The sequence below is a fragment of the Melospiza melodia genome, chromosome 3 (genome assembly GCF_035770615.1).
Source record: "Melospiza melodia melodia isolate bMelMel2 chromosome 3, bMelMel2.pri, whole genome shotgun sequence".
NCBI classification, from domain to species: Eukaryota; Metazoa; Chordata; class Aves; order Passeriformes; family Passerellidae; genus Melospiza; species Melospiza melodia.
Genome location: NC_086196.1, coordinates 29,873,026 through 30,017,204, shown reverse-complemented (window position 1 = coordinate 30,017,204; position 144,179 = coordinate 29,873,026). Strand labels below are relative to the sequence as shown.

The following is a 144,179-nucleotide window of genomic DNA, read 5'->3' as shown; positions in this document are numbered from 1 at the left end:
CGCGACTGTCGTAAAAGGTGCCGTAAAGCGCGACTGTCGTAAAAGGTGCCGTAAAGCGCGATTGTCGACACTTACATATATAAAAGTGCATGTTTATTCTAGCACATTGTCTTCATTTTCTTCCAGCAAACCTTTGAGAAGCACTGTCAGCATCACAAGCCCAAAGGCTGAGCAGCTGTGGCTGGGCACTGCTGGTGGGTGCCCAGGCCCTGCCCCAGCCCTTGCCAGGATGCCAACATTACTCACTTTGGAGTCCAGCCCCTCTGGAACAGCCACAGGGTGTTTATCACTTGTGACTAACACACCCCAGTTCCCCCCTCTGTGCAATGAGTGCTGCTCTTCTCTATCTGCAGAGTAAATCAAGAATAACTCAATCTCAGTTGTTGTGGCATCTAAAGAAGCTAGAAAGGAAATCAGAATTGTTTCAATTCTTTCCGTGCAATTTGTTCAGCTTTCCCTCCTTCAGAAAGGAGGGAAACATGCAGTGGCAAGTCTGACTGTGAATGTGGTTAGGGAGGGTGAACCTGTGGGTGTAACTCTATCATCCAGTGCACCCAGGTTCACAAAAAAGGCCTGTGAGCCTGAGAAAAAAGGGCATAGAAACAGAGAGACAAAGAGGGGATAGATGACAGAGGGAGGAGAGTGAAGAAGGAAGGAAGGAAGTGGCGGAAGGAAGTGGCGGAAGGAAGTGGCGGAAGGAAGGAAGTGGCGGAAGGAAGTGGCGGAAGGAAGTGGCGGAAGGAAGTGGCGGAAGGAAGGAAGGAAGTGGCGGAAGGAAGTGGCGGAAGGAAGTGGCGGAAGGAAGTGGCGGAAGGAAGGAAGGAAGGAAGGAAGGAAGGAAGGAAGGAAGGAAGGAAGGAAGGAAGGAAGGAAGGAAGGAAGGAAGGAAGGAAGGAAGGAAGGAAGTGTGCTGATATGGGCCATTCTTGTTTCTCACACAGAACCTGTCACAAAACTAAATGCTGCAACAGGAGCAGACAGCATGCCAAGCAGGCACTGCTGATCTGAAATGTATCCAAAATAACTTAACTTCCTGAGCCTGGAAATCCTTGCTTGAAATTCCATTACAATAAACTTTCCAGCACTGGCACTCTGGGATTTGGAAAGTAGAGTCTGTTCTCTTTGTCTTGTTAATTCCTTGATTTATCCTCACTTTTGTGTTCAGCCCCAAATAAGTCAGATTCTACTCAATTACAGTCTGAACTGGACAATATTTCCCTACTCAGCTGAGTGGTGTTCCATCACAGTAAAATAAAAAAAAAGGCTACAAAGATGCAGCAGAGGTCTTTTCTTTCCTTAGCTTGCTATGCCTACTTTTTTATTACTACTCCATTTTCCGAGAAACTTACTTAGACTGGGAGAATACTACCAGTTACCTGCCTATCTGTGAAAGTTATCACAAAAACCAGAAGAAATAATCCAGATTAGGACCAAAAACAGCCACCCCCCAATTGCCTTTTACGACAGTCGCGCTTTACAGCCGTATTTACGACAGTCGCGCTTTACAGCCGTATTTACGACAGTCGCGCTTTACGGCCGATTTTACGACAGTCGCGCTTTACAGCCGTATTTACGACAGTCGCGCTTTACGGCCGTATTTACGACAGTCGCGCTTTACGGCACCTTTTACGACAGTCGCGCTTTACGGCCGTATTTACGACAGTCGCGTTTTACGGCCGTATTTACGACAGTCTCGCTTTACGGCCGTATTTACGACAGTCGCGCTTTACGGCCGTATCTACGACAGTCGCGCTTTACGGCACCTTTAACGACAGTCGCGCTTTACGGCACCTTTTACGACAGTCGCGCTTTACGGCCGTACTTACGACAGTCGCGTTTTACGGCCGTATTTACGACAGTCGCGCTTTACGGCCGTATTTATGACAGTCGCGCTTTACGGCCGTATTTACGACAGTCGCGCTTTACGGCACCTTTTACGACAGTCGCGCTTTACGGCCGTATTTACGACAGTCGCGCTTTACGGCACCTTTTACGACAGTCGCGCTTTACGGCCGTATCTACGACAGTCGCGCTTTACGGCCGTATCTACGACAGTCGCGCTTTACGGCACCTTTTACGACTGTCGCGCTTTACGGCCGTATCTACGACAGTCGCGCTTTACGGCACCTTTTACGACAGTCGCGACAGTCGCGCTTTACGGCCGTATCTACGACAGTCGCGCTTTACGGCCGTATTTACGATAGTTGCGCTTTACGGCCGTATCTACGACAGTCGCGCTTTACGGCACCTTTTACGACAGTCGCGCTTTACGGCACCTTTTACGACAGATTTTTTTCTTGCCCATCTTGGCGTTTTTTCTGTTTTTTTCTTGCCAGTCTTGGGGGGTTATTTCCAGATTTCTTCTTGCCCATCTTGGTGTTTCTTTCTGTGGTTTTTTCTGGGTTTTTTCTTGCCTATCCTTGGGTTTTTTTCCAATTTTTTTTTCCGGTCATTTTTTTTCCTTGGGTTTTTTAAGGTTTTTCTCTGGTCCATCTTGGTTTTTTTTCCTGGGAGTTTTCTCGCCCATTTTGGGGTTTTTTCCTTGGTTTTCTGTGGGTGTTTTCTGGGTTTTTTCTTGCCCTTCTTGGGGGTTTTTTCTGTGATTTTCTGGGTTTTTTGTAGATCTTCTCCTTGCCCATCTTGGGGGTTTTTTCCTTGGTTTTTTCCTTGCCCCTCTTGGGATTTTTTCTGGTTTATTCCCTGTTTTTTTTTTTTTCTGGTCCATCTAGCATTTTTTTCTGGGATTCTTCCTGCCCATCTTGGTGCTTTTTCTGGTTTTTCCTTGCCCCCCTTGGGGGTTTTTTTTCAGGTTGTTTTTTTTTTCCCTGGGTTTTTCTTTTCTGGATTTTTTCTTCCCCATCTTGGTTTTTTGTTGTGATTTTTTTTCTTGCCCATCTTGGGATTTTTCTCTGGTCTGTTTTCAGGGATTTTTCTTGCCCATCTTGGTTTTTTTTCTGTGTTTTTTTTTCCTCTGCCTTTCTTACGTATTTTTCTGGGGTTTTTTTGTGGTTTTTTTTTTTCTGGGGTTTTTCATGCCCATCTTGGAGTTTTCTTCTGCGTTTTTTTCTTGCCCTTCTTGTTGTTTTATGGGTATTTTTGGTTTTGTCTTTATTTTGTTTTTTTCCTGTTTTTTTTTCTGTGGCATTTCTGGGACTTTTCTTGCCCATCTTGGATTTTTTTGGGGGGGGGGGGGTTCTCGCCCATCCCGAGGTTTTTTTCTGTGGGGTTTTTTTTTTGGTTTTTTTGGGTTTTTTTTTTTTCTTATTTTTCTTTTTTTTTTTTTTCCCTAGGTTTCTCCTTGCCCCCCTGGTTTTTGGGTTTTTTTCTCTGTCTTCCTTCCTTCCTTCCTTCCTTCCTGTCCTTCCTTCTTTCTTCCTTTCATTTCCTTTCCTTATTTTCTTTTTTTCTTTTTCTTTCTTTCTTTCTTTCCCTGCATTTCTAATCTTGGTTTTCCTTTCTAGCTTTAGAATAAAAGAGCAGCAGTAGTAACTTTCAAGCTACCTGGGAGTAAAAAAAAACTCCAAAACGAAAATGATTTAAAGAAAACTATTCATTCCCTGGGAGCCTGAAATTTTCTACTGCTGCACATGACATAGAGCTTTTATTCCTTCTTATAGATAGTCGATATTTTACACTTTATACAGCGGCCCCTGCCGTCTGCACAGGCGCACTGCATGCAGAGAGCTGCAGCGTTGTTCGGTTCTGTTTAATTAAACTCGGCTGAATTCGGCTTGGTTTGGCTCTTGGTCTAAACTCGTTTCAGTTCGGCTCTTCAGCTAAACTCAGTCGTATTCGGCACGTTGTCTAAATGCGGCTCAAGTCGGCTACACTCGGCTATCGGTTCCAGTCGGCTATCATCGGCTCTTGGTGTAAACTCGGCTATTTTCGGCCACACTGGGCTCTTCAGTTCAAGTTGGCTGTTTCCGGCCACACTCGGCTCTTCGGGGAAACTCGCCTGTTTCCGGCCACACTCGGCTCTTCGGAACAATTCGGCCCGGCTCGGCTCCCTCAGGGCGGGAAAGTGTACGCGAGAGGACCCCGGCACAGCGAGGCGTTTACCCAGATGCCTGTCACAAACCCGCCAAAATACGCTTGCCCCCGGCGCCCCTGAGCCCACAGCACGTCTCGAGTACACATGAAACGCCACAGAAAAATCCGTCGGGGCCGCCATGACGTCGGTATTCCGTGCAGGCAGTCCAGTTACACCCATCTGGTCCTCCACTTCCCCGCCCTTTTCGCCGCCATCTTGAGAAGGACAACCAAAAGTCCGCGACATCAGCCACGCGCCACTCCCAAGCTGGCGGCCTCTCGGTGCAGGGCTGCAGTACCGCGCTCTGCCCACAAGGCGGCAGCACTGCTGCCTGCCCCAGCCGGGGGCGCAGCGCGCCTCAGGACTGCGGGCAGGGAAGGCGGCAAAAAAGAACAGGGGCGATCCCCGCCGAAAACTGCTCTGAAATAAATGCCCCAAAACAACCGGGAAGAGGGAAAAAAAACCGTCTGCCTCTAATCTAATAGGATAAAAGACAAAACAAAACACTACACAAAAAAAAAAAAAAAAAAAAAAAAAAAAAAAAAAAACTAAGACATCAATTTATTTTAAAAATATTTAAATATTTTTTTAGGTATTTTTTCATATTAATATTCACATTTGTATTTACAATGTATATTGATGTACACTGTCCATTTATACATTTCTTTTTATAAATACATTTCTATTCCATATTGCTTATATCCCTAAAACTTAAATTTATTTGTGTATTTTTATACATATTTTTACACAGTAAGTATATATTTCTGTTAAGATTTTTACTTCTGTAACACTTGGTTGATTTAAAATAAAACCTTTACCTCCATCCAAATTAAAGCCAAAAAGAACCCCTTTTTTCTAAAGTGTATTTAAATATTTTTTAAAATTCTATTTTTCAGGTTCATATTCACATGTACATTGAAAATGTATACTTATGTATACTGTTACTTGTATTCTTCATTACATCTCTTCCTATTATTTGTGTTTCTTTGTATTTTGTGTTTATACATATTTATATCTTGTTTGTTTATCTCAATATTTAGAAATATATGACAATAATATCTACATTCTTATTATTTAAAATAAAAACCCTGCCTCTAACACAATAAGAATAAAAAAAACCCCAACCCTTTATTTTAAACAAAATTTAAATAGGTTTTATCCTAATGTTCAATTTTTATATTCAAATTTGTATTTATAATGTATATTAATGTATATTGCTTACTTACACATTTATCTTTACTAATGTCAATTTAAAATTAAATTTATAATCTATATTAGATCTGATGCGAGTAGTTTTTCATATTTTTCATATCTTTTTATTCATATTTTTTTATATTAGATTAAATATTTCTGCGTCAAGATTTTTACTTCTGGAATTTTTACTATGGCAGCAGGCCATGCGGCAGGGAAGACCAGCTCCAGCACAAATGTGTGCACACACCCGTGACACAGAACGTGACAAACAGGGGGACAAGAAACACGACACATCATGCTTGTGGTGAGGGGATTGAGGTGGGAAGGCAAAAGGGACCCCAAAGACACACTAGGGAACACGGCACACCGGACAACACGACACACACCGGAGCTGTTCTGCACTGCCCGCCTGAAAGCTGCCATCAAAAGCAGAGCCTCTCCCTTTAGCCGTCCTATGAGGCCCTTGGACAAGATTGCTTTTCCCGCTGCCAATTTCTGAATCTGTCCCAGGGATTCCCAACCTGCTACTCTCCCATCTCCAGGCCGTGGCTCCCGACTTATCTTTTGGATGATCGGTGACGTGGATCCACGTTGCACCTGAAATGAGTCTGCCTCGGAGGGCCCCATGATCACCTGTGAGACTCTGGTCAGCTACAATAAAGAAAACCAAAACCAAAGTGTGAATCCAGAGTTATGTGGGCCAAATCCCAGCCAGTCAGCTACTTGCCCTCTCCTGAGTGTGCCTGGCTCCTTCAGGCTCCAGCTTCATCCTGATTCCAAGGCTGTGGCCTTTATTAGGAGTGGTACGTGGGTTAGAGAAAGGCAAAGTTAAATGGAATTCCTGTGAGTGCAGTGGATCACCTTGTGTGCTCTAAGACATGGGAATGCCTCTGCTAGGCTTCTGAACAGCCTCGTGTGGGGGGGCCCTCAAACAAATAAACACCCTTTCTCACCCTGCTGCCTTCAAAACGCCTCCCAAGAACTCCTAAACTGGATACCTGATCACCCTCCCTCTCCCAGTCACAATCCTCAACTCACCTGAAGCCTCAATCTCAAACATCATCCTTGACACTGGGCATATCCCTCTTGTGTCATGATGAATCTGCTGAAAAATTGTTGTGCTTGAGAGCTGAGCAATAACAACCACTTCTCTCCACTGCTCACCTTGGCTGCTGGTATCCAGATTTACTTCCTAAAAAGAAAGACAAAGACCAGAGCTGTAACACAGTCACCATACACACTTCTGCTGCAGAGACAAATGGGGCCTCACCTGCTCGGGGCAATCCCCACACCCGGGATGGGGCCCTCTGGCACAGATTTAATCCATCTGAAACTGAAAAGAAAGTTAGGACAAGAGTCAAACTGTTGCAGGATAACTGAAGAGGTCCAGATATGATGAGTCCATCTACAAATCCCATCTAGAGTCTAAGTACACCCCACATTACACATTCCAGGTCCCCGGGCCCTCTCCTATTGCACCAGGCTGTGCGGCAGGGCAGAGCAGCTCCGGCACATATGTGTGCTGACAGCCGTGACACAGGACAGGCAGGACAAGACAGGATGGACAATGGGGACACAACATTGACAGAAATCTCTTGGCAAGGAAAATGGCTGCAAGGACTGAGAGAATGCAAAAGGAGATGACTGAGCTGAAACCGATGGTGAGCTGATGAGGCTCAGAGAACCCTGGAGGAAGAAGATGCTAACTGAAGGATTTATTCCAAGAACAGCAAAGATCACTGCCCAGGTATTGGAGAAAAAGTGGCTCCCAATATTACCAGTTAGATTGTGCCTGGGCCAGTCTGACCCTCGCTGCTGGGCCAAAGGCAGCAACTGCGGTGTGTCACTGCAGAGATACCTTAGCTTGCTGGTGGTTGCAGCTGGGCACTGAACAAGTCCAGGCTTGTAAGGGACCCCGTTACCTCAGGAGGATAGCTTCAGGCGATGGTGAAGAGAAAAAGGAGAGGATTCTGCTGGAGGGTTTAATGTCCAGAGGTTTATTCCATGGTTACAGAGGTCTGAACGTGAGGACCTGCTCCAACAGAACGCAGACCGCATGGTCTGATGACCTTTTTAAGCTCAGGGACAGGGGGAGGGGAGGTACAGGTGAGCCACCAACCAGGTGGGAGGGGCAGGGTCTCAGGGGAAGATGACACCCAGACAGGCCAATGACCTCTGGGCATAGGGGCATCCTTTGAACTCGACCAACCACACAGACGCCTTGCTGGAATGTTAGGACTCACTCAGCATGGGGGCAAGGGGGAAGGGAGAGACGTATAGGCACACCTGGGAAAGTGACCTGGAAGGCCAAAATGGGACATCACAGCACACCACAACATCTCCCCCTAGTTTTGTTTAAAAAGAAGAGGACTGTGTTTGAGGTGCAGAATGATTGCCAAAGCATGGTTGGTAAATCAGTTCTTCCTCTACAGGAGGGTCAGTGTTTTCCACTGAGGGCTTCAAAAATGTTAGACCTCAGGAGGGGGAGATGAGCTTGAAATTAACTTGAGCACCATGCGTTTGATTAGTCCAAAAACAATGCTGACAACTACAATAACTATAACTAAAATAAACAGCACTAAAAACACAGTTTTCAGAATAGATCCCAACCAGCCCGAGAGTCCCCAGCCTTTGAACAGTCCATTCAGCCAGTTGTCACTTTCTCTGTTGATGTCTGAGAGCCGTTGTCAAGGTAGTCCATATGTGGTTTGGGCTGAGGCACTATGCAGGAGGTCACAGGTGGCATGATCACGAGGACGAGAAGCAGGCTCAGTCTCATGGTGTCTCGAGGCTACACACGAACAGTGGGATCTAAACTGGTACAAAAACTTGAAACAAACATATATTATAAACTATTCCAGATAGGAGGCTTAAATGGAATTTCCTCCAGAGAACGCGTGCGGCGTTTTCTTCTCCAGGCAGCATGAGCAACCTGGGGTGCTTCTGTAGATTTCTCTGATACCTTGGGAACATAGGGCTTTACCCATTTGGAAGGAACCCACCTTAAACCAGAGGGGGTGGACACACAGGCATATCCACGTCCCCAAGTAACCAATTTGTAAGGTCCCACCATTTTCCAAGTCTCAGGGTCCTTTCCTAAAACTGGAGATTTTTCCTTAATTAACCTATGATTGCTCCCCCCAAAGTGGCGTAGGATGGGTGGGTTCAGGCTGTCAAAAGAACAATTCAGAAAATTTATTGTGAATAGCGCCCTGGATAACCGGATGTGGGGAGGTTCTACCTTCAGAACCTGTTGTTGCTGGTCCAGGACCCTTTTAATATCACGGTGAGTTCTTTCTACAATGGCTTGACCTGTAGGGGAGTAGGGGATGCCAGTTTTGTGCTCTACTCCCCATTGCTGCAGGAAGCTCTCAAATTCCTTGGATTTGTAAGCAGGCCCATTATCAGTTTTCAGCTCCTTGGGGATGCCCATGAAAGAAAAAGCCTGCAAGAGGTGCTTAGTAGCATCAATAGATGATTCTCCTGTGTGGGCAGAAGCATAGACCGCTCCAGAAAAGGTATCTACAGTAACGTGAACATATTTCTGCCGTCCAAAAGACTGTATGTGTGTTACATCTGTTTGCCACAGTTCACAATTGTTCAGTCCCCTTGGGTTTGCTCCCGTACTCACTGTAGGGAGTGCATGTTGTTGGCAATTTGGGCATGTGGCCACAATCGCTTTGGCCTGTTCTCGAGTGATGTTAAACTGATGAACCAGGCCAGGTGCATTTTGGTGGAAAAGCTGGTGGCTGATTTTTGCCTGTTCAAAAACATTTGGGAGAGTGGCCATCACTGCAGGTGCAGCAAGAGCATCTGCCCTTCTGTTGCCTTCAGCGATAAACCCCGGCAAGTCAGTGTGTGATCTGACATGCATCACATAAAATGGTTGCTCTCGGTGAGTGACTAACTTTACCAGTTTTGAAAGCAATTCGAAAAGTGCGATGTTAGACACATCTTGCAGTATTGCTTGATCTGCCCTGGATACTACTCCTGCCACATATGCAGAGTCTGTAATCAGATTAAATGGTTCTGAGAACCTTTCAAAGGCCCTAACAACCGCAGCCAATTCAGCAACCTGAGGTGAACCTTCCACCTCAGCAATGTCTGTCTCCCACTGCTGGGTTTGAGGATCCTTCCAAGTCATAACAGACTTGTGGGACCTCCCGGATGCATCTGTGAAGACAGTTAGAGCCCTTTTTAAAGGTCTCCTACTTAGAGCACTTCTCAGTTTTAAGGTAAATTGAACATCTTGTTCGAACAATTTGTGAGCGGGCCGCGCTACCGAAATTTGTCCTGAGTAGGAATCCAGAGCAAACTGCAACACTTCATTTTCTTGAAACAATTGTTCCAGTATTTTCATAGTATTTTGACCTGATTTTAACTCAACTGAAATGTGAATGCACTTAAAATCACATCCTGCTAACTCCCTCATCCGGGTCCTTGCTTTCCGGATCAGTTCTGCTACCAGCTCCTGAGGCTTTGTCAGTCTCTTGGACCTTTTGTGACTGAGGAAAACCCATTCTATGATCAAGAGAGGGTCCCTCTGGTCCCGGTCCTTTTTTGGTGTGTTCTTTGCCTTAGGTGTTTGTTTTTCCTCCCACTGGAAAATAATTCCATGGAGGTGTGGCAACTTACCTAGAATGATAAATTTGAATGGCAGGTCAGGCCGGCATCGGTTGGCCTGTCTTGTGGACATTGCAATCTGAACCTTTTCTAGAGCTTTCTGTGCCTCTGGGGTAATAGACCTAGGAGCACCTGGGTCCTCTCCCCCTTTCAATAAATTGAAAAGAGGGGCAAGGTCTTCATTAGTCAGACCGAGCCATGGTCTTACCCAATTCAAAGACCCACACAACTTGTGGACATCCGCAAGGGTCTTGATCTTTGGATTGATTTCTAATTTTTGAGGAACAATGGTCCTATTTCCAATTTCTAAGCCCAAATACTTCCAAGGTGGCATCTTTTGAATTTTCTTTTCCTGGAGCTCGAACCCTGCAACAATCAATGCATCGATCGTTAGGTCAAGCGCATGCATGAGTAAATCATCATTGGGGGCACACACAAGGATATCATCCATATAATGATAGATGATGGCCTTCTCTGCGGCTGCACGTACTGGGGAAAGCAGGGAAGACACATACCACTGGCAAATAGCTGGAGATACCTTTAATCCCTGAGGAAGAACGGTCCAATGGTACCTTTTCATAGGGGATTCCATATTAATAGAAGGGACTGAGAATGCAAAACGCGGTGCATCGTCAGGGTGCAAGGGGATTTGGAAAAAACAATCCTTAATATCAATAACAGCTAATTTCCAATCTTGGGGAAGCATTGTTGGGGATGGCATACCAGGCTGGGGAGAACCCATATCTTCAATTACATTATTAATTTGTCGGAGGTCGCAGAGGAGCCGCCATCTCTTTTTGTCAGCTTTTTGGATGACAAACACTGGAGAGTTCCATGGGGACATGGTCTCCACAATGTGGCCCTTTTTTAGTTGCTCTTCCACTAGTTCTTCAAGCACCTTTATTTTTTGTTTACTTAGCGGCCACTGTTTCACCTGAACTGGTTTGTCTGTTATCCACTTCAGTTTTGGGGTGGGGCGCTGTTGTTCAGTGACTGCTGTACAAATATGCTGTGGAGAGTCTGGAATATCAATTGTGACACCCCACTGGGCCATTAAATCTCTCCCTAACAAAGGTTCTGAATAATCCAACACAAATGGACGGATATTAGCCAATTGTCCGTTTGGTCCCTCAAATTGAATAATGCTTTTGGATTGTCTTGCCAATTGCAGATCTCCTACTCCTTGAAGGTGACCGGCAACATTTTGCAAAGGCCAATGTGCTGGCCAGTCTTGTACTGGAATCACTGTGCAGTCTGCACCTGTGTCTACAAGCATCTCAATGCGTTTAGACTCCCCACCCCCACTGACATTACACCATAATTTGGGTTTGTCTTTTCCAATAACTTGGACCCGGGCGACTGTGGGCCCTTGTTTTTTGATATTTTCAGGTAAAGATGGCACAGGGATAGCTTGTGCAACAATTTGTCCCTTGGGAAGAAACAGGGGTGGGTGGAAACAATGCAGGCCGAGAACGAATTGCTCAGGATCTGATGTTGTCATTCCCGGAGCAATTTCGATCTCTTGTGGTGTGTGTTTGGTGTCCCCAATGACGATGTACTTACAACGAATCCGGCTCCAAGTACCTTTCTGTTCAGGATTTACAGACACAAAATGCCAATCAGTGTCCTCCAGATGGAGTGACTCAGTCAGCTGCAACCTGTAAGGCTCATTGACAGAAGATGTGGTTAACACAGGATCACTTAAATCATACACAGTCTTTGAAGCACCTGCTTCACTTACACAATCATTAATATTATCACGCGCTTGATTTGTTTTGCTACCCTTATTCCCTTGGCCTGCTCTTTTTGTGTCTGCGCGCCTGGCAGGCGGGCGCTTTCTTTTCAGTTTTTTTGTTGTTGTTGACCCCCAGGGAGGGCTTGTAGTTCTCCTCCCCTGCCATTTCTAAATTCATCAAATTCCCTTTTCAGGGGGCACTGGTTACTCCAGTGCCCTAGGTTGTTACAAAGCAGGCATGGTTTTGTGGGCTCAACCATTGCTGGTCTCCGCTGCTGCCCAGGGTACTGATGTGCTGAGGGGAAAGGCGCAGGGCTGGCTACGGCGACACGCTGAGGTGGTCTTGGCAGCAGCCTTGGTCTGGTGTCTTCAGCCACAGTCATCAGAGGCACTTTCCTGTTACACACTAGAAGCATGTCCTTTAACGTAGGGGTAGGTTCGAGAGGAAGGCTCAGGATTGCCGCTTGACACTGTTCATTTGCATTTGTAAACGCCAATTCCTCTAAAATTGCTTCCCTAGCATTCTCTTTTTTAACTTGTATTTCAATAGCTCTAGTTAACCTTTCTACAAATTTCAAAAAAGGCTCTGATGGTAGCTGTTTAATTTTACTATAGGGCTCAAAAGGCCCCTCAGGTTGTAGGGAAAAGAATGCTTTTTCAGCTGCTTCCTTTACTTTTTCGAGTGTTTCTGCAGGAATTGCAGTAGCTTGGATCGAGGGAGAAGACCATTGGCCCTCACCACAGAGGAGCTCAATGGTGATAGGGTTACCACTGTTGTCTTTGGCTGTGTTTGGATCAGCATGCAAGCCTGGGAGAGCATCTTTTAGCATTTGTTTCCATGCTATTTCCCATAATTTAAATTCCGTGGAGGTCATTAGACAGGAAAAAAGCTGTTTTAAATCATGTGGAATCACTACAGTCCTACTCAATTCAGAATTTAAAAGGCCACGGAAATATGGACTGTGTGGACCATATTCTTTATGAGACTTACAGATCTCTTTAATCAATTGCCGTCCAAAAGAACTCCAATTAGCAGTTGGAACTGCTCCCCCCTGAGCAGCAGGCTGAAAGGTAACAGGAGCCAGTGACAACATGGGACTATGCATTGAATCTGCTGTTCCCTGCTCTGTATCCCTTGAAACAGAAGCATTGGGATCACAGACACAGGTTTGGGGGATGGCAGTGGGTGTGTCCCCACTGTGGGAACCCGGGGAGGGGGCGGGGATGCAACGGGTACAGGGGGCAGGGACAGGGGGCCGGCAAGGGGCGGGGAAACCGTGGGAACAGGGGGCGGGGTCAAGGGGCAGGCAGGGGGCGGGGACACCTGGTGACATCACATCAGCAGGCGCCCCCTGGGAGGAGCAGAGGGGCGGAGCTGAGGGTATTGCAGGAAAGGGAGGGGGAGGGGGGAAGGTGTCACGAGGAACAGGAGGAGAGGGGGATGGGGCTGGAGTTTCAGGATGCTTAAGGGGATTTTGGGAAGAAGAAGACCAGGTTTGGGAAGATGCCACGTGGCATCCACCATCTTGTGGACCCCCTAGGGACTGGGGGCCATTTTGGGTAACACTACTCTCTGCAAAGCTAACACGTGCTGTGGGTTTCAGAGGAGGGGACACAAGGGATTGGAAAAGATTCCACGCAGGCTGGCCAGGGCCTTGTGGAGAGGGCAACTCAGGCATTTCAACAGAATTTGGGCGTCGACTTCCCAATGAGTTTGATCTGTTTAAAATACTAAGTTTTGGGGAAAGAGGTTTAGGGGTTTTAGAACTAGGAGAGGGAGAAACAGGGAGAGTAGAGGTACATGGCTTTACATTTGGCTTTTTCTCCATTTCCTTTTGTTTGAGCAATGCTGTACGAATTTGTAAACTCCAAAACACAAATTTAGCCGAGGGGGCATTGCCAGATTGTCCTAAGGTTATCAATTCATTTCCAACTTTATCCCAGAATTGAATATTGTGGATTTCTTCAGGGGAGATTTGTGGGAAGTGGAGGAAAAGCCATCTTATAAACTGTTTCAATTTTCCCTTTGAGAACTTCACATTACTACTATTTAAAATGCTAACAATATTATAATACACTCCTTTTTGTACAATGCTGAGTTTCAAACCCATGTTAGATGTAAAAAGCAAAGTACTAAATCCCGCCTGACCAAAAACAAAGCCAAAATCAGCTACCGATTTCAAAAAAAAAAAAACCACAGATGGAAAGGGATAACGAGCCGACAAAAGCTTCACAATGCAGCTGTATATACTGCTTTTCAAATTCCCGGGCAGCAGCAGCAGGGCATGCCCTACCGAGCCGAGGCAGAAACAAAGCCTCCCCCGCCGTGGAATGCACCCCCCCGCGGAGCAGAGAGAGCAGCCACGCCACGCGGCAAGCCGAAACCGGGGCCCCCCGCGCCGCGTGTGCAGAGAACACCCCCCTCCCCCGCACAGAGAGAGAGAGAAAGATCTCCCGACCACGTGGAGAGAGCCGAGCTTGCAGAGCCAAAAGGAAGAGAGAGAGAGCTCCCGCGCGAATTCGAAAAGACAGCAAAACACGCGGCAGAAAGCTAATAGCTAGAAATCAATGAATTCCCGTCTGTGGGGCTGCGCAGCCAAAAATGCAAATGCAAAAAGGAACAGAACTCACGGCAGAGTCTGTTTTTGAGATCCTGCCCTACCGAGAGCAGAGATACTCACCCAAAATGGAAGCTGTAGCTGGCTGGGTACAGGCAGGTCTCTTCACCGGAACAGGACCTCTCTTGGGCGAGAGAGGCTACCCTGTCCTCCCTCTGGAAAATCTGCTCACCAGAAAGGAGCTGGGCTTTCCAGAGGCGCCGAACAGTCCACGAAACTTCTTCTGGGAATATTCCCTAAGTCTCTAGCCGAGGGCGAATAAACCAAAGCCCCTTTCAGCTGGATGCATGGCTGCCAGAAGCTTCTCCAAGGTACTGCAGGTCTGTCTTCGGCTGCAGAGTCGCTTTGCCCGCCTCAGGGACGCCAAATATTGGAGAAAAAGTGGCTCCCAATATTACCAGTTAGATTGTGCCTGGGCCAGTCTGACCCTCGCTGCTGGGCCAAAGGCAGCAACTGCGGTGTGTCACTGCAGAGATACCTTAGCTTGCTGGTGGTTGCAGCTGGGCACTGAACAAGTCCAGGCTTGTAAGGGACCCCGTTACCCAGGAGGATAGCTTCAGGCGATGGTGAAGAGAAAAAGGAGAGGATTCTGCTGGAGGGTTTAATGTCCAGAGGTTTATTCCATGGTTACAGAGGTCTGAACGTGAGGACCTGCTCCAACAGAACAGAGACCGCATGGTCTGATGACCTTTTTAAGCTCAGGGACAGGGGGAGGGGAGGTACAGGTGAGCCACCAACCAGGTGAGAGGGGCAGGGTCTCAGGGGAAGATGACACCCAGACAGGCCAATGACCTCTGGGCATAGGGGCATCCTTTGAACTCGACCAACCACACGACGCCTTGCTGGAACGTTTAGCCTGATTGACAGGACTCACTCAGCATGGGGGCAAGGGGGAAGGGATAGACGTATAGGCACACCTGGGAAAGTGACCTGGAAGGCCAAAATGGGACATCACCCAGGAATCCTATGGTCAGAATCCTCTGCCTGCCCTCACATTGTTACAAGTCCTAATCCACCAAAATGGATCCAGGTGGGGCATGGCTGTCCCTACAGCTCAGAACAAGACCTGACAAGAAACCTGACTGGATGCTTCCAAAGAGAGAACTTCTGACTGGAGAGCTCAGACAGGTGTCAGAATCGCATCTATGGCCTGGGTGCCAGGCCTAGGAATGCAGAGATCAGAGATGCCAACAATGATGCCAGGGTGTCTGACAGGCCCCTCAAAGGCTAACGTAAAAGAAACGGGATACACAAACAACACACAATGCACAATAGACAAGTGACATGAGACACACCGGAACTGCTCTGCCCTGCACACCTCAGCACTGTGGTCAAGAGTGAGACTTTGCTTTCATGGGGCCTAAGGGGCCACTTCACGGACACCCCCCACCTCCAAATTGGACTCAAAAACCCCTCCCAGTAATTCCCAAACCAGCACCCCACGTTCATCCCCTCTGTGGGTCACAGCCCTCCTACTTATCTCTCAGACATCTGGGGATGCCCGTCTGTGTCAGGTGCAAAGAAAGGCCACCTCGTCACCTGGGAAGGTCCTGCTGGCACCGGGCTGGTGTCTCTCAGACAGCTGTATTAACGAAAACCAAACATCAGTGCCTATAGCTAGTGTGATATTTTTTAAAACATTTATAAGAGAGGTTGTTCCTCCAGAGGGTTCCTCTTCTATCTTTCCAATAAAATTTTGCCTAAACTGGAAATTATAAATAATTTAAATTATTTTTTAGCAAAACAAAACCTGGGAAATGTGTAAATGCTAACAATTTCTGTGTCACTTCTACAGTATCTCTAAAATAAAACAATAAAGCTGCAGAACTTTAAATGCTTTAGAAATGGGTCTTTTTATTTTGATTCCAATAAAATTGTTTCAGTTTAAAAACATAGATTTGTGATTTTGTTTTTTAAAGGCTATTTTAATGGTGCTTTTTTTTCTATACACAGACTGGTTTTCTTTCTTTACTTTTTTAATCAAATTGCTTCATTTCAGTGTTTCTTCAGAGTAGAAGAAAGATATATTGTATTATGTTCAGGAAAAATACATTCAGTCTTTTCAGATAAGTCAGGAAAAATACATTCAGTCTTTTCAGATAAGTGGCTTATATGTGGAAAAAAAGAGCAGGATTAAAGGAAAAAAAACCAAGGACAAGGAAAGGGAATGCATACCAAGTGGCCTTCCATCACAAGAGAGAAGAAATCTCCAAAACCTGCACGTCAGAGAAGTAATAAAGCAAACAAAAGAAAAGTGAACAACAGCAGAGTACATAAATGTCATAAGTAGATACAAATACTGAGAAATTAATGAAATGTTCTTTTAGAAGAGGCTGAATTATAAGTGCTATTCATATTTGTATTTATCTCTGAAGAGAGCTTACTGGAAAGGCAAAGTAACAGTGGGGAGCAGAGACGGTAATATAAGAATTCAGGCTGTTATAATAATTGTTCAGGTGGTTAAGAGAAAAGCGTGTATAGGAAAAAAAATTAGGTTCTAGGGGTAGAAAAACTCTGAAAACAGTTGAAATTACTCTAAACCTTAATTAAGGCTATTATGTACCACCAATATAAAGTTACAGAGAAGACTTCTGAATTATGAAATGTTTCAAAGTATTTAGACTCATTTTTGAACAAACATCTATGCTGGCTATATGCAGACTGTTACAAAGATTATAAACAAGATTATAATCTATAGAGACATACAAAATCCATGTTTCTACCTTCAGATAAATCACATTTCTAAGAGTCCCATTAAAAAAAAATCGTTGTTATTTTGTGGGTAACAGGAACATGATATCTTAGAGCAGATACAGACTATTGGTACCTAGATTACATTAATTCCCCGATTAATTTGATCTCAGGCCTCAAGCACACAAAATAAGGAACAGGGAGGCTCACTGATTACATACCCACTCCCCACACACTCAACCCCATTTATAAAAGACAGACTTGGGTATGTCCTTGCTTATGTCCTCCACTTACTAATGCCTACTGGACTGTCCTTTATCATCCTGTCAATGCTTGGAAAGAAAGTCATACAAGTTTTCAACTGGAAATTCTCCAGCATCATCAGAATTATAAGGGGCATTTCATGCATGTGAGGACATACTGACTATGTACAGTGATAAGTATTAAAAGATGATGCTAAGCCAAGTGACACCATCTGATTTGTACCCATCTTGCTTCTATTTAGACCCCTGTAGGCAAGTATTGCTTTGGAGAGAGCCAGCCCAGCCCAAATCCAGGGAGCAAGCTGGCATTTAAGCAGTGAAGGCAGTCATGGCTCCTGCCCCTGACCATTCTTTGTCTAGTAACACACACATACTCTGCTGAGGGCAAACCATTTGCCTTATAACACTTCATCTAACTGAAGGATGCCTGTAAACAACCCTTTGAATGGTTCAGCTGTGCTATATCACAGTGCCATTCTCTCCTCTTAAAATCATAGTTCCACAACAGCTGTTTTTCCTAGGAATAAACCCCGTGTTTTTCCTTCATTTCAACATACAACAGTTTACAAATCCATTATTTTCCTACCTATATCACATCAATGAATTTGTAACATGCAGAAAAGGAGACCAGAGGATTTATATTTGAAGATACTGGAACAATAAGTTGATTCAAAGTAGAGGAAGCTGAAGAACTGGATCCACACACTGCACCCATCAGAGCTGGGTAATAATATGCCATGGTATAGAATTAGTGGCTTTGAAAAGTTCAAGTGTTAATGTGTAGCTGAAATATAAAACTCTGTCTTACGTGATAGAAGGAAAGAAAGTGTAGAAACAGGCTTTCTTTTATGAACTTTATCTAGATTTTGAAATGGACACAAAAGTTCTGACATTGGACAGCACTAAAGTAATCTTCAAGCATAGTGTCCTTATCTGAAGAATAAAGTGTGCTACACTGTAAAGACAGTGTCAGGCTTCATAAGTTGACCTTATTAATATTTAAAGAGAGAGTTTTATTTATGAATTTATTTTTTCATGGAAAAAGGCTTTTTAAATTTTATCTATGATTCATCCATATCATCAACATAGCTATAATTTAAGCTCAAATATTTTACCCAACAAAACATTTCCTCTGAATTCATATATACTTCTCCATGCAGTGCAAAGGACAGTTTCCTCCATTCTTTTCAGTTCCAGTTCTCTATATCATTAATGTACATATGATTAATGTAATAAAGTATTGACCAAGACTCAGAATCTTGCTTTATAAATAAAACTTGAATGTTTTAACATAATGCTGCTTATATTCCAAGTGCCCAATACCAAAAAAAAAAAAGATTAATTATTACCCATTTCTAAAACAATAAGAGCTTAGAGATTTCTTTTTATGTGTAGCCACACTTGTTCATTTCATTGTAAGCAAAGTTTCAATTTTGTTTACAACAATCATCCCATGATCATCAGATGGATTATTCTTTTCTATAAAAGTATCCATAAAATCAAGTATTTTTGGGATTGAGGACTGAGTCTGTGTTTTTTTGACAATTATTTTCTTTGTCTTTTTGATCTGCTCTTTGTTTAGTTCTGGCTAGTAATTCAATGATTGAACAAGTATTTTTTCTGATCTGTTTTATATTTCCTGACAATAAATATACATATTTATAAAATCAAGGTTCTAACTTGACAAAAAAGTTGAATTTTGAACAATGTCTTAAAAATATCATAGATTTTACTACCTGTCCACATAAAATATGAAAGAAAAGCAGTTCAATTACATCTCCATCCCCGATGAAAGTTGGGGGAGGGGAAAACAATGTCATACGCATTATTAAAGAGATTTCATCACTGCAGATTTAATGAAAGATGCACCAAACTGAACCCTAGCATTTCATTACTTACAAAAAGCTCCATATGCTTACATGAGGCAAATCAATGAGATTTAGACAGCCAATAATGCTGCAGATTTCAAAAGTCTAGAGGAACAAAATTACTTTTGTTCACTACAGACATATATACATAACAATGGCTTTTATCAATATTGTATTAATCTGTGCTTAAAAAGAATTCATTTCCCAAAGTGATAAGAAAAGTGATTGTTTTCTATCAAGAATGAAAACATAATAAAATGAGAGAGAAAACACATACTGCTAAAAAAACCCTTTTTTTTTTTGGACTGCAAAGCAGCCTTCTTGAACAGCAAACTCAGTTAAGGATATTTGTGGGATAGGGGCCAAATTTCTTGCATCTGTTGTGATGAATCTCTTTTTCCTCTTTTTATAAAAATGAGTGTGTAGAGCACACAGGTAGAAACTATCTGTGTTGTTCTGTACAAATATTTGGTACACAGAATACTTGATAAAATTCTTATTTTAGAGAGAACAAGCTGAAAGACTTGAAATTCCTCATCTTCTGATATAGATGAGAAGGCCATAGTAAGTTCACAGGGAGCAATTTTGAGGATGATAGAAAAATCTGTGAAAATTTTAGGTCATACCATGGAAACAATGTACAACTAAAATGTTGATTCTTAACAGAAACAAAATGCATTTTTCAGGAGCAAGAATACAACAAATACTCAAAGAGATTAATAAGGGTACTGTTAATAACACTAATGGAGAGATATTTAATCTCTTTGCCTCTGCACATAAAGTATTGGAGTGCTTCAACACCAGTTAGAAATTAAATTTCAAACAAACCTTTCTCCTTCCCCCCACCCCCTCTGGTGAGAGAGGGACAGAGGCAGAGACTATGGGTTGAAATATCCAATTACTGAAATGCAGTGGAATAATGCACAGAGCATCAATATTGACCGCAAAAGCATAAAAAAGAGGAAGTGCTTTACACAAAAAAAGTGTCCAACACCTTCACTCAGTTCCCAGAGTCAGAGACAATGAAAAACAGTGATGGACAGACCCCTGGAAAGCTGGATCATCTTCATTGCACAGCACCACCTGCTTCTGGACCACTCCTCTGCTCTGGTTTGATTCAGAGGAGGAAACCAAATGTGCAGGGCAGTTCCTGTTGTGGCCAATACATAATGCAATAGATATTATGGCATTTCATATCCAGAGAAATAGATCCTCTCAAAACATTTATTCTGTAACATGAGAATGATACAATATAAGATTAAATCCAGAGGATTAGAAGCTACGCTTCCTTTTGAATAAACTGAAGAGACTGGCAAATAGTTTTAGCACTTCTAAATGTTATCTTGTCATAAATTAATCAATACTATCAGGATTATTCTTAATAAAACCTTTTAAACACACTGGATTACTGAACATCTTAACCTATGGGGCTCATTGACTACAATTTGTGTCTAGACAAGTGTGTAAGATTGCATTCTTCTTCAGCAACCTTGTTTAATTCGTAATTGTATGGAAAATTTGGGTCCTTAAATATTGACTTCTGAAGTGAAACAGGTAATCAATACACAGACATGATTTATTCCTACCAGTAAAATATTCCTACTACCCACTTACTCACTACTTCATACATTAGACTGGCAACTTTTCTGGTTCTCCATATTTAGAAATTAAAAGTCACTTTAATTTTATATAATTTTATTCCGTGGAGAAAGTTTTATGCCTGTAAATTTTATCCCTATTTTCAGACTCCAGATTTATTTATTACACTTGATAAAACAACTGTCTTTACAAACTGAGGAAAACTGCAAAATGTTGTCAGGACATTCCTTCCTTCTTTGGGAGCTTGGTAAGCAGCCATGTTCTATTGAACTGATTCTCTCAAAATTACAGGATGGTTTACAGAGAATAAATCAATTGTAAATTCTTAAATAGCGCTAAAGATTCTTCCTAAACTAGCAAGACAAGCCAACATAGCAAATTCCTCCCATTTGATCTGCAGTTTCTACACCGAGACCATGCACCACATTCCTGTTTCTGTATTTTCTTCAGTGAAATCATTATTTTATCTTCATTGTCACCTGTTTTCTTCTCTCATCTAGGTTTAGATTGACTATTAGGGAGAAATTCCTTACTGTGAGGCACTGGAGGAGATTTCCCAGAGAAGTTGTAAATACCCCATTTTTGGAAGTGTTCAAGGCTGGAAATCTGATCAACCTGGTCTGGTGGAAGGTGTCTCTGCCCATGGCAGGGAAGCTGGAACTGTATGGTTTTTAACATTCCTTCCAACCCAGACCATTCTATGATTCTACAGAAATCTCTTTTTATAACATTTCTACCAAAGGTTTGGGGAGGGTGCAGCTCAATACGTTCTTTACTGGATCTCGGTCTTGAACTTTTGCTTTGATATGGAGATATCTATTCTTTCACATTTCTCTTTTTTTCTCCCTCATTTATATCAAAAAGTTCTTTGAGGTATAAGCAGTTCCTCTTAAAAAAAGCAAAGCCCAGTGAGAATCACAACATCTGCCAGGGCTTACACATGCTATTATACACCATTTAGTTAACACTAATTGTAACCAGTCCATGAGGCTCAGTCGTTGATTGATTAAATTAATGGTCAGTTTCTGGCTGATACTAACTGAAGCAGCAGGATTCATATATATCTATCCAACTACAGAACTAATGAATCTCAGGTCACAGCTGCATTGCTGCTACATGCCTAACAAAAAATATATTGTTAACAGAGCAACCGGGGAATGTAAGGGATGGCTGCTTTTTACTACCCACCTCTTTTTGAAGAACAGCCAGGGCACTTGAAGGGCAGTAAATTGGCCTGTTCCTTCCCTACAACAAATCTTTTTTTTATCAATGGTACTTGAAGATAGCCTGCTGTTGTGGTTTAACCCCAGCTGGCAACCAAGCACCACAGAGCTGCTCACTCACGCCTCCACCAACAGGACTGGGGAGTGAATCAGAAGAGTAAAGGAAAAAGCTGGTGGGCTGAGATAAAGACAGTTTAATAGGGCAAGCAAAACTCATGCATGCAAGCAAAGTAAAACAGGAAATTCATTCACCATTTCCCATGGCAGGCAGGTGTTCAGCCATCTCCAGGAGAGCTGGGCTCCGTCATGTGCAACAGGTACTTGAAAAGACAAAGGCCACCACTCTGAATGTTTCCTCCTTCCTTCTTCCCCAGGATTTACATGCTGAAATGATGCCATAAGGTTTGAGACATCCCTGCAGTCAGATGCAGTTACATGTCCCGGCTGTGTCTCTCCCAACTCCTTGGTGGGATGTAAGAGAAAGGGAAAGGTCACTGTGTAAGCACTGTTCAGCAGCAACAAAACCATCCCAATGTTATCAACACTGTTTTCAGCACAACTCCAAAAGACATCTGTGAAGACAAAATTAGCACACCCACTGAGCTGATTGCCTGCATCTTGTCTCTGCTGGTCTCTGTCTGCACAGAGGACTGGCCATAATTTTGCTGGGAGCAGCTCTCCACTCCTGCAGAGATGGCCTATGGCAGAGCACATAACAAAAAACACTTTTGCTTCAGTCTTTTTTATGTTCACCTCTCTTTCTTATGAAATTATGAGCATCAAGACATGCCTATACAGATTCTGAGCATTGGTCTAGAAGGCTTCACTTGCATATTTTCAAAGTGACTCTTCTCCATTAACTTTCTTGAAAAGAAGAATATGTACAAATCTTTCTCGTGTAAGACAAGTCCCACTTCTTGAAAGGTGATGTGGGATCCCAACATTGCTTAGTCACATCTAATAAAGAGTTACCAGCATTGTCTGTTTAATTTTTATCAGGTGTTCTTGGAATTTCTCTGTGGAAGTTAAACTTTTTCAGTAAATGTGTCATTAAATAAAAAGAAAAGCTTTGAATACATTTAGAAGTTTTGTTTCCAAACTCCAGTCAATACAATTAAGGAAGTAAATAATTCTGCCTAGCTACATGCCTCCTGAGGATGAACAATTGGTGAAACTGACTATTTCGTGAATTCACTTTTTTCTTACCTGCAAAAAGACTCCTGGTCGTTCCAGAGGTAGTCTTGATGGATTGAGCAAGAAGCATGTACACTATAATTTGTCACTATATTTAATAAAGTGAACTTTTTCTAAATGTCACCATTTAAATTTCATGGGGCATGAAATCTACTTTTGAAATGAAAATTAAAGCCCTTTCCCAAATAAAAAGTCTAATCTTGTAGCCAAAAACACTTCATGTTTCCTGACATTATTAACTTTGGAGGGCTGCCTGTAAGATGATAAAACTATCTGACATATTAAAACTGAATTTCCTTTATATAATTATGTTAAAGAATATTTTAAATATATACGGTTCTAAGGCTAATATTAATGTGAATTTAGCAGTATTTTCATTTACTAATAATAAATCTAAATGACCTTCATTTAAACATGCTAATGGTAACATAAATACTAACATATTACTTCTGAAGAAAACTATTTTTGGACTTGAAATGGTGCTTAATGTCAAAAAAACATAACACTGTAGTAATCTCCAGGAAGCTCAACATTAAATATTCTCACTTGCTATTGAAGTTATATTACATGCTGTATTTTCTGTTTGAAAAGGTGAACAAAGATTTTTATCACATTCTAAACAGTTGTAATAGCACTCATACTTTATAGCAATCCATAATTAATTTATTCATTATTGTGACACCTAAAGCCAAGGGTTTTTACAGTGATTTAAGAAGAAACATATAAACAGAACTGAGGATTTTCAAACGTCCTCAGCTCAGAGTTTCTAAAACCCAAACTAAATAGAAAAAAAAAAGAGAAACCCATAACACACTTACTAAAAAGCCCGTAATATCTCTTTGGAGGCTATTAGGTCTTGATAAAAAAAAAAAAAGATGCCTTTTCTTTAGTTTGTTTTTTGATCATAAGGCTTGGAGACTTGGTGTTATTTCCATTCCAACAGTCTGTGTTATAAGCAGGACAATAAGATAGACAGATGTATAAAAATAAAGTTTACTTTTTATGTCAGTATAGCATTCTCCCCTGATGCAGAACAAATACTGAAGACTTTGATCCTGTGTTATTTAATATCTTACTTTACCATAAAGCCCAGACATATATTTGAGGAAAAAACATCTTGAGAAAATAAGCACAAAATATCAACTGTGTTCACAGCTTTTTTATAGTGGAAAAGTATGGAAAAGTTACCAACTTTTTCATAGGTAGCAATAAAATGTGCTTTCAGATGTTTAATTAGAAAGGAAAAATAAGTCTGATGGCTTTGACACTGGACTGAATTTTGAAAATTCAGTTTTAATTTCTGAATTCAGAACTGTCTGCTCACATACTTGTTAATTTCATCATCACCTAATCTACAGTGAATTTTACCACTCTCCCAAGAGCTGGCCCTAGATCAGTTCCTTCACATTCCAGCTGATAGATCGGTGCTTCCCCTGGCCCTTTAAACTTGCAAATCTTCTATTTACCTTTTATTGCAGATACTACATCTTCCACTGATTTGTCTGGGATAAAGCTACGCTCAAATCAATCTGTTGGCACCGGGTGCAGCAGTCAGAAAAGCTGCTGCCAACCAAAGATTTTCTTTTATCTCAGTTGTATCTCTTGTCTTGAGTGTAATGGGATCCATCCCCATTCAATGTTGAAAGTGTCCTGTAAAAACTTGTTTGGTTTCATTTTTCTCTGGGGCTAAGGGCAGGTGACACATGCTGGCTCCAGAGCCAGCACTGTGACACACCACAAGGGGAAGTGCAGGTGGCACAGGGAGCACAGACCATGGCTGGGATTCCCCTGGCCACCCCCAAAGCCACGGAGCTGGGTGTGCTGGGACATGGGTGAGCGTGAAAAACAGGGAGCTGGTCGCTCCTGCTACCCCTTTTCTCCTGTGATTTCGTGCTTGAGGTGATTTGTGAGATTTATTCTGTGTTTGCTTTGACCCTCCTTTGCATTATGAAATGGAAAGATAGATGTTTAGTGCTGAAAAAACAAGCTCATTTACAGTGCTGCTGAGTCCCCATATTTCCATGCATGTGCTGTAGAACTCAGTGTTGTCAAGTGCCCAAAGTTCACAGAAACAGGCCTGTGGCAGCCTGATACAGGCTGAGAATGAAAAGGAAGAAAAAAGAGAAAGTAGCAATGCCCTTTAACCTCGATCAGAGTAATTTTGGGGTGTTTCAACAGAGAACTTTAAATGTCCTCCTTGAGCTAGTACTGTCATGATAACTTGAGTAATTTATACTGTTCTTGTTTTGTATAATAGTGTTCTCTGAAATTTCAAGTGTGTTATATGTAGGGATGCACAGACACACAGACACACACCTACTACAAAATTTTTTTTGACATTTCCACTAGATAAAAAGCACTTGAGTCACTGCCTCTTGCAGACGCCCAATTGCAGTTGCCAGCTATAAAAGAGCATTAGTGATCTTTCTGTGAGAGTTCCTTATCTCATTCCAGTAAAAACAAATTTTAAAAAGCATAAAACCATCTTTATCAGCTTTTTAAACTGTACTATATTTGCCGTGGACTGTTCACATGATTCCTTGTACCATCTGAAGCTTCTGTTGTCTTTAGGTATCAAAATCTTGAAGCTCTCAAGGATAGGTTTAAGCATAATTGCCTTCAGACTTGAAAAGGTTGCATTCACATCTGAAGCCAGTCTCCTTTGCTTGGAGAAAGACACAGTCCTAGACAATGCAAGGGACATATCTTAAACACTCCTTAGGAATGAATCACCCTTAGGAGGTGCATAACTTTCTTACTTGGCTGACAAGGGAGTCTCGGCTGACTAGATCATATTTCAGCATCTGACTTTCAGACGTTTAACAGAGGACAGAGGAAGCCAAACACATTTGTCTGTGGGATTCATTGTCACTATGAATTGTTACAACAGAAAAACCCAAGTTTCCTGCCATTAACAATCTTAGAGACAAGGGTTATCATCCATTAAAGAAAAACATTTTGTCCATATCCTTCAAGATTTCTTCTGTGAATCTGAGATTTGAAGCCTGCCATATGTGCAGACACCAGATGTCCTTTTCAACTGCCAGATAAGGTAATAAAAGACAGCAAGGAATATGGAAAGCCATTACACCTACCTGAATACTGCAAACCTGCAGGAAATGTAAAGTTGTTGCTACTGCAATACATGCCAAAAATGCATGTGGCATGCCACAGCATATCTGTGAAGAACAGTAGCCAAAAAATATTTTGAAGATGTCAGATCAAGGGAAGTACATTCATTCCTATTTTACTGGAAGCATTTTCAAATTACTGTACTGTCTGACTGTCATGAACATAAAGCTGTGACTTCCTTTGGTTTTCTATATCACTTCACACAGATTTTCTAAAAATGCTTATGAGACAAATGTTTTCAGAGACTAGCCCTATCACAGAAGCTCCAGCTGAGCTTTCATGCAGGCTGCAAACAAGATCTCATTTCAACAGCACTGACTTTCATCACCTTTATTACCTGTTGTCTTTTCTGCTGCAATCAATATGGTGAATGTCTATGCAAATGAAACATTTTCAGCGCCGAGTTCAGATCAGTATCCTGCAGGAGGCCACTGTACAAGTCCTACCCACCCAATCCAGACTGCAGCATTTTGCTTTTGAAACATGAGGTGTCTCTCAACCTGCAACTTTACCAGACCATGCTGAAAAAGGAAGTGAAATTATAGCAATATTTTGCCAGAGTCCAGAAAACTTTAACTCAATCTTGAGAATAATAGATTATTTCTAACCTGATGTAAAAGTAATCACTAAAACCTGCAATTGTTTGTTTTCAAGGGCATGGTAGACATGAAAAGGGAAAAAAACCAGAGACAGACATTGCAAAAGGAGCAAATAAACACATCAAATTTGAAGTTTCTTTAAACCTTCTGAGAGGACTTTCTGTGGAACTGAGAAAGGAAATACTTCTTGATTTGTATTTTGGAGGATGTGGTTCCATTTCCTCTCATATAATGAGGAGTCAGAAAAACAACTTATCATCTATGATCAATCTGTGATGAGGGATCTTGTTTTCATTAGGCATGACCTATAGCTAAAATCCTAAATTACTACTCTTTCCTACTGTGCTTCTGAATATGCTACCATAAAGATATTATTATTCAAGGTTAAATCACTTTTTCCATGTTCTTTGAGAACACAAAAGGTCCAACAAAATTCACTAACTTGCCAAATAACACACCAAGTTAGATCCTCCACAGGTTCACTCAGTTCCAATGAATTCATATTGTGTCACTTGAATATATGATAAGAACTTTTCAAGGTGGGGTTTTTGACAGTATTTCTTGGGGTTTTTTCTATCATCTGATTGAAGGCTTAACTGCTGAAAACTGTTAGATATTGCACAAATGAATTTTTATAGCTAGTCAAACTAAAGTCAAATTACTAAATTAATGTATTTTCAAGTGGGTAAATAAGAAACCACATTAACAATTATCCTCTATATTCTGGAACAACACCAAAAAGACAGAACTAAAGCTCTACTAAAGCCAGAGTGATTTGCATTTTTTGAAATCGTGGCATTAGTCAACTAAAATAAGAATTAATCTTGTACTACCTAAAAGTATACCTCTCCTAATCAAATCACAATAAGCCAACAGCTTCTAATGGTTTACATCTGTTTATACTGAAAGAGAGGCATAATCTGCTGCTGTGTGTTTTTGTAAAGCCTGGCAAAACGAGGCTGTGAGCTCAGCTGGGGACTCCAAATGTTCTTGAAATATTTTTCAACATATCATGATCATAAACATTGATAACAACAATAACAGCAAAGAATTTATGCCAGTGGGATCTCTATACATATCAGAACTCAGTAAAGCATTACAAAACATTCTTATAATTTATGATTATGATTCTAACAAGGATAGTTATAACTAATAATAGTAATATTAATAGCAACTAATTGTAACTGTAAAAGGTATCTCTTGATGCAACTCTTATAGGAGCTTAATAAATATTTTTGCTGAAACCTAAAATAAACCTCCTTTAAAATTTCAAATAGTTGGACTTGATGCCTAAGAAGATTTTTGTGTGCTGAAGTCTTCAACAGCTGCTTAAAATTAAATATCAAGAGTTTAAGAGTCTCCTTAACACTAATATCATACTTTACATGGAAACTGAGGGAAATAAGCTGTCACCTAAAGACCCTTATAAAACACCATTACAGAATTCCAAATCTGAATACTCTGCAGGCTTCTACTTGTATCTCTTCTGACTTGTATTTTACAACCAATTTCATCTTGTGCCAAAAGCAAGTGGAGGCAGCTTATATACTGGGATTTCATGTAAGTGTTCCTTTTTCCTTGAATAAAGCCCATAATTTAGAATAACTTTATGGAAATTCTAGCTTTATATATCTGCCAGAAGCCCAGAAAGACTTTCAGTTCCTAGAGAGAGACAAGTTGTGAATGTTCCACTCTTGAAATGGTTTAAAGCCAGGTTGAATGGAACACTGGCAACCTGGTCTACTGGGAGATGTCCCTGCCCACAGCATGATGTTTGAAACAAGATGATCTTTAAGGTCCCTGTCAACACAAACCAGTCCCTGATACATGATTCTATGATTCTATGCTAGTGTTGATGAGTTTGGTGTCAATGCACCAGCTAAGAGCAGGATTCAAAAAAATTAGCTTCCCTTCTTTCCCTTCTCTGACTTTTCTAATGTATTTCTTCTTATCATAGTTCTTATTATTTCTCTTATTTTGGTAGGTCAAAATTGGCTCTTAGTGGACATAGTTTATTGAACTAAAGCCTTAGTATGCTTCTTTGAAATAAATAGGTATTTAGAATTTAAAATTCATATACAGAAAAATCCAAAAGGTTTTTTAAACACTATCCCTAAATCCTTTGTGAGTCTTAGGTGTGATTTTGATTATCAAGACCTGATGTTTGAAGACAGTGAAAAAAACCAGAAAGTCAGGCCAGTCATGGCAACAGGTGACAAAAGAGGCATAGCCCCTTTCTAGCCCAGATTTTGCATTCCTTTTTCCTTTCTCATTGTTAACACTTTAACTCAAAATATACAGACTGATCCCAGAGCAATACGAGGGCTGGAGCTCTGTCTCATCTTCTCCAGAAGAAAGGTCTGACTTTAAGAACACATCCTTTCTAGCATTCCCTCTCAGTGGTTCATTGCCCACATTTTATTTGTCTCTGGAACAGTTTCCATCAGGGCAGGAAAAAAATATCCCCATCTCATCCTTGCAGTAGCTTACATTTCCTATGGCAATCTGAAAAATGTGAGAAGCTGACCAGTCTCTGTATCCACTACTCAATTTTCAGAACAGCAGCTTTCTCTTGGCAATTCTGAACACATCCCTGTCCTATCCCGACTTCTTCCCAATTGTTCCCTCAGCATTGGAAAGAGTTGCCTATAAAGCCAATTTTCATTTTTTTCATTTTTGTTAATATAAATGTCTTTCATTGTTTTAAACAACTTGTGGATAAGCATATTTTGGTTTTCACTGTGATTTTAAAACGTGAGGTGTTTTTCTGCAAATGCACAAGCACAATCATTCAGGCTCATGGTGAGGCCCTGGATTACATGTGTCTTTTAGGTCATGTCTACCACTGAATTAATTTGACATTTGCACATGTAAGAGCAAGCTGACAGTCCACTGTGAACTGCAGAGGAAGCAAGGAGTCGAGCAATTTGGGCTCACCCTGCCCTTAAAAGTAAATCAAGGATCATTTCTAGCAGCAATTTAGACACAAACACAGTCGGCTGAATTGACTATAATCAGTAGCCATCTACTCAGTGTAATTGTCTTACCTAGCAGAACAGCAGCACATAATATGTCTTAGAAAATAAACCCCAAAACAAAGTAAAACAAAACCAAAAACCTGTGTAAACATTTGAAGACCTTTCCAAGACCAAATTCAGAATAATAGCTCAGTATGTTTTCAGCTTCACCAGATAATTATCTTCCTGCTGGAAGAATGGCCATGAACAAAATACATTCAAGAATTTAAATACAGTGAGCAGAATTTAATTAGCCTGACTCTGCTAACCAAAGCATCAAAGCAGATGGACTAGATCTACAGGAATCTGTGTTTAATTTGAAATAAATTGTATAATTCCAATTTATTTTGACAGTCTCAATTTATTCCGGGCAGTAACAATTTAAGACATCAATATAAATTTAGACAGTTAAATATAGGGCATAAAGGGGTCAGGCAAATTTTAAAAAATGAGCAACCATTGCAGAGTAATCTAAAGCAAAAAAGAAGAATCCAGATTTGAATAATGGTTTAAAATTTGAATAAAGCATGAGAATATTAATATGTATTTAAATAAAAATAATAGGGTGTAAGGACTGGATCAAATTCTTTGTCTTTGGGGACAAGATTAGTGTATTTGTATTTGATTTGGTTGACCGTCAGAAATTTTATGTCTGTGAGGCAACCAAAATAACCAGAAATTTTTTTAAATGTCATTGCAGCTTTTGGCCCATATTTTGATTCATCATTACTGTAAATTATTAATGGCTGAGGAATGCATCCTGTTAGCTTAGTGACAAACTGGATTATGTCAGAGGTTTTAATGAAAGATAGAATTCATAATTCAAAAAGAAATAAGGTGTTTCTTCTACCCTTTCTTATGACAAATCTAAGGTCAGCTTCCTAAAAGTCTCATAAATCATGCTGAGGTGGAAATCTAGACAACAATTATTATTTATTATTTTAATTTCTTCTTAAGGCCATTTTATGGTTTACAAGAAAGGATCTAGCTTCTTCATTGTTGTTCATGGCAATGTTTACCCTGTCAAGACTCCAACATCCAGTAAAAAGTCAGCAAAGCAATCAATAAACAGAGGTGAGAGACAGCATCTCAGCCAAGTGTCTCGTGAAGGAAGGTTTAGCAATATTGTAGACATCTTTTCCACTGTGTGGTTTTTGGTGTTTTGGGGGTTTTTTTCCACTCTGGGGATGAATAAAAAACCAGGATTGCCTAATTCAAAATGGAAATCTTATTTTTCCTTATACAGATTCACTTCCTGTTCCTTGTTGTTTGTACTGATGAACATGTATTTACTGATACTGCTGTATATACTGATGACTCTGAGAATTTTTGTTCTGTTTTTACCGCACTGTACATAACAAGTACTGGGGCTGTGATTCTTAGATTCTGTGATAATACAAACAATTATCTGTATTAAGAACAGAAAACAAAAAATCTCTTTCAGTAGTACTATTTTTCTTATGAGGGGTAAACAAGAGGTTTGCATCTTTGTTCATTAGCTAAAAAAACAAAATTAAACTGAGATTCCAGAGTCTGACTGGCAATCCAGTGGGAATAAGGCAAACAAATGATCACAGAATTTGCTGTTCCTCTCTACTTGGTATTGCAAAACATTGGTAATTGGATTCAAGTACATTCCACTACTATTAACATATACATTCCACTACTATCAAATTGATCCATTTGATCAAGCATCAGATCAAATGGAATAATCTGTAACATCAGTCGGAGGAAGGTATGGTGAAGAGTGGAATCTGTCAAGGGAGAAATAATCTGTTCTTTATTTTTAATGTAGTTAGAGTAAAATCCAGAAGAGGTTTGGATGGGATCCGACATCACACTTTGCCAGACTTCATTCTCCATGGCAAGAGCTCTCATCTATCCCATCCACAATGGCAATTGTTACAGAAATTGGTCAGGCGGTTACTTATGGGAGAATTTATCATGCACAGGTTCCAGTAAATAGCTTGATTCCCAGAAATAGCAATCATGGAAACATGTATCACCCTTGGTTAATCTGTCAATGCAACCATCAGATTAGCAAGAACAGAGGGAACAACGAAAGAAAAAAAAAAAGAGAGAAAATGGGATCCATATCAAGATAATATACTTACTTCCTACAGAAGAACTTTAAATAATTCTTTGAAGAGTACTGGCACAGTAAGACTGCAACAATTAATGAGTTATAAATTGTACAGAGAACAGAATAGGAGTTCCTTCCAATTCCCACTGTAATTCTACTGATTTCATTGCAAACCTATTAAATAAGCATCCACCATTTCTACATTCACGCATACCAGCAAAATTTATACAAATATGCTCTCATGAGACAATGGTGCTTCATCCTTTTGCAGAACACCCAAATGTACAGAAAATACAGCTAACAAAACCACTAAAAGCCTTACTGCAGGAACTAAAGAATCATCAGATCTCTCTAATTACAAGCCATATTTCTCAGAATGTGCCCTCTCTAACACACATCACTGTGCGCCTGTGCATTGCTTTAATTGCCTGAAAAGAAACCTCTCTCACACACACTTGGGCTCCTTGGGAGAAGCTGACAGCACAAATATGCAGTGGATGTTAATTATTCAATGCACCTACCCTAAGACACTCAGGTATTATGACGATAAGTGCAGTGTAAGAGCACATATAAAAAATAATAGAACAACCCACACTGCAAGAGTCTGACAAAGCTGGAATAAATTAAAAGCTGGAGCAGCAAGCAAATATTAATCATTCCACTAGGAAAATGTTCTTTTGAAACAGGTTTTGAAAACCCATGTCCATGCTTCTTTTCTATTATTCATATTAGCCCTAACCCATATTGCTTTTCAGACTGATTGATTTTCCCTTGGTCTTCCAGATTACTTAAGTATTATGTGCCTCTCTGAGGTCATCTGTGCCTCAACAAGACACATACAGTGTCTGGCACACCTTCAGCAGCTGCCACTGAAAATACCTGTGTCATACTTTAATTTGGCCCTTAAAATTCTATGACTGCAAATCTATTCTAATCAAGAGAGGCTCTGTATTGTTGCATAAAGACACTGGAAGAAATTGAAACAGCTCCAGACAATGTATTATGAGATCAAGCACAGCATTTGTTATATATATGAAAACAACTGTTCTTTTACAGAAACTTTTTTGATCACTCTTAACTCCAGGAAAATGAAAACGTGAGAAATGAACAAGTTTGACTTCAAGGTTAATGCAGTAGAAATAATTTCATTCCAATCCATTCTCTTTCTAACCTGTGATTTACTTATTATTATTATTAATATATAAGGGATTGTGAGAGTTCATTGGTACTTAAAACAAAATTTATTAGGAAGGAATAATATTTTTAACATGCAGGTGCTCCTAAACATCAATACAGACTTTTAGAAAATAGAATAATCGTCTAGTTTAGATATTTACGAAATTACAAATAAATATGTAGTCTACATCTGCCACCTACTGCAAGAATAAAATACTGCAGCTTTCCTGCCTGAACCAAAATAGAAAGATTAGATTGTTTTACGATTAAAAAAAAGACAAATAAAAAAAATTAAAAGTTAGGACAAAAAAATGTTCTAATAAAAAAGAGATGAAATCATAGGTACACTCTAAAAATATATAAATCTATAGTTTGGAAAAACACATTTTTTATTTGCTGTAATTTTAAAAATGGGGATTCAAACAGCATGAAGAAAATGAGCCTGTAATTTCACAGTGTTTAACACCACTGGGTGATTGTCCTATGAGTAACAACTGCAAGCATCATAGTGAAGGTATGAATGTTGGACTTTTTTCAGTGCTTGCATACTTCTCTTAATATATAAATATAATCCAGGTTTAAAATCTGAATTTATGCATAAACAGTATAAAAATAACTCTTTTTTACAATACAAAAAAAAAAACCTCAAAAAAAGTTGTGGTGGGCTTTTGTTGTTTTGGAATCCCTATAGATATGTCTACATTCAAGCACTGATTTCCCTATCTACACTCTTCTTAACTTTCTCCATAGACCTGTGTTGCATTAGTCCTACTGTATATACGTATGCCTATAGGCTTTGAGGCCATGGAGCTTTTTCTGACTGCCCTATTTAGCAGCAGAGACCAAATTTGCATGAGCTGACTGCAACGGTGCACAGTCATCAGGTTTTTTTTACCTAGTCAGGCCAGTAATAACATCACTTGGGAAAAGAGATGGTGTTGGTGTCAAAGTGATATTAGTAGAGCTCTCTTTAAAGCACAGGCAAATATTTAGTGTTTACCTGGGCAGATTTGAGCACATTCCTTATTGCACCCCCATCAACAAACCCAGACCCTGAACAGCAAAGAAGATTCTTCAGTTCTTCACAGATTCACAGACTGTTCTGAGATGGAAGGGACCAACTAGGGTAATCAAATCCAACACTTAATCAGCTCCTCCTTATGAATACTATCAGTTTTGAGGAACATCAAGATGGCTTCCTTAGGCTTCAAAGACCATTTTTTTGAATCCCATGAGAAGATTTTTAAAATAAAATCAAGTCAGCTTGGAAGAAGACCGTGACAAGCCTTCACAGAGGCATTACTTCACTCAAAGGCAGCAGTCTTCACCCGACCTCTTAACAGAAATTTGAGCGCTACCCCTCAATACACTAATGCCTGAAGAAAGCCATCTGCTAGCAGAATAAACCTTAAGCCACATTACAGATGTCAGAATTCTTTTATTTTAATCACAAATTATCCTTCTAATCTATTTCTACCTGAGAAGATAGTATTTCTCATTTTCAAGACATCCATCTAAATTTCTTCAGCATTTCTTATGCCCACAACACCTACAATTTTAATATCATTCTTTCTGTACAAAGATGTGTCATGAATGAGACCTCTGCCTTCCAAAGAACAATGCTATTGAGAAAGTGGAACTTTTACAGAATGTGTTTCATTTGAAGTATGTCAAGCATTTTAGGAATATATATATAGAATACATATATTTTTATATAAGCATTTAAGTTCATGTTCCTTTTTTAAATTATTTATTTCATTTTTTTAAATATTCTCAGAAGTTCTTTTAAGCTGTGAACATACAATGTCCCACTTGGGGGGATTACATCAAGCAGAATTTAGTCTGCTCGTTTTCTCTTCTGTTCTTGGTTAGCTTTCAGTTCTCGCCCTCCAAGTCCATCTATCACACTGGTCTCTTTCTCTAAATACCAGAATGGGCAAATTTACTTTCATTATTTACTTCTGTTTTCCTGGGAAGGAAAAAGACACTGGGGATTTTGTTTTTGCTAACACTGCTGGCAACAAGACTGTCTTCAGATGGGCATTTCATCCTTCAACGTGGCTTTTTCCACTCGGATCAGGGAGATGCTGCTGTTTATTCCTAGCTCAGATAACCATCTTCTTCTCTTTCATGGAGACTGGGGAATAGGTGAGTAGAGGATGGTATACATCATACATCACCTGGGTTCAAAATGTAGTCTCAGGCCAGGTAGCTCATTTCTGTCCCACTTGCTGCTTTTTCTTGTACTCACTGTAAAACTCAAGTCCTCTTGTGTACCACTGCATCCAGTTCTGCTGGGGAAAAAATATATGAAGGAAAAAAAAGGAAGAGAACATACTAATGGAAAAAGACCTATCTTTTGTTGAAAGACCAAATATCAGCAGAGTGACAGAATTTATTCTGTTTGACAAGAATCCCTCCCAAACATGACAGGAAGCTACATTATCCGAATAATGAGGATTCCAGCTGGGGTAATTCAGGGAAATGCACGGACTAGTTTATGCAAATATAACGCCTCATTTAACACCTAGGATATACAGACAAGTTCAAGAAGGCCTAGTGGTAATAAAAGCACATTAGAAGATTTTGAGCATATTCAAAATCCAGTCACATTTTGCAACAGACATACCTGTCCTAGAAATTCAGTATGGTCTCTAGGGGATTTACTGTATATTTCTGAACAGCAGAGCAAGTGCAGCATGGTTTATAGAGATTTGCTACTATAAAAATGCAGAAAGCAGCGACCTGTATAACTGCATATAATGATGCTATCCAAGCTTTGCATTAAGAGGAATTTCTTTCTCTTACCCTGCCCCCCTCCCTCTGCAGAAGGGGATTTGAATTGGAGATACCATCAATCATCTTAATGCCTCACTGTTAACCACTTGTGTGTTTCAGGTACTAGACACTAATTTCAATAGGAAACTACTGTACCAGAAGGTGTATCATCTAAGAAATTACCTTTATTTTTCTTATTTTTTCCTTATTAGGAGTTCATTTCTATCTGCTTTCCAAGGAGGTGCCTGCCAGGATCACTTGAAGCACTTAGAGAATGCTCCAGTGAGGCTGATGCCACTCAGCTGGGCCACAAGCCATCTACAGTTCTGTACATCTTTCTATGTTTGGAACAGGGGCTTTCAGCTACTGCCAGGTCCAAAAAAATGTAACACACCACCCCTGCTATGCTGAGTCCTCTCAGGGGATGGCAAGACAAAGGTGTGTTTCCAGATACAACTTCATTTTTTACACCTCTAAATTGCTCATTAAAGCCACTTTTTCCTAGTCACAGTAAGGACTTCCACGATTTGCTTCAGAGTATTATGCAATGACAAATTCAGACAATGGTATTTTCTCCTTCTATTAAAGTCAAAACACTTTTACATTTAAACTGAAGTACGCCCTCCTGAAAATACAAGCTTGCAAGAACTGAAGCAAACATGCTCACGCACCCATCTACCAAAATACAGATGAATGGGCTCTTCTGGAACATCATTTGGGTTCATTCCATAATCCTCCAAAATCCAAAATACGTGTTCTGGATTCTTTAAATTTACTTTTCCTTTGAATGGTAGAAACTCAAGAGCCTATACAATAAAGAAAAACAGAGTCAAAAATAAACAGGGTCAATTGTTTTTAAATAGGTACCTTCCCCCTCAAGAAAAAACACCAAACAAACAAAACAATCAGCAAACCCTCACAATTTCACTTGTGAGAAATGGTATATTAGGACTAAAAGTTCAATTTCCACTGGTTTTTTGAAATGCCTTTCTTCTAAACAAAAATATCTCAAATGATTAAGGTTTAGAAATTGGGAACCACAACACCTTTTATAATCTGAACAGAATTCAACTTCCAAGGAAATTAACTGTGCATATTAATTATGCAATTTTCAAGTGATAGAAACAACAATGATGATGAACAATAGGATGTGAAATTTTAGTGATGTGCAGCTACAATTGTTTACATACTTATTTCATGTACACAAAAACTGAACAGGGAAAAATAGCTACTACTTATACAGATAATTTCAGTCTCTGTAAATGAAGTAAATTGAATAAACAGGTGCCAAAATAGAATGTGGAAGAGCAGAAATAAACAGTAATTTGGAAAAATGTCCTAAATGAAATACTGATATAGTTAGGAGGAGAGCACAAGTACAGATAAGAACAGGAGATCAGCACACAATCCACAGCTTGCAGCTGAAGTCACTTGTTCCACATTCTGCAACAACAAAACCCTAATAAAGAGCTCAAGTAACAGATTTTCCAAAAATTTAGAACCTAACTCTGGCCATTTGAATCTTATAGTTCTCAGCAGCAAGCTTTGGTTTCCCCAGGACACTGGGCTGAGATTTCCGCCCAGTGCTATTTGTTTAGCATTGTATATGCCTTAAACAGTCAGTTTATAGAGGGGGAGAAAAAAAGCTGTGAATTTTGAGAGAATGCTAATTCAGACACAAAAATCTCATTTAGACCTGATAAGACATAAGCCATAAACTTCCTTAAGATCTTGAAGGAACCTAAATACACTGATAGCAAGGAATAAGAACAACATGAACAGATTAAACTAAACAAAGATTTCTTAACCATCTACTTACATCAATCTTTTTTATTTTCTGTGCTTGGGTCAGTGTTTTATTAAATGTATGAATGTGTACTTTGTAAGTAGAGTTTGACTGTAGATATGGAAGCTGAAAAAAATAAAAGGCAAAGACATTTAATTAGTACAGATGCAGGGTTATTCACTGGGCTTAAGGAACCATAGTATCCAGATTCTTTATTTTTATACCATCTTGTCTGTTGGATAGTTCTTCAAGGATGCATAGAGCTCCCCTGCAGATTTTCCATGGCCCCACAGTTCAAATATAGACCTGAAATTACAAAGTTTTTGCAAGTTAATCACATAGAGTAGGGAAAATGCCTTACAGATACTTATTCCTTTTAACCTGCTTGGCCAATGTATTTAGGCTTTAATTCATGGAGTATTGAAGTGTGGCATTTAATTCTATATAAATGTTTTAATTTTTGTTTGTAACAAGTCTTTTTAATTACAGGCTGATATTTCACTGATGTTTTTCTTTGTTTGGTAACATGTACCAAAAGCATCAAAGCCTTTCCAGTGATCTTATTCTAAAACTAACACATCTCCCCACAACCAGCAGTAGGACAGAAAAATAAGCCATGGGTTAGTTATGCTTTGCACATAGAATTAGCATACATTAGCTGAGAGTGCACAGTGTGCAGAACATCTGAAAGCTGTTTGGTCACATTTTACTCCCCGAGCTCCCTGCAGCTGCTTTTTGAAGTGCAGTGCTCCACTCTTTAGGCAAGAGTGGAGAGCCCAAGTCATTCTAGGTAAAACTGAATAGCTTAGACATCAAGGACTTAACAGGGACTGTGCAACGTTCTGCAGAGGAGACCAAGCTCTGAAGAACACAGCACAGGCACCCCAAATTTAGTATGGTCAGCGGGACATAACACACCTAGGCTGCTTCTCATCCTGAACCATACTTCAAGGCCTCTCTCACACACCTCACTGGAAATACCTGCATGCTATTCAGACACCTCTAAAAATTACCAGCTGGAACAATTACTCTCCAGCATATCCCTGTGCTCTTGAATTTCCTAGAAGGGACTCTGCTGCAGCAGTCAGGGCTGAAGACTCAGATGAGGGAGGGTGACACAACCTTTCCCTTCCATGATTGTCAGTTTCCATGAATCACTGGTTTTATCTTTCAATTCCATATATATTTTAGAAAAAGCCACTAACTCAACATTATACAAGGCACATAAAACATGAGTGACACTACAAGTGCTGTCTCTGGAGTGAAGAACACCATTTTGAGACCCTGAATTGATCATACACTGAGTAAAGAGGACAGACAGGGATGCTATATAATCAGTCCTACAGGAGTCCTACAGGCTCCAGTAGCACCTTCTCAATTCTAGAGGGAATCAGAGACTATTTTATGACTCCATACAAAATTTATATTTGCCATATTAGAACAAAATTCCACTGCTTGTGTTATTATTTACAACATTGTTAATCTCTTACTTTGCACATACGGTCCGCTTCATTAGTCCCCTTGCCATCTCTTCTGAAGGAATATTGAGAATCCAAAAGGGAGACTGCAATCAAGAGAAGGTAAGTCACGCAAATGAATTACAAAACTACACAGTTCTGTTCTATAAAAACAGAACACGCATACAGAAGATTAAAAAAATTAATAAAAAATACATGTTACCTTTAATCATACAGAGAATGTGGGGGTAAAATAATTAATCTGAGAAAAAACTGTTTACTCAGCTTGAATGTCTGAGAAATTCTGTTATGTATTTATTTTTTCCAACATAACTGACTTGGTAAAATATTATTTGCACTTCTCTTGATTATTCATCCACTAAAGATTGGAAATACCTCGTAACAGGTTTACTGTTTAGCAGTAACTAAATCTCAATAACATTCTCTAGCCAAGCACTGAGACCTGAATCATATGGCTTCCTAACTGCACTCCTCCAGTGTCTCACTGATTTAGAGACAAACACCAACTCCAAACTGCTGCTGAGTGTTCTCAGGGTTTAGCTATCCTAAAAAGCAAGGAGAGCCTCCCAGCAGGTGGCACTGCTTCTTTTCCTGCTGGTAAATGAAGACAACCTGAGGTGCATTTTGTGCATCTTTTTACTAAAGAGTTCTGTTTTGTGCATCTTTCAGTAAAGAGTTCTGACTCTTTACTGAAACTGAGAAGTCAGTTTTGGGAAGATTCCCAAATTTCCTAAGAAACTTCAATATTTATTCAGATGCCTACAATTAACAAAAATACTGCAAAGAACATACTTGCAGACCATACACACACTCGAGTAAAATAGTTGGTCCTCACTTACATTTACACGAATTTCCTGCTCACCACTGAATTGTCCGCCACAAAGGGAGAGCAATGATGTTATTTCCTACAGTGAAAACATAAAGGCCAGGATTTAGAATTTTATAAAGAAGAAAAGGAAACGGGAAAAAAGAGAAAAGAGAAGAAGCAGCATGACATAAATTCTAACTCTAATAAGATGGTGGATAGGGCACACATTCACAAATAAATTCAGACTGTACGCACTGTTCATTAATTGAACATTAAGACCTCCCTGCTATAAAAACAGTTTTCTCAAAATTCAGTGGCAAATGTCAGGAAAATTTCAGTAATTAAACCCCACCATTTCATATATTCTCCTTCATCAGAATCTTTACTGTTCAATCCTACACTCTCACAACATTATCCACTCTCTTCTTGAAATATTTTTCTGACTAGTTCACATAGAAGTGGTATTTCAGTAGTAACACTGACTCACGGCCAGGATCAGCAGATCATCTGACTAAAAAAATCTGTCCCTGCTTGTTCCATTAAGTTTTTGAAAATCAAGTTCCTTGCATTGCTCATCACAAAACCAAACAAGCTGAGCAGTCACCAAAATAAAGGAGAAATGGCTCTGCTTCCTTCAGCAGCTGCATCACCAAGTGTCACCAAACCTTGGTGATAAAAAGAAAAACGTTCTGTGTTACACATGTATCATCTTCTTTTTACTTCATCCGACGACCTGGCCTAAAGAAAAATCAGGATGATCGCGAATGGAACTCAGGTTCCAGTCCCACAAAGCAAATAGGAAAGAGAACCTTAATGACAACAAGAAAAATAAAAACTTCAAGACAAGTTAAACATTTTGTAACACGTGACAGTCCAATCGACGAGGGAACATCACCCTGTGAAGCGGACCATGGCACTGAGTCTTGCCCTGCACACGGCAGGGACGGTGACTCCACCAGCGCCCGGGCAGAGCATGCAGAGAGGCCCTGGCATGTGCCCAGAGCAGCTCCTGCACCCAGGGCACGCTGCCGGGAGCTGACGGATAACTTAAACTTCTCAATTAGTCACCAAAGGCAACACTTGAAAGCATTTTTGTAACCCCAGCTTCCGCTTCTCTCATGGAGCCCCGGGTACTCTGCTGGCAACCTCTCCTAGCGCCAGAGGCTGTGGAAAAGCGAGCGGCAAGTAAAGCGCTGCCTTAAAGCCACCACGCGGAGGCTCCCCATGAGGCTGGGGCAGGAGGGGGAAAAGGGAGCCTGGGGGTCGGACGCGGGAAGGGGCGAGGGAAGAGGCGCCGTGCGCTGCGAGCCCCCGGCTCTCCCGGAGAGAGGGGACCCCGGCTGGGTTCGGCTCTCCCGGCACACCCGGGCCCGCACTGCCCGGGAGCGCCCCGGAGGAGGGGAGCGCCCCGGAGGAGAAGAGCGCCTCAGTCGGTCGCGGTCGCGGTCGCAGTCGCAGTCCCGGTCCCGGTCCCGGTCCCGGCCCCGGTCCCGGTCCCGGTCCCGGTCCCGGTCCCGGCCCCGCGCAGCGCTCACCGGCAGGCGGAACTCGAGATGCTCCTGCGCCAGCAGCAGCAAATAGCGCCGTAGCGCCGGGGCCGCCAGCGCCATGTCCGGCCATCCCCCGCCTCCCGCATGCGCCGCCGGCAGGGAAGGGCGGGAGCGGCGGGAGGAGCCCGGGAAGGGGCGTGTGGCGGAGAGACCCCCGCGGCCCCTGCAGCGCCCGGAGCGGGACACGGGGCTGTGCGAACTGTTCAGGAATCAGTGCTCACTTCATCTCCTTCCCATCCTCCTGGTAGTTATATTTTGGGTGTGCTTTATCACGCACGCCACGTGTCAGTGCAGCAGTGCCTGCGTGTGGTTTATAAATAACTCCGTGTACACTGGGGACACGCTCGCTCAGGGGTGTTTCACTGTCAGGGGCCCGCCGAGGCCTCTCCCGGCCACACTTAAGGATCTGGAGCATTAAATAACATTAAGAATTAACAGACGCCAAAGGAGTCGCATTCCTTTTTCCGTGGGAAGGAGGTCAGCGCCGGCGGCGTGGGTGTCGCAGCAGGTAGAGAAACACATTCCCAGGAAAGGGGCAGAGAGAGGTGTGACGGTCCGGCAGAGGGGCAAAAAGGGGTTTGTCTTGCGGGTTATGTTTTGTTTTAATATCTAGTCTTAATAATTGTAATTCCGTACTCACTGGTCTCGCTGTTGTGTTGATCTGAAAGGTTCATCTTATCCAGATTTTGGTAAGCTGTTTATTAGGACCAGGCCAGCTCAGCACTGAACTCATGTTCTGTGTTTTATGTGCTAAAGTTGTTGGGCTTGTTTGGATTTTTTTTTTTTTCCATTTTTTTGGGTTTTTTTCTAGATAGCTAAGATTTTGCTCATGACCTGTGAGCACTGCACGGGACAGCTCCTTGATGCATCTCCATAATCTCATCCTGCAGCTTCTCCAGTTATCCTTTCCTGCAGTAACCAAAACTGAGGTCACTGTGAAGCTTTAGCCCTGATGATTGACAAGAAAGCCACCTAAAGCGACCTGGCACCTAAATGTGAGCTTTCCTAGAAGAGAAAGGGAAGAGGTAGATGTGGGTCTGGCTTGTTCACCTCAGTAGCTGAATGCTGAGACCCAGCAATAAACACATTGCTGAACTGCTGACAAGCCCTGCGAGCCTGGGATTGCTTATAGAATCTTGGAATTGCTGAGAGAGCTTTAGTGGAAAAAGTCTGCTTTTATTTTTCCAATCTGTCTCACTTTAAATTTCTTAGCTGTATGGCTTCCATTTTAGAAACTCCTTAGAAGGGGTTGTTGGTATTATTTTTAAGCTTAATCTCTTTGAAACTGGCTTTTGCTTACTTTATCTGCACTGCTTTACCTTCGGGGCATTGCTGCCTGTTCTCTCAAGGTGAATACCTATTTTTCACTGATACTGTTTCCTACAGAAGACTAACAAAAGCCGTGGTTTTTTTCTTGCTTTTGACTTGAGGATCCATGCATAATCTCTGGCAGCGCATACATGTTGCTCTACTTAGTTTGAAAGTGAATGTACATTACTAAGATTTACAGAGTATTTGATTCTCACATAAAAACAAAATGCTTTTCAGATGCTGTGTTTGGAAAGAGAACGTACATTCCTGTAATGTCAGTGAGCAGAATCAAGCAGTTTGTTAGTGTGGATGTGGGGAGTAATCTTAAAAACATTACAAACCTCTTAACTCTTCTAGGGAGGGAAAGAAAGAGAATTTACACTTTTCAGCCTTCAGGGGAATATTATATACACAAAGTGTAATTACTCAACTTGAAATTTATCCAGGAAGCTAGAATGAACCACCTTCCTCTCACAAAAAATTATGTAATAAAAAATGGTAATATACAACAATCATGAGTTTCAATTTAAAAGTGAGAGACCATGAATGAAAAGCCATTATTTCATGTGTGCTGTTGCTTATTATTCCCATTTCCCTTCTCTGGTGATTGTGTTGCCACTCTGTGCTCACCTCAGGCACTCTTCTAGACCCAGAGGCAACACAAGTGTTTTTTGATTGACCTGGAGGTTCTGCTGGGGAATTTCAGGAGTCCTGTCCCTGCTCATGGGTTCACGCGCAACAGCACCAACATATGCGTGTGGGCAAATGCCCATGAAAACTTACTTTTAAAACAACAATAGTTTCAAAATACAGAAATACCCAATCTGTAATTCAGCTGTTAAACTGTTCAGAATTTGCATTTCTGTCTGTTGAAATCCAGCACTGATCCTGTGTTTTAACTTCAAATGTCGGTAGAAGTATCAGCTCTACTCATGTGCTACCTGGAAACTCCGGCTTGCGTATTCCGACAGGTGAACGATACGGCCCAGCAAAGACATGCCTGTAGCACAGTCAGGTCTCGGTGGGGATTTAAAGCCTGTCTCTAATTCACCCGCTGCCCACGTCCCGCAGAGCCGGCCCGTGCAGCAGGCGCAGGGAATGCCGCAGGTGGCGGGAGCGGAGAGGCGCTCGCTGCTCCCCGCCCTGCCCGCGGGCTGGCGCCGGCGGCCATGGCCGTGCAGCGCGGCCTTTTAAGGGAGAACAATCTATTCTGCCTTTGTCTTCCGCGCTAAATAGGGTGTTGCGGACAGAGACGCGCTCGCTAACTGCACTTTTACTTCTCCTTGCAGTGCCTGATGAGGAAAATCCCCCTGCTCCCACCGCGTATTGGCGTTTCAGCTCCAGATAATATTTTATGTGCATTATACCTAGCGCAGCTGAGGGAACCTTGTCGGCACGGCGTGAATTCGTCCACCTTTACTCAGCGTTCAGGCGGAGAGCGGCTTCCCACCCCTGTGCATGGGTTGGTGCTGCCGCTCGGGAATGGTTTGCTCTCTCCGCGGCTCAGCCAGCACTGCATCAGATTGTTTGGGAAGTCAGCGGGGCTGCCGGGCACCAGGATAAAGTTCTTGGAAAGGCGTCATTGCGAGAGGAGTGAGTACTGCACTGTGTGTTGCACGGAGGCTGCGGGGTTTGTTCGGTAACTGCGGGATCGGTGGAGCACTGTGTAATCTTGTAAACGTAATTTACTGCCCTGTGTTCTTAAATTACTTCTGAATGTCACCTGAATCACTTTTACTTTCTTCATTGCTGTAGAATTATGAGTGGACTTAAAATCTTCAGATATTTAGCCTCTTTTTCAGCAGCCTTGCCTCTCACTCAGGCAAAACTCATCCAAAAAATATCAGGCTGATTTGTTGTTTTTCCTTCACAGCTGACAGTGCACACAGGAACCACAGTTACAGCCAGTCATTGATTCCCTTTCTGCTTGAGTGCCATAAAACATTTCCAGAAATGGAAGGAGAAAAAGAGCAAAGTGCTAAAGCTACCAGTGCAGTGGGTGACCTGAGGAAAAGTTGGCAGACCTGGGCAGAGGATCACATTGAGTATCAGAGGAAGAATCCGTTCAGCAGCGATGACAGGCTTGCGTCTGGACCTGCACACACTCACAGAGGAGATCCCACCTACGGGAGACCCCCGGAAGGCTCTCGGACAGAGCAGAGAGGGAGAGATGCTCACTCACACGTGGGTAGGGAAGTAGAAGAGCTGTGCTCGATCATCAGAAGAACTGGAAAGGTGGGAGAAGATGGACACGTGACAGTGACATTCGGGCAGCTGTTTGAAACATACGTGACTATTTCCAATAAAGTAGTGGGAATCTTGTTAAGAGCCAGAAAACACGGTCTGGTGCACTTTGAAGGTGAAATGCTTTGGCAAGGAAAAGATGATGACGTGGTCATCACTTTACTACAATAAGGCTTTGTCCTGGAATGAACTTTGCTGCACGGTTCCATTTGGAAAAACATAACGAGATACCATCTTCACAGGTTTTGGTTACAGAATTTCAACTCAGCTACCTACTGGGACACAAGCAGGAGAGGAAATAGGCAAGAAGGATATTTTTGTAAAAATGGCAGAGATTTGGACGGAAATTGCAGATTATGAGCAACTCCATCACGCTGACATTAGATTGTCGTTATCATCTACTAGCAAGTATATGAGAGTTCTTTAAATGACTGTGCTGGCCTACTGCTTTTAGGTTACTGAAAGTATAGATTACTAACTGGCTATCCTACACCACTGATTCCTGCAGGTTGTGAAATACTTACTGTGTGGGAGGATGGGATTTGTAAAACATGGAATTGAAAACTCTTGTGGGAATTCATATACTTCTTCAAACAAAGAGCCTGGTATATATAGCAAAATTTTAGGTTCAATCTCACATGGTTAAGCTGAATAAATGGAAGTTATTTTCATGAAGTAGATAGAAATTCCCAAGCTTACAAAAATATCACAGCAAGGATACTTGATGGTTCTTAAATTAGTTGCATCTTGCTTGGATTTTGGACAGCTGCACTGGTTGTGGTATTTAACAGTCTAACCTTATAGTCATATCTTCTCCAAACCTTCTGTGTATCTTGTTCTTTTTGTTTTTTATCTCACACAATTTTTTTTCCTGTTCTTCTAATGCTTCAGAAGAAGTCCACAAAGCTCTGCAGCCATTTCGGTGAATTCAGCTATACCCCTTCAGAGAAGGTAGGGTGCCACAATGTAAAGATGCAAAAGTCAGCAGAAACTCTGTATTTGGGCATCTGTGCATTCATAAGGAAAAAACCCCTCTTATTTCACCAAAATGTAGCAATGTTTTTTACAAGAGGAGAGTAGAGATACTGTAGTACCAAATGCATAAATGAAAGTATAGCAGCAGTCCCACAGCTCAGTTGTCTGAAAGCACAACTGTGCTTTCAGAGCACAGTTGTGAGCTCTTCAGAAAGAAAAATAAAGGATTGGTTATATAACATAGTTGTAATAGTGCTATGAAAAATAATCAGGAGCTGTATTTACAATAGTTACCACCAATAAAACTATATAATTAGAAATCTAAAGTTATATTTTTTAGCAGTGCAAATAGAAGCTTCTGTGTGGTGTTAACTACACTACTTGATGGGTCTTTAAAGTAAGATACTGTTCTTGCATCAAAAGAATATTAAAATTTAATATAAATTAGGAACTTGGTAAAAGTGATGTGTAATTTTATGCTATTTATATAAAAGAACTTCTGTTGCAAAAAGCCTAAAAGAATGGGGTTTTGTTTTGATGTTTTCATCCAGTGGGGATTTGCACCAAACTAAGTCTTTGGCTGAGGATTTCATTATTTTCCTCCCTCCTTTTTTGTTTTTCTGGTGAAAGGACAATGAAAAGAGAGGGAAAAAAAGGGAATAAATTAATGTGCTGAAATAAGTATATCTGGGGAACAGGGCAGTCAGATGCAGGTAGAGAATGGATTTTAACCACCACATCATTTTAACACACTGGAAAAGGGGAATATGTGCTGCACCAGGCACTGTTGGTGTGCTCCCTTAGCTTTCAAACCTACTGCTTCTTTCTAAACAGATCTACACCTTGCAGCTGAAAAAGAAGTAGATGTAGTTTGTTAGCTTAACATACTTAAAATGTTCTTTTTGAAAAAGCATTTCTTGCCAAATGACATGAGCACAACCTCATTTTTCCGCTCCTATTAGAGGAAGTCTTTACATGCATTCAGATTTCAATGCAAATTAAAGATTTTATAGTGCAGCTGTGGAATGAGTTTTGTTTAATTCTAACAATTCTGAAATCCACTCAGTTCTGCTGTAGTGTTAGTTCACAACTTGCAGGAAGCAGCATCAGGCACTTCAAGTGTCATCAGCTGATTAATGGGATGCGATAAGGAAAAACAACACGTTGCTGGACATTGTACAAATAATTCATTGCAAGACACACACGTGAGGCAGTATGTAGCCTGAGCACCATAAGATGCAAGTCCAGCTCACATAAATTTACTACTTTTTAATTAAGGCTGGCTCAAATAGTTAAATATCAGCAATGTAGGCTGTCACTGCCATGTAAGTGGTAGATGCTTGAGCACATCTACAAGCACTTTTAAAGTACACCTCTGATCAAAACAGAAGCAGAGCAAACCCTTAATGACATGGTCTTACCTACTTTGTAAGCGACTAAAAAAAGCTTGCTCTATTATTATATTTTTAATAGAACCAAGGATTACTATATAACAAAACTATTATTTATAGAGGGATTTTTTTTAAACAATTACAGAGCCAACCTGCCAGCTTTAGATGAGCATTCTGGAAAACGTGACTGAAATCTTTCTGTGTGCCCATGCAATGATTATAAACACTGAGCTGCCAAACTGGCTCAGCACACAGGTTGACAAATCCATCTTGTGCTTCCAGCAATAGCATTTCAAAAAAAGACTAAAAGATAGATAATAGAAATGGTCAGCTTGCCCACTGGTACACTCTAGAATAAAAAATTACTCCTGAAGCCTGTTTAGTAATGAATGTATTATATCTAATGCGCATGACTCAGTTCAGCTACAAGTTTTACAAAAATATGCTTCATCTGTGATTAAATAAACATCTACAGATGAAATAGGAATTTAAGCTTTTCAACAGGGCAACTTGGTTTTTTCCAGCAGGCTCCCATTAGAGTAAATGGAACAGAATTTATTAAATTGTTTTTGCAAAAATTGTAGCACGTAAGGGGTTTTAGTATTACAGATTTGGAGTAGTAAGTAAACCCCAACCTTTTTAAAAGGTGTTCTTGCCCTAATAAGCATCTTTTAGCTGTTTAAATCTCTCCTAAACTTCACTTTGTGACATATTACCTCAGTGGTCTTTGCCCTCCTTCCACTTGAAGTCTGTAAACTCTGCATGTGTTTTGGACTGTATATCATATACAAGACTATCTGTGGTTCATTTTGTTAAACACTGAAGGCACTGTCACCATTTCAATAAATGTTGCACATTAGTTTGAAATGGCAAGAGTTTTTATGCAGCATTTAATTGTTTACAAGTTTCTCACATTTCAAATACAATTTTCATTGGTTTGCTCTCATTCTCCTACTTTTATTTACAACTCACACTTAAAAAGACTTTGTAATAGTCTGAGGTGTTATTACCAATTTAACCACAATTTCTTTTTATTTTTAACAGCATGTTATGTGTACCTGCTTCATCCTTTCAGCACAAAAAGCATTATTCCCTGGGTTCGTGTTAGGTTGGGAGTTTATGTAAGACAATTGAGCAAACCAGTACAAATAAAGCTTTGTCATTCCTAAACATGAGGTCAAAAAAGCAGCTTTTCTCAAGACTGCTAATACTGGATCAAAGAACAGAGCCAGCAGCAGTGGCTAAACAACTTTCCTTTGCTTCTTCAGGCTCTTTGGAGAGTAAGAGCTGCTGAGTTCATGCTCCTTATTGATCTTTGCTCCTTAGAAAGCTCTACAGATGATTTTGGAAGTTTTAAAATTTCTAAAAGCTTCTATAGAAGACAGTGACAGAGTTAATAGGATCTGCCCACTGTCTCTTCCAGGGACTAGCCAGTAATTCAATAGCATATTGAAGTATTAGGTTTTTCAAAAAGTATTTCTTCACCTAATTAAAACAATTATCTTCAGAGTTGAAGAATGCTTGTCAATGCAGAAGGAAAACAGAACACAGCTCTGTGCAGAAAAGCACTAACAAGAGGCTGAGAATTCCTCTCAGTAATTAGTGTGCCTCTGTTTAATGCTTTGCTGTTTCAGCTGTTCAGATGTGTGTCTGTTGCTGTCAGGGAACACAGGATATCCCCATCTTTCTCATCAGCAAAACTCTGGAAGTGACATTATACCCAGATTTTTACCTTTTCAGTCTTGCCGTTAGTGGGGCCATTCTCCAAAATTAAGACATCAAAGTTGGCCTTTGTGGTTTCATATACATTTCATATACATCAAAGTTGGCCTTTGTGGTTTCATGTACATTTGGCAAGATAGAGAGTCTGGCTGGGATGGAGTAACTTCCTTCAGAGCATCCCAGGTTTTAGTGCGACTGGAAGTGCTGGTAACACAGTCACCAACAGTTCTGGTGATTGCTGTGCATGAGCAATGCATGGACAGTATCAGAGCATTCTTTCTCCTGCTCTGCACCCTGCCTCAATGGGCAAAAAGCTTAGAGAAAGCACAACCTGCACACCTGACACAGACTGGCCAGCAGGGATATTCCATGACAAATAATGTCTGGAATAAAAGCTGAAGAGAGGGCTATTTTTTGGGGTGTGGGGGCGTTGCTATTGGCCGGCCTATGGGAGGTCATGAGTGATTACCTTTGCTTTTTTCTTCCTCTTTCTTGCACATATTAAACTATCTTTATCTCAACCCATGAGTTTTTTCATTTTGTTCTTTCTGTTCTCCCACCCCACTGGGTTAAGGGATGAAGAGCGAGCAAAGAGCTATCTAGGGTCAACGCTCAAAGTCAGCTATTCCATTGCACTGGAAAATCATCCCAAGATTAGCATTTATTAATCCTTTTTGACAACAGTTCATGTTGATATTTTAAATATTACATGTCACAGTTCAGTACAGTTACATAAATCAATTGCAGATCAGAACATATACATATTCACTCTTAAAAGTCCTTAATGTACAGGTATTTCACTAAGTCAGGAGCAAGCTCAAACCTCTTCATCTATTGCACAGTCAAAGTTCAGTGGCTTTAAGTCAAACTTTTCCTACCAAATGTAATAAATTAAAACCCTAAAGGGCTGCAAATAACATGCAAGTGCCCACTAACACATATAACAAGACATTAGGAAGAAGATCTTACAGACAGAGATGCGTAAACTCTGCCAGGAAAAAATGCAGTTCTTCAGAAGGGTGTGGACTCTGAAGTACTGTAAGAATATTACAGCACATTGTATCACTAAGGCAACAGGTGCTGGATCCATGGAAAACACAGACTATTATGTTCAGGGAAGTTTGCAGGTACAACAGATGTTCTCACCTCAGCTGCATCTGAATGCATCAGGCAAGGGCACTTGGTTAGCTCGGCACCAAGACAGGCTCTGTGAACAGAGAAAATCCACTCCATGTGTTCTGGAGTTTTCACTTGCCAAACAGTCTGCCTTATTATGGTACTGAAAAACAAGTGCTAGCATTCCTGATTAGAGTCATGCTGCAAAGGCAAATGTTCAACAGGTTCCTTAAGCAACTTGGCATGTTCCAATTTTGGGCTGAGTCCCTGCTATCCCAAAGTCAAATCACATTGCTCTTATGTAAGTCTGCCACACACACAGACACAGCATTTCAGACCAGCTTCTCTCATGACTTCATTTAGAATCCAAATTTGGCCAAGGCATTAGTAATCTGCAAGGGACTTGCAGTGAAAATAAGATTAGTAATTCTGGACTTTTCTATCTACTGCCATGTAAAAGAGCAGTATATTAAATCCATTCTTTTGAACTCTTCACATTCTTTGTAAACATATAGTAATTTCAAATATTGTGCACATAAGAGGGGAAAAATCATTAGGTCTATTTACACATAAACTATTGGGCACATATTGTATTCATGTTTACTGTGTCACTGTAATGCAAACAAGTTAGGTAACATTGAAGTAGTTTTGCACCAGAAAGTCAGTACTGTACTTGCAGCAATGTCCATCACTAGGCATAAGTAACATATCATACAAATGCAGGTGGGAACAAATGCTTGAAATGTTACCTGCAGTCCCAGAACAATGCATCTTGAAAATGAAAGCTTGATTCTGCAGCAAATACTCCCTTTGGTACCATTCATATGCTGTTAGTTGTAACTCACTGCCTTGGTTGCAATACATTCTGCTGCTACACTTTGCCTTTTACTAGCAAGAGTTCTCTGCCTGTGTGCATGTGTGTGTGTATTATGTATGGATCTACACAAATTAAATTAAAATTTTAACTAAAATATATCGCGCCATTGCCAAGGAAGTATACAGATTGACATATCCAAATGGAAGAATTAGGTTAGCAGCTACAAATTCTGTGTGTATTTCCTCATAAGGAACTAAAGCTTTTTTTATCCTGGGATATTATTGGCAACATCAAACTGTGCAACCTTAAATCAGAGCTCAAAGACCAAACTGGCTGACAACACAAGCTTTCAGCTGGCAGCATTTTCAGTCTGCAGTCTCTCGATCAGTTGTTCAGCCTATGAAAGAGAGAAAGCAATGCATTACAAAAATGAAGGCCCACATAACTCCACTGTGGGCCTTCATTTTACTGAAAATTCCATTTCAAAAACAGTGACACTAACAGAGAATTTGCTTTTCACTTTTACAGATTAAGTCTATAGGAGAAGCAGAATACAACAATTCTTTTCAACAACAGACTCAGTTTCCAACAAACACTCAAGAGGTGATCATGATGTGGAGGTCAGAGGAGGTTTGAGCAAATGAACAGCAGATCTGTTAAAGCACTGTGACTGCAGAGACCTCAGAAGACAGCAGTGCTTGGAGCAACCCAGTGGTGGGAGCTGGGATTCTCTGTGAGCCACTCCAGAACTGTGTTGCGACCTCTCACTGCACCACCAGCCACGAACACTGCTGAGGGACAGAGGGCATTCAAGTGTGTGGCTCCTGTCACGAGTTACTGCCTCATGGTTTGGTCACATCACTGCACCAACACTGACTTTTGTCATCATACACGGCTATTTACGCATCATGGGCAGACTGGGGCAGCTGTACTTTGTACACATAACAGCACCAGCTCACAGGCTCAGGGCAGGAGGGAGTCTGCCAACAAGCAGGCCAGACTGGGCACGTGGAGGCCAACAGGGGCACTTCTGAAACTGATCAGTTTACTGTCAGCCTTTGCTTTTTTTGCCAGTCCTACTGAATTAATCTTTTAACTTGATCTAGTGCTTGAGGCTTTGTTAAAATCTCCAAAGGAACTATATTAAGGTGAAAAGCTCAAGTTTTTTAAATGCAGATGATAAAAATGCAATCAGATACTTCAGGTAGGAGCAACTCAACAGAGTTCAGTAATTACTGCAGTTAATTTAAAAATAAAGCTACACAAAGTATGCAGCAAATGAAAATTATATTATCTGAATCCTGTTTTGCATTCTTAAACAAGTATCACATTCAGGACACTATAATGTGAAAAAAAAAAAACCAAACCAGAACCACCACCAACCCAAGAACATTTTCCAACCTGACAGCAGGGCAAAATACCCAAGTGCAGCCATACTGGATAACCAGACTTAAGCAGTAAAACTACACAGCTATATGTACTTCAGGGACAAATATTTCTGAGATGCTCAATAACACAGCAGACACATCCAGTTCTTTTGAGCTAGGAGTGAACTCCAGCAAGGTGCCACTGTGAAGAAGCTGTGTTTCTTCTCTTTAAGTAAGAAACTGTCTATACTCTTTAGATGAGACAGACCTTTTTTACCAGCTTTGATGTGGGGATGTGCAATGACACTAGGGTGCTACAGTTACCTTGCAAGGACAGGTGCTTTGCTGCATCAAAGCAACGAGAGTGAGGTTTAGGCCTCTAGAGAGAGATTTTCTAAGTGCTTTAGTCAGTGTCAGTTCAGTCTCATTGCTAATCTCCACTGACATAAATCAGTACCAACAATGTTTTTGCAAAGTAGGCACTAGGTTTAGTCTAAAAATGACCAGATGAGAAAAACCACATGAAGTAATAAATGCAGTCATTAGGTGGATTTGTTTTCACCTACATGGGATTAACCAGGTTATATGCAAAACAATCCATCACATTTGAATATAGTCCTTTATATTAAAACCCAAATATTTACAAAGTGTCCACAGAAGCACATCACAGAGCCTCAGCCTCGGGCAAGATCCAGAACCATTGTACTGTTAGCTGTTAGTTATAAGCATTCCACTGTTGTCATCTTATTGCAAAAGTTCCATAGCTTCTTGTTGATTTCTCATGGGCATATCCTCACAGCACTGACTCCTTCACTGCACAGCCAACAAACTCCAGCTCCCTTCTTGACCAGCTAACCCACTCTTTTATAGCACTCATCCTCACTGGACACAGCTGTGGCCTGTTAAGGGCAGGCCTGTTCCTAATCTTTGGTGATTAGCACAGCTGCAACTCATCAGGGGTGAGATTACCTTCTGCACTACTTTTCTTACATTCTATCCCCCTCCACTCCATTCCTTAATGTTTATAAGCATAAACATTAAGTTTTTAACCTTTATTTTTTCTCAGTTAATACAAAATGTACATAACTGAGAATTAAAGCAAGCACAAAAATAATTGGTCAGAGAATTTTTGGACACTGTTAGAAGGTTAGAAAGAGATGGCTCCCAACTGAAAACCTGTGGCAAAGCTCACCTGCCTTACACTTACCGTGATAAACCAGTAGGAATTGAGTCTGTAGTAGATCCTGGATAAGAAGCCCAGCTGGCTGGCTGGGGCCAGGACGTGCAGATGCAAGTGGGCTATGGAGCAGAACGGTGGCCAGTGAAAACCCATTCTTCAGAAAAGGAGAAGAAGCACAAGATAGTGGTGGTGTTAATTCAGGAAGAAGTTAATTCAGGAACAAATTCATTGCAGTTATTTACCTGCAATTCATTGCAGGTTATTTACCATAATCCACAGAACTAACAACTCATTGCATTTTTGATGTACATAGAAGCAGGAACAAAACCATGCCCTTTCATTATACCACAGAAAGCTCTTCAAAAGTTCCTTCCTCTTCTCCTTCACATCTCTGTATGTAAGAAACATTTTTAAAAGGAGTTAAAAGTATCTTAAATGTATCCTACCTAGTTATGAGCTGGAAAGCCAACTATCAATTTTCATCATGAAGAGCCAGCTGCCTGTTTCTCTACCGTGCTCAAACTATGCTACAGTTTATTTCAGCTATCAAGGGCCTTAAACTGAAGGGTCCAGCACCAAAATCCAGTGAATTCTGGTATGACTGAAACACAATGTCATATCCTGCTTCAATAGCCAAAGTTTACCTCTCTTCTGGCAGCTAGGATTTACAGCATATTTGCAGCACATAATGAAAGAGCAGCCTCTTTGGTAAGTCGTTTGAAGTCCTCTCCCTACTCCAAGATGTGTTCAAGAAAGAACCTCAGAGACAGAACCCAATTTGTGTCAGAACTTCATCAGAAAAAAAAGTTTCTATTCAATGCCAGCAGGTTTTAATTGAGAATTCATGCAGTAAATGAAAGGTAGACCTGACTTCTTCCATAGATCACAGTACAGGTTCTGCCACCATCTCTAAAGTAACATCCTGAAAAGTAAAATACACAATCAATAGAAAGATGGAAGGTTTCTATTACATACCTTACATCATTCAAGTCACTAAAATTATTGTTCTGGAGAACAGCTTTTCCCACTTCCATCATTCTCTTCACTATTAAAACACAAATAAATTTCATTTTAAAAAGATATTCTTCAGAATATTAACTTCAAGAGACTAACCTACACTGAGATCACAGACATGGGTTTTTCAAAATATAAACACTCTAAGTACTCCTAGTAAAAGAAAAGACAATCAAGAGAGCGTGTGCTATGATTTACTTGAAAACTGCCACTGATACCAACTTCCACACCTGCAATGCTTTCCAGTGGGATATTATTGTAAGGACTTTGGCCAAAGCTATGCCATCACCCCACCACCCTTATTAAAAAAACCCAACAAGTACTGATTGGTCAGAATGATGACTTTACACTAATTCCAGTGTTGTATCTCTGCACAGCTGCAGGACTTGTACTCCAGACTTAACAGGTTCTGGAGATCAATTTTAGAGACAGCACATAAATTTAAATTAAATTGTCAGTATTTCTTATTACTAGTACACAGTTTCATTATCACTGATCAATGTAGTAACTCCAATTAAAAAAATCAAAGCAGAAGTTAGAGGAATTGCTTTGAAGCCAAACACATACAGAAGTTTTTTCTCTGGAGAAAACCACCCTATGTTTACAAGGGAAATACAGCAATGCAAGCTTTGCAAAATGCTATTTAAACTATTTTCTTGCATCACCTGTGGTGATACATTCCCTAAGGGGGAATTTCTTCATAGCTGCAATTTCTTCTGTTACTCAACACACTTAGCTAGCCATACCTTGTGAAACAAATTGCAGGACAATGTCCTCTTAAGAGAAAAAAAACCACAAAATAAGCCTAGCAACATTAAATAATGGCTTCAACATTTCAGAATTTTGTTTTTTCAATTTTTTCTTAAAGCTAATTGAAACACCATCTCCCTTTTTCATCTGTCATTCCCTTTTTCCTGACAAATAACGCAGCACTTATCTGAAAGTATAACCGGAATCCAACCCCACCAAAATCTCCGACCTCCTTATCTGTGTTTGTAAAATACAGAATACACATAATAAAATTCTTCTGTAAGCTTTTAGAATTGCATATGCATATCTAAGAAAATGCAATGAAGCAGCACATAATTGCTTTAAAAATAAAGCTGTACATCCAAAAAAGTGCAGAAGCATCTATACTCCATGCAAACTGCAATGTTTTTCCAGAACTGCACAAAAAAAGTGCCATTCTAGACCAGCACATAGAAGTTCCCAGAAAGTCCCTATCTACACTCACTCACATCAGCTATTTCCACGTTTACAAATGGTGTCCAAAGTTGTAATGTACTTGACAACCCCGTTTCAGGCTGTGAAAAACGATTTTCCTTGAGGTTAAGCACACACTTGCAGCCTTACCTAGAGGTATGTGCTCTGTCTTCAGTGTTTTGCAGTTTCCCATGTGCTTCACGGGCACCACCAGGTAGTGGTGGGGAGCACCAGGTTTTATATCTCTAAAGCAAACAAGGTCTTCATCCTAGAAAAGGATGCAAACGTTTTAAAATGGATTAGGACGAGGATACTGGCACAGAGTAGGTAACAATGTCTACATCCCCCATATGGATGCGATATCAAATGTCATATTTGACGCGACCAGCAAGGAAAGCTGAGGGTGTTTCGGAGGCAGCCTCCAGGCACGGAGCGCGTCCGCTGCTGACCTTCGGCAGTCAGCCTTCCTCGGCGCCAGCTTTCAGGCTGCCGGCTGCTGGGCCAGCACTTTCGGAAGGCTTTAAGGTGCTTTCCGTGCCAGCGATGTTTCCCCGCATTGCCCATGCCGGCGCCGAGGGCCCTCAGAGCCGCCGCGATCCCGGGCCGGCCCGTGAGGGAGCGCGGAAGGAGGGCGGGGAAGGAGGCGCCTCACGCACCTCGCAGGGGAGCAGCGCCGTGCCCGGCTCCTCCCGGCGGGCGATCCTGCAGAACACGCACTTCCCGTCGTAGCCATCGCCGCCGCCATTCCCGGCTTCGCTACCCTCAGCGGCGGCGGCGGCGGCGGCGGCACCCGCGGCCTCAGGCCCCGCCATAGCCGCGCTCCCGGTCCCGGTCCCGCTGCCGGCCCCTCCCGCTGCCGGTGCCGGCGCTCCGCCCGCCGAAGGAGGAGCGCCCGGGCCCGGGAGCCCCGCTGGCACCGCCCGGCTCCGCCCGCCGAACACACGCCGAGCGGAACTGGGGCTGCCCGTGAGTTTCCCACAAGAAAACGAAACCAAAAACCAAACCAACCAACCAACAACAACAACAAAAAATTAGGGGAATAAAGCCGTGTGAATGCACTCTTAAAAGTCAAATTGCCGCAGGGGAAAAAAAAATATCAAACATGCAGTAAAGAGGGCGGAAAAAAGGATAATAAGTGCTTATGATGCTAGATCTTTCTCGTTCCTCACCAGAAAGTTATGTCCCGCAATTCATTGGTCGATCCAAACCAAGAAAAATTTAGACATTTTGCCCCTATAGTTCAAGTTACTTGGATTTTTATATGTGCACAAATAATCTTAAAACACCATTTCAGCACTGTTGCAGTTTGTCACTAATAGAATTCCAGAGATTTTTCCAAATGAGTCTACATTTTTTCTTTGACACTCCCAGCAGTGAGGGCTAAAATCTGATGTTAGTTCTAACTGCATAAGCTGACAGCCCTGAAATTGTTGCCTGTGCATGACAGCTATGCTAATTGACAGCCAAAGATATTTCATAAAATCACAGAATGGTTTGTGTTGGAAAGGATCTTGAAGATCATCTTGTTCCAGCAACACCTTCCACTAGACCAGGGTGCTCAAGGCTCCATCCAGCCTGGCCTTGAACACTTCCTGGAATGGGGCATCCACAGCTTCTCTGGGCAATCCATTCCAGTGCCTCACCACCCTCCTTCTATCAACTACTTCTGAAGCTAATAAAGGGTAACTGGTAGTTAGCCTTCAAGTTCTAAAAATGTTTTCTTAATAGTTTGCATTTTAAATCATTTGCACTGTTCATTAGACTAGAGCTGCAGAATCACCGACCCTGCAACTTAAATGTATTCTTCATGCAGCTCAAAAGGCACAAAGTGCTTGTCCCACAGGTGACAAAGAGTGAGATGAAAAATTAGGACTCAGATTTTCAAAAATGCTCAAAAAAAAAAAAATAGAAAAAAAGCAAGCTGTGCCAGTACAAACAGGACATGGTTTGCTATTCTACCTGAAGCAGCTCACTTGCCAGATGTGCCAACCTGCAGAGTGCTAGGCAGTCCCTTTGCAATGGCCTCATCTGCTCCTTTCTCTGTTACAAACAGGCAAATCAAATCTTTAGGGTTTACAAATGAGGATTATTCTAAATATAACTAGACCTTCCTTTGCTCTAAAGCCAGCCTTAGTGCAAAACATCCAACATAAAACCTGCACTTAAACCAGCACCAAATAAAACATCTGCAGTTACCTGGGTACTGACAAGCCTGATTTGTGAGCCTGTGTTTGAACACAGTCCTTAATCAAAAATCTGTACCCAAGTACCACTGAAGGAACACATATTTCATGTTGCAAGAACAAGATCTCGTTCTTTCTGAGAGAAAAATGACTCATAAAGTGACCATAATTTTCCAGTTACTTTAGCAAAGTTGTTACTGCCATTTCACTCAGAGCAAGGCTCATGGATAGCACACTTGTTCCGTTTCACATGTAATTGTAGTTTGTTTTCTTTTAATGCCACTGTTGTATACAATGAAAACCAATAAAACCCAAGAACCAGGTACTTTTAAGACATCTTTGCTTTGCTTGGCTGGACATAAAAATATATGTGAGCACTTTGGAAATATGAAAAGGGTGCATACAAAAATTAGGCACATGGGACTTTGAATTCTGGGAAGAGGATGGTCAAAAAGATAAGGGGATACATGTCATTCACTGCAGCTGAGAGCAGCAGCAGGAACTACCAGGTAAACTGCTGTTTACTAGCATTTCTTAGCCCTTTGTCAGAGTCTGTCTCAGGGTGAATTCAAAACACAGCTCTCTTCAAGGACACAACATGCTACACACACAAAAAACCCAAACCCCAAATCCAACCCCACCAAAATCTTCAACCTCCTTATCTGTTTTTGTAAAATACAGTATAGCTGAAATCCTCTTTTTTATGAGGTGGCACAGCTATTTGTCAGCATAACCTGTAACTTAAGCTGCATCCTTTCATCTTTAAAATAGTCTAAAGTTTGTGAATAAAAGAGAAAGCATCTGTAACAAGTTTCTGAATGCATAAATTCCTTTATTGAAAATATTGTGATAGCACTGCATTACATATATTCAATATTCATAGTTTCAAGGGTCACAGAATTCTGATTGAACAACACTGTTTTGAATATAGACCACAGCATTTAGATATGCTTTGACAAGGATAATATAATGGAGTAAGTTGTAGGTAGCAAGAGTGAAATGTATGCAAAATGTTGAACTTGGTTTCATTTTGTTTGTTGTGAGGATTTTTTGTTGGGTGTTTGTTTGGTTGGGTTTTTTGAAATTATTAAGTGGCCTTCTGCCACCATTTAAAAGAAGTGTGGTAGATATTCTGGGTATCTTCAAAGCATTATACTGTTAACAACTTCCAAAATATTTTAAAGCATTACCAGTAAGAACTTTATTTATGGCTTTAGTGGACCACAAATAAAGGAAGTGTGAAAAGCTCATGTGCAGCGTGTTACAGGCTTACTGTGTGTAGCATTGTTTTATTAGACTGTGAAACTTCTGTGCAAGATTAAGATTTAGAAATGCTTTTGAAGGAAAAGCAATTGGCTTTTTTTAATTATTATTTAATCTAGTCAAAAAGGAAAGAGCAGTAACTAAATTGAGTTGTATTACTCAGTTAGTAACATTCCAACATTAGATTGTACTGCTTTAATGCACACTACTGTCTCTAAAACCTGCCTTTCTCAGGACAATGAAACACTCAAGTCTAAGGGCAGGACAGCATCCTAATATTAGTTAGGCCTGGATTGTGTAAACGAAACCACAGCTTAATGGCAATGCTGAATTCCCTAGCAAACAGTGAAGACTGCCAGTCCTCTCTCACACTCTCTCCATTCACCAGATGTTTTATAATTTGTAATATATTTTATTCATAAAATAAATTTTACAAATTTTGTAATATAGAGTCTTTTCAGCTTTGGGGGGGGGGGGGGAAGTATCTGATAATTTCATTAAAAACAAACAAGAATAATTAGTTGACTGTCAAATCCTAAACCAGACTGCTGCTTGAAGTATTCTTTTAAAGGAAATGATATGTGTAATTATTAGGAAAACAAGTTTTACACTAATGTGACCTGGTCTGTTAGGAAAAGAACTTTCTTCTCTAAATCTCACTTGTATTTTGTCCTTAACAAATTCTTCAGTTTGTAGAGAAATGCTCATAAAAGCATAGTGGGTGGCTTATTTTGAACCATTTTGTGGTGATACAGAAAAATAGTTCTCTTAGAAATCTCCTTCATAATCAGTCAAATAACACTGAGGCAGGTGCTCAGAGCATGCTATCCCAATTCTGTGGACTGCAGCTGAACTGATAAAGTCTACACCAGGGGGCACTTGCCCAGTGTCTCCATACACTGCCAAAACAGTTATCTATTAACAGGAATGTGACGGCAGAGTGAAGAAGAAGCACTATCCACCTTCTCCCTCATTTCAGGAAAAGAAAATGAAACAGAATTATGCACTCAAGTGTTTCTGCCAGGAAAACAAACCCTCTAATTAGGGTATAATGAAAACCTAATCTCATTTACAAAATAAAAATATAAAAATTAACTTCAGAAATCAAATAAATTGATTCAGAATAAATGCCAATGCATAAGAAACCCACCTCAACAGTAATTATCAAAATGAGATTTGAAACATTGAACAAAAAACTCATAGCTAATACATTTACAAAAAAAATCTACTATACAGTAACAATAAATAAAATAATTTTAAAAAACATGTTCCCTTAAGTGCTGTGTACACCTATTTCTGATTCTTTTCCATGGCAAACATTATACTGTAGATTTTGGTAAAGTAACCTTTTATTTTTGGTCAGCATTTGCATGTTGAACATAAATACACATGGAATGTACTAGACAGTTAAAGTTCTTCCACAGGATCTTTTTCACAGTTACATAAGAAGTTTTCAACTTATACATCATGAACATTTTCATAAGCATTGCATCTTCAATGGAAGAGTGCTGAAGAGGAAGTAAAAAACACTTCAGAGTGATCTCTCACTGTTCTGTCTCTTACTGCCTCTCAAAACCAATTCTTTCATTCTTGAGTTGTTTGGTTGGATTTTTTGCACAGTCATGCTCTGGTACAAACTTGAGGAAAAAGCGTGTAACATTGTGAGGCAGCCTGCACCTTCTGGATAGCTTTAAGTGCCTAATGGATCCAGTCCTTAAGGCAGTCAGTGTTTCACTCAAATGTCCATACTTCTACATCTTGTATTATGAAATCTTCTTTCTTAGTTAAGATGTCATTATTGAAGGTGCTGCAGGAGTTGCTTCGCCCGTGATACAAATCTGCATCTAACCATAAACCAAAGCGGCCACTAAAGGGAAATACAGAACAGATTTGGTGTTAGATGGAACAGTAAAAGCACTGGAAGCTGTATAAACAATCAAAGAAGTGATACAGAGGAATCTAGGTGACTCTGAGGCCAAATGTGAAGAGCTCAGTACTGGCAAAGCACTCTCCAAGAAGCTCATGGAGCTGTTCCCTTGCTTTTGTTTGCAGCAGTGAGCGGGCAGCGTGCAGGACTCTGTGAGTGCCCACAGCCCTGGGCCACACCCAGCTGCTCACACTGCCAGCTGTGGCTATACCAGGGCACAGGCCTTGGGGTCCCTTCTCTGGCTCTTTGGATGTGGGCAGAGCATCTCCTGGTTATCCACTCCCGATGCAAACCATGCCCAGCTGTCCCATGGTGCAACCCCAAGTAAGCTTTAGTCGGTTGTACAGTCTTAGCCCTTGATTTTATACCTACTGACCTTTGAAACTCATGAACTGGTTATGCCCTGTCTGTATCCTTGCTCTGTGCATCAACAGAAAAACAACAGCTTAGTAAGGACCGCTTGATAAACCCTAGAAACTGATGGCAAAATTGCCATTAGGGATTATCTTATCCAGTGACAAACTGCTTCAGCAAGGAGTGATGTATCTACCCAAAACATCTGCTTTTTTTCCTGGCTAAAAGCAACCCCAACTCTGCAACAAACCCTACTTGCCTAACATCAGTCACTCTAAGCAAACAAAATTGCTTTCAGTCTGTAACTGAAATTAGATTGCTGAGGTATCTCTGCTAAACAGCTTACTAAAATTAAGTTCAGCCACTTTACTGCAAAGTTTTTCTTGCTCCTACCACTGTCCCTATTTCCATTTAAAATTAAAAAAAAAAAAAAAATTGGCAATATGATTTGAAAACCAAACACACGCTCACCCTCCACCTCCAAGCTCCAGAGAGGTAGTGTCTCCATTGATGAAGTAAGTGTTTTCTCCACTCCATTTAAATACCTGAGAGGGGAAAAAACATGAACATATTTGGACTGAGGATTCTTGCAATTTCAAACTACTGGGTACCTACTCTTAGCAGCTAAGAGGTTTGGTCATCTTTTATCTTTTTCTTCAAAGAGGAAAAGGTAAGGTAGAAAGTAAAAGATCAATACATATTTAAAACTATGAACAAAGCATCCCAATCCTTATTTTAAATGCTGCTTCCCTCTCTAAATCAAGTGGTACCCTGTTAAAAAGGAATAATGTGTTCAATATGGAAAAAGTGCATAAGCGATGAGCATCAAGGGGTATTTCAGTAGCACTCTTATTTCTCTTTTTTCTGGTCACTGTGATCCTAAGAATGCATGACATTATATCCTGTTCTTGATATCATTGCCTTCTAAGGTGAGTCTTTGACACTCTTTAAGTCCTTCCTGCTTCACCCTTCAACTCATTTAAAACTCTCTCCTCACACTTACAGACTGTCCTCTCTTCAGATAATTACAGACACTTTTGCTTGAAGTATTGCGTTGAAGCAATGAATGATTAACTTCATTCATCAACATCTGGCACCTCTTGTACACTCAAAATCTCATACATGTTTCTGAAGTGGAACCCAAAAATCTTATTTCAGAAAGGGGACACTCACCTTGAAATGTGGACTGAAAGTGTAGAGGAATGTTTCACCAGTGCCATAGTAATGGTCACTAAACCTGAAGGGATGAGTAGCATACGCTCCAAATATCTGTCAGAATAAAATGATTACACGACTTTAAGGGAAAATGCAGAATTCAAGAGAAAAACCCCCAAAGATGTCAAAATGCTTTCTAATAACAACTAAGCTGATCTTCATGTTAGAAGAACCAACTAGTGAAGCGCATCAGATGCGCAGGTATTCCTCCACATCTTCTGTATCCTGCAAGTTAAAGCAGATGACATCCATGGCAGCAGCATTGCTGACTAGCAGCTACTGAAGAATGAGACCCTCCAGAGTGGCATTGCTTGTGACAGCTCCTTAACTGAGATACCTAAGAAAGGTATTTCCAAAGGCACTACTGCACGCACTGCAATTCTAAAACTTTTACTAGTGCTGAAGTTCTTTCCTCTGGTAACTCTAGTTTAGGCAGTAGAAAATATAAAAGAATACACCAATGTCTCATTTTGGTATGACATGACTTCACAGTATGACTAGCATTTCATACTGATCACTGTACAAAGTGCTGCCCTTCCTGCCCCACCCCGAAGAAGCGCTCCTGACCTGGTTGTCCATATCCTTGATGACGAGGAGAACGGGGCTGTCGAGAGCGGCCGATTTGCGGTACAGAGTCTTGAGGCTGGTGCCGTGCTCCAGCGTGCTGTACGCCAGGCGCCACGGGTAGCCCTGCACCCGCGCGGGCAGGCGCCGGGCCAGCTGGGCAGGGGCAGGCAATGAGGGAAATGGTTACACAAGCAGCACAGCCAGTGCCCCAGCCTCTTGCTCGCACTCGACAGAGGCAGCACCACATCTCAGAAGGAAACTTGAGGGCTTTCAGCCATACCTGCTCTATGTGCATGTTCTCCAGAAGAGCGCTGTGATGCTTTAGGATAGGCAAGGTATCGTCATCTTCTTCTTCTTCATAGTAACTGCAAACGCTCTTTCGTCGTTTAGCTTCTTCTACAGTAATGATCTGTGGCAAGAGAACAAGTGTCCAACCTAAAGCACAGCTCTTACACCATCAATCCTCTGTTGAAGCCAATTCATCTAAAACTTACTCCTCAGCTGTCACACTGTTTGGAGAAAAAACACCATATGGGATAATTTTATCAAGCACAGGTACCCTTAAGCAAATGGGGAAAATCTTTAGCTGAGGCTCAGTGCCACCATGGCACATAGCAAGCAACAGCAAAAGCTCTGAAATTGAGCTGATGAGAAAGAGAAGGGGAAGCAATGAAGCCTAGCTACAAAACAAACAGGAAACCTTAAACTGTCTTTTCCTTCCGTGAGTGTATCACCACAGTGGTCTTATCTGGGAGCAGGAATTTCAGGATGCAGCTGCAGAGCCCACTGTGCTCTGCTATGCACCTCGCTGCCAATAAGGCTTCCAAATGGCTTTCATGTTACACACAGATCAAGTTTTGCATAATTCCTCCACGCCTTCACGATCACTGCTGGAACTTGCAGAAGCTGTCAACAGTCAAGACAACTGGGAAGAGATGCCCGGAGGTCCTACACACACCTGGCCCTCAGGCGAGAAAGCAAATGCAATAGACTGACTCCAGGTTTGGACTGAACCACACATCAAAGCACACAAGTTTTGCATGAGGACCAGGGCTGGTGAGGAGCTCTCACAGCCCTAATACCCTCAGTCACACCGGGCATCCCCAGTGGGATGAGAGCTACACATCTACTGCATGCACTCATGTCCAGTCCATGCTCTCCCGCAGATGGCCTGGAGCTGAGCAGGGCACATGGGCTCTGGCACTCCAGTGCAGGGTCAGGAAAAGAGAGGAAGGCAGATCACAAGGCAAAATCCAGCCTGCAGAACAAACACTGCTATGTGTCCCTGCACACCTGAGCAGTTACACGTATTCCTGCCCATGACAGCAAGAGCTCTACAGCTTCATCCTGACCCTCTAGTCTCTCCTTCTGAGACTGCAGATAATCCTGTGCTGGGAGATTTTTCATATGGTCAATTTCAGGAAAGGTTTGCACTGCAAAATTAGAGTAATTAAAAAGAAAACCAAACAAAACAAAAATCTGCCTACAACAAACTGCTCAGAAAAAACAATCTTTCTACTTGTATCATTGTTCTTTTTTTTTCACCTTCAGACTGGTTTGCCTTTGCTCCGCATCTCCCAGAACATGATTGTATATTTTTTAATTAACACCTGTTAGACATTAAATCAAAAATACAGAACTTTCCTTTTGAGGACTTTCTTTTAGGAATAGTCTCCCCCCACTCCAGGAGTGGGGGAAAAGTACCAGACAACAGCAAATCAACCAAGAGGTATCTGCAGCAAAATACAACTCAAGTCACTTAGGGAACCAGAGAAAATCTATTAACAATTGTAAATTGCAAACTGGGTCCAGAGACAGACAAGCCCTCCTCTTCTCTGCATACACATTTATTCAGTCTCTGAACTGAATATGTGAATGAAGTTCAGTCAACAACTGCAGAAAGAGGCATCTGCAAGATCAGGTATTTACAGACCACACAAAGGCAGAAATGGATGAAAAGAACTGACCACTACAGAAACTGGATCTACAAAGTATTTCAAAGATTTTATGGGGCAGAGAAAGGAAGCCACCTGAGGTGGAAATGCCCCTCACCTGAGTACAGAGCACGTTTATTACCAGGACAGAAGTTCCATCATCAGAACCACCCTGTTCAAATGGGAAATAATTCAACATACCTCTACAAAAGGTTCCTCCTGGTCCGGTCTGGCACAGTAAACAATTCGAATATTCAAAGGCATTTGTCTCTGTTTCATCATCTAGCAGTTTATTTTCAGTACCCACTATTCTATCCTTGTTCTAGTGGCAAGAGTTCTCAGCCCCAAGAGTGACAGACAGCTACTGGCCATGGCATGCTGTGATAAAACTGCTTATATACTGCTCTACAATTACAGTTTCTGTTTCCCCGCAAGGGAGAGTGAAACTTTCACTCTCATCATTTCACAGTCATCATGCCCAAATTTGGACTTCATTCAATAGAGATTTCCTGGCAAACTTACTTTAAATTGGTGAGGCTGGAATATATTACAAATAAAAAGACACACCTTTAAAAGCAGTTTCCAGCTTCTCTTCCTTTCAATAAATATCTAAAAAGAACAATGAGAGACAAGCTCCCAGTGTGGCCAGATCTCTCCTACATCTGTCTTTAGATCACTGACTCTCCTTTACTGTGGTTTTATGAAAATGGCACGCAAATAACTGAACAGTAAAATCTAGAGCAATGTATGACTGCACTCAGCTCTAAGCAAAACAAGGAAGACAGGTTTTTTATATTTCAGTTCAAAAAGCACTAACATTGAGAAGCTACAAAACTGTAAAAATATTAGTTCCTTGGGAATAGAGGTTGCTACATTTAAAATGACAGGCCTCCCTTCCAAGCTCCATTTTTCAACAGAACATACTGTGAAGATCAAAATGCTGAAACAAACAAAAAAGAGGGTAGTAGAATTTAAAGAAAACAAGTTTATGTTTAGGATGAATCATCAGATAACTTATTTAATCACCATCAAGATATTTCTCACTTTGGAATGTATGTGTCTGTTTCATTTATTCCATATTCTTAGCACAGAAAGTGTTTGAGCATTGAGAAATATGACTTTTAAAACTGTGTGTAAGCTTATTTCCCTTAGAAACTAGGCTTTGTATATAGAAGGAGGAGATAACAAGCATAGGCATGCCAAGTGGTTAAAACAGATTGCAGAAGACCACACATGAAAAAGCCAAAGTCCAATGATAAATTTATCCCACTTACACCCAATATTCAAACAGAACTGCTGTGTGCACCCTAGAAGCAAGGGTCTGGCCTATCACCACACACCAATCCATTTCAACCAGCACACAGGAGCCTGGGTTGATGTTTAGATGCATTATACATTTTGAAGAATTTATTTGTAGCATATAAATACATTAGGAAATACATTAGGAATTTAGCAATGCTGACCACATATTCCTGTGTAGCTTTTCAAAAGACTAATATCACGTGGTCAAATTATTTACACAACTTCTGCTGGTTGCACACCAGAGAGCTCCCAGTTGTTTACCTGCTCTTTCTAGGGAGATAGGAAATGAAGACTGAAGGAATATGAATACATTTGTGAGACAGATAGAAGCCTTAAGGAAACACCATAAAATCCTCAAAAGAACAACTGCTGAGATTCTTAGCAGAGGATGCACACTTGATACGCACACGCTTCAGGCAAAGGCAGAAGGCACTCACCTCCCAGCTTTTAGTAGTGGGCTCACTAAAGAAGTTGTCAATCATGTCAAGCTCCTCCTTTTCCACCACAACAAAACCTTGCTCTTTGGCATCTTTCCCATATATTTCTGGTGACCACTGAACAAAAAATGTGTACAAGTGATCCACCCTGTGAAGATAAGAGGAGGAGACAGCCATTGTTTAGTAGTCCATGAACCCAACACTGTCATGTAGCACAGAGGTTTTGCCCAATGCCAAAGCAGGGACAACTACACAAACAGGATATCCATGTACCTCCACCCTCCCATACCACACAAGGCAACAGCTCCCTCCACCTGGCAGCCTGAACCACTTCAAGGTTTCTCTGCTTGTATTTTCCTCCTCCCTTTGCTATATGCAAAGCCAAAGAATCATGGTAAAGCAATATAGCTTGTCCAGTCCCACACAATTCATATTAAGAAGTCAAATTGATTGACATTAGGTCATAGTCATTAAAGTTAATTCTGTAAAACATTCACTTTACCCATTTAGTTTGACTTCCAGCATGAAACCAGCAATGAGATCACCAGTGAAATCTACACTACAGTTTTAGCTGCCCTTTAAAAGTTATAGAGGCTAGCCACAAAACAATCTTCATTCTCTTAGCATTATGAAAATAAGCTGTTACTGACAGCTTTGCTAATGATATAGTACCAGCAGCACATGCTCTTCCATAAAAGTAGTCAGCTCTCAGCCACTGTTTTTAAAAAGATATTCCTTGACAACTTCCATAACAAACCACAAAACAATTTCTGAAGAAGGAATTTATGTATTAAGTTAAAATGACCACATGCAATTTCAAACAGGAATACAACAGTGGATCCACTATACAAGGAGCTAAATTGCCAACAAAAAAATCAGACCCACAGCAAAGAGGGCAGATAGAAAGATAGTAAGTGCTTATGACATCGGACCTTCCTTCAGCTTTTCACTAGGAAGTTACATCCAGCAACTCTTAGATCAACAGAAAACAGGAAAAACCTTTTAGAAATAGACATTTCCCCCCCACCACCGTATTTCAAGTAACTTGGATTTATATGTATGCACAAATAATCTTAAAATACCCTTTCAGCACTATTACAATTTGTTAGGGTCACTAGTATAATTCCAGACTTTTTCAAATAAGTCTACAAAAAGAATAAAGAATTACTTTGCTTCACCATGGAAATAATGAAAAAGGAAAAAAAATAGCATTGCTCACAGAGGTTTCAGAAAAAGCAGTCTGATTAGCTCTTTGCTAATTAATTTGAGCTTTAATTGAAAGAGACAACTGACTTGAGCACTGTGTATTTTATATGCAGTAGTCCTACTCTGGAAAGCCATCTACTTAATTCCTACAAATCCCTAAGAAAGGACAATAAAAGTAGTGGTTTCTGCTGTCTGGGTAAGATCAGTTTGAAAGCACATTTATGCAGGTGGATGAAGGAGAGCAGCACATTCATATCTCAGAATCACAGAATGTATTTATGTTTTAAGCCATCTCTGGAAATCATCTAGGCCAGCTTCTGCTTATAGCAGAGCTAACTTCCAATTTAGAGGAAGTTGCAAATTCTTGTCTATTTGAGTTGGAAAATCTCCAACAATGATTCTACAAGTTCTCCATGTCTTCTGGGTTTTTTTTTTTTTCTTTTATCTCATCACTATTTTCTCTGAAGCATGCAGCACATGATCTGAGAAGAGTATGGCACCATCCAACATTTTCTGTTTCTTGTCCCCTCCCCTCCATTTTTTAACCAATTGCCTAAAAGGAAGAGGGGATTAATGACTACATAAATTGTTTGGCTGTACTTTCTTACTTGAGTCAGCAAGAAGCGAAGCCTTTGTTACTGCAAGGACACACCACTGACATGTTGAGCTTGCTCTCAACTTTCCCAACTCCTTTTCAGCAGAGCTACTCCCCAGGCTGCCTTTCCCCACCTACTGCTGCAGCAAATGCTCCATCCCAGGTGCACAACTTTTCCATTTGCCTTTTCTGAACTTCCTGACATTTCTGTCAGCCTGTTGTGTTGAGGCCTCTCTGAATAGCAGCCCTGCCCTCCAATTATGAGCACTCCAAATTTTGTGTCATTCCCTAAAATCACAGAGGTGTGTTCTGTCTCAACATCCATGTCACCACTGAAGACATTAAGCAGTATCAGTCCCCAAGAATACCACTTGTACCTCATTGCCACTCAGACCAACTACCTTTGAGCCCAATGGTCCAGTCAATTTTACAACCACCTGTAACCTGCCTGTCCAGGTCATATCTTACCACTTTGGCTACAAGGATACTATGGAAGATTGTGTTGAAAGCCTTAGTAACGTGATGGTATCAATCCCTTGCTCTCTCCTTGCTCAAGGAGCTAGCAATCTCAAACAGAAAAGTTATTTGTTCAGTAGAAAAGCAATTTGCCCTTGGTAAATATATGACAGCTGATCCTGATCACTTCTTTCTCTCTGTGTGCTTGGAAATGGTGTCTGTAAGGACTTGCCAGGGACTGAGATGAAGCTGACTGCCCTGTGCTCCCACAGATACTTCCTTGATTTTTCTGACAATGGTTGCAGCGTTTGTCTTTCCAATTATTAAGGAACACTCCCCCTCAACACAACCTTTCAAAAGATGATAGAAAGCAGCTTTGTAATAACACCAACCAACTTCCTCAATATACTCAGAACGTTTCCTGTTAGGCCCCATGGACTTGTATATGCTCAGTTTATTTAAGCAGTACATAACTAAGTTTTCCTCTGCAACAGACAGTTGATAAATCCAGACAGTCCAGATTTAAAAAGCAGCAGCATGAAATAGAAGTAGGTGATTACAGAGGTGATGTCATTCTGAAAAGGGATGCTCTGCTAATAAAATCCTAACATTATGCTACAGTGGTATTTCCAAGCTACCAAATGTAAAACACTTGATCCAATTTTTAAATTGAAAAGCCACTTCTTGAGGAACTTTCTTACAGTCAACTAGACAGCTGTGAGAAAATTTATCCTAGAACTCAATAGCTGTTTTGGGGATCACATGCTTATGCATGAATCATGCACTAAAAGAGACATCAATAAAACAAAGTACTTAGAAAGAGACTACTATAGAAACCTGAAGTTAGTAACTCCAGAAAGAAAATATTCAAAAGGCTCTAAGTCCAGCCACTGCTCCAGACCCAGAGAAAGACAATAATCCAGAAGTATTCTATGACTTTTTTATAAATGTGCTTGACTAAATGATGATTCTTCTCAAATCTTGAGCACAGAGGTATTGTAAGCCCTCATATGCTTTTATGAGCTTATAGAGACTTCTATGAGTCCTCATTCTAAGACATTAAACTATAGATACAAACGAGTTTTCATAATTTTTCTCTGTACAGTTTGTTATCTTATTATCAGGAGTCTAGCAGTATTCTCCTTATAAAAGGCTAATTTAAAGGGATTCTACGTCTAGCAAAAAAGTGGATGCCCTCTCAGCAGCACGATCTCAGTGCAGTGCCTTTTATATCAACTTCAGTGCAAATTATACATTCATAAAACAAACATGTTTGCAGAATTTACACTGGAAAATTAAACAGATTTACTTCTTGAATGAGGAACTAGTTAATGCTATTACTTACATGCAAAGAAATTCTACATTACTATCTGTGTCTCTGTGCAAGGCATTTTCTTGTAAAAGGTCTTCAGGAAATGTGTGACCTAATTACTGAGCTACTGCTACTCAAAATTCATTAGGGTGGGAAACCACACACCACTTAAACATAAATCCACATAGTAAGAGCACACACAGACTTACCCTCTAATGCTGTAAGCTATACCCATTGCAAAACTTCCCAGCAAAACAGTCAATCTCTATTTGTGTCCAAAAGCATGGGTGCCCCTCTGCTCAGCTGAACCTGGCCAGAAGCTGCCCTAGGCTGAGTAATCTGTATATAAGGCAACTCAAGATGCCCAGCATCGCCTCTGCATGCTGTGGTGAGCCCTGCTGTCACCAAGCAGGCAGCACAAAGCAGAGCTGCAGACACTGATTAACTCAGCCACAGCGTGCTGGCCATGGGCTGACGTGTGCCGGGACACACTCGGTGCCTGGGAAGCCACACATGGAGAGAGAGCACCTACAGCAAATGAGACAGAAGATTTAGTGCCTTTATAAAGAATACCAGCCTAAAAGTCTTCTTTCTGTATTCATAAAGTTTCCAGAGGCTTCCAACAAAAAAATAAATATAAAAATACTGGGCCCAGAAAGTAGCTGGAGCCGGAAGAGCAGCTCTGCTGGGAGCTGTGGCTGTGGGACCAGGCTGAAGTTGGAGCCATTTTCACAACTGATGACAGAAGCTGCTTTAACAGCAAACACTATGACCATGGAAAAAATGTAACTAAAAGCAAATCGGAGGAAGATTTAACTTACACTAAATATATGCATACAGACCAATTTTTTCAGAATTTCACTCCAAATTTGGACTTTTTTTTTTTATTTTGCTTTGTTTTTTTTTTTTTTAATTACTACAAAACATTAAGATGCTGCACAAGCTACTGTGACTAGACTGGAGAAAGTGTTTTATTTATGGCTGCCTTGTGGCCAACAAGATGAGCGTTATTCTTGATATTTTCACACATGAATATAAACTGCATTTCAAGTAGTTTTAGACTTAGTTCACTATCTCCTATTTTGTCCAAAATACATGGCAAAGCTATCCCAAACAACCTACTGTTCATGGCACTCCCAAGATGCAACACTTAGGTTTATATTCTACACAATACTGATTCAAGAATATTCCCAGAAGGTAGGAAGTGTTGCGTTTTGCTTTGGGAAAGCATCCAAGGGCTTGGAGAAAACACCATCTTGTTCCAGAGGCACAGACATGCCTGGCATTAACACAAAGGTGTGGGTCTCACAATTAATTTCTGTTCCAAGCTCTACTTGATCTGTCATGCAAATCTGGGGTGTTAAAACAGGCATGAATAGCACTAAAAAGACTCAAACTTACAACCCACCATTCAGCACTACTTTTGATCAAGATCCAAACAGCAGCCCTGACATCAAAGATCTGGTATGTCAGCCAGCATGGCCAGGTGCTGCTGCAGCAGCTCACTGCAGAAGTAACTTTTTTCTCATTATAAAAACTGAAGTACAAACCAGTTGTCAACACTTCAGTTTATAAATGGATTAGGTCTGCTCCCCATTCAGAAAGTTTCTGCTCATAAAAGGACAAGCAGCAAAGCTGTTTTCCAAGTCTGTGGTTAGAAGCTTGACAGACTTACCTGTTACACACAGCAGTGATTAGAGATGATCTCAGGCAGCTCAGCAGCTTTATTCACTGTTAGCTGCACTATCCCCAAAGCACTAACTGACCTTGTGTTGTATTACAGCATCACTCCAACTCATCATTCCAGCTCCCTGAAGTATTTACTCAAACTTCAACCCAGAATTTTCTGAACCCACCCTTTTGCAATCCCTCAGAAGCCAAGGACTGGGATCCACAGATAGCAAGCACACCAAAAGCCATCCAGCTCCTCTCCCAAGGACCACATTCCAGCTGGATTAAACTCTCCCTCTCCTCCAGGAAGAGTTCCAAGACAGCAACTTCCACACTACTACAGACAATCAAAACACTCCTTTTCTAACCACAAAAAATATAAACACTTAAATCAACACACATGATACACACTTGGAATTAAAATTATTAAGTAAAAATTATTTTGAAAAAATTGACTGCATCTGAAAGAGACATCGCTGAGACAGATCACAAGTTCAGATTCCTCCTTCTTGGCTTCTAATTTACCAGAATCACTGATTTTGGTTCAACAGACCAGAGAATTGCTCTAGTTGCCTTCTGTCAACAAAAGAATCACATTTGATTCTTCACAGCCTGTGAAAATTCTTGGGTGATTTATGTCGAAGATCATAGACTTCCACTTCTCTAGTTTGTTGGTTTGTTTTTTCTAGAGTACTATTTATGCATTAATACATACCTATAGGAAAACATTTGTGTTCCTCAATTTTACTGCAAAGGGACTATTTTTAATGGGACAAAAGACAGAAATCCTCACACCTGTTTAGTTAGGAGTGTCTCCCTTTTCCCACATGATTCCCTTTGCTCATGTGAAATACTTATGTTTTTTAGCAGTGACACCTCAGTAGATTCCACACCCCTCCAGCCACTGCTCCCTTTCCCCCATTTCCTAGACTACAGCAGAAACCCTGATCATCTCCCAGTTCTTTTCATATGTTAGCTGCATATATATCCCTCTTTCCATCTTCCAGTGGCACCTGAGGCCTTTTTCATTCCCACTGAGAGCCATATTAGACTATATTAGCAAGAAACATTGCTTTATGTCACTGGCATGCAATGAAATGAGGGCACCCTTCAGCATCCCTGCTGCACTTCACAACTTGGGCCATGTAGGCAATGTAAGATTCAGCTCTAGAAAGCACTTCACATTTAAAAAGTAACAAACAGACATTTCTGTGCTGACAGGAGTGCAGCTTACCTTTCCCGAGGAACAGCAAACCAGTACTCAGGTTGCTTTATCTTTTTGCTGTACTGCTGAGACATGGTTGTGCTCTGAGACACAAAGGACTTTCTCATGGGCTTGCCTACTTTAATGCACAGAAACATTGGAGGAGTCTTGCTCTTCTCCTCTTTTGAAGGAAGCATATCTGAACAAGACACAAAACAAACAGTCTGCTTATGTGAAAGCACAAATGCTGCAGCTGATAAAACACTGACAAAGATTAACAATCTTGTGCAAAGGAACACTCAGAGGCACCATCCACAGAATTACACTTGACTTCAACAGCACAGCTGGTTTAGTAAAACCACATTCATCCTAAACTGAGGCCATTTATTCCCACTTTTTCACAGTCTGTATCCCCCTCAGCTGTACAGCTGTGTACAGAACAGCCCTGTAAAGAAATGGGTAAGATGACCAGGCCGAGTGCTGCCTGCAACACAAGGCAGGCAAAGGGGACATGTCAGGGTCCAGAAAACCTATCCAGGCTGAAGGGCAATCCTGCATGCACACACGCACGCACACAAAAAGCTCAATCAGTTTCTCAACTCTGTCAGTCACACAGCCATACCAGCACCTTTTATCTGCACAAGACAAGGCCAAGCCTAGAAGCAGTTCAGGCTCCTTAAATTGCTAGTGTGATAAAAAAAAAACTTGCTTAATTAAGGACAGCTTCAGTCACACTGAAGTTTCCTTGTTTCAGCAGTACACATACAGCCAAATACCACCAGCAGAAACCCTTATGAAAAAAAAAGAAAAAATCATTTTAAGACCAACTATTCTTAAAATAGAGACTTCCACTTTATTCATCCCCCACCACCTCATCTGACTCAAGGGTATGTCCACTGGTTCATTAAATTACCCAGAGAGGAGCATCAATGCTCCAGGACAGACTACTGCTCAGAGGCACTGGGCTGCCATAGAAATGGCTAATATGTGTGCACATGCTCTGAACAGAGATTGCATTCTGGTATCTCCTCTCCTGGAACAGCCTGAATTATTTCTGATAATGCAGTGATCAATCAGGAGAAAACTGATCACTCAGTAGGACTATACATGTATTCCTATTTATCACTTTTTTAAGGGTTTCCATAGCATGAGAGACACCAGGCACATGCAAATATTGTCAAGAATACTTCAGTGCCCCCCTTCACAGCAATGCTCTACTACCTTGGATACTATCGGAAACAAAACTGACAGACTTCAATGAGCCAACATGGTTACCAATACCAACAGTGACAATTCCTAGGCCATGAAGTGTCCCTGCCAATACTGAAACTAGATGACATTTCACTATCCTTCTTAAAGCCAGCAAACAGAAGTACAGATTGTATAAGCAGTGATCACTGAATGTGGAGAGAGCACACAAGCTACTTATCAAACAACAAGCATTGAGAACTTGAAAATAGCAGGTTATATAAAATTGAAATACACAAGGAGTAAAAAAGAGACCAGGTATTACAGAAAGAAGAAATTTAGAGAAGGCTGTCAATTCAAAGGTTACCGTCATAATGCTGTCCAAGTCTCAGAGGAAACAAGGATAACCGTAGACCTACCTTCAATTGGCACTTGAATTTTCTGCAGCAGCCACAGTCTGATTTCTGATTGATTGTCTAACTGTGTTTCTTGACAGGTCTTGTCTACAGCTGGTACTAATGAAGAGTCCACAGACTCTTTCAGATCCTTTTCCTCTGCTGCTGCTGAGCTGATTTCTAATGAAGGTCCTTTCCTTTCAACACAGCAGGAACCAAGCTCCATACTTTTAACTGTATGGACTTCATTAGCCTGGGACTTTGAACAGCTAAGTGTAAGGTCTATGCCAATTGCTTTATTGTTTTCACCTTTCTGGATTTCAGCCTTGTGTAAGTCTTCAGATGACTGAGACCCATTTCCATCTTTATTGAGATAAAATTCAATAAGTTTATCTTTCTCTAGCTCTTTCTTTGTGTCCAATTCAGTCTCCACCTTACCTGTTGGGGTACTGACACATTTGTTTACTTCTGGAATAACATCTTGCTTTTCACACAGCTCTAAGTCTAAGTCAGCTTTAGGTTCAACACTGTCCTTTTTTTCCAAGGAATCAACTGTCAAGTGCTCCTGGACTTCTGTAGTAGGTTTGGTTACCTGCTGCTTAGTTCTCCCCAAGTCCCTGGGGTCAGCCAGCAAGCCTTCCATTACTGAGATTTTCCTGTCCAACCCTCTATCCATACGAGATGATGTCTTTTCCAGGTCAGTGAACTCATCTTCTCCTTTTCCTAGAAGGGATTTTTCTTTGGTTTTGGTATCTGAAGCATTTTTTCCCCTGGAAGGGTCCTTGGTACATGCATCTGCATCAAACTTTTCCAAATGGTCAGTGGCAGTGATGTTGTTGGGAAACTCCAGAGACTTTGATTTGATTGAGCCCGTATTCTCCGATGACTGAAGAACTTCAAAATCAGCAGACTTTTCCTTATCTGAAGGCTTTATCTGTTTGGCACCCAGAGCAACAGATGCATCCCCACTCTGCTGCCTCTTTTCCTTGCTAAGGGATTTGAATTTGCTGAAAGGATTGATATCTTTCTCAGAGGACAGGTCTTCCCATTCTCCTGGCCTGTACAGAGGACAAAGATCCTTTGGTATGTCACTGTCAGGGGAAATGATGGATGTACATACGATGTTAAAAGCAAAATGGAAATGGAAAAAAATATGAAAATAAAAACTAAACATCAAATTAACTTAAACCATGAAAATCATTGAAAAATAACTTTCTCCAAAATAAACATACAGTACTGGAAATAAATTACTTTAAAGACAATGGAGGAAAATGCTGAAAAGTGTAATACCAAAATAAAATGAGTAAAGCACTTGGCAGAATATGCCATGTGGGTGAAGAAATGTAACACATGTAATAAGAACGTGCAAGTCATCAGAAGGTCCATAACAAAAAAACACAGGACATGTATTTAGCTGCTGGAATTTAATTCAAATCCTGTTAATATTGTAATTTCCCATACCTGACAATGAGTCAACATCTACAACCATCCATGCTTCCCTGTCAGTACAATGTATTTTTGAGAAGAAAAAAATCGGGAGATAAGCTGTGTCCTGTTTGAACACATTTACTGCAGAACAGTAACAGGCAACGCAGTTATTAGCTTTCTTCTATTTGTCTCCATTATTCAAACATACTGTTTGAATGCAGGCTTCCCTAAACATTTCTTTTTAAAGCAGGACAATAATAAAATATTTCAAAATGAAAAATTCTGAATAAACGTATCAGCTCTTCATAAAACTTCAGCTCTTTGTTGCTGCTAAAACTCTGAGGAGAATCAGACAAGATCCTCATCACTTAAAAATTACTAAGAAGTTATTAAATATTCCAGAAATGAGTGTACCAAGTATCTGGAAAGTTTTTCTTGAAATGAGAAATTCAATGAATTTCACTGTTCAAACAGGTATTGCCTGTAAGAACAAAATCCTGCTTAGAACAAATAGATAAGAAGTGCCTTGTTTGTGCATAAATGAAAGCAGCCCACCCTAGAAAGTCTATAATGTATTATAGATTATAACTATCAATGCATTTCTGGTTCTGAGATAGAAGTATTCCACAGTATGGTGTTTCTGTAAGTCCTGAAGATGGTAGCTATGGTGGTGTTACCTTCAAAAGTTTCAAATACTCCTCTGAGAACAGTCCTGGTAACACAGTAATGGTCAAAATCTAAACCTCTTCACATCCACTGAAAGGGCCCCAGAGACAGGTCAGTGCCACAGCCGAGTGTGGCATATTACGAATGCTTTTATTAATTACTGCAAAGGAGTCTTTGCACTTGGGTTCTCATGTTTGTCACCCATTTGTGTTTAATGCCGCTTTAGTGTTCTAAAGAGACAGTTGTTCTGAAGAACAACACAAGTGAATCATTCCTTAGCCAGCACTTCACACTGTTGCACTGAAACTCTTCCCCTCCATTCCCCCATTCCCCAGCCCTTTTCCATGACCCTTACTGAAAATCTGCAAATGTAAGTTCAGGGAAGAACACTCCTTACGATGGCAATGCATCTTTAATCTTCATGTGAGAGATGTCATTGTAGAGAGCTATGGAGACAACCTCCTCCATGGGGCAGATGAGCCCATACTCCTCACAGCCATTCTCAATCACCAGAGGATCAGACTTATGTGGGTCAAACATGATATTGTTTGGAGTTACTATCATGACTCCTCCAACGACGCCCTAAAACAGGAGAAGAAAGAGTCAGCACCTCACATGTAATGCACTTATCACTGGGTGCTGGATTTTAGGCTACCATCCTCAAAAGCAAAACCACTTCCCTGCTTCTTTATATTGTGTCGTGTAGTGTTTGATAGCAAAATACTTTGCTTTCCAATACTTTGCATCAAGTCAGACATTATAAGGAGAGAAAAAAAAATTCTTAGTAACATCCAAGTTCCTGGCTGAGGAGGAAGAACATCTGACCTATTCAACTTTCAGTGCTGACTGCTATAAGCTAAAAATGTGATTGTTAATCAATCTCAAAACAGATTAGTGGATTTATTTTTTAAAATCTACATAGCATTTTATTCTGGATGCAGCTACTTTCATTTGATCCATGAATTTACAAGCAACCAACACACTTGCATGCAGTTTTACTCATGGAAAAATCCAGGTTACTATGCCAAGCTAACATCAGAGGTCCCCCTGATCTACTTTCCCAGAGGTACACCCAAAAAGCTTCTCCATACAGGGATCTGGTATGAAGCTTCTTCCCACAGAAGCTAGAAACAACCTAGAAACAGCTCTTATGATTGGTCCAGGCATATTCTGCACAGCTGCAGAGGACTCATTTAATTTTTCAAAATGTGCTCTAGCAATGGATTTGATAAAATGCTGCTGCATCAGCCATTACTCATCATCAATCCATGGCAACTGACCATCTTCCAAGGTTTAGAAGAAGATTGCCACTGTCTCGCTTCTGCACCCTCTCCTCCACATGAAGTACAAAATTCACCAGACTAACTCAGAATCTGTTTGTAAATCATGACATCTGACAAATGAGAGACAGAGATCAACTGGAATGGCCCACACTGCAGGTACTATTAATTATATGAGGTCATCTGCAAGGCAAGCCAAGGAAGGCTCATAAATACACAGGTAAAAGACCACAAGCTTGGTTTGTGGGGCTTTGTTTAAAGCAGTTAAGATATCAAGCTGATGGCTTGGCAGTGGCAAATGAGCACATGAATGCCTGCTCCTTTATAAAGCAAAGTCTATTTGTATTCCCATTCACTTCTCCTGTATGACTCGCTCCTCAAGCTTGGTTTGTGTTTGGATGACAGAATGAAAACAAGTGCAGAGGCTTCTCCCAGAAGTCACAATAGAATACATCAGCAGGATGTACTTCTCACTCAGCCACTGCAGGAAGCCAGGCAATGAGAGATTTCAGCTAAACTGGCGAAGAAGCCATCTCATTTTTGACTGCTCTGGCTGAAAATTACTTTTTTCATCCTGCAGCCATAAATCTGTAATTGGCAATCTGTATCCCCTGCATCTAACAAGCATCACATAGCAAGTGACAGTACTGCCCTAATTTACATGCCAGACATCAGGTAGTCCTCTATTACATTCTACAAAATGCAGACTGTAAAACTGCAGAGCTGATAAATACAGCCTACATCCACTCAATGCAAAAGAAGCCAGAAACCCTAGGTATAAACACATCCATCTTACAAAAGTCAGGGCTAGGGGGAAAAAAATGCTGCAACTACAATGATTAGCATCTCCAGTGTTATAAATTCCAGAGAACTTGAAAACCCAAACACGCAGACAGCTAACTGAAACCAGAGTCAACAGGGACAGATATGTCAAAGTAGGCAGTTCAGGAAGAAGTGTCTTGCAACCTTGAGAAAAGGGCTAAAATACTACCCAAGCTCTGTGCTTCTAAAACACTTGCTGTAATTTAGGATTACAGTCCTGGCCTATGTTACAAGAAACAGAAAGAAAAGACTGTATAATGGAATATTCATTCTTTTATTAGGCTTGCACAACATTCATTAGCAAGTGCAGAAGAAACATAAACATATTTGGAAACGCTGCTCTGGAAACAGTTAAAATTTATCTTCATGTCATAAATGAAATAGACTGGCATGTACTCATTTTATAAAGCTGTTGCTCAATTTGATGGAACTGGACAACTAATCCAGACATGTCTTAACTCTGAAGTGCAGTTCTCTCTGTGTATCTAGCAACATACAAGCAAAAGAACAAAATTATACAGCATATTATCACAGTACCAACAAACGCAACAGTAATAGATAAAGCCAACATCACTTTTACATTCTTTAAAAACATTAAGCAGATTTGACTCCCCCAGTATTCATCTCTCACTTATCCAAAGATAATCTCAAACAATGCCCAAAAATCAGGTTCCACCTACCTTACCATCTGTGAAGTAACGACAATTCATTTTTAAAAATTTGACAACCACAGGCTCATCCTCTTCTGAAGTAGAGGAAAGGACTCTCTCCACTGGTTTGAAAGCCTTTCTTGCCAAATCAGCATCCTTAGAAAAGAAAAAGTTCAGTGCAGAGCAACAGGACAAGAATCATATACTTCTAGATTTTTGAAAACTAAAAGGCCAGGTTTAAACAATTATTTTCTGTTTGCATAAGGAAGAAAAGCAATGGTCATGTATGTAAGTATATATGTACACTTCCTACAGTGTCCTGTATTGAAAAAAAAAAAAACAACAAACCCACCCTTGTAACCTTACAAGAAACTCCATACAAATAACAGGCAAGAAATTAAAAAACATCAAGGCAGGTCAATTCACCAAAATTCAATTACACATCTCAGTAGGAGAGGGCCTGCCCTGACACATCATCTACACTGAAGACCTCTGCTCACAGAGCACTGGTGTGATTCCCCATGCAGATGGCACAGGGGTAAGGTTAAACACAATTATTCACTCCAAGCTTCTCTCGACTTTGGATTAGTGATGTATTTGAAATGACTAATTACTTTCATCTATGACTAATCACTTTCATCTCAGCAGATGTTAAAGATGTTGAAGGCAGCTAAACTGCCTATAGGTACTATCTAAAAATCATCATGGCCAATCACCCTTCTAAAGAAAATGAAAGATCAGCTATGCCAAGACCTTTTACAAAAATTAAATCCAGCAGTCTTGTCTAAAGACAAGTTTGTATATGGGTACCACTACAATTTAACCAGAAAGAAACTGATTGCTCAGACTAAACCAACAGCCTCCCTGTTCAAGGATGCCAGTGCAGGATCAAGGATCTGGACTACAGAGCAGCATAAAAATCTCCAGTAGGAAACACTACATAATGTTTCATATTTAGCTTTCCATTCTTTAAAGATTGTGTACTACACTATTTTAGTAGTTTTGATAGACTTAGGGCCCAACTGAACCTGTAATGCATTTCCACAAGCAGAATTCCCTTAATATGGAGTATTTTTAAGACAATGGTAAATTTTGTAGTACAGCAAACTAATTTAATGCAAGACACTACACACAATGCCTGTAAACTCAAAAAACACAGCCTTGATTCTCAGCTTCAGAATCAGAAAATATTTTGAGAGTTTAAGACCAGTGAAGCATGTCTGACTTACAGGGAGTTTATCATATTCAGCATCTGATGATGAAGGAGAAACAGGAGCACCAGGACTAGAAGACAGCCTCTCAGCACTTGTATCTGGCACAAAGAGAATCTAAATACAAACAGGCATTTCAAAACAGTGAGGCAAAAGCTTTAAAAGGTTATTAACTATGTTATATTAGAAAGACAACACAATACTGATCACTCATATCTGCAATGTACACCTTAAAAACATTCAGAAAAATTAAACTAATTTCCTTATTCCAGCTTTTGTCTGCTGGGTATTCTTAGGCAAGTCACACCATCTCTCTGTGCCTCAGTTTCCTTATCTGCAAATCAAGACACTTCAACCTCTGCATGGCTGTGAAGCAGAAGTAGAGACCTGCTGTTTATGAACCAAGTGTTATTCTCCACACTTGCATTTCCAGTCCCGGAAATTTCAGGATTTAGGACTCTCCTAAAAAGTCTCGCTTCATTTATTTCTCATCTTACAGGAGACTGACTCATACCCAACATAATGGCACAAAGGCATTTCAATTTCTGTCTCTCTCTCTAATTCTTTAATGCATTATAGATTGCATTTATCCAGACTTCCCAATAATCCAACTCCTTCACAACAGCTGTATTATCTTCTTGAGCTTCAGAGTCATCTTTAGGCTATAGTGACAGTACATAAATAACAAGTCAGATATGGCAATTACAAAGATTTCCCATCACACCAATTCCAAGAAATAATCTACTGAGTTTCCCTTTAAGGGAGGGCTTTAAATTAGCATCCATTATCCTTGTATCCAAGTATCTAAAATATACATGTAAGTAGTAAAAAACTTCTAAATACATAGCAAATAGTTATGTTTCAGATATTAAAAAAAACCCAAATAAATAAAAGATTTACCTGGCCTGGCACAATTGTCTGTGTGAAAAGCTTATTGAGCTCCACCAGCTTGTTTGGGGTGACGTTGAACTTTAATGCTATGCTGTTTATGGTGTCCTGATTTCCAGCCTGAAGAAAGAGTTGGTGACTAAGACACCATATTGAACACAGCACCACACATGAACTAAACCCATTTAGCAGACTGTTTGCAGGGATAGACTTGACAGACATCTATTTAATAGCTTAGGTGATAAGCCAGTATCAAAAAAAAAAAAAGGACATAAATATTCTTTCACAATATACAGTAGAAAAAATGTAGAGGTGTTACAGATGTCCCTCTCCTTTTCTCTTAAAACTTTAAAGCAGCACATCTGTATTTACAACTGGTCTGGCAAGGGGTAAGAGGTCATACACTGCAAAGTTCACTACATCTCCAGCAGCGACAGCACGTCAGCATTTCTGCAGCTCCCAGCTGGGACAGCACCTCCCACAGAGGCTCTGCGTGGTAGAGGGGAATGCACTGAGCGACCTGAGGGCTCACACACAGAGCAGAGCTGGCACACTGCTGCCCTGCTCCAGCTTAGAGGAACACATCTCATCCAGCACACATCAGCTGTAGAATGGGAGTATTTTTCAGAATAACAAAACCACTGCTCTATTAGAGATCCATAATGCAGAAGTAAAAATGGAACTGGCAGCTGAAAGAGGCAGAGATCCTGGGTTGAGCAGAGATTCAGGATGTGACCCTAGCTCTCCTCATTATGGTGGTATTTGAATGGTAACAAGAGAAGCAATCCCTATTGAGATAAGTGCAAACTGAGAAGGAATTAGTGCTCACAGTTTTGTGCCACTGCCCCCCTCTCAACCTCAACAACTCCACTTTCAAAAGGCAGGCATGAACATACCACACACCAGCACTTACTATATATTCTATGGTACCATGGGGCTTCTGAGAAACCATCTTCTTCTCTTTCTTTTCATTGCTTTTGTTTTGATTATCATCTAAAGAGAAAAAAAAAATTCAAGTGACTGTCAAGATGGTTACCTTTCAGCAGGTTTTGAAAGAAATCTACATTATGTGCAAACTGCAGCTGTGAAGAAGAACAAGAGGACACATTAAAATACCTATGAGGCCTTAAGATTAAATTGTAAGGCAAGAAAACTTAATGAAGTACAGCAGGTTTAGTAATCATTCAGGAACTCTGCAGGTGTAATGTATATATGATACCATAGCAATACACAACTGCTCCCATGGTTTCTTGGTGATTCCTACACAGTTCAGCTCTGGATACAAGTACTTTATACCATCAGGTGAATATACTCATATCTACTGCCTTGGTACAACCACAACAAATACTGGTTAGTCACCACTTCATAAGTACAATATGTTTAAACACTGCTTTAATCTCTGAAGGTAAAAATGTGCCAAGAGTCCTGCAAAGCATGCATGTATACAGCCAAGTAAGAGAAAGCAGAAAGTTTGTGCAGAATGGTTTTTCTATCAGCTGCAACACACAGAACCCACTACAGCAGCAGAACCCAAACCCTTGCAGGACCCAAAAGGCACTCGTGAGCTGTGAGCACCAGAGCAGGGCAGAGATTTCCAGTTCTTACGACAGCAGTGGGTGAGGAAAGCCAAGGCTCAGGGAGGATGGAGCTGCCCAGCCAGCCCCAGCCCCAGGCTTCCCTCCAAACCCAGAGCCCAGCCCCACGTACCTGGGGGGAGCGAGGGCAGCATGCAGCCCCAGCTCCAGGAGTGGGGATGGGGTGCCAGGAGGCAATTCATGGCTCTCCCTGCCTCACTGCCCCCAAGCCCTCAGAAAGCTCCCACTGCCTCCAGCAGGATGCTGCAGCCTGGATGAAGCGGGGAGAGCCAAGAAGACCAGGCAAGGCTGGGCCCAGCAAAACCAGCAGCCGGGACCAGGAGCAGGGACACGCTGTCCAGGGTGAACTCCTCCTGTGGTCCAAGCCAGCAGCTCTGGAAGATCAGGGAGGAAAGGACTGGAAATGGCAGCGCAGGGCTTCTGACTTGCATTCAGGCTTTGCTGCAACCTTTGCTATTTCCAGGGAGTAAGAGGCCGATAGTAAAAGGAAGGGCGAGGACTCGCCTGCCACACTGTAATGTACACAAGAAACAAGGAGGGGCCCAGTGTGCAGGACTGAGCCTTCTGCTGGCCCATGGCCACAGCAAGATGAATGCTGTGGGGCTGCCTTAGTGTGGGGCTGCTCCCTCTGTCAGGAGAGACTCACACCTGGACATGCCTCCAGGTGTTACTGCTGGCATATCCCACCCACCAGCTGCCAGGGATGCATCATGAGAAGTGCACTGGTTAGAGACACTGCAATAAGGCAAAAGAGGCAGGAAGCCTCTTTGGTGTAGAAACCAAACTCAGTTTAAGTACGTGCATATGGTGTACATGGCATGAAGGACAGCGGGAGGAACGGGAAGATCAGGATGATGCTGGCTTTTCCCTGACAGCATTTTGAAACACAGCATCACTCAATGATCTCAGACATTTCACCTCAGAGACTGGACACCCATATTGAAACTTTTTTAATTAGCTTTCTTACTGTGTTTTTCTGGCCATTTGTGTTTTCACCATTGTCACACCACCTTCTGCTGATCTAAGTGGAAGTGTGTGGAAAAACAGGTAATGGCAGCATCAGCAGGGCAGAGTATTAAACCATCCGAAACACAATGACAACATGACAAACAAAAAATCTGACAAATACTGGATGTTTTCTTTATCCATTACTTGCATAAAACTGCCAATATAGCACAATCCTGCCTGAAGAAACCCTGCCAACTACTGAGTTCACACTGTTTTGTGCTACCAGGAGAAACCACTTCAACTAGTCCAGGATAACTGTAATTACAACTACATATCACACATGAAGGCAAACTACCTGAACTTTTTGTGACCTTTCCCTGGAGAAAGACAAGAAAGGTAGATCTTTCAGCTAGACTTGTTCTAGGTGAAAAAAGCAGACAAGTTTTCAGATCTTTTACCCTTACTTATCTCTGAAACAGTACACAAGGTAGGAAACAGTTAAGAGCAACAATCTCACAGTAACTAGACACATACCAGTAAAACCCTGGAAGAGTTGGAATAAAAATAAAAGTAGGCCAGAGAGACGTAGAGAGAGAAAGAGATTTTGCACCTGCTGAATGGGAAAAAGTTTAAGTCTGCATGTAGATGGCAGGAATAACAATATGCAATAAAAGCAGTTTCTCTGAAGAGCTTATATTTGCTATGAGCTGAACATTTTTTGTTTCAAAGTTTTGTGTTTAAAAATGGAGAGCTGACCACAACAGCAACCACTATGCCCCTGTGGCACAAAAAGACCATAAAACAGCAATACAGACAACTTTCTCCCCTGCAGCTTCCTACCTGGGAGGCAGGACACCTCTGTCTCACCCTGTGAAATATCAGTATTTTCCAGGTCCTCCTAATTGCATTGCCTACTAGGTTTGGAGATAAGAAATACTATCCAGGAAAAGGCTATAACCTGTATAACATTTACATTACCTATATATACTGTATTCACAGGAGACATGTAATATGCTCTAGTTCTTGGCTGACAGGACTGTGAACCTGTTTGTTTAGTAGGATCCTGAACACAAGTGTAGTACAATTGAGAACTAAGCAGGCACACATAGTTAAAAACCTAACTGCAGGACAAGAAAAAGAGAAGTTTGAAAGGCAAGCTGAGTTTAGATTAAAGAAGATACTGTGCTTTTTTGTCAATAAATGTTAATAAATCCTAAATAAGTTGAACAGTTAGGCAATTTTCTTTCACACCTATGTGCAAGAATACATGTTGTATAGTCTATTTAGCTGCAGGCTAAAAGAAGTCAGTCACAGTCTGTGAATTTATTTGTCTCCTGAAACAAAATCTGACATTTTGTGTTTGGATACTTTTTTCTTCTACCCCCTACTGCTCCCTGTTTTTTTTTTTCTGTCCCAGTAACAAAGGGTTGAGAACACTGTCCATACATTATGCCTAACTACTAGACAGGCCTGGGCAATTCAAAATAACATCCTAATTACTTGAATACTGTGAATTCTTAACTAGCCTATGTTTTTAATTGTGCATATAAAGATTTAAAATAATGAATTAAAAATTCAGACCTCCAGAAGAAAAGACTGCAATGAATCCCATTAAACCTGACAGAACTGCTAAGCCCACATACCCTCATGTGCTGAGGCCAAGGTCACAAAATCGTGCTCAAGATGAATGGTTCACAGCAGAGTGACTGGCAAGCCAGCCAAAGCAGCACACTTAATTTACTTAAACACACGCAATATACTGTCTCTCCAGTTCCCCTGATCTTTTCCCATTTCTCCTCCAGGAAGCCAAATGTTTTCTGACATGATCTGAAGGCAGGCAGCTCTTGTATAGCCACAGAGGCACCCAGAGCACACGCAGGCATGATGTAAGCCTCAGGAACCACGTTTCTTTCAGTCAGAACTCCATAAAGAACTTCACAGGCTTTAAACAACTGCCTTTGGCTACTTTTTGAACTTGAACACTTGCTTAGTGGTGAAATGACTCACGGTTCTGAGTCCCAAATTTTCCTACACTGCTGTATGCTGGAGATGGGATTGCACACCATGAGAAGTGACTAGGTGTTAATGCAAATTGGATCACACCACATTTTTAGGCAAAAGGCAGAGTGGGTGGACTGAACCTCTCTGTGGTTTTGGGAAACTTGGAAATCGAGAATTATGTAAAAATAGTAAAATAATAAGCAGGGAGAAGAAGAATGCCAAGTGAGAACAGGCAAGAAAATACAGGCTTACTGAAAACAGACAGGTCTAGAATGGGAATTTTTCTGCCTGTAATGATATATTTGCATCTCAGTTTCCTAGCAGACTCTTGACATTTCATTTAGCAGTGTTACAGGAAACCTTAGAAAAAAGAGCTACCTAAGAGTAATTTGGAAACCAGCTATGGAAGGAGTATGATAAAGAGGTCAATCAGTTTATCACCCAGAAGACCTTGACGCATGATAGGAGAATTACACCTCTGCAACTGTGTAAATAGCTCTGTAAGTAGATAGAACAGGTCAAGGAGCTTCAGGAGTCTCCTGGGCTGCCCAGATGGAGCACGGGCCATCCCCATGCAGGATGATGCCATCAGCACTGCTGCTGCCCAGCCCCGATGAGTGTGAGGTGAGGCAGTGCTGGCAGTGACAGCTGAACCCGCCGGGCAGCTCCTGAGCCACCGCCAGCCCCACGTCTGGCACTGCTGGCAGGAATGCCCAAGCAAACAGGGGACACAGGACTGACCGCTTTCCACACCTGGAAAACAAACTCAGCAGCCTGAGAGGACAGAGGCAATGGCACACTTGGTGCAAAAGTCCATTTTACTCATTAATTTGTCTTACCAAAGATTTAGGCCGCCTGTCAGTAGGGAAATCTTTCCCTTGATTAGCCCCAAAATCCCAGATTTCCCAGAGTAACACCATTCACTGAGCTGTTCTGCTCTTTCAAGAGCTCCACACCACTTCTATGCCAATGAACCCCACGCTAACATGTGCTCATAAAGCAGTGCTTCCCTTCTTGTACCTCATACTTGCCTGAACATCCTAATTAATGCTATTTTAAGGGTGAAAAAACAGTCATTATTCACCTTCTGCATACCACTCATGATGTCACAGATTTCCAGCATCTTTTCTCAGTTACTTAACTTTTTCCAAGTGACTAATACTGCGATACTTTGGACTCCCCTATTTCTCTGATCACACAGGATGCCCTTTTTGCTAGTTTTTCTTCTCCTACTACCTCCTTTTTGAGTTGGAGGAAGTAAAACCAAACACAGGTTTTAAGCTATGAGAAAACCAATAATATGTGATGGTGACAGAAAAGAGGGTTTCCTTAAGCATGTATGATACTAGTAATTTTTCCATATCATATACAAATAATTTTTCCATGCTGTTCAGTATGTCACTGCTGTTTCAGGACACTCCAGTCCAGTCCCACATCTCTATTACAGATTTGTTAGAAGCAATAAAATTATATTACTATAGTCTAGCCAAGCACCAGGACAAAGGAGTGAAAACTTACAGGTAGCTTAAAAGAATCTGAAACACAATAAATTCAGGGGAGAGCAGTTATCCCTCAGAGTAACCTAATCAGGGTAGTGATAAGAAATTAAGCAAACAAAGCTTCCTGGGTAGCTTCCTTATCAATGAATGAGGCCTGATACCAATTATGGTGACAGAGATGGAATACAGTATCACTTAAGTGACTCTACACACAGAGATCTCAAGAATATGAAAGACCTATTTGGGATGATAGAGGGGGAAGACAAATCAGTTTATCTAAGCAATTCTTTCCATTCCTTCTCCCCTGAGATTTTAATAACTTTCAGCAATTCTGCTATGCACCAATTTGTGCACAGAATGATGTAATTGTGATTTAAAACATCTTTCTGGCTTTTCTCATGACTCTCAAAGTGATGAACTGAACAGCATTCACATTAAAATTACTAGTTTTAAATAAAAAAAAAATCTTTCTTTTAGCTCCTGTCAAGCGTGGGTGAACCCCACCACCACAGGGGCCAGATTCCTGGTTTGGGACACCTTCCACCCACTCTGATGTTTCAGCTGCAGCCTCAGAAAAGAGACCCAGCCCCTGCTTCAGCCAGCTGCAGCAGTTAGGGGGCAGGCATATAAAAAAGTTTTTTAGCCATTTTATCAGACCTATCTCCCTGAAGAAAACCAGCAAGTTAGGCAGACACATTCCCTACCCAGATTTGGGTAGTGTACTGCTACCATGTTAAATGAGAAACAAAAAAATCCCAACACATTCTCACCAATTCAGCTGTCTGCTTTTCTTTTCTGCTTCCTGCTTTCCCCAATCTCCTGAAAAGCCCTCACCTTATTTCTGCATATTTTTACTCTACTGAATCCTATCAGTTGGTTTTCTCCTTTGCTGCTGTTGAAGTCACATGAAACAAAAGGGCAGCTGTCACCTACCACGATCACACTTGTGCTCCTTCATCAGTGGGACTTCTCCTGATACAGGAACATAGCAATTCCCTGAGCAGCACAAATCCAGACACATGACCCTGAAATAGCCATGCCTTGAACAACTTTTCTCCACTCTCAATAAAAACTGACTGTCCACTAATTATTTTCCAAGCAATTCTTTCAAAGGAGTAAAGAGATCACCAGAAATTACTGAGCCTCAAGGGAAAATGACAATCAGTTCAAAGAAGTGATAAAAAGAGTAGTAACTCCTTCTGCTATTAGGCATTTTTAGGCACACTTCAGTCAAAATTTTACTACTGATATTCATGCAATATTCACATACTGCAGCTTCTACACAAAAAACTGCAAATATTTAAGGAACTTAATTTTCCTCTTTATTTACTTCATCCCCAAGAAAGGGCTTTAGCTCCTTTGTGGTCTGACAGCATTACTTGTGAATCCTATTCAGGAACACGTCAGCATCTAAACACATCTTTCACTAAAGTATCGCCATAAAATTTCTGGCTATCCACTACATTAGGTATTTAAGGACAACACAGAGCGAGGAAAATTAACCTGTCAACAAAGTAGGACTGAGGGAAGGAACACTTAGGTATCACAAGAGAAAATATAGACATTTTAGAAAACGGTTAACACTACACATGCTGGCTTTCTTCATTTACTTTGCTGCTTGAACACAGCATAGCTTGCCTGGGAAGGAAGGCTATGCCATGTAAGTCAACCAGGACAGAGTCTCCTAAAATCAAGCAAGGTACTGTCCTGTCGACTGAATGGTATTTACAAGGTCAGAGGCTAAAAATAGAGATGAAAATCACAAAGATTCTAAAGATACAGGACACATGCTCTCTTTTTGCATCTGGAGATGACACCAGCATCTGATGTGCTGCTGACTGTCATCACTTCATCAGGCAGATGCTCAGAAGCCATAGAATAGAGCAACTCAGTTTATACAAGCTGCTGCTGGATCCCAAGCATGACCCAACAAGTTGCAACAGAGATGTCGCAACAGACTGAGAAGATATCAGGAAATGTCAGTAGAGAAGGCTGGGAGTGAGGACGTTACAATCAAAAAAATCTGGCTTAACTTTGTATTATTATTTAAACGCACATGAAGAGAGTGCTGCTTTTCAGAGCATTTATAGTCACTTTCAACAGTGCATTTCAAGCACAATATGGGAACTTGGTGGAGAAGAGAAATTAAAAGCCTGCCTTGAGGATTCCATGCCTCAGTTATGCAGACACCCTAAAAACGACTGCCTCTGCCTCTGCTTGGAGACCAAGATTTGCAACATGATTTCAAATGCACTATATTGTGCTTTTTACATACTTGGCTTATGAATATTCCTGTCTTGGAGAAGAATGTCTGAAACCAAAATGAGAGTATTCTGCCTATTCCCTGGGGGCAGAAATCCCAAGAGAGCTACGGTGAGTCAGCGGGCAGGGGAGAGAGCTGACACACATGGGTGCTGCAGAGCACTGCTCCGCAGGCACTCACGGTGCAGACTCTGAAGCCTGGGTAGGGCAAGAGGCAAAGGATGCAATCTGCCTGCTTGACAGCCCTCCAGGAAACATGGAAGAGAAAGACCTGTGAAAGTCCAACTCTTTATCCCAGCACAGGGCACACCACTGAAGAGCTGCTTGCGCCTTGCAGGTACTCAAGGCTAACTCCACAGGGCACCCGTGCTCAGCAAGCACAAAACTCAGCAGGCAGCTGGCACAACCTAGAAAAGCCAGACTACCCCAGGCATGATGAGCCAGTGGATCCTGGAAGTGATGAACTTGCTAACCACAAAGACTTATTTCCCTTCATTATCCCTGGCAGAAATATGACAACTCTCTTTATTAATTCTCCTGACACACTTCCTTTTCACCTCCTGCACACACACACCTGTCACAGCCTCACCCTGGGCTATGGGACCAACTGCTCCACAGCCTTCCTCTCTTCCTCTGGGACCACTTTTCAGAGATGTTAAGTGCATTTGAGTTTAAATATAATTAAGAACTTAAGTGCTCCCTCTTTCTGAAAACTCATGCCTTGGGAAAACAGGCAGCCCTTGGAAACACACCTGGGTCTTTCAGCAGTGAGATCAGTTTTAGCTAACTAAACACCAGCCTGTCATTCCACAGCCTGACCTTTCCAGAATAGATCACAAGATGTCATTGACTGACAAGATGTCAATCTTACTTTAAGTAATTGCTGTAGTGCAATGTAACTTTGTAAAATAGCAAATCCTGATATTTTTTCATCCAGGACAGAAACATCACTTTTTAATTTTCTGCCTCGATAATTTATGCCACTGTTAAAAAGGTATCCCTGATTTCTAATCTCCACTTGTTTCTCTCTATGTCCTGGTCTGCTGAGCCCATCAAAGCTCTTTGCTATGATATTTCAATTACACAATTAATTTAGGATAAGGGTCTTGGGTTTTTTCTCCCTCAAGAAGAGTTATAGCCAAGGTAGTCTCTCACAACTCCCTCTAGTCTCCAACATTTTCCTTCTTCCCTGAGCTGTGCTGAACAGAACTCACAGTAAAACAAGTCATAGAACCTGAATTAAGAGTAAAAACATCCCCTGTTCCAGTATCCTGGGTCCTGGAGGTCCAGAGAAGGCTAACAAGGACAAGCAAAGCTTGTACGGCTTACTGCTGTATTAAACAACTTAAGACAACACTGAGTAGTCCACTTTGTAAATCAGTTGGATCACTTAGAATAGAAAGTACTTTACTACATGAATAGGGCTGACTAAATCAAGCCCCCAGAAATTAGAGCTGATTACAGTTAGCTAGCTACAAGCAATATTTTATAAGGATTTTCTCTTTTATTTTTTAATTCTTTCTTCTTTTATGAGTAGCACCAGAATTAGGTCCTCAACTGCATCTTACTGTTCTGCACCAAGTAATACAAAAGACAAAACCAGGACTCGTAAGCAGAAGGAAATTTCCATTTTTAACTCAATAAGTATTGAAAAGTCCACTTCAGATTAAGCCTGCTTAGCAGATGACCTAACGTTGCAACGCACATTGCAATGTGCATTCAGGAAGTATCCCACCATTTCATTACATTTAATTCTCTATACATTTTCAACGCATTGCAAGCAACTTTCATCTTTGAAACAAAGTACCTCTGGTATCATGGGAGCTGCCTCTGCTGTTTTTGTGCCAGTCACGGCCAGTCTCACCACATAATGCATAAGGAAAATTGTTATGCCCTCTCTGCTTTGCTTACTAAAATTTGTTCTTGGTCATTTATCCAGAACATTCAGAGGCTTGGTAACTGCACACACACTGCACTGCTCCTCCATCACTCCCTGCTAAGGGATGCCAGGGAGGAAAAGTAAATAAAAGGCATCCGCTTTCTGCCTCCAGGGAGATACTCTGGCACCTCCTGCTCAATGTGTGATATACTCTCTCATTAAATGGACATACACTACTTTCCTTCTCATGGTGTTTAGGAATCCTGCTTGCTTTGATGTAAATCAGAGCTACACTAAGAGGGGGTTTTGTTACTCTCACCTCCCACTCCTGCAGAAAATGAACACCCTGCAATGAATGGGAAAGGATGGCTTTATGATAACAGAGCAGAATGATAAGCTAGTCAGCTGGATTTTATGTTGTTAACAAAAGTAACTCTGTGATATGGGACGAACTCCCTAAATCAAACTTTTCTTTATGGCATATTCTTTAATGGAGACCAATTCCTCACATATGTTGCCTGCTTAGGTTTTCAAGCAAAATCAGTGGAATCTAGGAATATTATGCACATCTGATATAAAGACACATTATATCACGCTGGAATAAATACATGGATGAAATTCGGTGTTGTTTTTGACCACTGTTACACTGCTTGCTTTCACAAGCTCACACTTTTACCTGCCTCAGTGTCTTCAGTGGCAAAACACAAATGCTTTCATCCAGTTCAGCAACTCGTGACAGGAAGTTGTGGTTTCCTAATCTGTCAATAAAACAGGCTTCCCAGAGATAGCACGTCAAAACCAAGAAGCCAAGCTGCAAAAGTAGGTCAGCTGGGTTATCCCAAGAAGAAGGGGAGAGCATCCTGGGGCCCAAGTACAGCAACCACTGTACTGTGCCAGACAGACAAATCCCCCAGAAGTCTGAACGCTGTTTACAGCAGCAACAACAGCAGAAAGAGTCAGACAAAGTTACAAAGCAGACTGCCACATAAGCCAAAAGATTATAAAAGTATAGAGAAAGGATTGTTGTTTTCATTGATCTTCAGGAAAAACAACATGCAGTATTAGTATCTCTTTTGCCTGAGAGCAAAAGAGCAAGGGCTGTATCTGCAAGGCAGTGTCTTACAGGATGAGATTTGGAGACTGAATGTTGCAAATTATTACAGAACTACAGACCCACTGAAGAACAGTGCAAGTGCTAAGAGAAAAGGAAGCTATGAGACTACACTGGAGAAACTTTCTAGCAGTAGGACCTATGCAGCCACTTAGCAGTGCCTCAAGGGAAATATCATTCCCGTATACCATCAGGTTATTTGTACAGAGTAAGCCGATGTGCTGCACTGAACAGTCTTGGCTGCGAGAGGGATGCTGCAAGATCCCTTCCTAGAGGATGCCCCAGTCGCACCGCCTCCTTCCTCCTCCCTCCTCCTCCTCGGCCCGGCAGCGCCACCCGCCGGCTGCCGGCGTTAACACAACGCCACACCTGCATGCGGGACAGGAGCTCCCGGCTGCGCTGCCGGGCTTCCACCTTCCCCAAACAATCCAAGCCTTTTAACCACCCAACCCGAACCCTTCCCCAGATAATCCAAGCCTTTTAACCACTGTCTCTTGTACGAAGCTTGCCAGGGATAACCAAGTTCTGCACAGCCTTCAGAAGCTGTGCTAGTTCTTCCACCAGAGAAGAGGAATTTACTGAGTCAACAAAATCCCCCTGACAACATTGATGCCTGCAGGAATCTATTAAAAAGCTATTAAAATCTATTAAAAAGCTCAGCATTCAAAGTGAGAGTCAGGATGGCACTGCATTTGCAAATTCAAAAAGGCAAACACATTCACGAGCCTCTAATGAAGGGATTGTGGTGTGCAAGGAACAAGTTATAATGAGATGTTACCTTCCTTCCCCCAACTTTTAGAACAAAAATGAAAGAAGGATTTATTGTCCTGTAAAATATGAAAGGAATATTATTCAGAGGACAGTGGTCTTCATTCTGTTAGACTGACAGACACAAGCCCTCTGGACTCAAATCATCTAATGACAGAACCTCCATTAATCCACAAAGCCTGGTTGTATCATGGCAATATGCAAGGCTGTTGCTACATTTAATAAATTTTCCTTCTGAGTAAAGTTAAACATTTTGATAAAGTGCAGAAAGCATTTAAGGAGAAAAGAAGTAATTACTGTGTCAGATTTTCATAAAGTTATAATTATAGAGCTGTTTAAGTTGAAAGGGACCTTAAAGATCATCTAGCTCCAACCCCCCTACCATGTTCTAGACATTAGTCAAAGCTGGCTAGTTGGGCAGGAACAGACTCCAAAAGTCCCAAACCCTTCAGAAAACATAAATAGAAAAATGGTTAACAGAGAGACAGTGCATGCTTTTTAGTCAGAACACTTCCAAAACATCAATAATGGGACAAGTCAGAGGGGAAAAAAAGAAGGGAAGGGGGGATAGGGAAATGAGACATATATATCCCTGATATTAAATAATTGAGGTATATGTATCCCTGACATTAAATACCTTGAGGTACATGTATCCCTGACATTAAATAATTAAGATGCACATATATACATGGATAATCCCTCTCAGACACTTTCATATGAAAGCATATCAACAATGAAAAGATAAAGTCTTTACAGATTAGTCAGTGCCTTCCCACCACTGCAGCTGACACATCTTCCAGCAGAGAACTGCTGAATGTACACCTGACAGAACTCAGCTGAGCAAGACAGATGGATTTGACCTCTGCCACGCCATGTGCAGCTAAAAGGCAAACTACTTATACAAGTCCAGTTCTTTCAGATTGCTGTGGGTGCGCAGACAGCTCTCAGAAACTACTCAGGATGTTGGCAAAGGTGGCAGCTTTCTGGAGAGCAGCAGTGACAAACAGCTGAGCAGGTAACCCTGTGAGCTACAGCTGCAGTGGGTGAAGGCAGTGTAAGCCCTGTAGTCCAGTGCCATGGCAACTAACAATTCTACTGAAAAGACTTCATTTTGAAACCTGCACATGGAGCCACGGCACTTGTTTCACAATCAACTCTTTTCTGCCTCTATTTACACTTTCACTTCTGCAATTTGGTGCTCCAGCTGGGTAAAAGCCTTTAGGCACAACTGGAAAGAAGGCATTTACACAAGGAGGAAGTTTTTATCTCTCTGGATTTTGCCAGTTGAGTCTGTGCTCAGCTCAACAACAGCATTAAATTATTTCTCAACAGAAATTCTGTATTTCTGCAGAACCCAGAAACTCTGCACACCTACATGATGATAAGTAGCATTTCAAGTCACCCTGTAATGATGCCAATCCACGTGAAACCAGGGAACGCTTACGAAACAGACATAAGTACAACCTGAGTTTGTGCTGGCTGCTGGATCACAAGTAAAAGACAGCTCAAAGACATCAAAGACACCTTTACATTCTCCTTAGCTAGCACTGCTGCATTCTTCAGAGACAGAGAGTGATCCCATTGCCCCCATCTCACCACACCAAATGCCAAATGTTGCAGAATTTTTAAATTTAATTCCTGAAAAACTTGAGAAAAAAAATCAGCTACCTCACAAACACCTAAATTACCCTAGATACAAAGAAACAAGTGCTTCTAGAAGAAGCACTTTACTAGGAATGTAGCAGAAGCTTATATTTTGGTGTGTTTGGGGTTTTTTATATCAGCATACTACCAAAGCAGAAAGAATTTACGGGTTTGTTCATGAACAGTTCGACAGTTTTCCTTTTACAGATCTTATTTGCAGAACAGTGCAGTCAGAACTTCAGACAGAGAGAAGTTCATTTAGTTCTCAAATAATTATCTCATGACATTCAAATCCGCCAAAAGTTATAGCCTGATCAATAAATCACTGCAAACCCCAGGAAGCATTACTCCAGGGTTTATCTTCCCTATGGCAAGGCCATACTGCCTCATAAAAGGCGCTTTTCGGTTGTGGGCTAGTCTGCACGACCACTCAACACAACATTTTCACTGCAGATTTCCTTTTTTTATCCTAAAATAAGACTCCTCCTTAGAAGTCAGCCATCCATGCATACACTCTGTGAGCAGTAAAAAAGTCTGCTTTGAGGATAGCTAGATTTTTCTGTTCCATTCCTTCTCTTTGGAAAAGGATTCCTTACAAGATGGAACCAGAGTTCTCCAAATCTAAGAATTCATTCCAACAAAATACCAAGACAAAATCTGGAATGAGAAGTAAATAATATAATATATCTATATCTAAATCACATCATATAAATCACATCTAAATCATATATCTATATCTAAATCATATCATATAAATCATATCTAAAATCATTTAAGAGTATCTAACAAATTACAATCCAGAAATACAGATGTGTATATGACTCACCTCATATATCAATGTACAAAATTTTTTTTTCTCAAGTACTTGCAAAAAAAAATTTAAAAAGGAATTTATAATTAATTGAGTTACTTCGACAGCTGGGGGGGAACAAGCCATCACACAAGCCCTTTGGCATCTTGTTTAAAAATATGTAGTTAATTTACTTACTTCCTTGCACTTCAACAGACAAACATGAATATGAATTAAGATTGAAGCCTTGAACAGTATACATCAATTTATGAAAGAAACAGCCCTGACAAAAAAAAAACTGAATCCCATAAAACATTGAAGACTAATCTTAAAAATAACTAAAACAAATGCAAAAATAAACTAACTGCTGCCTATAACAACACTGACTGTTAGAACTGAGAAACAAGATATAGGTATTTTTGTGAGAATGCAAGGTTTAAGTTAGTACCAGGTATTTTGAACTATATAATTCTATTTGCTTTTATAGGAAGGATATCCAAAGTTAATGATCCTTTTAAGAAAGGCCTACAGAATATAGGAAAAATACATTAGCAAACTACCAAAACAAACACATTTTAAAATACTATAGCATTAATAAAACTCACCAGTACTATAGTATCTTTTAAGTTCTGTGCGTCTGATGTCTTTCAGTTGATTGTACTTTTTCTTTTTCTTTTCCTTGTCTGGAGCAGTTTCCTTTTCCCCAGGAAATTTACAGTTGTCTTCAGAGGAACTGATTTGCTCCAAAATAACTTTACTTTCATCATCTTTCTCAGAAGGTGTTTTGGAAACAGGAGATCCAGGGGAATTGGCAGAGACAGTCTCACTGGTTTGTTTGACTTGCCTTTTCTTTTTCAAACTGTGCATAAAGAAAAGAAACCCACATTAAGATTCAGCCAACCTCTAGAGACAAGTAAACTCATTTTCTAAATTATCTTTTAAAAACTTAATTTAATATCAGAATTCCTTACAACCCTTTAAAAATCACCCACTTGGCATCAGTAACTTGGTAACTTAGATGATCTTACCTTATACTATTTTTTCCATTATATCATAATCTTAAGGATACTTTCTCAAGAATAACTAAAAAGTTTTTACTGTTGTTTACTGAGGAGAAGGAACAAAGAAAAACAAACTAACAAACCATTGAAAAACTGTGGGTTTTTAAAAGGACCATACATCTAAACGTAAAAAACAAGCTACTGAATTAATGTTTTCAAGATGAAGCTTGGTATAAAATAAAACCTCAGTTCACAATGTACTATAACACAACAGCTAACAACAATTCCACAGTCCACTGCTCCTGCTTTATAAAACCATCTGTTCTCATATAAACTTGTTGTTTTTTTCCATTTTGTCCAAGGTTATTTCCTAGAGGCCACTCATGCTAGTCCACAGCTGTTCCGGCACAACCCACACTAGCTGATATTCCAAGTGTCACCCAGGAGCTCCTTCTGCAACATTATCAACGTGGCCACAAACTGCTTCTGCCAAAACATTCTCCAGCTGCCTAGATTTCTTCTGAGAGAAATCTTAAGCTACCTATAGATCTTCCAACTTATCACTATAGCAACACGAGTACTTTCTTTTTAGAAGACTCCTTAAAGCACAAATCAAATGAGAAAGATGCTTCGGGAATCCTAAAACAGAATTTTCTGCTAAATCACCATCTATAGCACTGAATTTGCTTAGTGAGAGCGAAGACTGACTTTATGGGTTGAGGGTCACTGTCACTAAAATAGTTCCCAATTAATCACTGACTCATACCATCCAAAATGAAAAACTAATCTATCTAATGCTCCTTCTCTTCAGTACATTAACTTATTGGTTACAAGGTACCTAAGGGAGTGAGTAGTATATTTATCTTGTTGATGCCAAAAGCTTTGCTTTGTGCACAGGAAGAATTATGCATAGAAAATACAGACAACCAGTGAGTCACCACAAATGGGAAAAGGTCTCATGAGCTCACAGCAGTAGCTTACGTAAGTGAAAACTTAATACAGTAAGTTATTAATATAATGCAGGAGTTTCAGAGATTCTTTCTTCCACCTTTTATATTTATATCCTTTTCATGTATTCTTTTAGACTACAACATAAAAATACATAAAGCAACTGCAGATTTCAGAAAGACATTTCAGGCTACACACCTTTTTTTAAAAATACAATACTAAAACCAGTTCCAAGTTCAGAATGTTTAGACTGAGAAGGGTCAGCTTCTCAGAGTACATGTGACCAACACTTTCCAGTGAGACACTTCAAAACACGACAGTATTATTGTATTGTTTGTGTTACAATTGGTCTCTATCACACACATATGTATACATATTGCTTTCATGCGTCCCAAAATAAGAAGATTCACATCCTGCAGCCAATCCAGCGAGGATGCTGTGTTCCCCATTCACTTAAATTCACAGATCTGTAAGATAACTTGCAGTAGTAGCTCATGCTCTGCCCAGCAAGAGACAGTTACTGTATATTAAATTTATGGATTCAGTCCTGACTACATATGAAAATACCACAGAGTGTGTTTTAGAAAAGATAAAAGTGACTACATCTATTTAACAAATGAAGTGTTTAAACTAAGTGTTAAACTAGACTAATTAAAATTTGCATATGTAAATGAGGCTCAATTTTAACTCGTAAGCCACAGCCCTTCTAAAAGGCTGCTGTAGCAATCACAAAACATTACAAACACTTTGCATGCACAACGTGTATATTTAGCTCTGGTGTAAATCTTGGCAACGCAGCCCTCTATGCTAAAATGGCATATTCCTACCATGGTTATACCCAATTACAGACTTCTAAATGAGCCACATTCCTGACTTTTGACTCCAGTGACTCAATGACCTTCCTGTGTGGGTGCATATCACAGGACACCCAAATCACCTGCTTCAGCAGATGAGAACTAGCAAGCATCCAGTGGCACCCCAGTTCTACTCACACTGCAGCAGAGACTTCTGTCTTCAGATTCACAGTCTACTTGTTTTGATCACAAACTGTTTAGTAAGCTTTATGTAGTATGAATGTAGTATCTCAAAACAAGAGGAGAGCCCCTAGTGGAAACACAGAACCCTTTCTGGCAGGGGCAAAAAAAGAATAAAGAGTAAAACCTCTCTAGAGGTCAACAGCCCTTCTGACAATACCAACAGCTCCTGTCAGGACTTTCCTTAAAACATTCTCATTTTAACTGGAGTTTTCAAAGATGTCGCTGGCAACTTTTAGAATGAAGAGCTAAAACAGAACTGGCCCATTAGTGATAGAAAAAAGAAAAGCAGAAAGGAGAGTCTGAACTGACTCACTGCAATGCAACTGACTGGTTCTTGTCCTCAGTGTTTAATCCTGCAGCACACTCCCACTCCTACAGCACACTGGGGGCTCACTACACAATGCACAGCATCCCCAACACACAGCTGCTGCTGCTGCTGTGAATGGGCAGTGTCACTGGTACTTCAGGTACAAGTGATCAAGGGTCTGGGGACTCCATAATTTCTATTCCATCACCATGGCAGCTACCAGATTTTCAGATGGTGCCAGGCTTATTCCTGCCCATTGCTCTCTTTCAAGGCCATGACCATCCAACTCCAAAAGTGCTCATCTTGGCACTAGGAAAAAAGATTAAATTTAGACCAATTATCCATGACATTCCAGGCAGGACTCAGAGTAACTGCAACTCTGTCTAGGGTTATGATCTCTGCTTGCAAGATGATTCTTCCTGAGGTTCCTAAAGCCTGGTAAACATTACCAAATTACCCTCCAATTCACCACTCCTGAAAAGCCTTGCCTGTAATATATCAAGGAAAACAAGATACAGCATTTAAAGCCATAATGGCAGCCTCAAACCTGCTATGCTTTTTGACATTATGCACCCTCTTAGTAAAGCAAAGCCCTGTATACACACAAGGCGATTCATCATTAATGTACTCTGGTACAGGGCAGCAGAGACTGGGCTGTGAAGAGCACGGATGAAGGGTTTGGTTTACTGCATCTTAAACTGCATTCCCTTGAGGCACCTCCCTCAGCCTCCACTCACCCTTCTCTCACACTGACCTCTACATCCCACACAAGCTGCCAGTACTTCCACAGCTCAGATTTCAAACCCATCACTCCCTAAAGAAGGTAGGGGCTGAAAGTCTAATCTACTCTTCTGTCAGGCCTCAGGTATTTGCTAACCTTCATGACAAGAGCTGATATGAACGATGGTTTTAAGAACATAATTTGTTGAATTATTTCTTTTTTCAACTACTTTGGAAGATTTTGAGTGGGTTTGTTCAGTTTCTAAGGGGATGTCTGTGAACAAATCTAACATTCAGTTTTGTCCTAATAGTTGTAAAAGGGAGCTGAACAACAACAAAAAATTGAAACCCCCCCAGTTTGATCTTGTTCTGCAATTAAACCTGCCTTTCAGGCAAAACAAGATGCAAACAGTGAATTCATAGTGTTGCTGCAGAAAATGCTTGGTTTTCATTATCAATTGATGGATATGTTTTGTTCCACAAAGAAAGCTGCTGGGGGAAAAAGAAAAAGAAAGAAACAGGGAGGTCAGGATAAACAAGCATCTGATCTGCTAAAACACTCCTGTTTATGAAGAAAGTCTTACACATCTGTACTTTCATTTAGAAACAAGATAACATTTTTTCAAGCTAGTTGATTCTGACAGGCAAAACATTTCTTCTGAGTTTATACAGAGAGGGATCCGTTTCCAGCTCCTCTAGTGCTTTCTGAACAACAACCAGTAAAGCATTTTTGAAGTTTGTCCAAATACAAAGTTTGCCAGTAAAAGCAAAACTTACTACAATACAAAGATAATCTAATTTAATAAAGACTAATGATCTGAAATGGGCACAATCTCAGAGTAGGCAGGTAAAAATGCAAGGTTAGCAGCGCTTACTTAAATTAATTTGCAGCTTTTTAATATCTTGGGCACTCACTTACAGGAAAACAGCTAGGAAGCATTCCAAGAAATAGCCTACTTCATCTTCCAGACCCAACTCTATTTGTCTGCCTATGAAAGTCAAATAACTAATTTTTAGAATAAAACAGCCTGAATTTCCCATTACACTTACAAGGCAGGTGGTTAGGATAAAAAGAACTGCTCAGAGAAAAGAGGGGTGATTTTATCTGCTAACTTCCACTAGAAACTACAAGCAACCAGTAAAGCAACTCCGACACTGTGACAATAAAGACATGGAAATCCAACAGTAACTTCTTTCCTAGAAATTTCATTTTGCTTTGCTTAACATTCAATAGGACAATTCAATAGGACCTCATTCAGTACATAATGGCACAGTCGAAGAGCCCTAGGTCCTTATCATAGGATGATCTAAAAAACTTCTGTGATAGTAAGGCATGTTTTTTATGATATATTAGATTAATAAAGATCATACACCATGAACAACTCTTGCTTTAGAAACAAAAGCATCTAATAAAGTGGCCCTCCAAAAATATAAACAAAAGAAGGGGGAAGGGAGAAGAAATCTTTTTATCTTTTGGCTGACAAGCCAAAGTTTTCCTTTTTGGATATTTTCCACAATGTGCATCCTCTAAAATGTGCCTTGATATCTGGCATACAATCATGTTAACATCCTGGAGAGCACAAACAGATCATGTTTCTCAAATATAATTTTTAAAAATCTATTTATGCATACAAACAATAAGATTACAAAAAAACCCTTTAAAACACTTCAAACACCTTAATCTGTTTTGTTCCCATTAAGATTCCTTTATATAAAAATTATTTGTATCCCAATTATTTACTTCAGAATTAATTATTTTAATCTTAATTTAAATATCTGCACTGATTATAATATATACTAGTTTCTTTCTACCCTCCATGCATTTCTCCACCCATCTGGAAGAGCTAAATAAATCAAATGTCATGTCAAAAAAAAACAAAAAACAAACCCTACCTACCTTCAGCAATCTGACAGTACAAATCTCCATTAGTCACCCACTGGTCTGATCTTAATCAGGCCTTCTCTCCCAGCCTGCAGAGATCACCCCTCTCCCTTTTACCCAGCTCAGTGCCAGCACGACTCAGCCAGCTCCAGGCATGGCCCTGCTCTCATCCCACCCTTTGAACCTGAGGAATAAGCAAATCTCAGACAAAATAAATCATTGCTGCTTGCAAAGCCAAAGGAAGTCAGACTGCTTGGCAAACCATAACAATTAACCCAGACCTTCCCAGTGCAGCTACTTTCACTTCAGCACAGAAACAAATACAAAGCCATTCACCCTCAGAAATCTTCCTAAAACTGAACAGCATCCACCCCACAAGGAGGCACACTCCATGGAACACCAGCCATTTCAGGCTGGCACATGTCCTGTTTTGGAAACAAGCAAGCCACAAGGTGTGTGTTTACCATCAAAACAGACTATTAAGGCAAATGTAAGGGAGAGAACACATCTTTTGGCAGATATTTAAAAAATACCTTTATATATTTATATCTTTATATCTTTATATCTTCCACAGAGAGGAAAAAACTACAAAAAATCAAGTCTGAAAAAGTTATCAAGGACAACCATGTGGTTACAGTATGGTGGTTGCAGACCCTCAAAAGTGTCCATAACCTGGTCATTCCAAAGGACAAAAAACAACTCCTGAAAGCTCTGATGTTAGTAGCACAGGTCAAAGCTGGAAATTTCCACTTTTATTGGAGCTCCTGTTACTGATTGACAGCAAGTACCAGGACCAGGCTTCACAGATGGTCAGCCAGCAGCAATGCTCAAGAAAGCTGGCATGCTCCAGAGAGTGAAGTGCTGTACTGACAATCCAGGGTATGTCTACTTTCTTCCCAATATTGCCATTAGCTTAAAAACCAAGTCACTACATGCATTTCATCAGCTGCAATGTGGAGGGGAGGATTTGCAGTAAAGTTGTTCTGGAATTTTAAAGACACTGCACTTTCTGATGAATTCTTAGATTAAGTAAAATATGTTCATCTCCCCTCCCAGTTTTCTGACTTAGATCAGGGAATTTTAAATATCTCATCCAACGTATTTTATGTTTATTTTAGGAGTGGAAATAATCTCTGTTTCCCTGGGTAAAACTCAAAGAGGGTTTTGAGCTGTCTGGAAGTTTTTGTTGTCCTAAACTTAAGACCACAGTGCTCCCATACACCCTAACAAACTTTTCATTTTCAAAAGCAAAAGTATCCCCATCTTTTCTGTTTACTTAGCAAAAGAGGTTATGATGTATTCAGCACTCGGTTGCCATGACAACAATTTAATAAAATCTTTTCCATAGGAAAAGGATTCTGGAAAGCTATTTTGCTTCCTTTAGACATCTATTTGATTCTCTCCCTTATAACCTTAGTTACTGCAAGCTCTCAAAGACCAGCCTTAGGCAGAAGGCAAAATGAAGAAGTCATTCCCTTCAGATGACTCCTTTAACTTTGCCAGAAGTTCACTTAATAGGCTTATTCAGTCAGAGCAGCACCACAGAACTATTTTGTCACAAATACCAACTTGATTTTTAACACACTCCCATGGTGCTCCTCCTGCTTTCGTCTGCTGACAGTGCCAGACACTCTCTCCTACTGTGGTGCTCATTCATCACCCCAAAGGGCTCCTACACATGCCAGGAATTCTTCTGAAAGTAGCTCAACTAGACATTCTCCCTGCACTGAAGGCCTGGCAAGGGAGGGATGGCCCTGCCCTGTCACCTCCTGTCACCCTGGCTGGCTCCCAGCTGCTCTCCCCCACTTAATGCCAGCCCCTGGAGCCAGCACTGCCCTCCACACCAGCTGAGGGAAACTGCAAGGAAACTGCAACTGCAGTCACACAGCAAGGGAGGATCTTACAGAGAAGCTGCACAGGAGTCACACCATAGTAAACTTTTCTATTTTGATGAGGACAGTAAGCTCATCAAGCTGGCTGACGCATCTCAAGTTCCTCCGAAGCTTTGGTAAACTCCTCACTCCCTGCCTCGACTGAACACTCTTCATAAAACTCAAATTCCATGAAAAAAAGAGTAAGGCCCTTTAACATAAATATTTAATTAACATAGGGAAACAAGATGCAAGAATTGAGACCAATCCCAAAGGCAACAACAGAGTACATGGAAAGCTCCGGGGGGACGTGTGCTACTCCATACAGTTGTTGCTCCACATCCACTTTCTCAGACCACCCATTTTCCCACTTCAGGGAAAATGAAAATTTCCTGATAACAGAAAGCAGTTTTAGTATTGATTAAACTGCCTGAAAACAGAAAGAAATTTAGTGCTCAGTGACTCAAATGGCAATAAACATCCGCAAGAAAGCAATAAAACAGTAGGTGAAAATCAATGGTCATTTACAGAAAACCCACAGGAAATGTGCCACACATCATGCAGCAGCAATGTAGCTGGAAACTACCCCCAGGAAAAATACCTCCAGGGGTGCTATCTTAGTATCTCTTATATGAGAAGTACCAAAGATACCAAATTAAATTCTTTCAAGAATTACATTCAGATAAAAGTGAAATCCAGACAAAAATAAGTAGCTTAGGCATGTTGTTTGCCAAAGATGTAAAAAGGTACAAAGAGCCAATATGAAAATTCATTATGGCAGGGCCATGGAGAACACAGTGACAGTGATACAGTCTTTCAGTTTTGGTGATTTGGTTGGTTTGTTTTGGTTCTAGGGGCTTGTTTGTTTTTTTCTTTCTCAGAAGGACACTACATGGCAAACTGTTAGAAGGCAGTACACACGTGGGCAGACTCTTTAAGGATACCTGCAGGCACTCCCTTTCTTCTTCCCACCCCTCATTCTAGAGCATGGGTGCCTGGACCCCAGCAGAAATCAAGAATGGTGAGTGCAGCAGTAAGGAGGCAAAAAGCACAGCAAACCTCCAGAGCTACACACTATTTGAGGAAAAGGAGACTTGTCTCAAAGCCTGTAGCTCAAAGCAGCACCTTTAAGCCACTTCTATTAGCAAAAGGTGGTGCCTCCCTCTCTCTCTGCTCACCACTGATTCTGGCCCCAGGAGCTGTCCCCATTCTTGCACAAACCCATTTGTTGCAGCTGCACAGGGATTAGATCTGGGAAACTGTGTAGGTTAAAGGTAATCCAGCAAAAATACCAACACATGAATTAAGTTTTCAAAATTGGATCCCCCATTAGATCCCACCTGGCTGTGCTAGCATTGGTGCCAACACAAAAGGAGGCAGCCTTTTATAAGCAGAGGCAAGACTGCTCCTCCAAGCAGGGACCTGGCTGAGATGGAAGGGTTTGTCGAGCAACAGCCTCTGCTATGTTACTTGAGACCAGTAAAAAGAGGATGCCAGAAAGCCAAACCAGGCACACACCACACCATGCCCAACAGACCTCTGGACTGGAGCACTGAAGTGGTCATGGCAGATTCTTCCCACTTATCCAGAAAAGGTGCTTTGATGATGGGAAATTTTCATAAACATTGGCACTCCAAGGGCTGGAAGATGGGCAGCTTCCCCTGCTGCAAAAAGGAAACAGTGACTTTGTTCCTGCTTCTCCAATAGCAGCAGAGAGAGAAGAAAGTGTTGTTTTCTCCATAAAAAGCATCTTAATGTTGAGTAAGTTGACACAACTCAGTAAGTGAAGTCACCTGTCAGTGTTTGCTGACCAAAAGGGTTGGGGTGATCCAAAAGTTGCTGTGGTTGAGAAGTCAGTGACCAAAATAAAGTCAAAAATTCAACAGTTTTCTTATTTAAATGACCAATAATAGAGATATCTTAGAGAGGGAGAGGACTTGAAGTACCTGTTTTTGCATTAGCCTTTGCTTTTCTTAAGAAAGTTACTTTGCAAATTACCATTTAAATTTCAAAGTGCTCTGCATCACTGCATCAAGCTCTATGGCATCAAACTATAAGATTTAATACAGCTTAAAAAAGAAAAACATGAAGGAAAAAAATACACTTTCTCCTTTATATCATTAATAGACAAGGCCAAGGTTTTTTTTTTTAAAAAAAACTCCCTAAATGGAAGCCAAACCAATGGCTTTAAATGCTAACTTTCATAATAACACCAAAATTATCCAAATGTCACCACATATTTCTCAAGGATTCTGTTAGTAACAGCTAGATATCACAGTATAAGAGATGCTGTGCACAGGCCTACAAACAGGTTGTAAACTTATCTATTCAGGAACAAATTTCAGCAAAAAACACAGCAATGTGACTGGAAAAAGGCTTTATTTAAAGTATTTTAGAGTAATTGCTAAAACCAATGTCAACCAACCAAATGCATATCTCATTTCTCAACATTGTCCTCAAACAACCTGCATTCATTGTCCTCAACTTGCAACCTATTTTGCATGTTGAGCAGTTTGATGGCTTTCCTAACAGACTTCCCATGAACTGGCATGCAGCACAGAAGAAATGTCCAAGTTAATTTAGGATATTGTAACATGGATTAAAGTTCTGAAAAGACACACAGCCATTTTGTCATGGAGGAATAAAAAGGAATCTGTAGTTTCAGTGTTTAGAATAATGGCTGATATTGTCTCATACAACAGATATTTCATAAGTGAGAATCATAATCAATCTACACCCTGAACAGGTGTCTGCATCATATCTGTACAAAATAATATGGCACCACCTTTTTAATATTGTAGTGAAAAGGCCATTAACGACAGGTATAAAGATGACAAGACAGGGAGAGCTTGTCTACATGGAACAGTCACATGGCAGGCATGTACAAATGTAACTTCTAACAAGCGTATTCCTTAAAATGAGAATTTGACATGGTCTGATATTTTTCAGCAGCCATACCATTTACATTAGTGTAGTCGGTCCTCAATTACACTCATCAGAGATAAAATGTGTATTAATTGCTACTTCTTAAAACTCCTGTGTGGGTTTTATATCAAATATTATATTATTTTTAATTTATTTTTGCCTGAAGAATATTTGCATTTTTTCATTTTCTCTTCAACTGAAACTTTTAACCTGCAGTCAAAACGTATATGGCTGGGAGGGGAAGAAGCAATGACTTCAGGGAATGAAAAAGCCAAAAGTAAACCTTGCCCTCTGTCAGCGTGATGGAAGATGGGAAGACACAAGAGGCTCTGCTCTATCTCCTTGTTCTCTGGACTCTCTAAGTCCATGAGGCCTCACTGCACTCGAGGCAGTAGCTGAACTAGAATAATACGCTGAGGAAAAGAGGAATGTAATCCTGAGAGGGAGCCCTTCTGCTCCTTGCAGCAGCACACCCAGGAGGCCGAGTGCTGCTGTCCCCCCGCTGCACAGCAGGGCAGGAGGGTGGTGGGGACAAGCAGGCCAGCAGCTATCTTCAGCTCTCCTGGTACTTTCAAGGACAATAATCCTCCTATCAAACCCAGCCAGCCCACGCCAGATAAAGAAGGTGCTCTGTGACATTGTGTCCTGCTGCCTGCCATATTCCCTTCTGGGCTGGGAAGGGAAGCTTTCTGGCATGCTGGCTCCTACCCCGGCTATGGCAGGTGGGTAAGGAGCTGCTGGCATTCCCTCCCCTCCCCTCTGGTGCTCTGGCACCTCTCCCTGCAGCCACAGTGCTTTGGACCTGCTCCCACCCCTCGTGCCTGCACAGCTCAGCTCCTACAAGCAGCTTTCACTGTTCTGTAACACCTAACAGTCTGGTTCCTCACACGCATAAAATTGCTCGGATGCATCTGTTCATGGGACCAGAGTCATATGCTGTAGTTTTGGATTGCCAGAAAAAAAAAAAGAAAAGAAAGAAAAAAATAGTTTTGGCAGTATTTGCAACAACAAAAAAATCCTTCTTAGCCTCATGCAAGCAGAACTGCAACATGCAGCACCTGCTGCGGTCCAGGTGGAAAGAGCAGCATCATCTTTTTAACATTTAGCTCCCTAACAGATAGGGAACATACAGATAAATCTTCTGCCTGAGGAGATTTGACTTTTAAAGATTGTCTGATTGAAACATGTGATTGACACCTTCAAGCCATTTATTTATAGAAGCAGTACTGAAAGTAAAAATCCATTATAGAAATGCATTGTTATGCCAAAACCATAATATAATTTAAACTAAGCTTACCCATGATTGGCTAGCTGTTAAGCTTACACCTACTGAAATAAAAATAGCCAGTCCAGAAAAATAGTAGCAAAAGGCTGAAGTTATTAGCAGTATATTAAGTGTTTTACAAGACAAGTTCTCTGTGCCAGAAACTGCTGCCTCACAGGAAAATACTCAGTGTATTAAGACATCCAGAGGGCTGATTTATGGCTTATTTACATTACAAAGGTTTTCCAGTATAGGGACAATTATCTCCCTCCTCCCCAAATTCCTAACCACTCCTGCTGCTCTCCTTGGGATATTCTCTCACATAAATCAATAGGAGGAATCCCACAGATCTTGGTGGACTAACATAAGAGACTTAAAGCATAGGTAACATACATCTTCAAATATCAGATGATCCTAGGAAACTCTCCTTGCTCAGACTACAAAGTAGGGCAGAAAAAAACACCAAAAACCTACACTTAACAAGTCACCTCCAGATAATCAGACTGGCAGGCGCAGGGTGGGGTGGAAGAAATCCCTTCCAAACACTGTCTGGCAGCTGGATTAACACTGAGGGCATGAGAGTTTACCATGGGGAGCCTAAGGCCACCAGGAATATGCACACAGCCTCTTACCCTTTGAAAGCTCCAGAGCAGAGGCAAAAAGCTTCATTTCCTTGGGGAGGCAAGAGTGGGGAGCCCAATGCCTAAAGGCATGCAGCATCTAGTAGTTCAGATGCAGTGCAAGCAGACAGGTGTACCCACAGTATTTCCCCTCTTACCAACAGAATTCCCTTAGTTAGCCATATAGTGCTTTCCAGTCTCTCATACAGAGGGGGAACAGTTGCCCCTTTCCAAAAGCATGTTCCTGCAGGTATCATTCATCCCTTTCCCCTTAAACATGCAGCACTCTTAGCAGAAATAGACTATATAATGTAGCATGGCATATGGCAAAACCATACAGGCAAAAGCCTCAAATGATGGTAGATACAAAGGCAAGCAATTTTATTCATGAGCCAGAAACACTTTCCCTGAGGGTACATGTCTGTCTTCTTATCAACCTGTGTTTTCTTCAATCCAGCGAACTAACTTAGCTCACAATGCTGACTGTTCTCCTTCTCAAAATACTGTACAGCCCACTCCCTACTCCCCGTGGTACAAAGCACAGGAGAGTTGACCAGGACTGCTGCCAAAAGGAGGTAAGACAGTTGCTATTTATCAGAGCATGAGCAGAAGCTGATTAACAGCACCACTAAAAAGTCAGTACCATTAGGCATCTCTTTAGGTGGCTGCTTCTGGAAGGTGCCTTCATGCTGGGGCAGCTCAGTGATGGCAGCTCTGTCATCCATAAAGACACGGCAAAACCAGAAGGCTGAGTGTGACCACTTCCTTCCAGCAGCATCTTACACAGCATCACTTCAAAATCAACCATGCCACCACACTTCTGCCAAGTATTATGCTACATTTCCACCAGTGTTTAAGCTAGACTTAATTTTAGAACAGTTTACTGGGGTTAAACAGAATTTTATGCAGTAGATACATCAACTGCCTAAGAACAGAAGAGAACACCTGGGAGGCTGAAAGGACAAGACCATATCTACAAACACTACAGAAACAGTACAACAATTTAAAAATGCAATTATATCAGATACAGTAAGAAGTCTGTATCTCACCTATCCAGAAAGCCACTTTGTAAAGCCTACAAATTTCATCATTTTTAAGATAAGTCTTTAAATCCTTCCAAGAGCAAAAGGGTAAATGGCATGGCCCAGGAATGTCCAGGAATGGCTGGACCAGGAATGTCCAGCACAGCCCTCAGTGCCTGGCATTCCCAGCTACAGGCTGCAGGAAAGGGAAGTAGAGGAAGACAAATTACATTGCAACTATGTTAATAGCCATTGTTATCCAAACTGCACAGATGTCTACATTAAAAGACCCATGGTGTAACTATTTATGTTCTATAAAGAAGGCTAAATAAGTTTCTTCTTAAAGGCTGATTAAGAGACACCCAAAGGTCCCTTTGGGAAAAGCAAATTTAAGGTCATTGAATGCTTCTCTCTAACAATCCAACCTTACAAGAATCTTGCAAGGTGAAAAATTGTGATATTACTGGTGTGACACAGTACATTTGGAGATTAACTAAACTCTCTTCTCTGCCTAGTCTGCTCTCAAAGAAATCAAGAATAACACAAAACTCCACCTTTCTTCTCCGTCCTAAAAAAAGCCTCTTCCTTCAGAGGCCACACTGTTACCCAAGACTCACTTCACATGCAGGGGGAAGTGAATGGGTGAGGAGGTTAACCACGCTTCCTGTCTTACACAAGCTTTGTATCTCCATAAACAGCATTTCTGGTACTGGAAAGTTTCAAAGAAGCCTGAGGAAAGCCTCAGGGCTCCATTAAATACTTTCACTAATTCTGTTAGCAGTAACAAAATTCTTCCTCAATCCTAAATGACTCCACTACTCTTGAGGATGAAAGCACTGGAAAGAACCAAGACTACAGAAACCACTACCTTGTTTATGTTTCCCAGAGGAAGCACTCACATTGGGAATAATTCTGTGATTTAAAGACTAAACAGAAAATGGTGATTCATGCTCTTTTGCTGAATTCTGTCCTGCACCCTAGAATTACAAGGCTGCTAACCCAGAAACCTCGGCATCCAGAAAGCAACTCCAATGTGAGATGAGGAAACAGTTCCCAAGATAAACAGCTGTTCAACTTCTCCCAGGCAACACTTCAGAAAAAGCAGGTTCAATTTTCAATTTCCCTCCCAACTCTCATTCTCCAGATTTACACTATGATAAAAAGAAAACTTTATATATATATATATATACATCTATATATACACACACATATATATATATACACACAAAAAAGTTTGTAAGCAATGACTAGCAAGTGTCTCTCAAGCATCTGAAGGACCTGACCAACCTCCCAAAGCCCCACCTAACAGGTCCCAGGGATGCTGTCAGTGAAATTCTAGACATTTTTCATTTTTCAACTTCTTACAGGAATTTGCAAAGGGCAGCTAAAATACTGACCTGCAGCACAAAAGACAGAATGTTTGCTAAAAACATTGAAACCACTCAAGCATAAGTACCTGGCAGGGAAATCATAACACTGTGTTTCAGAAAATATTTTATGGGTTTTTTTCAGCTATCCACCATAGCAAATCAACTATCCTGCACACACACACCCCAAATAACAGAGCAAATAATAACCAATGTGCCCCATAAATCTGAAGTAGTGATATATTCAGCCTTTTTTACAAAATAGAATGCCTCAGGCATACATGATATTGCCTGAAACAATATGAATAAAATGCAATACAGTTACTCAGTTTCAGTAACTCAATTATGAGGTAATGTTTATATATCTGGAAGCAGAGCTAAGATATTTTCATTGTACAGATGAACTGAAATGATGTATTATTTCCTAGAGCCATTTAAAAATATTTAAGCATCTCCAGGATCTTGGCTTGACTATTCTTCACACCCAAGATAAACCTCCATGATGGTTTAAAAACAATGTGTGGAAAACTTTTCCTCCTAAAAGCAACAAATAAAATATGGGTGCTACAGGAAACCAGAATAAACATCAACACATTGGCTCAGGAGAATGAGAACAATTGCAAGGAGGCAACTGCTGGAGGAATACTGAGGGGAGGAACAGCCAATACTTAAGTCTGTTACATAGATATAATGAGCCTGGCCAACAAGGACCACACCTAACAGAAAAACTTATTAAAAGGTCTCACATACATGAGATGCCCTCCAGGAAGTAACTTTGTACATATATATCTTATCTAGGTTTTCCTCTCTCCTAGCCACCACTGATGCCCTTTTTCCACACAGCCCCTCTGTGCTCACTGTGTTTTTATTTCATCATCCTACTGTGCCTTAACAGCCACAGGAATAAAAAATATGAAGTGCAGAATTTGTGAATATGGGAATAAAACAGAAGACAGGAAAAGTCCAAATGAGATGCTTACAAATCTGACAGCTTGCAATATGCAAAAGACTGACCAAGGGAGTGACCACAGTCAGACCAAGGGTCTGTGCAAGCCAACATCCTGCCTCCAACAGCTGCCAAGAGCAAGGATCAGGGAAAAACAATAACATGACAATTAGATATAATGCCTCCCCCAGCTCAGCTTTCCAGAATCTAGCTGCTAACAGCTCAGTAGTTATGTATCAATGATTCCTACTGTTGGAATTGTTGTGAATACTTAAAAGGAAAGCTATGGTTAGGTTATAACCAGCTATGGGACTGAAAAACTGAAAACCATTTGTTGTATGGTTTTATTTATTATTAAGTATCAAAAATAATTGGAAGGAGAAAAAATCTGTAAATTTGAGCTGGTAAGAAGTAAACAACTGCAGTAAACACATTTATCTTTTTTAAATCTTGGGTTTAATGTATAAACCTTCACCTGTATGGATGTAAATTTAGGTATCTAAGCCAAGAACCTAAATCAACTTAAAACATGCTGTGAATTCCTTTATTTCCCTTAGATATTGGCATCATAAGGAAAGAGGAGGTGAGCATCAAGCTATACAACTGGCTTCAGGTTCTAAAAAAGTATTAAAAACCTGGAGCTAAAAGGAGTCTCTGCCTACTGGGATGGTCTTTGGAGCATGTCCTAGACATTTGTGTGGTTTTCTCAATAGAATGATGGTAGCAAGACCAATGTAAACTCAATAAACACAAAGGCACCCAAATCCCAGTGAGAATATTTTCCCTAGTACAAGTGCTTCATTTTTGGCTTCAGAAATACGGCTCTCAGTAGTGACCAAAAAGAAACTGAAAACTAAAATTCATAATTCCCCTGGAAACTATTAAGAAATCATTCAATATAAGTATGGCTTTTACAGTTCATCTCCACACAGATTGTTCAGACTAAGCCACCACAAGTTGAAGACACAGCAATTAATAAAATTAATGTAAGTATTTTGGTCAACTTGTTGAAAAGCAGCAATTTTTCATATAAAGTACACTTATTTCTTTTCCCTAAGACAGTAGGAGACAGCTACTTAACACAGGATTGTACAAAGCGTGGAAAATGCTCAGCAGCTCACTGCGATGAATGCTGAGACCCAGAAAATCTGAACCTGAAACAGCTCCTTTTCTCATTCTTCCAAAAAACTATTCAAACTCTTCCTTTATGATTTCTCATATCCTTTAACTGCTTGTCCAAAGATATCCAGTATCACACAATAGCACATGCAAAATATATGCAGCACATGCAAAACAATTCCACTTTCAAGCTGTACATACAGCCTTCCAGACTACCAATTTATATCCAAGGCAATTCTTTCCATGTGATACACAGCACTCATTCTGGTAGTTTCTTTCTAAATTAAGTTGAAAATTTAATGGCTACTCATTTTATGAGGTGAAGTACCCCTAAACTCAAACCTACATAAATGGCCAAGGGAAACAAGGCTCTACATCCTGTGAGAGGGAAGATGCACAGGCAGAGGGAAATAGGAGGTTTTATTTGGGTTCATGGCACATAATCCCAATAAAAAGCACCAAAAGCCACAGTAGAGCCATTACACAGAAATGTGTCACTGCACACGCATTACACTGTGCCATCTGTTTTTGGACTTGCTGAATACCAGCACAGATCCTGGTCCATTTGGGAGCCAGTGACACAGAAGGCAACAGAAATGCCTAAAAACATGATTGGGAAAAAAAGGCAAAAAAAAAAAGACTATTCTGTGTAGTTAAGTAGGAGTAGCAGTTAAATAGGGACGTATTGCATAAGAGAAATTTATGCTCATGTTACTCTTAAACTTTCACTTCTTGCCTGTTAAACTCCTACAAGCTGTAACATTTTATCTACACATGGAATCTAAATCACTCTTTAAAAAGTTTTGAAGACATTTCTGTTTTGTTTGGAAAAAATCACTTTTTTGGTTTCCTGAGAACCAAGGCAAAAAATAAGCCCTTTACCCCAAAACACAGTGGGTAAAATTGCATTTGGTAAGAAGCAAAAATGGATGGGCAAAGTTTTATTTCAGCTTCACTTGCCACAGGGAGGAGAGAAGACCTGGGAAGACTGAGGCTCTGTATCTGTAGTAGAAAAATATGATGGCTGAGTGGGTGTCTTCAACAGAGCAATTTCAAATATTTTAAAGGACAAATGTGTAAACAATGCTAAATTTGGGGGACAGAGATGCAGACAATTTCATGTACATCTTAATCTTGCAATTCAGGAGCTGGTTTGTCAGCATATATTTTGGGATTCTCAAGCTTCCCCTCCAACAATTGCAAGCACAACCACTCTGACACTGAGCACCACCCCTAGCTAGCTAAGAAAGAATAAGCAGGCTAAACTATATCATCTTTGTAAATAAAAGCAAAGCTTTTTCAATAATTTTTATAATTTGGACTCCATGATTGGTGATTTTAAAAAAATAAAGGATGTTGCTTTCCTAATAACTTGTCTTTGTTAATTTAGCAAGTCTCTAATCATCTCTGAGCTCTGACGTACAAGAAGAGCCAAGACCTGCAACCTATATAAAGAAAAAAGAAGCAAGCTGGGAGGGAAAGAGGTAACCTCTCCAAAGTTACACAGCAGCTAAGTGCTAATACTACGAATTGATTTCCCATCTTTTTGAACCTTGCTCAATGTCCTATGCCCATACAAGACATGCTGCCCCTGTGAACTTTTAAAAGAGAACACTCACAAGATGACAGAGGAAAGCAGATTAAATATAATTGTCAAGGACCCTCCTGAAAGCCTCTTGAGGATTTCCACTTGTTTAGCAGACAGCACTTAGAAGGAACACAAAACATTCTCAACACTAAAACATCTTACTCAGACATCCATCTCAAAGCCTGAGTCTTCTTTAACAGAAAATTTCTTGTTCCTTAGTACAATCCCTTTAGCTACTTCTGCTTTATCCTTCATAAGCCTCCTCTGTTTTAGGTGCCACTATCCACTTCCCCTTCTCAGAATCCCAAACTGCAACATTTTGCCAACATCAACATAACTGCATTTCTCCAAATAGAAAGCAAGTCACCAGACACTAACACATGACCAAAACTTCCTCCAGTCTTCAGCCACCATTACATAGAACCTGAATAGCAATAAAGCAGCAGCAACTTCTCCCCACACGACTTCCAAATGTTGTGACAGGCATGTCTCTAGATCTAGACTGCAATGCACTAAGGCTGCAGTTATTTAGTACTGAGCGGAGACAGGATACAATTCTCCTCTTCAATACAACAGAAAACATCCTTGAGGCAAAGATGCTTTTTAAACCTATTTCCTATCCCCTCACAAGAGTAAGTGAGCTTTGGTTCTTCTTGTACATCAGAGCTCAGAGATGATTAGAGACTTGCCCAATTAAAGACAAGTTATTAGGAAACCAACATCCTTTATTTCTTAAAAATCACCAATCATGAATTCAAATTGATAAAAATGATTGAAAAAACATTGCTTTTATTTATAAAGATGATATGATTTAGCCAGCTTATTTTTTTTTAAGTAGCCTCACCTAATGAGATAATACTACTTAATCTGTGCTTTATGTGAAAACAAACTTCAGGTTTAGACACACATATGTTTCAGATATGCTTGGTTTCATCAACACTGTCCAGGAACTTGATGCCAGAAGCTCAAATACAGTGCAATTTACAACTGAACAGCCAAGAACAGTTAAATATTACAAATCAGAATTATAATTCAAGTATCCTCTACTACTCAAAAGAAAAAAATCTCCACTTAAACATCAGGGATACAGCATGGAAAGCACTTTCTGGATACATACTGCAGCACGGGTTTAATTTTTACACATACTTGAAAAATCACAAAGCCTTATCAAAAAGGCAGAATAAGGATTTCTGCATTTTAGTCAACACTGAAACAAGCCCTGCGAGCTTACCGAGCAAAATAGCCCTGTCGCCGTTCCTTCTTCTCCTCCTTGGTCTCCATCATTCACAGCGCAGTGGGCAAGGTGAGCAGCCACGCGTGATGCTCCTTTTCCCCTCAGCACCTCATAACCAGGCAGAGTCTCCTGTATATAACAGTTAAAAACAGGAAGTTCATAAATCAACATGCCAACAACACCTACAAAACCCAACAGGTTGTGGAAATACAACTGACCCAGAGACAAAGCAAAGTAAAACTTTAACCAGTGTTTGCTGTGAAGTGCCCATCAAGTATACAATGAGACAAAGCAATAAATTCACTCAGGCCAGTTTCTCAGCAGTGGAAGACATTTTGCAAAGCAGGTAACTCAAAGGGCAGCATCAAGTTTTAAAACTCCGGAAAGATTAAACTACTTTCAAGTACAAAAAAAATCTTCCAGGTCTCATGTGTTTCCTAGACAGGTAGATCAAGAGAAATTTGGAAATATATAGTACAAACAGAATAACCAGTAAGACACACAATGCTTACTTTGAATTTAAATTTTAAATTACTAAAAATACTGTAAGATTTTGAGAGATCTGAAAGTTTTAAAAACAATGTAAAAGAAAAAGGAGTGATCTACATTCTGTACAAGGTTTGACTTTGTATTTGTGACCAATACACAAGCTCAAACAACCATACAGAGAGAAACAAGATGGACCTCTGGTTCTCCCAATGAAGTGTAGTCACCTTGAAATAGGCATGACTAGGAAAGGTTATCTAGGTTATCTGAGAACTTTAAAAAAGAAAAAAGGAGACCAGTAGCACTGTTTTTTGACATGAAAATAACCACCTCTTGGTGGAATGCTGCACCAAGATCCTTGGAAAACAGAAGCTGAGAATTTCCAAATTGCTTTATAATTACTGTAATTAACAACATGCCACATAAACTGCTGCCCAAGATCCCTGCCAAGATGTTTTATCATTTTCCTCTCCTCAACATACGCTTAACCTACCCTGATGGCTTGTGCACATGCACAAAGTAAGTTAACTTTAGAGTTTTTTTATCAGTATTTCAGAATAAACTCAAATCAGTAGTTGCTATTAAACATTTTAGTCTAATGGGCTGTATAACAAAGAAATAGAAGCCACATAATTATGATTCATAGCAAAAGAAGAAAAAATCCTCTGGGACCTAATCAGTTTCCATTATTTTCCCCTGCATTAAGAGATCACAAGCTACAAGACTGCCAGATGTCAACAAAAGAGATGATGCAGCAAAGACAGACTAATCTACTTGAAAAGCCCAAGAACAAATCATGCTAGAAATCCTTGCCACAATTTTCTCTCCTCACTGATGGATGATTAGTCCACAGCATATGAAGCCCATTGCTTCAAAATGCACTTTTTCTAACTCATTAGTTTTGAATTAATCCAGTGCATCAGAAAGAATCAAATTGCTCTCATTTTTACACATCAAGTAGTCTTACAGTAATGGGTAGTCTTTAAATGGCAAATACCTGACATCTCTAGCTTTATGAAGAGAATACAATTCTACCTCTGCAAGGTAACACATGATGGAGGACACAGCTGGACACCTAAACCTCCATGACAGAAGCATAACAGCAGCATTAGAACAAGCTGGCCAGCTCAGATGTTCAGCCTGTATGAAGACACCACAAAGTTCCTGAGAATTCTGATGCATCTCTATGTTCCCTGTTGGGAAGGTTCTTGGATCTTCAGAGAATCAGAACTGGTGGCTTCATTAGCACTGCCTTTAGAGTTACAGTAAGTCTTTCCAAGTGTTCAGCTACAATCTCTACAGCGAATTACAAGAGTTCAAAGGAGGAACCACTTTTCCCCCTTCACCTGCTTTGCCTTCACTACACTGTGATGTGCCATGAGGGCACTCACAGGCCAGAGCTGAATCTCACAATGACACCAAGAACTATCAAATAACCCCAAAGCATCAAAATAGTGTTAAACCCATGACCACAAGGACAGCAGGACCCATGGGAACGGGAAGAGGAAGAGTCCTTCATCTCACTGAAGCAAGATCAGTTGAGATGAACAGAGGCAAGAGAGACCTATCCTCACTGCCTAATCCCATGCAAGGGTCACTGGTATGCTCTTTCCAGTCATTCCCTTCCTCTCCCATGATCTGACACCCCCAGCCAGCGAAGTCACTGCCCAGCTCCAGGCTGGCAGACAGAGAGCTCTACTGCCCAGGGAGCCAGGATTAGAAACCCCTGCCTGCCCACAGCCCTGCCAGGCCCAGGGCCAGAGCAGCCACCCCTGCTGCAGCAAAAAGGGGCACAAAAAAGGAGAGAGGAGGTTAAGCCTGCACCTAACCACAGACGCTGCAGGAGCTGCCAGCACCAAACCAGAGAGGCACTGCTCAGCTCCCCATGTGTGAGCTGTGCTGTTTGCTTCCATCAGTGCTAAACAAAGCCAGCAATGCCAACATGGGTATGGAGCCTGTTCTTCTCATATCAAATAAATCCAACTCCAATTCCTTTCACATGGTGAGGAGGAATAAAACAAGAATTCAAAAAAATTAAATAATTGTATTCATAACCGATGGGCACTGAGAAAATTGGAATGTTATCCACAGAGCAGACACAGCAAAGGCATTCTGGCTTTTTTTTTTCTTTCACTAATAAAGATACCCAGCAACACATATCCAGTCACCAAACCAAGTAAATTTTCATAATAGCATAATTCAATGTCAGATCCCACTCTGTTGACTTAAAACTTACTTAGTTTACCTTCTTAGAAGAAACAGCAGTGTTCTTCTAGAAAGGCATATTAAGGTCTGAAAATTATACTTTGAAAACATAGTACTAGAATTACCAAACTGATTAGGAATGCTGACTTCTTAACTGCTGAGTTTACCTGTGTTGTTGGGAATTTTGCACTAGTTGCCTCAAAGGAAAAAAAAGAGAAAATCTGACAGCTAGGAGGAACACAGCACAGCCTGCAGTAATTGCTACAGAAAACTAGTATTTAGTATTTCTGAAAGGTCCTTTTCAATTTTAGTTTTTTAAGCAGTTACAGCACAAAAGTCACATTTACTTTACAGGATGTCACTGACAATTTAAAGTGACATCAAAATAGGCAAGCCTACTCCACACTTCTCCCTTATTTGTCCTTTGATATTTTACAAGAAAAAAAAAATCAAGGTAATCTTTATCATCTGCATAAAATGCTATTAAGGCTATAGGATTCAAATGAATCTTGGTTTCCTGGCAGCTCCTTTCTGGTACAGATGAATACTGAATCAGCATGCCATTAAAAATGTACGTATTTGGGGATATTTATATGCTGAGAAACAGACAACTTACTCATATATCATGAGTTCAGTCCAAACTCAAAGGATGACAAAGCTGATTTTATATAAATTTCAGGCTCAGTTTAACCTTTTCTACACCCTGAACAGAAGCAGACTGTGAAAATCTTCTATTATATGTTTACAGCAGTGCTAATTCTTTAATTAGGCATTTTCAAGGCAAACCAAACAATGCATTTCAGTAAGGAGCCTGTTAAAAAACTGCCACTCTCCAAATTTAGCCAGTGTCAGCACCTGATAATTATATAAAGAAAAGAAAAGAATAAAATACATAAACATACACTGTTCTTCCCTGATTTAGCCCTACTGCTCTGAAAATTTTATTTATATTTACTCATTTCTGGATACTTGCTGTGTCTCTCTAGTGTTGCTGCCAGGGAATTCTGGGGAGTTTACTGAAAATTTGTAATTAGAATGGGAATGCTCCAACGAGGCCAAAAAAAATTATTTGTTTTTTAAATGTTATAATTACAGGTACAGACTGAACTCCTGACCATGGATATCCACACCCCTTCTACTGTCACCACACTCTCAAGACCTCCAGAAACTGCTTCCAGGTCCTGCTGTCCTCCCTGCAACCTGGCACTGCAGGACAGCAGCCTCCTGCACTGGTACATTCAAAGTAGCAGCAGAAGATGCTCTAAGTGCAGGGATAAAAAAAGGGAACAGAAGATTAAAAGTAACTTAGCGTGTGAATAGAGCACTCTTTAAAGACTGATAAATTTACCAATTTTTCGAAATTATTTTTTCTCCCTTTTCCTTCCCTTCTCATGCCTGAAGAATGATGTACCTTGCTACTTGCAGTTTAAGTAGTTCACATTTTCATGAAACGAGAAAAAGTCCTGCTTGCTGTGCTCAGGAGTAAGCACCCAGAAATCCCGTCTGCTGCCTTAAAGCATCAACAAGCAATCCTTTAGTCGTGGGCATTACTTTCCAAAACTGTGCATGTGAACAACAGTACATCCAACAGCACAGCAATGCAGAAACCAGTGAAGCATCTGACTATTTTTACAACATTCAGTGGACTTGATAGCTTTTCTCTTGGCCATCTGTGTCCACTGCAAGTCCTGGAAAAACATATGGAGAAAAAGAAACATTCAAGATCATGAGATTCTCTAGACACATTTTTGATGACCCTGTAGAGTCAGTATTTCCCAACCTCTCATGCGGTAGGAAAAGTATGTAATTCCCTGCTTTGCAAATGGGGAGCTGAACTGTAAGAATTACCTCCACATGCTCCAATGAGAGCAGAAGAGCAATGTGTGCAAGTGCCCTCCCAGTAGCTTTAATCCAGCCTTAACAATGAGAACATGGGAGGAGATTGCTTTGACAAGGAGATAGTTATTATTTTCTGTGAAATTTAAACTGACTGATTTTGGAAACCAATAGCATAATCTCGATTTTATCTGGCTCTGTGGGCATATACATAAGAATAATAGCTCAAAAGAAAAAAAGCCTAACTCTAACTCCTCTGAGTATCCAGGCTCGCTCAGCCCCTTCAGCAAGGAGCAAGCATGTAGAAAAAAGCAATTAACTGGCTTCAGGAAAACCAAGTCAAGGGTAGTGTACTCCATAACTTAGCAGGACCCTCAAAATGCAAGAGACAGTGGCAGCAATCACACTGTGAACAGCAAGCAGGGAAGGTCTACAGCCTACACACAAATTTTCCACTTGGGAAGGCAGAGTAGATGAAGGTACAAGACTCCCAGCGAGACAGCCAAGCAGACATGGCCACAGCAAGGATGCAACAGGGAGACCCCACTGTGCTGAGGGAACAGGATGCTGCCCAGACACACCACGTAGCTCTCATCTGCTCTCTGGCACGGTGTCCCACACAACAGTAATTTTTTATTTTTGCTTCTCTATTATACCTCTGCCCCTGAGATTACAAACACCACACACATCTGCTCACAGCAGGGCACGCTTCCAATCACCTGCTGTAATAACAACATTCAAAACTGGTCATATCAGACACCAAGCATTACTAATGATCTGGCTTAGGTCTGCAACTCTGCAACAGTGTCTTCTTACGAATAACAAGTCTTCTGGGTACATGTGCCAATTCTGACCTCTAAAAGATGCAGCATGAGAGATGACAAGGGTTACACCAATAAGCCACTACTAAGACAAAAAACCAGAAAAGGTATGTTTGTACTACCTAAAGAGCAATACTAAAAATATCTCTCAAGTTGGAAGAGTAAGAAATTGTAGAACAAATCGCAGATAGAAGGGAAAGGGTTTCAGTGTATTAGATCTGAAATTGAACCCTTGGGGGTTGCTAGTTGTGCCTCTGATGAGCCCAAAGCAGTTACCAGAGCACTGTGCAGATGCAAGTAAATAAACACACACTCCATCTTTAAACATAAGGCAACAGAAACAGTTTAACATGGAAGAGGAGAGTAATTTGCTACTGGTCATATAAATGCCTATTATTAAGCTTCAAAAGCCAGAACACTAACAATAACCCTTGCATTCATTTCCATAGACCTCCCATTTTTAAAACTAGGAAAGTGAATGCCCACTTGCACTTTATGAGAAATGCTAAACGTTGCAGCATTTCATTAAAGCATCACTGACTGGACTAAGCAGGCTGAGTTCTACTGTTTTTAGGTTCCGCTAGTATATGTTACTTGGTGTAATAGAAAAGATAAAAGTTTCTGTATAAACACTACAGCATCTCGAGACGAAATGCAACAGAAATGCACAGCCAGCAAAGAGGAGAATAAGCTACAATTTATTTAGTCTTGTCTTTAGGCAGAATGACCTAGGAAAAAGTGAAATTGGAAGCTTTCAGAAAAGTACCTAGCAAAGAAAGTAAAACATAGCACCAACTTAATACATTCAATACAATGGACAAAAGAATGTTTACTCTAAAGCTATCTGAAATATGGCATTATTTAAATACAATTATATAGTTACATTACAGTTATGATGTATAGTGTACTGTTAATTCTAAAACACTAAGAAACTCTGTAAAGAAGTTGCAGTCCATTACACATCACTGGAGGACACTAAACTAGCCCAGGAGAGCTACTCCACCTGAGGTTCACTCAACCTTGGTGAGGCGAACAGCCCTTCTTTATGCCTCTCATCTTTGAAGTATTCCATCTGCCATGTTTCTTGGGACAAGGGTGCACTCTTAAAATACACAAAAAATAAAAATACAAAAAATAAGAGATGGGAAAATAAGTGTGTAAGCAGAAGCAATTTCTAGACTTCTTGTTCATATTAAATACAGAACAGTCACAATTTCTGTGTCTACAAATAGAGAGAAACAGATTCAATGTGGCTATTTGCATGCTGTGGGATCTCAAGGACAGTGAAGATAAGACCTGGAGATAAGACAGGCAAAGAAAGCAAACACCCTCGCTCTTGAGGAACGGGGTACAATGTTTAGGAGGTTATTATTCCCCCTACAACGGTGTAGTAAACTAAAAGGTCAAGCATTTTCACTCCCTACTAATAAAGTAAGAAAGGCTAAGCCTAGCTCACCTCCAGTGCCCCTACTGGATTTCCAACAGTCTGTCCACATGAACAAAGTCCAAATAAAATAAATGACAATCAATGTAGCAGAAACATTTCTGATTCAGAAACAGAAGAATAACAAAACTTGATGTTTGATTATTATGTTTGTTATAACTTGATGTTATTGTTATTGAAAGCCGATTCAGCTCCAAAGAGTTCTCCAGACAAATGATTCCTGTTTTACTTGGGAAGAGGCTTTAACCCACTAACTCAGGCTGCCATGTTTCACACAGAGTAAGAGGAAGCAAACACGCTACCAGGAATTCCACATCACCAGTCATGTTTTCACGAGACAAAAACATTGAGATTTAATCTTCCGTCATTGGCAGCTGAATATCACCAGATGCATTTTCCATTCACAACAATGCATTTTACTGTTTAACACAGCTTCTAGACAGAAACTGGTTACAAAACACAGTATAAACTATTAACAGGCAGAGTGCTATGCTATGCCAAATGTGAAAGTGCAGTGCTGTTGAAAATCAGGCCACCTGGGAAGATTTTCATTTTTAGGTCAACAAGAACATTGCTGTAGATGTTTTAAAATAATTAGTACCTTCATCTTACTGTATCTCCTGTTTCAACCTACCCCAATTCAATTAAGCATCAAGTCCAAGCCCTCTGCCCCCTCAGTTTTTCACACTCACATTGCACAGGTATACACAGTGTTTGCCCCCACATCTACTGGAAAGAAAGAGCTGGGGAGCTGGCAGTCAGCCTCTTCTCCCAGGCAACTAGTAATAGAACACAAGGAAAGGACTTCAGCTGTGCCAGGGGAGGTTCAGGGTAGATATCAGGAAATATTTCTTCACTGGAATAGTGGTTAAGGATTGGGTTGTACTACCCAAGGAAGTGGTGGAGTCACCATTCCTGGAAGTGTTCAAAAATTGAGTACACATAGCACCTTACAATATGGATTTGGTCAAAGATTGGATTTGATGATTCTAGAGGTCTTTTTCAACCTTAATGACTCTGTGATTATATCAACCACAGAAGGATGAAGTTAACCATACCCAGAGAGGGTAAGATGGAGATCACTGTTTCCTTACCTCTGCCTGGAGCATGTAGGCATATACACAAAAGGCTCTTCATGGATGTGCTCCCCACTAAAATCCCATGTACTTGCAATTTTCTAAAATTCAAAAAACTGGTGAACATTCAACACATCAACTAGCATTTAGACAACACTCTTAGCACTACCTGGCTGTTTTGTTAGTCGACACTATCATGTTCCTTGCTCATAACAACTGATTTCACTAATTGTTTAGTATTTCAAAGAAAGCCTTACACATCTGTTTTGATAAGATCAAGAAAGATACATACAAGCAACCACATCACACCCAGACCCAATGAATTACAGGTTCTCTACAGGTTTATAAGGGCCATGATCAAGTCCTCCTTAGATTCCCCTCTTACCACACTCAGAATGCTGCTAAAGGCCACTGGATCCACAGTGTCACACATTGCAGGCCTGGCCACACTCCAGAGTTGTTTCTATGAATTAGACTACACAGGCCACAGAGTGGGATTTGCACTGGCAAAACAGCAGCATCACAGTAGACAGATGAACAGCAAACATCCTTTGGTGATTAAGGCGACCGCGACCAGTCAAAATGCCAAGCCAAAGAATTTGGGCATTCCCTTGTCTCAGGATGTTAGAATGTGTCCTTGGAGCAAGCAGCTGCCAGTTCCAAGTATTACTGCCCTTTGCCTTTCTCCCTTTTGCCCACTTCAGCTGCCTGATAACACTCCTCCACCCAAAATTACCACACCAATGACTCGTAGCAGACTCAGCAGAAGTGGCTCTGTATCTGCATTTCAGTTTATATCCCACCAGGCCAGCTCACACCCCCTTCCAGCAGCCTTTGCTGCACACAGCTGAATTACAAGCACAACATCAGACAGACCTGGGGCAGAAAGCTTGGACAGAAAACCATCAGTGTGACTCCCTGAGCAGAGACTCTGCTCTGTGGGCACTAGCCAAGCACACACGTGGAAAGATGAGTGCCAACATTCATGGGATGACAGACTACAAGAGACAAACACCTGACCTCAGCTTCACAGCAAACTTGCTCTTTTCTCAGCTCTTTTCTCACCAACACAAGAAGGGCATTTATATGAAATGTAAATAAAACTGAGGTACAGCAGAAAGACATTGGTGTTTGAAGATTCTTAAACCACAAAGATGTGGCTTGATGCTTGGCACAAATATCTATATTGTCAATCACAGGCACCATTAATCACTTTCTGTTTACAAGTATTATTTAGTTTAGGTCCAAAGATTTATATTAAATATTCCCATTGTAATCAATGAGACTTGATTAACATGCTCCTAAAGTTTTACAAGACAAGACCAAGCAACAAGAAACCCATGAGGAACAAATCTGTCAGTCTAACAGAAAGCACTAGAAATGGTCAGGTTTTTACATCAAGCACATCCCAGCAATATACATAATCATGCTGGGAAAATTATTGGAAATGTCTCTTTATAAAGTACTCCATCATTTTCAGGTGTTTGGAAAAAGAACCTCAAATCACCAGAACCTCACATCAACCTAGAGACACAACATTGTGAATGATAAGCATTAAATTACGTCATTACTTCAAAAAACTAACTAGACACAAGAGCTACTTTAAGATAAAATTATTATTTTTGAGTTTCAGCTCAACACCTCTTTTTATAATTGACCCTGATTCATGCAAATTCCAGGTCATCGCTGCTTCTCTATCATCTACCTCCCAACTGAGAAGCAAAGAAGCTGAAGAGTGGGGGCAGAAAGGAGTCTAGCAGTAATGCAATGCAAATCTTTTCCTATCTGAAACACTGTTAACAGAACCAAAATGCCAGGTTTCCATAGCAACCTGAACTGTGTCAATGCTTACACTGTATACTAAGCAACATTGAACAGTTTAATTGTAATACAAAATCCTGTACATTTGTAATGTAAAAATTTAACACTGGAAACCTTCAATATTTATTTTTCAATTGCTTAACCTGCAAAATTTATTGCAGTCTGTTCAGTGTGACCTTGTATTACACCTACGCAGCATTACAGGTGTTCCAATGCTGGCAGTGTAAGGTGCATCAAAATTACAGTGATCAACAACAAATCAAACTCTCTTTACACTGCATAGACTGAATCCTGTTTTTAAAAGCAGCAATATTTCTAATTATTTCCTTCTTCCTTGCAAAATCCCCTTTGGGCATTGTGTAACACAAGACAACTACTTAGTTGTCTTGTCCTTCTGAAACATCCTGAAAACCTCTATTATCTTACCTTTTTTCCTTCCTCCACCTCCAGATTCCTGTAAACACTACACACAGTTGCTGACCTTGTACCAAGTCACCCTGCACTATATGCAGTGCAGAAACTCCCCTCTCAAAAGGAATTCCCCTCACTATACACAAGACCAATCACATGTACCTACTAATTAGGGAGCAACTCTTTGAAGAGCTGCTTCCTTCTTCAGAACCAGAAACAGAAAAGTTCTTTATAGTTTTGTGTGTTCTAACAATGTGTGCACAATTAACTCTTTAAAATTATTCAGGTAAGTAAAGTTACCTATGTCTATGTACACAGAAAAGATGGAACAATGTCTTGATTCATGCAAAAGTGTCATATGCCATCCTTCCTTCAGCATATCTGATTGGGCTTTTACTTGCTCAACTCTGCATGCATTCAATCAGTGAGATGGTTCAGGGCTTAACTGAACAACAACAACAAAAAAAAAAAAAACCACACCTGAATTAAGCCTGAGTACTGTTGGATAAAAAAGAGTTGTGTAGAAGTTTTCTGGTAGCAGTAGCAGTATATATTCTACTTTCAGATTACTCAAGTGTTTTAAACAAACATTCTTATAGAACTGACTAATTTTGAAAGTAAAATTCAAACTTCTTACACTGATAACATCAACAACATAACTCAGCATTCTGAAGCTAGATATCTCCTTTTGCTGGAGGGTACCAAACACCATGAAGTCAGAAAAATGACAAACAGCTTCAATTCCTCCAGTGTTGCATTTCAGGAAAGCCATCCATCTCAGTGACATTAACCAGGTGCCACAACAGAGACTCTGAGCTCTCTACTCCCGTACCAAGTGCACTCAGAGGGACTTCTCACACAGGTTATCCTTGTGACATGTAAGCAAACATAGGGCCCAAAGATGAAAGCTGCCAAACTTCTGTTCACCACAGGTTATACCTGACATGGCTGCTCACATTTCAAACAAAACTTTGTATTTGCTTGTTTACAGCTACATCAGTGTAATTGCTTGCCTCTTCTCAAGTTGAAGCCAGCCAAATTAGTAAATGCATTAACAAGTTTTAGATTTGGCCTTGCTTTTTTCCATGTTAAAGCATTTATTTTTGAGGGGCCGTAGTCCTTCCATTTTTGGTGTTAAAATTTGTCTTTGAAAATCTGTTAAAACTGGGCAGAGACCTACACTTTAAAAATAATACAAAAATCAGTTTGCACCTACCCCAAAAGGTAGTGGTTAAAAAACACTGACTCATTACCTGTGAAAAGGGTATTACCTCAGAGCTAGATTCATAGAATCAAGAACCATTTAGGTTGAAAAAGACCTTTAAGGTCATCAAGTTTAACCACAAACCTACTCATGTTCTTGCCAATAATTATGACAGGACCAAGGATTAAAACTCATACATCTAACCCCAAACATATGGCCAGGCTAACCTCTTGAACAGGTCTAGCTTCCACAAGTCAAAATTACTTTTCTGAGATATCTGCATGCTGGACTTAGGGAAGTAAAAAGAAGGGGCAAAAAATAAGTGAAAAGAAGCAGGAAGAGAGATATGTTTCAAGACCAGATGAAATAAATTCCAATTTATAATGGGATTCTGTCATCCTGGAGCCTTTCAGTGAGAAAATCATTCACAGGTCTCGCATCACAGAATTCACAAAAAACAGTACATGGCATTAAGAAGAAACCAAAACTTGAACAACAGATGTAAAACACAGTACTGTAGAACTTTTTACTTTAATTGCAATATAATGCTGACAGCAAAGCAGTTAAGATTTGAAAACTGTACTCAGTGAAGTCCTGATTCCAGTTACAGCCACACAAGTCTGCTTCTTTACAAAGCTTCTAGATTAAAAAAAAAAAAAAAAAAAAAAACCAAACAAAACTCAACCAAACCAAAGCAAACAAACAAAAAAGAAAATAAAAACCACAAAAACCCAAACAAAGAAAACAACAACAACAAAAAAACATAATCAGAGGAGAAACTTTTAAAGGACTGTTGCCATTTACTAAGGGATGGCAGTTTTTCCCAAGAAATGCATTTTGTAACTTGAAGACTTTACATCCCAAACTCTACACTGGTCCAAAACAAAATGAACATGTAACAGCTACCAAGCAAAAATAAATACATGTCTCCTCAGAAGCACCTCAAAAATCAGGCGCTACAAGCGGCTCCTTCAGCTGCACCACCTTTCCTTTTGCAAACCTCCTTGGCTTTCTGCTTGCATTTGCACACACCACCCACAGCACCCTTCAGTCATGGCTCATTTCTAATGGAGCAGGTGCCACTCTGCAAGGAGCAGCATCGCTCTGCTCTGCCGGGTCTGAGCCTACATCTGCTCCCCTGGAGGAAAACAAGGAAACGAACGCACCTGCCTTGCTCGTCCCATAAACACAACTTGAATTGTGTTCCTAGTTGAGCAGAAGGGCTAGGGACTGCTCTCCTGGATGCACTGTTATCCCACAGCTCAGCACCCATGGAGGCCAGGAGAATCCTCCAACACATGCCAAGTGTGTAAGGTCTGGTTCATCCCCTGGGTTCACCTTCCTCGCTCTTTCCAACCTCCCTGTAGAAGATTCATTATCTCCTGGTTTTGCTGTACCATTTTGATTTCAAGATCAGTCTCTAGTCCCCTACCCTAAAATCTGCCTATTATATTCCAGGCTCAGCCTGGGACTAGGAACCACCAGAGCAGGGCTTAGAAAAGGACACAAGTTGTTGACAAAACACTGAAACTTCCTCCTCACACAATAGGTCAGGTGCACAGTGTCAACAGTGCAGGAGAAAAGAAAACTAACCTTCATCTTCTCAATCTCTTTTCATGACAACCAGTGTGTTACTTGTACTAACAGAAATGATGCACTACAAACAGAATCCAGTTTTCAAAACAAACAACCCACAAATGAAAAATCTGTCCACTGAGGGATCAGTTAGCAGCAGAGACCCTTTTTAAGGAATTTAGAATTCCAGATAGAAGGAAACAAATGGACATTTGATGAGGTGTGACATGAGCAATCACATTAGCACAAGCCCAACAAAGGAGATTTTCCTTTCCATTCTGTAAGCATGACTGTAGTAGGACACAAATGCAGATGTCACAGAAGTTCTTGCCTAGCCTCTGCACACTGATGTGACACTACCCTCTATTCACCCCAACTAAAAGGCACACCTAACCAACACTGCCCACCACCATACACTAAAAAAAGACCCAATACCACAGAACAAAACCAAATTACCTGTAAATCAAATGAAATTTCTTCAGTTGATGCCTAACCACGAGGACTGGAGAACAACTCATGGCACTGGCAGAAAGCCACCCCTGTCACTCCTTTGTGGTTCTCAATTTGTTTCCTAACTGGCCTGACGATGACCCAGGCTGCTTGTGACTTGACCCCCATATTTGGGTGGCAAAAGGACTCTCATGCTCATCAGCTGTTAATCATTTGGGCCAGATCTGCACAAGTGACTGGCTCACAGCAGGCAAAGTCCATCTGTCACCAAATACTTGGCCACATTTCAGCACACTGTTCTGTAACAAAGTAAAAGTTTCATCTCCTTGGTTCTTCGCCTATTGTCACCAAGACATTACTGCTTACATGACACAGCTGCCACACAATACCTGCATTTCAGAAGTTTTCAGAGTTGGGACAGAAGGTACAGACCAGATTTTATATCACGGATTACCACAGCTCCTACCTTTAGGAGTCTTCAGCAGCTTCACTACAAAATGCCTGATCAGCAACCAGGATGGAAAAAGGGACTACAAAATGTCAAACACTGCTTATATAAGAGAAGAATTTATTTTTAATATAAATTCTAAATATCATGCAAAAATCTTAATGTGTAAAATTATTATACACTTCAATGCTTCCCTGAATTGTCTGAACCTTTGTGAGAAAGCATGAAAGAAGAATTCAAGACACTCTCTGGCCAAGACACTCTCTGGCCAAAACACTCTCTTGGCCAAAACTCTTTGGCCAAGACACTCTCTGGCCAAAACAACAAAGTTTTGTTGAGTTTGCTGCAGCTACCAAAAATCTGCATACAGATTAAAACCAGCTTTATCACAAGTACTCGTGTCTTTGGTATCACTACAGCTGCTTAAAAAGCATTCTAAAAATGATACTTGAGAGTAAAATAAAGCCCTTGCCACCAGACTGGGGCACTGCTTAACCATGAGACAGTTAACTACAGCAGAAGCCCACTGACACAGCACAGAAGCAGTGCCAAGCCACTGACAACATCAAGTTATTCCACACAGCATCTCCTCCAAAGTAACAACCTAGGCAGACCCAAGGATTTTCTGCAATCACAGCATCACCTGATCTGGCAGAAAGCCATGCACACCTCTTCCCCTCTGAATCAAAATGGCAGTGATGCTTTGTGAATATTCATACTTCTTTTTTATCCACTGCATTACCTTAGAATACTTAAAAAGAAAACAAACTGACAGATGGCATGTGGGGCAGAAAGCAGAAAAAAACAGACTGGAGTAACAGCAGACAGAGAGAGTGCTGCTAGAAAAGGTTATATTTATTTGAAAAAAAATGAGTCAGGGAATATATTACCTTTTCTTAAGATAAGGCTGAGTTCAAGGAAGCAACAGCTCTCACTGTGAACTTCTCTAAAACAAAGCTGTGATTTCCTCTATCTGGTGCACTGGAACCAATCCTTGCCTGCAGTATCCTAGATTCTGAGGAAATGGCCCTCAGTTATCTTCAGAAGCTATGAGAAGATCCCAAAATCAGTCACTAATGGATGAGAATAAGAAAATTTCCTTTCTAGAAATAATTCTAACAAAAAGCTTTTAAATCCTAGAGCGAACATAAAATGAAACATAAACAGTACTATTTTGACACTGTGACCAAAAGATAAACACATATCCTGCCTGTATAAACAAGTATAATTTCCCTGCTAAGCCTGTATGCTTTCTGCTCCTGTAAATCAGCTTCATACGACCATTGCTTAAACATGGGTACTCATACAACCCACATTTCAAGTAGGATGTTGAAAAAGCGCCTTGAAAAACAAACAGAGTAGCCATAAGAAAAGCAGAAACATGGAAGAAATGGCACCTTGGTGGGCTCTACACACAGCATACCAAAGAGAAGGCCAAATGCTTAATTACAGCTCAGGAGTACTACAGGGCACAGAATGACTGAGCAGGAACAGCCTCACTGAGCTCTGACAGGGGCACTGGACCACACAGCACCAGGAATTTGAGGCATGCAACTGAAAGCACAGTCCACCTCTTATGACAAACAGCAATCAGAAAGGCTTACTGAGATTATGATGAGTACTCAACACATTGACAAATTCAAGTCTAATCCAGAAGTCTTCTCAAAGGCTTGAACCTTTGTGGTTCCATGACAAGTCATCAATTCTCAGGTAAGTACAGGAAGGTCAGGAGGATGCTATATGGCACTGAGCTGAAATATTGGTACCCTTTCTCCCAGCTGGGTCAGAGACTGGGAGCAGCGCAGGTGCAAGAGCAAAGCACTGCGCCTGGTTGTGGGCACTTAGTACAACCTTCTGCACAGACACTGCAGATACACAGCCACAGTCCCATGCAAGGCTACAGGGTGCTGCCCACCCCAAAACTGAGCAAACAGTTCCCAACACACATACAACTTCCAGCACCAGCACAACCACTCACACCCACCTGACATTTTGACCAGGAACAAAGACATACAGATTTCCACCTACAACAGAAGGGTTTGCAAAGAAAAGCAGGGAGAAAAAGAAAATACTCCTCTGTATGTGTTGAATATATCAATCTGAAACATTTTGTTTGGGGAGGGAAATATAATTCCTCTAGCCTGCTGTGAATTTTGTCACTAACTCATAAATCTGGCTAGGGAAAAATGACAACGGAATAAGATTTTTAAAAGGAAAACAAGGAGGAGAAGAAGAACTGAAGACTTGTTTCTCCTACTCTGCTTTCTTTCCTAGTCAAAGGAGGTCACTTGAGTGAGCATGCTTACTGCTGACTTCAGTCATCAAATGCAGCATTACATTTTGTTTTTTATGGGAAAGCAGTCTTAACCCCAAGGACAAACTCAGCGCAGAAGTGGCAGCAACATGACTTGGACATCTCCTGCCATGAGGGCGCAGATCCCTCACAAGAGGGAGTGAGAAGCCATCAACTTTGTGGCAGGCAGCCACCCCCACCATCAGTAACTCCACCAGCACCACCTCACTAAAACAAAAGTTACACCTATAAAGCCTTTGACTATTTTGGCTTATTGATCATGACAAAGAAAAGGTTTATCAGTCAGCTGCTTTTTGGGTGATGACACTGAATTTCTTCTGCCAGATGAGCCAAGGACCACGACTGCCTGCTGCTGAACTGGGCACCCGCTGAGACACAGAGGGCACAAGGCAGGTGCTGGACAGAGAGCTTTACCACTTTTCTCAGCATTGGTCATGTTCCAACTTTCCTTTCACGCCTGCTGGATAGCAAAGGGAAACTGAGTCCCTTTGTCCTTCATTTCCATAATTATTGTTTGTGAGCAGCTCCAGCTGCCTAGAACAGCAATTTCTGGTGTCAGATCCCGCTGCAGAGGCTCACACTATGTTCTCACCTTTGAAACACTCACCCAAAAGAGTGACTGCAGACTCACTCTGGCTGCAGTAAATAGCCACAGGATCACCACAATTTCTTCAATTACCTTTCTGAAGACACGTTATCCTCCCATCCAAATCACTCTCAAGGGAATTCAATTTTGTTTGAATAGAGGGGCTTATTCATTAACACTTAAAAGAGATTTGCCAGCTGTCCCCTGAAGTCAGGACCATAAGGTAGCCAAATATCTACTAGAGTCAGCCTCCAACCAATTTCAACCTTCTCTTTCAAAATCATGGATACACAAAGCAACAAAGCCATATTCCTAACAAGACAAGGACTATTCCAATCAATTCTAACTCACTTCATCTCCAAAGGGAATCACTTATCATTTCAGCAGCAGATGTGACGCGTCCAAATGTGAGCATGGCTACTGCTGCAGTAAGAACAGGGCATTGGGCAAAGCCAAGGAATGAAATCCAGAGACTGCCTCATAAACAACTTGGACAAATCAGGTATTCCAGTAGTGTTTATTTCCCATAACATAATAGGCAACAAGGAAAAAAAAAAAAAAACAAAGCAAAAGACACAGAATTTCCCTCCGAGCCCAAGATTTTGATCCACTACTTTAAAAAAAGCAAAAAAACCCAAAAAACCCCCAAACAAACAAACAAACAAAAACAAAAAAACCAAAACAAAACAACAACAACCAAAAAAAAAAAAAAAAAAAAAAAAACAGAAAGCCATCAGACAGCATTCTGCCTACAGGCATGTACTTCAATACAACTCTTCAAAGGATCAACATTACTTGACTACTTAGGTGCTTAAAAGATTTTGCGTACCTTTATGGACATTCTCCAGGTAAAAAGATGAAAGAGAAGGCAGTCCAAAAAGCACTGCAACTTACATATTTTTTATCATGGTTTACATTTAAAAATATATTCCTGATAAAGTAATTTTCATTCAGAAAGTATATATTCACGCATACTTATACATTCTTGGCATTTTCTACCGCTCTCTCCATTAATTTTCTGAAAGTCTGTGTGTGTACACATAAGTGTCAGATGGAACAATATCAGGAAATTATTATTTCCATACTGTGTAAACACTGGCTGATACAATAGGCTGGCAGAGTTCATCAACACACATTTTAAGTATCACACAAACACAGGCCCTTAGGCTGGGTCATAGCATTTTAAGCAAACCATAATCGATTAATGGGCACCTACCCATCTTAAAAGTCCACCACTGCGCATTAATACAAGAAATGTACGACTACTTAATGGGAGAACAGCAATTGTAGCATGTAAAGTAAACACATGCTAAAAGCCTATTACTGAGTCGAAGCGTTCATCATCTCATTTCATCACCTAGGGGATGAACAGTTACTACATCCTTTAGCACCACGATGCTGCACACACATCACCCAAGATATAAGTACGCCACTCCACCCGTAAACCAACTCTGAAGCAGTGTATGATGAAGGACAGAGAGGAAAGTCCATTGCACTGATTAAAGACACAAAAATCAATTACTGACACACCTCTGGAACCCGGCAGCACTTCGCAATCATGACAACCAAAGACTACACAAATTAATATAGAGAGAGAGGGTCTGGAACATTCCAGTAATTCATCCAAGACTCTGAGAGGGAGGAAATAAACGAGGTTCGAAGCCGCGAAAGCCATCTCGGCGACACCGGCTGGGTAGCGGGAGCACGCCGCGGGTGCCCAGGAGCAGCACCCGGGGCGGGCGGGCAGGTCCCCGGAGCCGCCCGCCCCCCGGCCGCGCCCGCACGGACACAGCGCGCCCGCGGGGCCGCCCCCGCCTCGGGGCCGCGCTGCCGGGCTGGCTCCGCGCACAGCGAGCGGCCGAAGCGCTCCTCTGCCCCCACAGCGCCGGCCGCGGCCCCGTCCCCGCCCCCGCCCCGCCGGGCTCCGCGTCCCCCGGCCGGGGCACAAGGCCGCGCCCGAGCAGCCCCGCCCGCCCCGCGGCCCGGCGCGCACAGACAGACCGACAGACAGACAGACAGACAGACAGACCTGCGGGCGGGCGGCATGGCGGGCCCGGCCCGGCGCCGCGCCCCGAGCGCTCTCCGGGAGCGCCGCCGCCGCCTCCACCGCTCTGCGCTGCTCTCCGCTCGGCCACAGCGGCGCCGGCCCCGCCGCGCCCCGCCCCGCCCGGCGGCCCCGCCTCCCCTCGGCCCCGCCCGGCCGCCCTGGCCCCGCCGGATCGCGGTGGCCCCGGAGCCGGGGGCGGCGGCCGCGCTCCTGGCGCTCTAAGCCCTGTCCTGGGCAAAGGGGGCGGTCTGCGGAGCCTGAACTCCTACGAGTCATAGAGCCCAAGAGCCGGCATCTTCCTCTGCATGGCAGTTTTCTCAAGGGCGGCGCTAAAAACAAAACAGTCGGTTTTGGAAATTGAGGTTAACCAAAGCCTTCAGATCCGTGGGAAACTGAAAAGCCTAGACACCTCATCCGCTGTTTCTACACTGTCCGCCAGTAGGCTTCTTCACCCAAACCCAGAAAACAACAGCCGCTACATTTACCAGAAACTCCACTCCTTTACCCGAGATAACTGCAGGTAACCCTTCCAGATGCTTGTGGCTAGCCTAAACAAGATCTAGCTTCTTTTTTTTCTTCCTCAGGTTAGTAATCAGCTCTGAAAGACTGATTTCGGGCATTGTCTTTCGAGCATTTGAACAAAGGCATTATAACACCATTAAATTCCAAATTCTGCAAGACAAAATGTCAAGCAGCTGCATAAATGAAAAGCATACACAAAGCGTACACATACATACAGAGATGCTAAGAGAGTGTGTCAAAATAACAAATGGTGCACAGGGGTCTCAAGAATAATATTTTTAGTAGTTACAATGTTATGAATCCAACAAGTTTTAAGTAAGAGATTTGTCAGAGGCTTGTTTTGTTGTTTTTGTTTTTTTTTTTTTTTAATTTAACAGCTGCTTAGAAGACTCAATTCAAAAATTGTCAAATTCAAAAAGTGTCATTTTCAGGACCAAATACATCTCAATACAGACACAGCCATCTCCCACCATTGCCATTATCCTATTTGTAGCATGTGCTTGCTACCACTCAGTGTCACTACTGGAACAGCAACTGTCTCGACTCCTCCACTAAATTTGCTGCTGCATTTTTAGCTAAAATTGAAGTTTCCATCTCATTTTTTTTTACCAAACCAGCTTCTTTTACAAGGGACAGATTTTCGTTAAAACACAGTCTGCTGCTTAAAGGATACATTCTGGTAATACACTGAAGTTAGTACATCTTATTATTTCCCAGCAAAAGATGGACAAACCCAAAGTTACTTTGGTTAAAATCTCAAAGACTTCACTGGCACAAGGATTCTCTACCACAACACGGAAGAAAGGGGCCCTGCTCTTAGTTACTCTTCTAGCAGCGCTTAGATAACAAAAATGGGAAAAAAAAGAAAGAATAGTAATACTGTTTACCCAACCACCTCTGCCAAATTGCAGGAGCTATGAAGCCCTATCCATCAAAGTGGTGGAAGCCCTATTTATCTCTTAGCTGCACTCGCACAGCAGTGACAGTGACTAACAGCTTGTTTTAGCTCCAGAAAAGCTATCCCTGTCCTAATGTACCAGTCTGCTGTCCATCATCATTCCAGCACAGTCACCTCTATTGTACAGTGTAGAAAGCTCTATGAAGACAATGCATGAAGTCCATAGAGCAAAGAAACTATGCATTTCTATAGTAGTTATGTTACCCTGAGCGTATCAAATACACATTCTAGACTGATGGCATGGGTGAGAAATCAGTCAAATTCCTGTCAGAGCAGCAGGATAAGCAGGCTAGGACTGGTACAGAAGCACTGCACAAGTTCTGGTTTTGGCACTGTAGGTCATTGCCTGTGGCTCAAACCCACAGACTTCATGTCACTGGAAGAAGTCATTATGTGAGTGGCACGTCACACACTCTTTTATTTTACTGACTCTGAAGTACTCAGTAATGCCTGCCTCTCTGTTGCAATGATGAACATGAGATAGGCAGATAATAGGTAAATTAGACACACACACATCACCCTTGAAATAAAATTTAGTTTTAGTCTCACTGCAGTATAGCAGACAGTCTGAATAGTTTGCTCTTTCCCATGGCAATATGTTCCTTGCCAATTCATTTGAATACAAGTGCTCTAACACCATTTGATTCATTTACTTCATGGTATCAATGCTTACAATATCTTTACTAGAGAAAATCTTAAATTCATGTTGCTCAGTAAAAATCAGTTACTCATGTTTTCAGTATTGGGCACATTTGTTTTATCACTGTTTGCATTATTTTGATGGAGACAAAATGTAAATTTGCTATTTTCATCACTTCCAAATTGTGAATTTTTATCCTAGAAAAATATTTCTCACACAAACACACATGTATCTGTGACAGACAGACACATGACAGACAGAACAGATTTGGGATACTGAAATACTACATTTGCATGGGTTTTGATCTTCTGCTTCAGTGTACATTAACAGAGTTACATTCAAGAGAAAAAATTGCTAGAGGTACAGTAAACATACTGTATGTGGCCTGCATTCAGATCAGCTTACACTAATAGCAGAAAAAATACTGTATAGCTCGTGTAGTTCATGTAGTTTTTGTTTCTTTTTTTACATCTGTAATTGTTAGCTTACAGCTCATTTATTTAAGAAAGACAACCTGCCATAAAAAATTACACTGACAACCTCGACTGTTATAACAGTCCAGTTTTGAAAGAATACAAACATAAAGGTGACACCAATCTTTCTTTTTATTTCCATTATCCCTTCTGTTTTTGCCTATTACTCCTACCATTATTCACCATGAAGTAGTCACAAAATAGGTTTCTTACAGACAGACTTTTATGCATACATAATTGAGGCTCTGCTTGATCCTTCTGCACTGAGGGCTATTCTTAGCCTGGTTTCTTTGGTTTATGTAATGATGAATTTTCAGAGTGTCCCCAACTCACCCTTTAACTTTGAATTGATTGTCTAGATATAACTCAATGTGACTGAGGTATTGAAATTTTCCACAAGTTTTACAAAAAATGAGAAAGAGACCATAGCTTGAAACTTTTATAATAAATTCTCCCCTAATAACTGATTCTGTGCACCTATTTCTCTGTCTAGAAGAGCAAACCAGAAGTAGCTCCCAAAATGCTCAACCGAAGAAAGACTATAAAAAGAAATAGAATTTGCTGCAATACAAGAGGAGATGACAAAAAAGTCCTATTTGTTTCACCTAAGGTAGCTCAGTGGACACTGCATGAAGCACCTCACTGCCACACTTTATCCCAAACCCCAGAATCACGTGCATTTTAACATGGGCTAAAAGGGAAAAGAAGCTGGCCCAGGCTTTACTAGATGAAATATAGTGCCAGGGGAAGAACGGCAGCTGAAGAAAAAGAATACAAGAACGTGTGAAAGTACTTCTGTAAAGTAAGCACTGTAAAATATTGCTGGTTGCTCCCCGTCTCGTTGTTCAGGACCATTAAAATACCCCCCAGGAGCGGGACTGCCGCGCCCTGCCGGCCCCGAGCCGTGGCGCTGCCCGTCCCCGCGTCGCATCCCCTGGCGCGGCGAGCGCCACACTGCAGGCACAGGGAGCAGGCACCGCACGGCCGGGAATCTGCTCTTGGAGCTGGGACCTCTGGACAACGCCTCTGCAGGTTCTCCTCACTTTATTTCCATCAAAACACTACTGCGGTTAAAACAGATATAATAAGATACGAAATACAATAGCATTTTCCTCCAGAAAATTGTTATAATCCAACAGTTAGGTCACCAATCTGACCATACATGGAAATTAAACATAAAATAGCAAAAGACTGTGCATCATCTCTTCCTTCCTTCTCCTTTCCACTTCCTTGAAACTGGGATGATGTACAATTACAAGTCAGGCGAACTTACAGACGAAAATCTGATACCAAGACTTTACATATGAAACACACAATTGAGGAAAGAGAGGACTGATAAATGCAGTTTCTATGCAGATCAAGGGTTTTCACTATAACTAAAGAATGTACCCCAGGTATAAAGAAAATTTGTACTTACCATTATATATTACATACATACTCAAATTATATACTTTCCATAACTTAGCATATTACTTTGATGTTATTCTTACTCATTTTTACACCGTAAGCCTACTGTCACACATCAATCAGCATGTCAAATTAAAGTTATAATAATATGTAATGTATTCACATGGAACAGACAAGTTAATTGCATGCTGCTGTACTGCTTGCATTTAAAGGAATTGCTCTGATTTTTCAGGTTCCAAAATTCAGCCTTATTTACCAAAATGTGACAGCTGTGCTCCAGCACCTCTAACACTGAATGCTACTCACTCGGTTTCACAGGCACACCAGCGTTAGGTGAAAAGAAACATGGGCCTCTGACATTCCTTTCCTAGTGCCTTTGGGAAGATCATTCTTCTCCAGCTACCATCTCAGGGATGCAGGCACAGGCACTGGCTGCTTCTGTGCTGGCAGGAGGCTGAATCGCTGTCAGTTTCACTGATGCACTTCTCTATCGGATGCAGGAAGCCAGAGGAGAGGCACAATCTTTTGTCAGTGCACATGACTTGTACAGCAAAGAAAGCCATTTCTAAAAATAACTAGGCAGCATATGACTCTCAGTGCTATTTTCCTGATGGTCTAGTGGTCAGCCCTCACCTCTGAGGTTAACATCAAGGAAAATATTTGCTATTTCAGTAAATTTCTCTTGTACATACCTTAGTTCTCACTGCTCCTGTGGCTGTAATTAACAACCCTTCCACTACTCAAGAGAAATTTAGTAAGATATATTACTCATTTGGAAAGTGGTTTGCTAACTGTCAAGCACAACAGAGCAGGATTGCTTTGCTTCTACATCTAACAGCTACCTAGGGCATGGGCAAAACACATTTGCCCACCCTGCCATCGGCACAAGATCACATTTTTCGTAGGCTCAGCGACTTTTCTGAAATTGTCAGGGGGAGTATTTTGTCTCCATCATTGAGGCACCTTAAGAACCAAGGGACTCACCCCTGCCTTCCCCTGTGGTGTCACATAAGAGACACTCTTAGGGGTGGCAATGACCATTCTGTTACATTTATTTTCAATCCTGCCAATGCAGCTGCTGTGGGCCTTGAATTGTTCTAACCTAGCTGTCTGCAGTGCTGCTAACATCACAGCCACAGAAGTAAGTACCCCTCCAAAACCCACCTGAGATGCACAGCAAGTGGAGAAGCCTATGCTTTTAAACACAACACTGTGGACTTAGTGGAGTATACAAACTCTTAAGGCTAACTCAGTTTCTGCAGTATAACCACCTCAATATCTGGCTGGTGTTCCTGGCAGGTTCACTCTGTAGGAAACCAGGTCCCACTTCACTTTCTCTTCAGCAATGGGCACAGATTACCTGCTGGGACCAGCTGACCTCTCTCACCTAAGCAGACCCACCTCTGTGAAGTGGCCTCAGGCCACAGTGATACCTCAGCCTCCAGCCCCACACAGCTTTGGCTCCTCAGGGTCTGAAATGCTTTTGTCTTACCAAAGGGGATGCTGTCAATCCTATGAGAAAAGCTGTTCCTGCATATATAAGACATTTTTCACCTCATATTTTGTTATCTCTCTCACTGCACAGTAAAATTGCTGAATTTAGACCAAAGAAAGCTTCATCACAATGAAGACACTCATTTTGTTCTAGACTGCTACAGTAAATGTTTTGTGATGAAATGAACCATCAGCTTAACAGGGATGTTGATGAGATGGAAACCAAACACCTTCCACCTCCTTCGCTTCTCCCAGAAGAAAATTATCCTCTAAATTTGTTTTCAGACTCTGAAGCTTTTGAAGATCAGCTAATGCATATTTGCACAGTTGACAAGCATACAGTCTGAAGCTTATCTATCGTAACACAGAAAGGTTTTTGCATTTTAGAGGCAAAGGGTTTCAGAACTAGCGAAATTTGCTCGGGCAGAGCCAGCCCTCCTGTATCGTTGGACACTGCCTAAATAGGGAATGTTATTTTTGCTAGTTCAGCTCCTAGATCTTCTATGTTCATGAAAACAACATGCCAGAGGAAAGAGCTTTTACACAGAGGTCATCCACAGCACTGGCCACTTTGATTCCACTCACACAGACCTTACCAAAAAAACCAAGCTCACAAATTAATAAATATCGTGTGAAGAGGCCGCGGCAGAGCAAGGCCAGCAAACACCAACTTCGATCCCCTCTGTGGAGCCACTGGCTCCCAGCTGAGAGAGGCCTTTGGAGCCGCTTTTCCCTGCTGGCCTAGCACCAAACCCGGACAAACTGAGGTGTTCCCACAGCCTGCCCGTGCAGCGACCAGGCCGGCGCGGAGGGAAGAGCCGCGTTCCTCCGCTCCCGGCAGCCGCCGCCGGGATGTGCGGTGCAGAGCGCTCGGCTGACAGCCGCGACAGCGACACCCCGTACACAGACGACGGTGTCACGACCGGCTTGTAAAGGCAACGCGAAATGAGGGAAAACAACCGCGCGAAGCCCGCGCCGGTTGGGGGCAGCGGGAAGAGCGCTGGCGGAAGAAGAGACGGAGACCCGGCAGTGGCCACCGGCGCCCTCCTGCGAGCCCCCCCGGCCCTGCCGCGGCCGCGCAGCTCTTGCCTGTGGCGCTGTGGGAGCCGCCCCCGCTCCCGCTGCGGCACCGCCGGGCTGGCCGCTCCTTCCCGCCCGAGGCTCCGTCCTGCACGCTGTCCCTCCACCATCCCGCCTTCCGCCCACGGCCAGGGCCCTTCACCAGCCTCGCCTGGGCGGCCCCCTCTCCTCCCCAGCATGCCGCCGCTATTCTCTTCCGTGGGGTGGAATACAACGTCCTTCTCCATATCTACCTGCTTCCAGGACTTGGTACTGCCTGGAAGGTAGGAGCACAAGAAGAAAGCAGCGGCAGAAGATAATTGAAGGAAGGAGAGTGGACTATCACTGCTTCTTTAGAAAGAAGTGAAGGGAGCGTCGCAAGGATCCCTGGTGGTCTAGTGGTTAGGATTCGGCGCTCTCACCGCCGCGGCCCGGGTTCGATTCCCGGTCAGGGAAGACTTACTTTTCTTACCATTACCACCCCAACCCCCCTCTTCGTCTCTGTTTTGTTTTAAGACTCTCTCCGGTCCTCTCCTTCTGCTGTTACAATTCTGGCACCATGGGCCGGCTGCTGTGCGAGCCCGAGGCGCAGGGGTAGTAGTTCGCACCTGACAGCCTGGAGCAATCGTGCAGAAATCGTGCCGGAAGTGTCAGCGCCCTGTGCTGGTGGGCAGGGGAAGGTGTAGCATTAGCAGGTGCCTGGAAATCTTTCAGTCAGTCACAGCACTGCCTATAGACACCCCATGCCCACCCACACGGATTCGGGAAGTCAGCAGAGGCCTGCCTAGAGGGCCACATGCATTTAGAAATAACTCCTTTTTTTTTTTTTTTTTTTTTTTTTTTGACTTCTCTAACAGCTTAGGGTGCTTTCACACCTTCCCCTCCCCCCCCCCCCCCCCCCCCGAGCTGAATGGTCGCTTAGTGCTATCATGAATCTTTGAGCCACAGCAGCAGAGACCTAGTAGGGGCTGGAACATCTCTATTATGAGGAAAGGATGAGGAGGCTGAGCCTGTTCAGCCTTGACCGAGACAGCTGAGACGGGACCTCATCAATGTCTGCAAGTACCTGAAGTGAGGTGCCAAGGGGATAGAGCCAGGCTCTCCTTAGGGTGCCTGATGCAAAAGCACCACTGGAAATAATGGCTTTGGCTGCCTTTCCCAGGGCGTGCCAGAGCCTAGGCTGCCCTCCACTGCAGACAGGAGTGTCTCCTGGGAAAGATTCTCCACTATATTCTTTATGAAAAAGAATCTTCAAGGTGATTCAAAGGGAAGGGATCACCTTTGCTCTAAGGCAGAAAGCAAACAGTCAAAAGGGCTATTGTCATCCTTAAGATATAAAGAAAATGTGCCACCAAATTATAGTTAAACACCAGGTCCACAGGTTGTCACCCGAGGAATTATTGCATTCCTATGGCTGGAGGTTCTTGAGAGTGGGCTGGACAAGTTATCAAGTCTCTCAGACTGGGCAAGGGGAATGGCTCAGTGGATCTCCTAAGATCCTGAAAGTCACAATTATATTATTTCATCCTGCACTTTCCCCTATAATTAACAGTTTACCTGCTCATTAGAACCGTGTAGGGCTCTGAGATTCTTCTCTCCCTCTTTGATCTCAGTGAAATCAAGTTGGTGGGAGAAGTTGCTGCTTTCTATGTCAGAAAATAATGGGCAATTTAGAAGCAGCTAAAATGAACTTCAGGTGTTGACTACCTTCCCAGAAAAGGCATATATTTGGCTTTACAGAATAGGAACAAAATAAGCATTTCCTTTTGCTTTAACTCATTTTGTAGTAGGACATTTGCACACCCAGGACTGGCAGAGCCATCAAAAGCACATGACAGAAGTGATCTGGCAATAGCAGAGGTATTTCAAACAAATATAAGATTATGAATAACACATTTTTCAAAGTGTAGCTGAATTTGCTTCTCACTGTGGTAGATTTTGAGATACTGGCTCGCAAATATTTTCACTTTCATGTCTGTTCTTCGTCATAAGGGTGACGAAGTGCTTTCCATGTCACAGCAAAGTTGTGGAAGGGTTGGAAATGAACTGCAAAGGTATGGAAATGAACTGCAGAAGAAATAAGAATATAAGGAAAATACCTGAACTGTAGATCAACTTAAACCAGCAGCTGAGTCAACTTTTCTTTCTTGCTACCTCCTTTAAGTTATAGTCCTACATTAGTTCCACTTTGTAAGTTTTTTCCAATCTTATATTGAAGTATCTTGGCTGTGAGTGAACATAAAATTTTGCATGAGTTTTACAACTAGCAATTCTTTAGAAAATGGAAGTTCCCACTCTTTTTTTATAGTTGTATTTTCTACTTGCCGTCATATTTCACTTCTGTTTGAAGGGCAGAGAGTCATGCAGTCGTTACATTTATTCTGTTCCCAGGACATTCTCTTGGCCACTTATCGCCCTTTTATCTGTTTTATTGTGGATATAAACAAGTGCAGCTCCGTGGTATCCTCCCCAAGGCAAGGAGCCTTTCTCTGCCTAGCGATGTAAATATTGTAGGAACACGCCACGAGGTGGCATCCCGGTCCTTTGTCTGCCGCCACCCGCCCGCGGCTCCCAGAGCAGCCCCTCCTCGGGAGGTTTCAGAGCCAGCTCCCTAA

The 144,179-nt window shown here is 41.1% G+C and overlaps 3 protein-coding genes, 1 long non-coding RNA gene and 1 other non-coding gene across 16 annotated transcripts; 2 read left to right on the top strand and 3 right to left on the bottom strand.

The window, feature by feature from the left end:
* Positions 1-33,091: 33,091 nt before the first annotated feature.
* LOC134415597 (tRNA (guanine(10)-N2)-methyltransferase homolog) lies at positions 33,092-43,837 on the bottom strand. Of its 3 annotated transcripts, none has more exons than XM_063151121.1 (7): positions 43,698-43,837; positions 39,927-39,992; positions 39,100-39,173; positions 37,834-37,915; positions 37,643-37,735; positions 36,495-36,629; positions 33,092-35,339 (listed from the first exon to the last, which is right to left on the bottom strand). In XM_063151121.1, the coding sequence occupies exons 1-7, from the start codon at positions 43,752-43,754 to the stop codon at positions 35,259-35,261; spliced, it is 588 nt and encodes a 195-aa protein (XP_063007191.1). In that variant the 5' UTR covers positions 43,755-43,837; the 3' UTR covers positions 33,092-35,258. The 3 variants fall into 3 exon arrangements, with proteins under 3 accessions (XP_063007191.1, XP_063007188.1, XP_063007190.1); XM_063151118.1 differs by lacking the exon at positions 43,698-43,837 and adding an exon at positions 41,431-41,553; XM_063151120.1 differs by lacking the exon at positions 43,698-43,837 and adding an exon at positions 41,431-41,553 and having other exon boundaries at positions 33,092-35,336.
* Positions 41,584-49,609, top strand: LOC134415599 (uncharacterized). Of its 4 annotated transcripts, XR_010027093.1 has the most exons (4): positions 41,584-41,953; positions 42,336-42,440; positions 44,046-44,349; positions 44,630-49,609. It is a non-coding gene; the product is annotated as an uncharacterized LOC134415599 (long non-coding RNA). The 4 variants fall into 4 exon arrangements; XR_010027091.1 differs by lacking the exon at positions 42,336-42,440 and having other exon boundaries at positions 41,591-41,953; XR_010027092.1 differs by lacking the exon at positions 41,584-41,953 and having other exon boundaries at positions 42,251-42,440.
* Positions 49,610-49,731: 122 nt separating this feature from the next.
* Positions 49,732-56,611, bottom strand: HINT3 (histidine triad nucleotide binding protein 3). 2 transcript variants are annotated; one of them, XM_063151123.1, is made up of 6 exons: positions 56,442-56,611; positions 55,936-56,053; positions 54,544-54,613; positions 53,596-53,722; positions 51,326-51,418; positions 49,732-50,295 (listed from the first exon to the last, which is right to left on the bottom strand). In XM_063151123.1, the coding sequence occupies exons 1-5, from the start codon at positions 56,595-56,597 to the stop codon at positions 51,371-51,373; spliced, it is 519 nt and encodes a 172-aa protein (XP_063007193.1). In that variant the 5' UTR covers positions 56,598-56,611; the 3' UTR covers positions 49,732-50,295; positions 51,326-51,370. The 2 variants fall into 2 exon arrangements, with proteins under 2 accessions (XP_063007193.1, XP_063007192.1); XM_063151122.1 differs by having other exon boundaries at positions 49,732-51,418.
* A 2,168-nt stretch (positions 56,612-58,779) lies between these two features.
* Positions 58,780-139,467, bottom strand: NCOA7 (nuclear receptor coactivator 7). Of its 6 annotated transcripts, none has more exons than XM_063151112.1 (16): positions 139,318-139,467; positions 116,285-116,416; positions 97,042-97,295; positions 82,853-82,932; positions 81,952-82,059; positions 81,070-81,168; positions 79,871-79,996; positions 77,486-77,670; positions 75,019-76,085; positions 73,442-73,610; positions 66,968-67,115; positions 63,575-63,703; positions 63,295-63,447; positions 62,686-62,781; positions 61,984-62,057; positions 58,780-61,098 (listed from the first exon to the last, which is right to left on the bottom strand). In XM_063151112.1, exons 2-16 carry the CDS (start codon positions 116,335-116,337, stop codon positions 60,963-60,965), a joined length of 2,877 nt encoding a protein of 958 aa, XP_063007182.1. In that variant the 5' UTR covers positions 116,338-116,416; positions 139,318-139,467; the 3' UTR covers positions 58,780-60,962. The 6 variants fall into 6 exon arrangements, with proteins under 6 accessions (XP_063007182.1, XP_063007186.1, XP_063007185.1 ...); XM_063151116.1 differs by having other exon boundaries at positions 75,433-76,085; XM_063151115.1 differs by having other exon boundaries at positions 75,019-76,052.
* Positions 139,468-141,948: 2,481 nt separating this feature from the next.
* On the top strand, positions 141,949-142,020 carry TRNAE-CUC (transfer RNA glutamic acid (anticodon CUC)). Its single transcript has one exon. It is a non-coding gene; the product is annotated as a tRNA-Glu (tRNA).
* The last annotated feature ends 2,159 nt before the right edge of the window (positions 142,021-144,179 follow it).

Coding starts and splice junctions, on each gene's coding strand:
- LOC134415597 (XM_063151118.1), bottom strand. CDS start 41,505: ATGGCGCTGGCGGCCCCGGCGCTACGGCGCTATTTGCTGCTGCTGGCG. Junction 39,174..39,926: donor AGCAGGAAATTCGTGTAAAT/GTAAGTGAGGAC, acceptor TCTTGATTGCAG/TCTCCCTTTTGGATTCTCAA. Junction 37,916..39,099: donor AAGCGGACCGTATGTGCAAA/GTAAGAGATTAA, acceptor TTGTAATTTCAG/GTCTATATTTGAACTGTGGG.
- HINT3 (XM_063151122.1), bottom strand. CDS start 56,597: ATGGCGGGGCCTGAGGCCGCGGGTGCCGCCGCCGCCGCCGCCGCCGCT. Junction 54,614..55,935: donor GACAGAGCACATACCTCTAG/GTAAGGCTGCAA, acceptor GTGTTTTAATAG/TGAAGAGAATGATGGAAGTG. Junction 53,723..54,543: donor AGTGACTTGAATGATGTAAG/GTATGTAATAGA, acceptor CCTTTTCTGAAG/AATGGGTTTTCACTGGCCAC.
- NCOA7 (XM_063151112.1), bottom strand. CDS start 116,337: ATGATGGAGACCAAGGAGGAGAAGAAGGAACGGCGACAGGGCTATTTT. Junction 73,611..75,018: donor AATTCAAGTGCCAATTGAAG/GTAGGTCTACGG, acceptor TGTCTTGTTCAG/ATATGCTTCCTTCAAAAGAG. Junction 67,116..73,441: donor TTTGCTGTTCCTCGGGAAAG/GTAAGCTGCACT, acceptor TTATCTTCACAG/GGTGGATCACTTGTACACAT.